The 109,814-nt window shown below is 30.8% G+C and overlaps 9 protein-coding genes, 1 long non-coding RNA gene and 1 pseudogene across 18 annotated transcripts; 4 read left to right on the forward strand and 7 right to left on the reverse strand.

Annotated features, from left to right (window-relative positions):
- The first annotated feature begins 1,745 nt into the window (after window positions 1–1,745).
- GS2 (glutamine synthetase 2) lies at window positions 1,746–8,131 on the forward strand. The gene is made up of 14 exons (XM_047306497.2): window positions 1,746–1,905; window positions 3,658–3,918; window positions 4,460–4,499; window positions 4,605–4,708; window positions 4,797–4,845; window positions 4,941–5,047; window positions 5,576–5,663; window positions 5,911–6,039; window positions 6,132–6,206; window positions 6,795–6,848; window positions 6,921–6,958; window positions 7,036–7,195; window positions 7,295–7,355; window positions 7,782–8,131. Exons 2-14 carry the CDS (start codon window positions 3,674–3,676, stop codon window positions 7,919–7,921), a joined length of 1,290 nt encoding a protein of 429 aa, XP_047162453.1. The 5' UTR covers window positions 1,746–1,905; window positions 3,658–3,673; the 3' UTR covers window positions 7,922–8,131.
- Window positions 8,132–9,711: 1,580 nt separating this feature from the next.
- ABCI12 (cobalt ion transmembrane transporter) lies at window positions 9,712–15,340 on the forward strand. 2 transcript variants are annotated; one of them, XM_047306480.2, is made up of 7 exons: window positions 9,712–10,270; window positions 11,353–11,469; window positions 11,910–12,146; window positions 12,264–12,428; window positions 13,326–13,401; window positions 14,489–14,553; window positions 14,946–15,340. In XM_047306480.2, exons 1-7 carry the CDS (start codon window positions 9,953–9,955, stop codon window positions 15,096–15,098), a joined length of 1,131 nt encoding a protein of 376 aa, XP_047162436.1. In that variant the 5' UTR covers window positions 9,712–9,952; the 3' UTR covers window positions 15,099–15,340. The 2 variants fall into 2 exon arrangements, with proteins under 2 accessions (XP_047162436.1, XP_047162443.1); XM_047306487.2 differs by lacking the exon at window positions 14,489–14,553.
- A 5,727-nt stretch (window positions 15,341–21,067) lies between these two features.
- On the reverse strand, window positions 21,068–30,517 carry LOC124832266 (beta-amyrin synthase-like). 4 transcript variants are annotated; one of them, XR_007028337.2, is made up of 19 exons: window positions 30,359–30,516; window positions 30,034–30,264; window positions 29,726–29,911; window positions 29,496–29,585; window positions 29,128–29,325; window positions 28,959–29,043; window positions 28,665–28,831; window positions 28,355–28,543; window positions 28,143–28,256; window positions 27,921–28,040; window positions 27,179–27,301; window positions 26,973–27,071; window positions 26,734–26,790; window positions 26,276–26,644; window positions 25,562–25,642; window positions 25,387–25,470; window positions 25,087–25,275; window positions 24,951–24,986; window positions 24,624–24,816 (listed from the first exon to the last, which is right to left on the reverse strand). XR_007028337.2 is itself a non-coding variant. In XM_088115944.1 (17 exons), exons 2-17 carry the CDS (start codon window positions 30,232–30,234, stop codon window positions 21,176–21,178), a joined length of 2,301 nt encoding a protein of 766 aa, XP_087972070.1. In that variant the 5' UTR covers window positions 30,235–30,264; window positions 30,359–30,517; the 3' UTR covers window positions 21,068–21,175. The 4 variants fall into 4 exon arrangements, 1 of the variants encoding a protein (XP_087972070.1); XR_015786788.1 differs by having other exon boundaries at window positions 24,944–24,986; XR_015786787.1 differs by having other exon boundaries at window positions 30,034–30,257; window positions 30,359–30,447.
- A 3,520-nt stretch (window positions 30,518–34,037) lies between these two features.
- On the reverse strand, window positions 34,038–41,728 carry LOC124832284 (beta-amyrin synthase-like). The gene is made up of 18 exons (XM_088116202.1): window positions 41,570–41,728; window positions 40,939–41,169; window positions 40,632–40,817; window positions 40,402–40,491; window positions 40,067–40,264; window positions 39,898–39,982; window positions 39,604–39,770; window positions 39,296–39,484; window positions 39,088–39,201; window positions 38,864–38,983; window positions 36,134–36,256; window positions 35,931–36,029; window positions 35,651–35,707; window positions 35,191–35,559; window positions 35,021–35,101; window positions 34,838–34,921; window positions 34,433–34,750; window positions 34,038–34,293 (listed from the first exon to the last, which is right to left on the reverse strand). The coding sequence occupies exons 2-17, from the start codon at window positions 41,137–41,139 to the stop codon at window positions 34,613–34,615; spliced, it is 2,301 nt and encodes a 766-aa protein (XP_087972328.1). The 5' UTR covers window positions 41,140–41,169; window positions 41,570–41,728; the 3' UTR covers window positions 34,038–34,293; window positions 34,433–34,612.
- LOC148198819 (uncharacterized) lies at window positions 36,582–37,792 on the reverse strand (annotated as a pseudogene).
- A 16,931-nt stretch (window positions 41,729–58,659) lies between the features above and the next one.
- LOC124832260 (beta-amyrin synthase-like) lies at window positions 58,660–63,614 on the forward strand. Its single transcript, XM_047306422.2, has 16 exons — window positions 58,660–58,980; window positions 59,057–59,242; window positions 59,476–59,565; window positions 59,760–59,957; window positions 60,079–60,163; window positions 60,249–60,415; window positions 60,510–60,701; window positions 60,797–60,910; window positions 61,056–61,175; window positions 61,352–61,474; window positions 61,547–61,645; window positions 61,801–61,857; window positions 61,961–62,329; window positions 62,422–62,502; window positions 62,607–62,690; window positions 63,254–63,614. Exons 1-16 carry the CDS (start codon window positions 58,780–58,782, stop codon window positions 63,374–63,376), a joined length of 2,289 nt encoding a protein of 762 aa, XP_047162378.1. The 5' UTR covers window positions 58,660–58,779; the 3' UTR covers window positions 63,377–63,614.
- Window positions 63,615–67,113: 3,499 nt separating this feature from the next.
- Window positions 67,114–67,934, reverse strand: LOC148198820 (uncharacterized). Its single transcript, XR_015786516.1, has 2 exons — window positions 67,581–67,934; window positions 67,114–67,463 (listed from the first exon to the last, which is right to left on the reverse strand). It is a non-coding gene; the product is annotated as an uncharacterized LOC148198820 (long non-coding RNA).
- Window positions 67,935–73,800: 5,866 nt separating this feature from the next.
- Window positions 73,801–79,296, forward strand: LOC124832250 (F-box/kelch-repeat protein At3g23880-like). 2 transcript variants are annotated; one of them, XM_088116371.1, is made up of 2 exons: window positions 73,801–74,125; window positions 77,843–79,296. In XM_088116371.1, the coding sequence occupies exon 2, from the start codon at window positions 77,897–77,899 to the stop codon at window positions 79,043–79,045; it is 1,149 nt and encodes a 382-aa protein (XP_087972497.1). In that variant the 5' UTR covers window positions 73,801–74,125; window positions 77,843–77,896; the 3' UTR covers window positions 79,046–79,296. The 2 variants fall into 2 exon arrangements, with proteins under 2 accessions (XP_087972497.1, XP_047162366.1); XM_047306410.2 differs by lacking the exon at window positions 73,801–74,125 and adding an exon at window positions 76,708–77,333.
- Window positions 79,297–90,193: 10,897 nt separating this feature from the next.
- Window positions 90,194–93,268, reverse strand: FRS7 (FAR1-related sequence 7). 2 transcript variants are annotated; one of them, XM_088091985.1, is made up of 2 exons: window positions 93,105–93,268; window positions 90,194–92,786 (listed from the first exon to the last, which is right to left on the reverse strand). In XM_088091985.1, exon 2 carries the CDS (start codon window positions 92,588–92,590, stop codon window positions 90,308–90,310), a length of 2,283 nt encoding a protein of 760 aa, XP_087948111.1. In that variant the 5' UTR covers window positions 92,591–92,786; window positions 93,105–93,268; the 3' UTR covers window positions 90,194–90,307. The 2 variants fall into 2 exon arrangements, with proteins under 2 accessions (XP_087948111.1, XP_047162331.2); XM_047306375.2 differs by having other exon boundaries at window positions 90,194–92,907.
- A 1,309-nt stretch (window positions 93,269–94,577) lies between these two features.
- Window positions 94,578–96,832, reverse strand: LOC124832235 (DNAse I-like superfamily protein). 2 transcript variants are annotated; one of them, XM_047306399.2, is made up of 4 exons: window positions 95,907–96,832; window positions 95,427–95,634; window positions 95,251–95,347; window positions 94,578–95,089 (listed from the first exon to the last, which is right to left on the reverse strand). In XM_047306399.2, exons 1-4 carry the CDS (start codon window positions 96,731–96,733, stop codon window positions 94,806–94,808), a joined length of 1,416 nt encoding a protein of 471 aa, XP_047162355.2. In that variant the 5' UTR covers window positions 96,734–96,832; the 3' UTR covers window positions 94,578–94,805. The 2 variants fall into 2 exon arrangements, with proteins under 2 accessions (XP_047162355.2, XP_047162348.2); XM_047306392.2 differs by having other exon boundaries at window positions 95,218–95,347.
- Window positions 96,833–102,919: 6,087 nt separating this feature from the next.
- Window positions 102,920–107,227, reverse strand: LOC124832207 (putative E3 ubiquitin-protein ligase RF298). Of its 2 annotated transcripts, XM_088116561.1 has the most exons (4): window positions 107,066–107,224; window positions 106,706–106,744; window positions 104,358–106,455; window positions 102,920–103,628 (listed from the first exon to the last, which is right to left on the reverse strand). In XM_088116561.1, the coding sequence occupies exons 3-4, from the start codon at window positions 106,449–106,451 to the stop codon at window positions 103,092–103,094; spliced, it is 2,631 nt and encodes an 876-aa protein (XP_087972687.1). In that variant the 5' UTR covers window positions 106,452–106,455; window positions 106,706–106,744; window positions 107,066–107,224; the 3' UTR covers window positions 102,920–103,091. The 2 variants fall into 2 exon arrangements, with proteins under 2 accessions (XP_087972687.1, XP_087972688.1); XM_088116562.1 differs by lacking the exon at window positions 106,706–106,744 and having other exon boundaries at window positions 107,066–107,227.
- Between the last annotated feature and the right edge of the window lie 2,587 nt (window positions 107,228–109,814).

Here is a 109,814-nt window from a genome sequence, read left to right on the forward strand (position 1 = left end):
TCTCTCCCCTTTGGTTGATCCAGAGCACGATCCCTCCAAAAATTAATCAACCAATGTGGCAGAGAGTGAAGATGAAAGCTGGCATAAGAGTGTCCTCGCCGTTTACCACATCACACAAAAGTTAACGCTGTTCATTTTTAAGGATTAATAGTAAGAGTTTGAAAACTATGAGGACTAAAAACCATAAAATTTTGAGTAAGAACTAAACCCAAAATCATGCAATACGTAAGGAACGTAAAACATATTTAACCCTAAATTTAATCGTGAACTAAAATATTATTAACTTTACTTGTGCGGGTTGATTTTATCTGTCCATTTTTTAATATAATATTTTGCATTCAGCATTAACTTTTTCATATTTCATTTAGAAAATACTTGAAGACTTTCACGGATCAAAACATAAAATACCTTTGATTTTTAATTTCGTATTCCAGATTTATGTTTTAATTCATATTTTGACAAATTTCAAATTATTATAAAAATAAACAAGAATTGAGTTAACGTCATCTTACGTATTTCATTGTATGTAAGCTAAATTTCAACCCATGTTAAGCTGATAATTTATTCTCTCTCACCCAATTCATATTTGCCATCAACATTAACAATAAACACAAGCATATTAGTTTGAACATTCATTTGGCATAACATTAAAATAAAATTTTAATTGTTATATTAAACAATTACAACAGTCAATTTGATAAATCATAAAAACTCAACTGACGCATAGGAAATGGATAGAACAAGATACGGTGACACCAATTTTGTAGCAAAATTATTTTCTTATACAAAATTTGAACTTTTTATTTAAGAAAAAACAAATTTTAACAATTTTTTTATAATCGCTTGTATGATAATTTATAATTGAATCATTTAAAATATACAAACCAATAAAATAATAACAAGTAATCTATTATTAAAAAATTTTAAAATATCATAGTGCTGTGTTTAAAGCGAATCACAAACGTATTTTATTTACCAACCGCTCGTTGGAAAGCATAACGCGCTTTCCATATTTTAATTCAATTTTTAAAATTTGATGTGCTTGTGAGTGATATTTTACGAACAACACAACAAAATCTAGATTTCCCCAATGCATTGGCAAAAGTGGAACAATGCACCAAACAAAATCACCTCTTATTATAATAATTATCGTATCATAGTATAATGCTTCCATACACAGTTTCACGGTACACATATAATTTAATACTCCCTTTGATTTCTTCACGTAAAGTTATTCTTTAAATTTGAGACATACGTAAACAAACATCGTGAAATTCAACTTAATTATATACGAACATTCATAAAAAGAAAATTTTCTGAAAATTTTGGTTGGTCTCTTGTACATACCCGTCCGTGACTCTTAATTATTATTCTGATACCTAAAATGTTCTGTTATTATAATAATCCATTTGACTTTAATTATGATACACCATTCATGTAAGAACTGCCATATCACAGGTGAAGAAGAGAATCCAAGATCTAAAAAGGTTATCAGAGAGAAATGCAAACTATTTCTTAATCATTATGATTACTATAAATGAAGAAGTAAACTCACTAACAACCCTTGAAAACATGTGATGCTAGATTTAGAAAAAGGTATTTGATAATGTAGAATGATAAAAAAGGTAGTCTGAGAAGAACCTTATCTGTAACATTTGGAGTCCAAGGTTCTCTTGGTGCTCTTTAAGAGACCAAAAACTAATTTCATCCACTCGTAACACACCCCTATCGGTTTTAGAAAAGCCAAGAAAGTTTGTGTCCACCAACCCCTATTTTACACCAGTCTCTCCTACTCTGATATACTATAGCTACTCTTCCCACTGGGTCTCAGGTGGAGACACAAGGAGACTCCCTTCAACCCACTTTCCAAGTTCTCACCTTTCCCCATTTTTCTACTCTGTATTGGTGAGTTTCTCTGTGCCATTGCCTTCAAATTCTTTTCTGAGGGCAAAAACGTAAAGGGTCACACTTTTAGTATTTTTTTTTCTCTCTGGCTGTGATTCTGTTTTTGTTCATGCTAGCTTTTTGTTACAGTGGTCACGAGTTTCTTTGCTGTGGAACAGTCCCTTAGTAAAGTTTCCCTCACCATCCCATTCCCATCACCATTTTTTTTTGTTTGTTCACTTCAAAGTGGGAGTTTACAGTATCTTTTTTGGGTAAATAATGAGAATGCATGATGCTTGAAAAGCCAGGTTTGGTGAGTGCTGAACAATTACAGACTGTGATCTTCCCTGCTCTTTCAATAAATCCCAAATTTTGTTTTTGGTCAAGTAATTATGATGCTTCTCGTGTTATAACTGAAGAAAATAAAAAACAAAAAAATGTGTGGCTTGTTTTATTATTTGGTGTTGCTTTTGCAGACCTGGTTTACAAGAGGGTTGCCTCAAATGTTGTTTCACATGTCTGTAAACTTGGACATTGAATAGCTTCTAGTTTTATGGTCACACGTGGCTTTATTCTTCTGCTCAATACACTTTCTCCTCATTGTATGTATGACTCCTATTGATTGAAAAGGTTTCCATATTCTATTCAAGCAAATATATCTTCATATTATATACTGCCAAAGCGGACAAATTTTCATTCCCATATTGTGGTTTCTTCTTAAACTAGCCGATAATGTAGGATTATGCAAGTTTCTTTTTAGGTCTAATATAAATGTTCCCAGATGCATGTTTAGTGTGTGTGAAAGGGAGAAAAAGTTAAAATGTGCGACAAGGACAAGGACAAGGAAAACTAGCAGAGAAAGATGGACCACTATAATGGTTCAGAGGGTATACAGGATGTGATTGAAGACTAAATTTGGTCGTGTGTTAGCGATGGATAAATGTTGATCTAAGTCTGAACTCCAAATCCATTTCTTTGTCAATTATATATGTTGGTTAGATAAACAGATTTATTCATATCTGAGAGCATTTTATCTGATATTGTGCAATTTGCATCTTATAGAGTGTGACAGTGACTCAGATTGGAATGTCATGTTTATAAATAGGAATTTGTTTAATTTTCAGTATGATCTTAAGTAGTCATCAGCTGGGTATGGCTGATGTCGATAAATGTTACTTTCCAGATTGTCTCTTCGGCGTTTTACCACAGTGATTATAATGCTCTTTGGTGTATATCTAGCCGACATTGATTCTTTTCCCTCTAGGAGGGAAAGTTTTTATGATTCATCATCTATAAATAGCTCATATTTTGGCCTTTTCTCACACGCTGAAGTTAGTTTTAAGAAGGATTGATTCAATTGTTTTAGAATGATTTTATGTTTGGCGTCATTTATCATCATTTGTTAGTGGTTGCGGAATAGATGATAAATGTTATTCATCATTGTCACCAATAAAAGTAATTTGTCATACTATATTAACTACAGTATCACTTTATATTCATTACAAAATTTCACATTTCTTAATACCCTGAAAATAACTAAACAAGATGACATGTCAATATAACAATCACGCAATCCAATTAAGACTCAATTGAAAAAATATAATAATTGAGTACTCAATGGACCAAAAAGATTTAATAGAATCTAAAGTGAAAATACTGATATTTATCAAGGGCGTGAAACTTAATTAAGCCTTCTTATTTAATATTAGACAGAAAATTGTAAATGTATTCTAATTTGATTAGTTTTCTGACTGGGGTTCTTATCATTTTCAGAGAAGAACTGCAGAACATGGCACAGATTTTGGCTCCCTCTACACAATGGCAGATGAGAATCACCAAATCCTCTCCCCATGCAACTCCCATTACATCGAACACGTGGAGTTCTTTACTGATGAAACAAAATAAGAAAACCAGTTCTGCTAAATTTAGAGTGCTGGCAGTTAAGTCTGACAATAGCACCATCAACAGGCTGGAGGGTCTACTTAATTTGGATATCACTCCATTCACGGACAAGATCATTGCTGAGTACATTTGGTATTCATTCTATTCTGCCTCTGAATACCATACTTCACCGAATCTCAGGACTAACTTCCCTACAAGTACTTCTAGTACAAAAAAAGAAGAAGGAACATTTAAGGACCTAATTATCTTTAGCGTCTACAATTTGAGGGGAATCTGGAATTAGTCTTTTATATTTGAAAAAAAATATTTTAGTCCCTCAAGTTTGAAAAAAACATACATTCTTAGTTCCTAAACACTGTATTTGAGAGATTAAAATGATTTTTTCCTAAACTAAATTCATCCTAAATTTCAATGATTAGAAAATAATTAAGCCACAATGAAACAAACGTAACAACAAGTTAAAAATTAGCTTACACATGAATTAATTTGTAATTTTTTCTAGTATATTAGGTTAATTTTTAATTTATACACAAACTAATTTAGTTTATGGAGGAACTTATTTCATTTTAGTCTCTTACAATTGTTTATAGAAAAGTTTGTTGAAACATATTCTAACTATTTCCGGTGTGACAATGCGAGGTAATTAAAACTGATTTTTTGTATTTTGAAACAGGATTGGGGGGACAGGAATTGATGTGCGCAGTAAATCAAGAGTATGTTATTTATAATGTTATAAACAGGATAAGAGGAATTAGTATTACCATTGTCATTCGAATTATTTCATTATACTCATGAGAATCCTATACTTAATTTTTTAGACAATATCAAAGCCTGTCGAACATCCCTCTGAGCTTCCTAAATGGAACTATGATGGATCTAGTACTGGACAGGCACCTGGTGAAGATAGTGAAGTAATCCTATAGTAAGAATTTTGGCACTTATCCTTCTGTTAATCTTGCTAACTCTACCACATTGCAATCTTAATTTGAATCTGTTTTTTATTCTCCCAGTCCTCAGGCAATTTTCAAAGATCCTTTCCGTGGTGGTAACAATATTTTGGTAAGGGCTGTTATGCTTGAAATATGTCTCATGGCATGTTGATTGAAATTAAAACACAGATATCATCAAGTTATACTGATACTTGTTTTGTAAAGGTCATTTGTGATTCTTACACACCTGCTGGTGAACCTATTCCTACAAACAAGCGACACAGAGCTGCGGAAGTTTTCAGTAACCCAAAGGTCATTGCTGAAGTTCCATGGTATATATAATTCTTCTTATCTTTACACATAAAATAATTTATTTATATATTTATTTTTGGTTTAGTGTTAATACCAACTATTGTTAAATAACTCTATGGATAGGTACTTGGGTATTATGGGGTGTCCAAATTCCACATTGAGTACTATGATGTGATAGATAATGACTTAATGAGACGTCAATTAAGATTCTGACATGTTTAGTATTTCTTATCTTTTGATGCCTAACCTTAATAGCTAGCTTTTGAGATTGGGTTTTCCAGCGCTTGGGTACTTGCACTGTGATATATGCACAACTTCTATGTGTCATGATTTATGACCTAAAATAGAAATAGATAATGATTTAACGAGCAATAGTGCCAAATAAAATTCTGACAGGTTTGATATTTCTTATCTTGTGATGCCTAACGAAATCATGACTGACCTTTCCTTCATTTGATTACGCTTACCGTAGAAGATCACTGAACTTTGGTCTTGAATTACAATCTTAACAGAAAACATGCTAATGTTTGTATGTTGATTGCTCAAAGGTATGGAATAGAACAAGAGTACACCTTACTTCAAACAAATGTGAAATGGCCTTTAGGTTGGCCTGTTGGTGGCTATCCTGGTCCTCAGGTAATGTGACTTCTTTTATTTCTTTTGGCTTTCATTCACAGTATGGTACGGGGGGCCGGGGGGGGGGGGGGGGGGGGGGGGGGTTGGGTATGTTTTCTGAGAAATTCAGGTTTTGGGTCTTTCTCACCTATATGTTGTTCAACCTGTTCATTATTACATAATATGGGACTGTCACACTTATCTCCTACTCCATTCAATATGTCAATTTCATAATGAGGATTTAGTTTGTTATGTTTTCATTTTTCAGGGTCCTTATTATTGCAGTGCTGGAGCAGATAAGTCATTTGGGCGTGATATATCTGATGCTCATTACAAGGCTTGCTTATTTGCTGGAATTAACATCAGTGGCACCAACGGGGAGGTTATGCCTGGGCAGGTACATCTCTTGCATTTCCCTTTGTTTTAAGTCCCACTGTCCCATGAATGTCACATCAGTTTTTCTCATTATTTCTTCTATGCATATTGCAGTGGGAGTATCAAGTTGGTCCTAGTGTAGGTATTGAGGCTGGTGATCATATCTGGGCATCAAGGTACATCCTCGAGGTAATTCACTTTGCCTACCTTTCGGTTTACACACACAAACTGTGGACTATTTAACACAAAGGTTAAACTCTTGAAAGAACCGATTCCTAAAGAATGCCATAGTATCTTAATTCAGTGGAGATTTTTGGTTCAATATAATGTCAAAGGTTTTGGCTTTTGTGTTGTTGTTCATGTTCTGGTGAATTTTATGAAGTGGCTCTTTGCTCTAAGCTTGATACATTGCCATTATTTGTGTGCTTACCTGAAAATTGCTCCATATGCTTGTAGTTATGCGTTATTTTCAATGGGCAGTTGTTGCCCATAAATCTTTTAAATTCTTTTCCTCTTTTAGAGGCAGATAAGTAAGGTCAAAGAACACCCTGAATTACTATATTTTTCCAGCTATATTTTTTTTACATTTCTTTAGATCTCTGAAGGTCTTAGCATTCTTAAAAATAAGTTTGATGGCAGGTGAAAGGTTCATGCCACTGCTTGTAACTGAAAATTGTTGATTGTCCCGTGTAAACTATACTTTGTGCTTATTCTCTTGTCCCTTATCCAATTTTGTATCTTCTAATTAAAATATTACATTTTGACATGGCTTGACAGAGAATTACTGAACAAGCTGGTGTTGTGCTCTCTCTTGATCCAAAACCAATAGAGGTACCGCAATGCTTTGATTGGCATCATTGACTATCCTATCATAATTGTACTAATTGTTTTGGTGAAACATAGGGTGACTGGAATGGTGCAGGATGCCACACCAATTACAGGTTTTTGCCCATGCCTCTTTGCATTTGTCTTTTTGTTTACTAAATTACTAAGTTTGTAAAACACATTTGCCTTTTAGTACAAAGAGCATGAGGGAAGATGGAGGCTTTGAGGTAATAAAGAAGGCAATTTTGAATCTATCACTTCGCCATAAGGAGCACATTAGTGCATATGGAGAAGGAAATGAAAGAAGGTTGACAGGAAAGCATGAAACAGCAAGCATTAACACATTTTCTTGGGTAGGTTTTCAAAATTGCCAATAACTATTATTGTTAAGGACTCTAATCAAGTATGAAGCTTTTCTTGTGTGAAGGATACTAATAAAATTGAACTTGCAGGGAGTTGCTAATCGCGGTTGCTCAATCCGTGTGGGAAGAGACACAGAGAAGAATGGCAAAGGTGAGGTCATTTACAACAATTTTAATACAAACGTTTAGACTTGTAATTGGGGACTAAAAAGCATTATCTGGCTTCTTTAGTTTGTTGTGCTTGTGCTGAAGTTGATAGCTGAAATTTCTTCTTGTCTTATCTAACTTTTGAATAATTGCTATTTGCCAATGCAACAACTTCATATACATACTATTAGGCTTATGATTTGATATTCTTGACGTGTTGCAAAATCTCATGCCTTTCTTTCCTACCTGACGTGTTCTTTTAGCAAATTGTCAATGTTTTCTGTTACCACTCGTCTCTTGCTATTTTTTGTTGTTTTTTTTTCTGTTCCAAATATTATATTATACCACCAAACTAAAAATATATAATATCTAAACTTGTCAAATATTGGTGTAGATTAATTATTAATCCTGCCAATCCTCTTGATCATAGGTTACTTGGAGGACAGGCGCCCTGCTTCAAACATGGATCCATATGTTGTGACATCATTACTTGCAGAGACTACACTATTGTGGGAGCCAACTCTGGAGGCTGAAGCTCTTGCAGCTCAGAAGTTATCATTGAAGGTCTGAATTTATTGATTGATGGCATTGTGGATGGAACCTGTAGTTTGTAAGGAGCTGGAAAGCTCTTGCACTTTCCTTTTACATCATTACTTGTTTGGACCAAAGAGGTTGCCATGCCCAGTTATATTGGTTGTCATATGAAATGCACATCGTATATCAGAAGTTTGGTTGGTACTATTTGCTTCTGGACAAAAAGATTTCATTTATGCTTGGCCACATTCAGTGTCCCCTCTTGATTTCTTTGCCTAGAAATAACTGAGCTTTCTTTTTTGATCAAGAGAAAACAACTGAGCTTGTATAGCTCGGAATTGCAGGCATTCAATTTTTCTTACATTACCACTGTTTCTTTGGAGGGGAGACTTGGCTGAATTAAAATATTGAGAACCTTGTAATGAACATGGAACATGAATCAAACCTTGTGTGAAAGGATTTATAGATCTTTCATGAGGTAAACCAGAAAAGGGTGGAAGAGATTACAAGCCATCCTTTGGGTGTGCATTTTAATGGTGATGGAAAATTACCGTGTCATTGTCAGTGAGCATGTTTTTGTGAGCTATACGTAATTGACATTATATTATCCACACAAAAACAATATTTATCAGTAAAACTAAATCATGATAACGAAGAGATATGAAGTGTACATGTACAAGCCACATAATACAAAACATTGAATGATTTGGTCGGTATTAGTTAACAAACCACGTTATATTTTTTAAGAAAAAGTGTGTCGCCTTGACTATAGTTAGCTTCTGTTAATTATAGGTAGTTTCCACCTGTAACCGTTTTCTGAAGTTCGTGTTTTTTTCTCCTTTAATAATGAAGGAATCAGGCCATTCTTGATGATTTTCTTCTTCAATAAAAAATTAAATTAACAAGAAAACTCCTTTCACTTCTTTTGTACGGAGAAGTATGTCAATATATATCTTTAATATTACCAAAATTTAAAATAATTTACAAAATACTAAACAAGAGATTGCAGTAGGCCCAAAAGAAAGAATGAACTGCCAGTAGTGAAAAAAGAGCAATAAAAAGTAGGCAGTTTCTTCCTGCATTTCCATAATTTTTTCTTTAACTCCTTTATAAAAACAATATATCTAGATTTGTGTTTTTTAATTGTATACTTTAAAAACTACTTTTGAAAATAAACAATAACTTTAATATTTTAAACTGTGTAATCTAAAATTTATTTTTTCTTTAGAAAAGTTTTCATATTACATAGTAAAAAAGGTGAAAACAATTCTTTTCTAAAAAAGAACTTTTAAATCATATAATTTAAAAACAAAAAATGATTTTTAAATTATACCATTTGAAAACTAAATGATTTTTCAGATTATAATCTGAAAGTTAAATAAATTTCGAGTTCAAAATTCAAAAATCATTTTTAACTTTTAAATTACATATTCCAGAAAAGTCAAAAACGGAATTTTGTTTACATGCTAATCCAGAGATAAATTTGTGGCGGTACAAAAATAAAATACCTCAAAAGTAAGTAAATATGTAAAGATAATGAGTTCGTACGAAAAAGAAAAAAAAGAACAAAAATAAGTTCCGACTAAACTGTCACCCTGAAATTACTGTGAAACAGAAATAGTAAAAAGATTACTAGGTCCAGTTTAACATAGAAAAAGCCAATCTGGTAGTAAAAATGTTAAATAAAATTATTTTCGGAGAACAAAAAAGGTAATAATATTGCCTGTATTTTTTATATATTTAAAATTTAAAAAATATAAATTTTACAATTTAAGTTAAAAATTAAATATAAAAGCAATTAATTATTTGTCAATCCCACCAAGTTTGCTGATAATAAGAACTGTCGATCTTTATCACCTGGAAGATAGTCCATAATTTCCATTTTCATGGTGTGCTCAATGTGACAGTGAACACAAACCAGTGAGTGCTACCCATTGGGTTAAGTTGTTATCAACATTTCAACCACTCGATCGAATTCTGAAACGTCGCATGATTACAACGCCACGGAGATTGCAGCATAGTTCGTGAGGCAATTCAGAGCCGAATTGCCTCTCAATTCACCTACCCATGAACTGTAACCATGCCACCTTCATTTCGGTCTCATTCCCGCCACCAAGTTCCGTGCTTTTCCCAAAACGCACTTCCGCAATCCTCACGCCGAAGAAAACCCTTTTGGCCAGGAACGTGAGACTCAGAGTCAGAGCAAGCGCTTCAAAGGGTGATGGTAATGCTCAGGCAGCAAATTGGTCCCAGTGGGTCCCCGTAGGATCTTTCGCCGCCGACAAAGTTTTCAGATTGATCGCCGGCGCCACAGCCAGTCCCATTGGCCAGTTTGTTGCGTACCCCACCACGTTTCTTCACTCTGTCGACCCTCGAGTCAAATTGGTCAGTCATGTATTATCAATGTCGGCACTTAAAGCTTGTGCTTTTATCTATTATGTTTTCTGCTGAGTTTTGATTATCAAGAAATAAACGAACAATTTGGTCTTTATCCTCTTTGTTAAATAATCTTCCTTGTACTTATAAAATTATGTAAGTAGTAGTCTCTACAATACTAGAAGTCATGTCGCAGAGTTTCTTAAGTAATGAAAAACATTTCAAATTTAGTCTCTTATATGAAATAATCAACCGAGGAACTAGATTGATGGCTATTCAATATTTAAGAACTATCCAGGAGAAAATGTCATACTTAGGGACTAAATTGATGATTTATTCCATAGTAGATGTTAACTGACCAGTGTTTTAGTTTTGGGTTTGCAATATTTTTTTTATAAGAATGGGAAAATGAAACTTGTGATGACTGCTATGATCATCGTTTTATTAGAGAAATTGGTGAATGCATTCTGTGAACTGAGAGAGTTAAGTGAGAGTGTTATTCCGCATGATACAAATATTTTAAGGCTGTGTTTGCTTTACCATTTGACCTCTCCTAGCCAAAGTTTTTTCAATAAACTCGGTTTGGTTTTTCTTAGAAATTTGTTTGCGCACTTATATTAGCCGTGTTTCAATTCGAAGCAATACCAAGGTTGCTTTTTAAAACCCAGTTTGCAAAATAAAATGCATTCAAGCTTATGACTAAAAATAATCCAAATGTGCGCAAAGTTTGTTCATGTAACCGTGGCTGTGGTTGGCTTCTGCTGACAGTAGTTTGTGATAGTTTTTGATAAAGAGAAATGCAACAACTAACCAGTAATTGAAACATAAGAATAAAGCATTGGGTGAGCCGATTCCGTTTACCATCTACGTATTGATCAGCCACAGAATTGGACTGGTAGTGAAGTTGCTTTTGGTACATGTTTGATTTATTTCACTTTGTGATGCTTAACGTCAGAGTTCTTATCAGCTATAAATTGCGGCAAATATTTTGACAGTTGTTAATACATGGGTTGTATAGCTGGAATGTTTGAATTGTTTGTTTTGGCTGCTTGGGTTATGTGTTTTTGTGACCAATCAGTCTGATTTCACAGGTATGGCTTTTAGCTCTGGTTGTTCTACCTGCAAGGTCTCACATAATTATGCGATTTGGATTAGTGATATACTTGACTTTGCTTTCAATGTGGGTTCTACCTAGAAATGCTTGGACGGTAAATAATTGTTAACCCTTCACTTATCTAACTCTGGAAGTGGGATCATATTAATATATGTATGGATTGTTCACATTGCTTAATTATGGTTGGTTGTTTATCATTAATTTCGGGGCTGTTGGAATTAATAGTCCAAGGATGTTTGATCTCTCAGTTAAAGCTTTGCATTGTGTTTCATTTGATGTTCACTATTTTTTTAACCATCATGTTAATTGCTTTTTCCTCTCTCCTCTATTCTAAATTGCTCATGGCATTTCTTATTCTTAATGCTTATCTATGATTTGAGTTAGCTCTTACCATATCATAAATGAGTTGGATTTTCCTTTATGTTGTGTTAAATCTATCTGGTTGTTGGCTGTTTATTCTATTTATTTATTTTTTCTTTTTTATCTTGAAGTGATGTGTTGATTGGAGAAATTTCCTGATAATTTCTCTTGTAGGATCAACTGGGAAGAGTTTATTTGCTATCTGGATTACTATTCATAACATTAGGGCTAGGTTCAGATGGTGTACCCGCACTTGTTCAGTTGAGAACGCCACCCCCTGCAATGATGGGGCTTCCTAATCTTCCTGTATCTTTATCAGGTTATGCGTATACAATCACAAAGTTAGGTCCATTAACATTTACCAGGAAAGGCCTATCTGTAGCAAGCACTGTTGCATGTTTGACTTTTACTGTAAGTTGTTCTCTGTATTTTTGCCATTTCTTTTCATTTACTGATGGAAGCTTCCTAAAACAATAGAATTTTTATGATTCTGACTTTCTGAGAATTTGGTCTGCATTTCTTTGGAAGGTATTTCAAAGTGCAAGTCTCTGCCTCACAACTACCACACCCGAACAACTAGCATTTGCATTACGATGGTTTATGCTCCCTCTGAGACACATCGGTGTTTCTGTGTCAGAAATTGTGCTTACACTTTTACTCTCATTGAGGTTTATCAGTCTCGTTTTTGATGAGGTAGGAGATTAAGGATTTTACGTACAACAGTATGCATTTGATAAACATAGTTTTCATCTGAATTTGATAAATATACAGCTTGTTTTAATTGTTTCAAATTTATATGCTTCCATGATTACTAAAACGACCATGCCCAGGCACAGGTGTGGTGCCTATTTTGATAGATATTGCTGATTGCTGATTACTGATGCAGTCTATTTTATTTTATTTTTATTTATTTTTAATTAGTGTTGCTGATTGCTTACTAGCTGCTGTGATGTGTTTGAATTATTGTAATAAACATTGCATCTTGTTGCAAGAAATTAGGGTTTTGGATGTTGTATTTGTTTATGAATAACGAATCAGAAAACTGTTATCTTAATTAATTGGGGCTGAGATGATTAGAGAAGTAAGACATGCTGCCGATAAATAATAGATGTGAGAAAGGGGTATCTTTTCAATTGAGAAGAGTTAGAGACTTAGGGTATTGGGAGGTTCAGTAAGGAACTCAGAGGGATCAAACTTATGGATGTTATGGGAAAGTAAACAGAGCGGTACAAGATATCTTCCTGATTTCTACAATTTTGAAGTACAACCAAACAGGAACGAGACAATGTCTCCTTTAATAAAGTTTTCAGTTGTTACTGATGTTTGTATTAGATTTAGCAAAGGCAATAAATAATTTTCAGAAAGACTGTTTATTAGCAATTTTTCATACTATGGTGGCAAGGTTGGCCTAGATATTAGCAATTTCAACACACAAGTAGATAATAGTAATAAATATGTGAATTAATAAAAATTCTTTGGCAAATGGAAGTAAAATTGGACATTTCGTCAACTTAAACTTTTATGCTTAATCCATTCATTTTCCTTTTTCTGTACTCTTTAAAATCCATAATTCATATTGTTTTGTTGCAGGTCCGGAACATTGCTTTGGGGATTGTATCCCGTAGGATAAATTGGAAGCAGCTGACTGTTATGGAGACCATTGATAGTAAGTAAATATGCAAAAAATGTTGTTCTTTTTTATAATCATTTCTCGACTTTCCAGCTAACTAGGTGATGGATATTATTTGGTTAATAATTTTGCATAAAACTCATTTAGATTCTTTAGAAGAAAAAGTATTAACTCGCACCAAATCACAGAAATGACCAGTTTCTTGCTATTCCAGAGTTTAGACACCCAAAGATTATCTTTATCCAGAAAACTACTGAACTCCTCCCTGTCTCCCAACACTACCACAGCAATAAAAACGAAAAATATTTAACTGTCTGCATAATTAATATTGTACCGGTCGTACATAATTGTTTGTTTGCATAATTAAATATGTAATTTTCCTAAAGTCCTACATAAAGCCCCATGGTTGAGCCCCACATTCTACACCCTCTTCTAGAATATACTTTCCAAACACAAGGTTACTGGAACGAGTATAAGTACTGTCTGATGAGTAGTCTAGGCTTTAGAAATTGATACAATGGAGTGCTTATCGTAACACATTTGTTGTGTATTTCGATTATAAGGATAATTATACTGGTAATCGTCATCTTTGGCTGCCTATTCATGAACTAAGTTTACTTTTCTTTGAATAGCACTTACATTTTGATGTTATGTGGCATGGATCTTATACTCATAGTTTATCTATTACAGTTGTTCAACCATTTTGTTATATTAAAATGACAGTATTTAAAAAATTGTCAATATTTGGATTGATACCATGAATTGCTACGTTTACCTTATATGACATGTTAGTGTAATGAACTATGCTAGTCTTATTCTAAACACAATAACGAATGCCAGTTTAATAATCTCAACGAACTTTCTTCTCTGTAATGCTAACAGGCACATGTACCTCCTTTTAAATGACAGTATGATAGCAAAATAGGAATTTTTTTGCATGTAGTATAATTAGGATTTTATATTATATGATAGATAGTTTGTACTGGAAACTTAGTTCTGCAATGGACAAGCTATTCTTAATTAGGTTAATGTTCAATAGATTTACACTAGACTTAAGGCTTTTATTTGAAGATATTTCTTCATTTGTCCTTATTCTTTTGTTTTCCCCTATATGACTTTGCAGTTTTTTTTAACTACTTCCGGCGCATCTTCAAAAATATTTTCAGCCATGCAGATCAAATTTCTCAGGTTTATCTTAAATTTACATAGTATTCTTCTTTGTCTAGGTTTCCTTGAAATTCTTCAACCTTATCATATTTGCAACTCATTCTTGATCTGTGAATTTGTTTAAAATTCATAAACTATTTTGAAGGCTTTTCAGATACAAGCTTTCACTGGTGTTACCTTCAGTTCCCACATATGAAAAGTGACCCAGTTAGAAATGTATTCTTTTGTTTATTTCATAGTTTGAACTCTATGTGGATTTCATTAACAATGCTGAGTTTAGAAAATATATACTTTTATTAAATTAGTCAAGCATGTTACTGTATTCAATTTCCCTGGACATCTTGTGGACTGACCTGGAAACACTAATCTGTTGTTATGATTGTGTTCTGATAGTTTAACATAAAATACTGCAGGCTATGATAGTCAGAGGTTTTAAAGGGGATAGTGGCAGTCACAAAATTTACTTTTTGTCAGAATCATCCTTTGGGATGGTAGATGCTATATGTTTGCTGTTCTTGACAGTTCTCATAGGAGCTGCTCTCCTGTCTGAGTACTACCTTGTCTAACAATATATTCCACTCCATCTGTAAGAGCATTCTAGAGTGATGTTATGTTTTTTCATCATTAAGTTAATTTGTCATCTTTCTGTTTGCATGTGAAAAATTAGTATCACATGTGTATGTTCAAGGGCAAGGGGATTTTGTCAGGTTGTGCAGTTTTTCCATAAAGATGGAAAGATGAACTGAGGAAAATGTGGATGGTTTTGGTATGTTTTACCAGAGATCTAGTGGATTGACACTTTTTATGACATTTCTTCCCTACCAGTTTGTTTCAATTCAAATCTTTTTATAAAAGGTTCAAGCAGTATTTTCATGACCCATTATGTCAATGGGCTAAATTATTTCGTAAGCATTTCTAAAAGATAGAAGAAGGAAATATGAAATAATCTTTCTATAAATTAAACAAATCTTTATAAAAGCTTTTATAGGAGAACTTTTACAAATTAATTTATACGTAAAACACAATTTAATTAAAATTAAGAAAAACTGGTTTATTTAGATAGTCTAATGCATTAAACTATCGAGGTTATTTCTTTGTACTAGTTTGTTTTAGTATCCTAGTATATAAAAATATTAGTGTGTCGTTGTCGTAATATGTCTAGAATTTATTAGTGTGTAATATTCAGTGTGTTGACAACTTTTATGTATAAGTTTCAGTATGAAAGGTAATTCTTACCTGAGATAATGAAGTCAAAGACTAGCATAAGATTCATTTAAAAATAAAATATCACATAAGTAAAAGGCTCGTGGTGATGTGTGGGGCAGTCAATATTCTCTGTAAGTTGACTTTGACTATAACAAATGTTGACTTTGACCGGATTTAGAATGGATTTAGAATAGACAACCGTGACGTTGAACGATGATAAATCTTGGACGCATAGTTGCTCAAAAGAGAAAGAATAGACGTATTTTTCCATCTCTAAACATAGAAGAGAAGAAGAAGATTGAGTGGAATAATGAATATATTTTTCTTTTTTGAATAGTATTTTTTAAAATTAAAATACTTATTTTATTGATTATATCTTTTAAGTATTTATTTATTTAAATTTAACTATTTTTTATTTGGTAGTCCTTTAAAACTAAAATATTTACTTATAATAAAATATACTTATAAAATAAATAAAAATTATTTATAAAAAAATTACATTTATTTTTATAATTATTTATAAAAATATAATATTTCTTAATATACATACAATCAATTTTATTCTTATTATTGTAAAACTATTTTATTAGTTAATTTAACTTTTTAAATTTTATAATCATTATAAGATAAAAGTGGACAAACATGTATTCCACTAATAATAATAATAATAGTATAAATACCAGTTTCTTTGTGCAATATTAATATTGATTAAAATATCTTCAAAATAGTATTTTTATAGTTCAATAATTCTGAAATAAAAGGTTACTGTTTATATATGAATCATTAATGTCAAATTATATTAGTTGAAGGGTGACTTTATTAAGCCAGACAATGATTGCACGTGTACCAAATATAAAGGCCAACGGTTTTTAGTTGGTAGCTAGACAGTTTGGTTTCATTTAATTGAAAAATTAAATTGAGAAATGAACATTTGACACCTAAGATGAAATATTTGAAAATGATGTATACAAAATTTAATATTAATAAAACAAAAATTGTAATGAACTTAATTATTAACAAATTAAAAAACAATAATTATATAATATTTTATTTTAATCTCTCCCTTTACACAACAGAAATAGAAGAAAAGAATGGGTATATATATTTTATATTATGTCATAGATGTAAAGTAATTATCTATATAATTAGAAGAAAATATGGACTATATTTTCTTTTAATTATATTTTTTTATTTATAAAATTTGAATTTGATAACTTTTTCAAGATTCATTTTAGTATTTCCTATGTTGTGAAAATGTGAATTTTGTCTTTATTGTACTGATTTAGGACAGATTTATTAATTTGAAGGGTTTTAGATTAGCAATAAATAAATAAAAATTTAATTGAAAATTTTTGTTTTTATAATATATATTTGATTTGTTTTGATTTTTAAATTTATTTTTAATTTAATTGAAATTTATTTTTGTAAAAAGATTTAATATTATATTTGATGAAATCAATATTAATATGTTTGAAATATCAGGTGTCAAAAATTTAGATATATTACATATAAAAATCTGAATCATCTTTTTATTATGAAACCTTTTTATGTTGACATGTGACATATTATAAGGAAAAAATTATTCTATTTTTATATATGTTAAACCTAAATTTTAATATACAAAAAATTCAAATTTTAACTGTGAAAATTTTAAATTGCATTAGTGTTAATTTAGTGGAAGGACCACATTTAATCTTTTTTACAAAAATAAGAATCTAATGTAAATTTTTAAAAAAAGTTAAATTTAGTAAAAAAAATATAATATCAAAACAAATTAAATATTAAATATAGAAATTAAATTAGTAATTAAGTCTAAAATAGTTTGTAATTCCAAAATAAAATTAATCCCTAAAATATTAAAATCCAAATGGTTAAGTTGATTGGTTGTTAAGAGAGTGAAGGTGAATAACACTGAACATTGATGTTCAAGAAAAGAACAACCATAATTGTAATCCAGAAAAGGTTGAAATTAGCTTTGGACAGTGAAATGAAAAAAAAAACAACCACAAGAGGCCATCCACCTTCCTTTATGAACTCCCAAGTCTTGATTCTTTAATACCTAATACATCTTTTTCTTCTTTTCTTAAGCAAAATCGTGAACATCTTTAAAATATATATATATATATATATATATATATATATATATATATATATATATATATATATATATATATAAAAGTAATTTTTTAAGTTTTTAATTAATTAATTAATGTCTTCATATGAAGTGTAGATGATAAAATTCAAGTAATGATTTAAGTGTTTCTAATGATTAGAATCAATTAAAGAGAATATTTGTCAGAACCATTAAAACGCATCCCAAAACCCCACCTGTCAGACCACATTAAAAACGCACCCAAAACCCTCTGAGCGGACGCCAGATGTCAAGTAACGAGAATCTGAAAATTAGATAGTGGAGTGCAGGTGTCAGTAGCTGAGCGGACGTTCGTTTTGAGTAAAACTGAGTTTTTGAAAGTTACGTCACACTCTTGCTGCATGCACCTTCTTTTCCAAGACTCTGACCTTCCATTTTCTCCTCCTTCTCTCTAGAAACTTCCCCTTCTCTCTACCAAAACTCACCCTTTCTCTACTCCGATCTCTGTTTAGGCACCGTGGAAGCACTCCCGGCGTCCCAAGCTTCATTTTGAACCGAACAAGTTTCAAGTTTGAACGGGTAAGTGTATCTGTCTTTAGTCGTTTGTTTCCGCTACATGCAAACCAAGTTCTGGTTGCATGCGGGCATGTAGACTAAGTTATTTTTGATCTCATGTTGTTTGGTTTAGTTTGAAGAGTTGTGGATCGTTGAGAGTAGAAAGATTTGTAGTCGGACGAACCAAAACCTATTCTTAGGACGTTCAATCACGTATCCAGGTAAGGGAAGCTTATCTAATTTAATTGTATGTTCTTGCACGTTCGTTGATAATGAATGTATGTTGTTGAGTGGTTGAATGTATGTATAAAGTATGAATATTGACATGGTTGTTGATGTGAAATATGATTTCTTAGTATGATATGAATTTTATAAAGTTATGAAATTATGTATTGATAACCGAGTTGAATATAAATGAGATCTGAATATGAATTCCCCTATGATATTGTACGTTCGTCATTGAACGGTCATTGACCGTTCGGTGTTTTTATTAAACTTCTTTGAAATGAAATTCTTTCATTTGGGAAGAATTCTAGTTGAGGACGAGCTCCTCCTTGTAATAGTGCTATGTTTGAACTTTCGGCCAAAAGTAGATGTACCTGAGTGTTACGTGTGGAACTGAAAATATTGTAAACATGTATTTGTGTATTTACTTATTCCTCAACACTGTCTCCAATGTGTCTTATCATAATTATTATTATTGATGTTTCTATTATAATTTAAATTAGTGATAGGTCTCAACACAAGCTCTCGTAAGGAGTGGTGCTCGGTCTTATACCGAACGCTCGTACTCGTTTTTTTTAATTTATCAACCTTGATAAAACAGCGTTCGTCCAATTTCAGTAGAATCTCCTTTACTGTGTTCGGTCATTGACCGACATTAGGTTTCTGTATATGAATTATTCTAAATATGGTTCTTTAATGTCTTGACGTGTCTACATTCATTGTATCCGGCCTAGAGCCTCCGTACTCGATTTATTCTTTGAGTATTGGTTTGAACTTACGATAGTCAGTTCATTCAACTGATTCACATGGTAAATAACGTTCGTCATATGGTATATGATTGTACTCGGTCTATTCCTAAATATATTAGTAACCCTTTCAGTCTTATTCTAATATGGAACGGGCGACTTCTCGGTCTCGTTCTTAGTGTTCAATCCTTGTTCTGAGTGAGGACTGAACGTTCGGTATTTAAAGTTATTAGAAATTGTGATAACGATGAAATTAAAATGATGGGTAATAAATGATGAAGAGTATAGAGACTGATGAAATGATGCGAAATATGAACGAGCGTTCCGGGGAGGAACGACTCATGTTTAAATTTTGAAATTTGGTAAAGTATGACTGTGGTAATGCTAAGCTGTCGTTTCATCCTGATGTTCCGTGAGTACTCGTCCTCATGTAGAGGAGGGTAGGTCATGTGTGGGAACGACAGGAGGTCCTAGTCCTTAGGGGTACTTTGGACAGATAGGGCTAACCTCGTGTGGCAGCTGTTGAGTGTATCCTAGTTACTACACCACCCGGGTGCACGAACATCGTAGCTACACAGATATCATACAGCCCGGACAGTCAGTCTAGTGATAGTTTTTGTATGATACATATGTTGAATTTCTCTTGTGTGGGATTGTTTAATATATATGTTGATGTATGAATTAAATTACATAAGCTTACCCTGTGTTTTCCTTGTGTTGTCTTGTTGTACGTCCGTCCTTATCATTGCAATGATCATCTGTGTGGATGTGAGCAGAAGGAGACGCGCTACTAGAAGAGGCGCTGGAAGAAGAGAACTTGGTAGATGTAGAGGTGAAAACCGAACAGTAGGATGTTCGGCTAATATTTTGGTTATTGGGTAAGGTGGTCGTTATATCACCTTTTCTTTTCTTTTGTATGACCGTTCGGTGTTGGTTTTGTAAACCGTTCGGTCAAATTTCGCTTATCTTGTACAGTTAAGATTGTAATTATAGTTAAGGCCGTTCGGCCGTAACCGTATGTTCTTTTAAATGTTAAGACTGATATGAGTTATTATTAATCGTAAATATTCTATTATATGGTTTATTGCTATATTTTTGGAATGTCACAATATTCCTCTTAAAAACTGACGTTTAAATTAACAAGAAAATTTTAAAATAAAACTTTATTTTATTTTTTATTTTATAAAAATAAATTTGATTTACTCAAATAAAATTAGATGTTATAAAATTGGATGTTGACACATCTGTTAATCAAATCACATAAAACATCTATCTTTCTAATACATAATTTCATATATTTTAAATATTTTTCATTTATGTTCAATTATTTTACATAATCCCTTATCATCAACCATACCATGTTTATTTAATTCCATTTCTCAATAAATATATAATAAAATGGTTTATTTAGATTCTTCAAATCATATATTATTGTAGAGAGGAATGTTGCATACATCCTACATCTTCATCCTCACAACATTGCCATCAATTTCTTGTAAATCTGCATTGAGATACGGTCAAATCTTATTAATACACTTTCTACATAACAATAAACCAGTTTAGAAATCTTGTGTATAATTTTCATTGTGTTGACCATTTTATGTATAAGTTTCATAAACGTACTTCTTACCAAAGATAATGAGATCAAAGACTCGCATAAGATTCATCTAAAAATAAAACATCACATCAGTAACATGTCTCGTCTTATTGTTTCAGAATTTGAAAATTATAAAAAATAGAAATAAAGTTATTAAAGTTGATCACCAACTTTTATTTTATTTGTAGGATATTTGTATGGTATGGCATTGTCTTACTGATTTTAAGACTTCTCAAGTTTCGAAGTAGTCCAAGACACTAAAACTTTGTTACGGTATTCACTTAAAGCCCATATCGAAAAATAACTTCTATAGAGTGGATAATGAAGCAAACAACTACTCTTGTATGCTCCCACAGTCTCCTGCAACAATGCAACAATTAAGTCACACAAAAAATTACATAATACATAAATTAGTCATAATTCAAAGGATAGAGATTTGAGAGGTACTTGTTGGGGCCAATCACCATCTTCAAGCTGAGAATTAATGAGTAACTTTGCAGCACGATGAAGAGGTGTTGGATCTCTCTCGGCCTACCATGACACATTCAGAAAAGGAATATCAACAAATACTTTAAATAATATAATAAACTATAGACGTTGAAATCCAGCAGATGCACATGAAGAAAATACCTGTCCGGCGTGAATTAAAGCCATTAGAGCCCAAGCTGTTTGACTAACATGTGATCGATGTCCTTCAAGAGGGACGTATGTCTTCATTTCACATTGCCGTTAATTAATATTTTTCATTTATATCACAGCTAATGGAAATTGTAATAATATTTAATGATTTAATTACATACCTTCATATGACATGAAAGATAACTTTCTCCCCAACCACCATCCTCGTTCTGTATTGAGAGTAGAAATCTGACAGCTTTACGAATGGTGGCGCAGTTAGTGTAAGTCTTTCCAGCAGCAGCTAAACCTCCGAGTGCGAACCAAGAACTGTAGGTGAAACAAACTGCCCAGATCCCAACCCAAGTTCCATTTGGTGATTGTTCATCTTCAATGTACTTAGCTGCTTTCACAATTAACCTCTCTATCTCTTCCCTTCTATGATTTGGATATAGCTTTTTAAACAATACTAAAGCCTGAATTGTTGATCCAGTACACTCAATATACTCGTGCTCAACCACTATGTCAGCAAGAAATTCCGCCGGATTTAGATTCTACAAATTAATTAAAAAATAATAATAATAATGAAATCAATATCAAGAAACAAATTTATACACAATGTAGAAATCAACTATTCAAACTTACTTCCAACCACTTCTGACCTAATGCAGCCTCCCATGCTGCCAAACCTCCATTTTTGCTCTGCAGTAATCAAATTTGTAAAGAGATCATATACAAGCAATTTAAATGTGTGGAAACTTCAATGAGGGAAAAATATTAAAACAAATTAAAGAAAAAATGTGCACAATTTTAGCACTACAAGGATCTGTGATGTAAAAAAAGATTAAGACGACAGACCATTGATTATCAAATTAATCATATAAAATTTAAAAGTGTACTCCCACAAATCTTTATAGTACTATACCTGAAGGGACAACAGAAAATTGACCGCGTCATATAACCGTTCAGGTTCTAATTTTTGTCCAACAATCTCTTCTGGCAACATTGATAAAAGTAAACAACACTGAAACAATAACGATTGGTTAGTTAGAACCACGAAACCTATACTTGTTGTTATTCCTGAAATTTTTTTAACAAATTAAAATGTTTGTAACCTATGCAGTTAAATACCTTGAGACATTCTGCAGTGCCGTCAGAAAGTTGTAATCCGTTGTCTCTGTCAGCCAAGGTCCATGCCCCTTTAGAAATGTGATGAAACCTACTCTTGAAATCTCCTGGACGATTTTCTACTACCTATAATATTAACGTATCAATTCATTGTTGCGTAATAAAGCCAATCAATTATGAATTTATTCAACATTAATTTATTTTCTCCTACCTTTATTTTATCTTTAAAATCAATTCTTATTTAAGTATATGGTTTCTTGTTTGTTATACATTGTAATTTTATGCATGGTATACTCACCTGAGATTTCTTGATAAAATCATGTGCTTTTTCAAGAGTTGGACCAAGTTCATCAATTAGACCCGTAGCGAGAAAAGCTTGAACGGCGAAACCAGCATCCCATGTTTGCGTATTAATTGCCTACATTATTTAGACAATTGGTTTAATTAAGTTATCATCTTCATGATTATCTTAATATTAGTGACTATAAATAAGGTGATATTAATTGAGTTGTATTTATATACCGGAACACACATTCCATCTTCTGAAAGTCATATATTACCTGAGAAGTTTATGTTGTATCTTGGAGAGTTTGCGCAATATATCGCGGATAAGTCTTTAAAAATAGTGATCTACATGCCTCAGAAAGTCTTTTGTATGTGATCTTTATTCTATTATTGTCAGCTTCTACAACAATTATTTCTGAGTTCTTCATATTATTTTGGAGAGTAGGGTTGAAGTTAACAATCCAATAGTCCAATATTCAGTAAATTTTCTAAGAGTAATAACTAAAAGTAAACATTATTTTATATAATAAAATTAAGCAACAAATAAAATGTTAAAGAAAATAAAAATAATTCAGATATTTTTTTAATGTTTTTATATGTAAAATTAGAATCGTGTAAAAATAATAAAAATTATTTTAACAAAACGAAAATAGTTCTATAGATAGAACAAAAATTAAATAAAAAAATAAATCAGATGATTTTTTATATTACCCACCTAGACAGATTTATTTACCATCATTATCATTGGTCATGATTCGAAGATAGAGTGAAAATGGAAAACGGAATCGACGGAGATGGTGGGTTCGATTTGTGAGGATAATGACAGGTCTGAAGACGAGGGAGATGAAGATATACTGTTTCTGTTTGATGGTGGGAAGATCATTCTGTAAAAGTGCTGTGGAGAACGAATGATGATGGAGATATGAAGGTGAAGATGGTAAAAGTGAAACGTGCTTGTGTGTGATCTGATGATGATGAAAAATGGACTCAGTGAATGGCAATGGCAAAAAGGATGAAAACGTGTCCCAGGCCTCATATTTGTGCAATTACAAATAACAGAAAGTGAAAAACTGAGTGGACAGAATTTTGTTAGGGGTGCAAAGAGAAATTGTGGCTGTGGGAACATGAAAAACGAATGGAAATATAATAAAAAAATGTGTTGGGCTTCAAAAAGGTTTAAACAGAAAAAATTGGGTCTGGATGGTAACAAGTGAATTGGGTCCGATAAAAATTAGATACAAGGGAATAAATGAAAGCTTTGCCTTTCTGTTTTATTTTCTGAAAATTTAGACCAAATAAATTAGTCCAGGTTTGGTTTTTATTTTTTTTTCTTTCTCCTTTTTTTTTCTCTTCTTTTCCTCTAGCTCATCATTTTTTTTTCACTTTTTCTAATAAATATTTTAGCTTATTTAAAACGAAATATTATCCGCATTTTTTTTATTTTATCTATTTTTTTTATACCTTTCTTAGATTTAATTGAACATTTATTTTTTATTTCTTAGAAATAAATTTTATTTACTGTGATAAAATTCAATGTTGAGACATTTGTTAATCAAACCACAAAAAACACCTATTTTTCTAATATATAATTTCATATATTTTAAACATTTTTCATTTATGTTCAATTATTTTACACAATCACTCATCATCCAACCATACCATGTTGTTTATTTCATTCCATTTCTCTATGTCAATTACACAATGCAATGGTTATAAACTGGTTTATTTATATTCTCCAAATCATATATTGTTGTAGAGAGGAATGTTGCATACACCCCAGAGCTTCATCCTCACAACATTGCCATCCATTTCTTGTAAAACTAGATTTCCACCATCTGCAATGAGATACGGTCAAATCTTATTAATACACTTTCTACATAACAATAAACCAGTCTAGAAATCTTAGTGTATAATTTTCAGTGAGTTGACATTTTTATGTATAAGTTTCAGTATGAAACGTACTTCTTACCTGAGATAATCATATCAAAGACTCCATAAGATTCATCTAAAAATGAAATATCACATTAGTAGCATGTCTCGTTTTATTGTTTCAGAATTTGCAAATTATAAAAATAGAAATAAAGTTATTAAAGTTGATCACCAACTTTGATTTTATTTGTAGGATATTTGTATGGTATGGCATTGTCTTTCTCATCTTACGACTTCTCAAGTTTAGGAGTAGTCGAAGGCACTAAAACTTTGTTACGGTAGTCACTCAAAGCCCATAATGAAAAATAATTTCTATACAATGAGTAATGAAGCAAGCAACTACCCTTGTACGCCCCCACGGCCTCCTGCCACAATTAAGTCACACAAAACATTAAACAATTTTGGTGAAATTATATTACATAATACATAAAATAGTCATAGTCATAATTCAAAGCATAGAGATTTTTGAGAGGTACTTGTGGGGGCCAATCGCCATCTTCTAATTGAGAATTAATGAGTAACTTTGCAGCACGATGAAGAGGTGTTGGATCTCTCTCAGCCTAAATGACACATTCAGAAAAGAAATATCAACAATTACTTTAAATAATATAATAAACCATAGACTTTAAAATCCAGCAGATGCACCAATACCTGTCCGGCATGAATTAAAGCCATTAGAACCCAAGCTGTTTGACATACATTTGATCGATTCCCTTCAAGAGGTGCGTACGTCTACCATGTATATATACATTCATTAACATGTAATAAATTAATAACGTATAATGGATAATGAATATTTTAGTAACTGCTTATGACATTACTTATAGTGACAAGTATCCATTAAGCCGTTAAATATAAAAATAATAATTTATTATTGTATCCCTTTAGTCCTCCCAACCTAATCAAAATTAAGTTTTCCGCTTCTTATTCAAACAAGTCATTTAGAAAAAATAGTTGTTTTCCTTCCTTCTCATAATGTTTCATTTGAAAAATCCCACACTCGTTCACCTCATTGGAGTCGACAATCTCACCACTATCACCAGCGCTGAACTCCTCTCTTCTTATATGAGGGTTTAAAATAATAAAGTTTAAAATAAGATTATAACAATTAACTATAAGAAAACAAAAATCCTATGATTGAGGAAGTATAATGCTAAAGATAACTTTGAAAATGAAGGTTCAAAAAATAAAAAAATAAATAAAGAAGCAGCTAAAGATAATGCAAAAGATAAATATTTTGACATCATTGTAAATACAAATTAGTTAAAAACTAATTTAATTATTTTACTACATTTATTAATATGCATAAGTATTAACATTTAAGCTAAAAGAAATTTAAAAAAAAAATACCATTTAATTACATACCTTCATATGACATGAGAGATAACTTTCTCCCCAACCACCATCCTCGTTCTGTTTTGAGAGTAGAAATTTGACAGCTTTACGAATGGCGGCGCAGTTAGTGTAAGTCTTTCCGGCAGCAGCTAAACCTCCAAGTGCGAAACAGGAACAGTATGTGAAACAAACTCCCCAGATCCCAATCCAAGTTCCATTTGGTGATTGTTCATCTTCAATGTACTTAGCCGCTTTCACAATCAACCTCTCTATCTCTTCCCTTCTATGATTTGGATATAGTTTTTTGAACAATACTAAAGCTTGAATTGTTGATCCAGTACACTCAATATACTCGTGCTCAACCACTATGTCAGCAAGAAATTCCGCCGGATTCAAATTCTACAAATTAATTAAAAAAATAATAATAATGAAATCAATATCAGAAAACAAATATATAAACATTGTAGAAATCAACAATTCAAACTTACTTCCAACCACTTTTGACCTAACGCTGGTTCCCACACTGTCAAACCTCCATTTTTGCTCTGCAATCCGAATGAGTGGAAACTTCAATGAGAGAAAAATTTTAAAAATAACAGAAAAAATGCGAATAATTTTAACACTACGAGATGTCTGAAGTAGACAAAGATTAAGTCAACATACCATTGATTACCAAATTAATCATATAAAATTTAAAAGTGTGCTCCCACAAATCTTATAGTACTACCTGAAGGGACAACAGAAAATTGACCGTGTCATATAACCGTTCAGGTTCCAATTTTTCTCCAACAATCTCTTCTGGCAACATCGATAAAAGTAAACAACACTGAAAAATGAATGATTGGTTAGTTAGAACCACGAAACATATACTTGTTGTTATTCCTGACATTTTTTAACAAATTAAAATGTTTGTAACTAAGCAGCTAAAAATACCTTGAGACATTCTGCAGTGCCATCAGAAAGTTGTAATCCGTGGTCTCTGTCAGCAAGGGTCCATGCTCCTTTAGAAAAGTGATGAAAGCTACTCTTAAAATCTCCTGGACGATTTTCTACTACCTATAATATAAAAATATCAATTTATTATCGCCTAATAAAACTAATCAATTATGAATTTATTCAACATCAATTTATTTTCTACTAACTTTATTTTTTCTTTAAAATCAATTCTTATTTAAGTATATGGTTTCTTCGATATTTTTCCAGTATTTTTATTACATAATATGTTGATTTAGTTTCGATAAATTATATAGTATTTTTTTAAACTAGCCGATGTGTAATATTTTAATAAACTATATTTATAGTTACGTTAATACATGAAACTATCAAGATTAGCATGTCAATTATACTAATTCAAAAATAGCATAATAAATAACTCGCAGAACCAAAATAAATTATTTATTAAATGAGATATGAAAATTTTGGACACTGGAAAAACGTATTTAATTCAATGTATAAGTTTATTAACTAAATAATCGTCAAGTAATTAGTTAATTTTTTGAAAAGTAATTAGTTACCGGACTTCATTATTTAATTACTTCAGTAATTCTGTAAATGAGCACTATCCGTCCAAAATAATCTGTTTGATGACTTATATATTTTGTAGAAGTTAGTTCACGCAATAAGAGTTCTTTTATTTATGGACGAAGCAAATAATTTAACTTAATGATATATTCACCTGAGATTTCTTGATAAAATCATGTGCTTTTTCAAGAGTTGGACCAAGTTCATCAATTAGACCCGTAGCGAGAAAAGCTTGAACGGCGAAACCAGCATCCCATGTTTGCGTGTTAAGTCCCTACATTATTTAGACAATTGGTTTAATTAAGTTATCATCTTCATGATTATCTTAATATTAGTGATTATAAATAAGGTGATATTAACCGAGTTGTATGTATACCTGTACACACATTCCATCTTCTGAAAGCCACAAATAATCTGGGACTCTTGCAAGATGCTTCTTAAAGGAATCTCCATTTGGATCGTGTACCCAAGAAGCAAGCAAAGAGCAAGACTACGAAACACAAACACGAAGCGAACGAAAACTAAAAATTAAAATTGGTGCATAGTATGAATAATAAAGATGTTTTTGAAATTATGATGATTAATTACCTTGTTGATACAGCCACCATGTATGTATCGAGTATTTTCATCTTCGTAGTGAATACCTTTAATTGCCACATCAAGTGCCTTTTCTCTGATCTTATTGAAAGGCCAGCGACTGAGAAGTGGCTCAGTCAAAAAATAAGCACTGTCCCATATTAAATCTTGTATCCAGTGATGCGGATAATACAGATCTTCCTGTCACCCAAACATTATCTTCATGTATTTTTTTTTTCTTAATTTTGAAATCATTTTTTTTCTTTAATTAATTAGTGTGCTTTTTACAAGTTAATCAAAAGAATTATAAAAGTTTAATTACCTTTGCACATTTGTGTCGAGCTTTTTTCCAAGTATTTTCATCGTAAGGTTCAGTAAAGAGTTCTTCTCTCAAATCCGTGATTAATGGAGTGACTGGACACACGAATCTTTTCCCATATATATATGACATGGGCATGTAGACATGTCGACAATAATACCACATTTTAGCTGCATTATTTAATTAAGGTGAAATTAAGATACAATAATACTGAATTTAATGATGAACTATTGTGTATATATTGAATTAACTAGTCATATTACTTAAATAGTGAAAAAATAAAATTAATTATTTAACCAGGATGCATGGGGAGAAAAGTAGGAAGTATCCAAAATTCAGGAGGCATTGGATTGCATCCACTCCAATCAACAATACCAAGTACCTGCATCAATAATATTATTTAAATTACTCACAAACTTACATTTGTTTATTTTGTGTGTTTTAAATCATATGAAAGCATGCATACCGAAAGCCAAAATTTCCCCCACGAAGGCATAAGTGTTATGGTACCATGATCATGAATCCACTGTCTGGCTTTAGCGCAAGCGTTGTTATGACCTCCGTTGGGTCCTTCTCCAAGAATTCTCATAGTTACGTAATTGAGAGCGGTACAATACATGGTGCTTGGACCTTCTATGTGTAATCCCCACCCTCCATCTTCGTTCTTCAAATGGTTACCAATAAGAACAAACTTTCAAATTTCACGACAGCTATATATAATTTAAAGATATAATAATTTCAACAAATGGAAAAGAAAAGGTGAAAAATAGCATGTTTGTTTTTCTTTCTTCAACAAGAAGTTCAGTTTGGTGTATTGAAGTTGAACAAGTGTACCTGATGATTATACAAGTAACGGAGAATTTCTTTACGATGTTCTTTTGAAATTACAGTATCAAGATGTCCTGTACTGTAGATGGAGATGATCTGCAATGTTTGACGCAAATAGAAATGTAATATTAAGTATAATATAATAGATTTGTTTTTGATAATTTTTTTATAGATAAACTCTAATTCATTAGAAGTGATAGTGAAGAACGAAGGTATTCAAGTATTGTTAAACTTACCATTACAGGAACAAAGAAGTTAGAACCCCCGAGTTGAGCAGGCCAATGGCCATCACTAGTTTGCAGTGCAGAAAGGTAGTGAGAAGCCCTCTTTATGGTCAGAGTAGCCTTCTCCCATGTAATTTCCTCATCATCTTCTATCTTCACTTTGCTTATTGTTTGTTTGAATTCTTTTTCCCTCAAAATCTGCACAAAAATTTAACATATATTTATATTATATATTTCATTGATACTTTCATTTTTGAATTAATTAATTATTAATGCATCTGAAGAATGAGGTTTTGTTGAGGATAAGAAAGAAGAAGTACCTGAAATCGCCAAAGTCGATCGGCACATGCCTTTTGCTCAAAGCGATTTTGATAGAAATGTTGACGAGCTGCTTCAACCTGTGCTCGTTCTTCATCAGTTCCTGCTTCAGAATCATACTCCCATATTTGCCTTCCTAAAAAGTTGTTTGTGCTGAATATGTAAGGACTCTTCCCTCCATCTGCTATCTTCAATCTCCACATTTTCTCAATAACCTTAGTTGCTCCTGCACCCTAAGATATACTTTAAATCAGTTAATATAACGGCAAATTATTAGTTCTTCACTCTAAATGTGATTTAAATACGACAAAGGGAGGAAGAAAGAACCTGATGAAGGATAAATCCTTAATTCTTCACTCTAAATGTCTTGAAGCTATAACAAATTGATTCAGGACTATCCCTTTACATTACATATATATATATATAAATGGGATGGGTGACCCCTACTTATTCAGATTTTAAATAGCAAGAAAGAACCTACTGCAAATTATAAAAAATAGATTATATATTATTTTATAAATTTGGTCTCTTTATTATCTTTACGAAAATAATTTTTTGAATTAATGTTAAATTTAAATATAACAAACGTAAAAAATCACATAATTTCAAAACTGGAATACTAAATTCTTCAATTTAAAAATGTAAAAACAATAAAAATGAAAAAGAAGAATACAGTAGCATATATAATTTTTCCATTTTTTATTACACCACCATTGTTACTACAAAGACGTGTATTTCTGTATATATTTTTTAAATTAAATATGTTTTTGTTTAAGTTGAAATTAGTTGTTGTTCCAAACTATATGATTTTGTTTTCTCCTCACCATTTTTACATTTTTTTAATGAACACCAACTCTTCAATCGGATTTGGCTTCAATACTTATTTCTCATTTTATTTTTCTTCATTTTGCTCTCTTGACTTGTCGACATCTTCTTTTTCTTATTGGAATAACACCTTACTTTTCTTTTCCAACCTCAATCAATATATAAGATAAAATTCATCTCTTTATTTCATCTTCTTCTAGATCCAATAATTCTATCTTTAATTAAGATACTAGAAGAGAGAAATTAGAGATTTGTAAACGATTTCTCCTTATAAAGATGGAGATAAAAAAAATTCTTTATAGTTTCATTCCAAAGAAGTCTTTGAGATCCTCATGTTTTCAAAACAATTTATTTCATTTTAAAAAATTAAAAATATTCATAGAGATAACATGTGTGACATATGTATAAACAATGTATGTCACAATAAAATGTCGTCTGCGGTTGAGTGAAAGGAATTAAATATATTGTTTTCTAAAATAAACACTACAAGAAAAATTAATATAAATAATTTGTTAATAAAATAAAATTATCCACAATTTATTGATAGTCAAAATTTGTAGATAAAAATATTGTTGGTAAATTTCACCAATAGAATCTTAATTTTGTTAGTAACTATCAACTTTTTTGTTAGTAAACTCATTAGTAATTATCAAGAGATTATTTTGTCAATAAATGCATTGATAATTATGGACGAAAATCAATAAATTTGTCAACAGTTATTTGTCAGTAAAATCCATCAATAAATATCACGATTTGATTTATCTTTTTTTCCGTTATTCTTTCTCGTTTTTATTTTATTTTTACCAATCTAGAAGAATAAACATATTCCAAACAAAATATCTTCAATCCAATTGAATCCTTCATTACAAACTTTGATAATATTATGGTGAAAAAATGATTAAGGTTCATGCTAAACAATACAAACTACGTCTCCAGGTAGTGATAAACGTTGACTTTAACCAGACTTAGAAAGGACAACGGTGACGGTGATAATTCTTGGACGCATAGTTGCCTAAAAGAGAAAGAATAGAAGTATTTTTCCCTCTCTAAACATGGAAGAGAAGAAGAAGAAGATTGAGTGAAATAATGAATATATTTTTCTTTTTTGAATAATATTTTTTAAAATTAAAATATTTATTTTATTGATTATATCTTTTAAGTATTTATTTATTTAAATTTAACTATTTTTTATTTGGTAGTCCTTTAAAACTAAAATATTTACTTATAATAAAATATACTTATGAAATAAATAAAAATTATTTATAAAAAAATTACATTTATTTTTATAATTATTTATAAAAATATAATATTTATTAATATACATACAATCAGTTTTATTCTTATTCTTGTAAAACTATTTTATTAATTAATTTAACTTTTTAAATTTTATAATCATTATGAGATAAAAGTGGACAAACATGTATTCCACTAATAATAATAATAATATAAATACCAGTTTCTTTGTGCAATATTAATATTGATTAAAATATCTTCAAAATAGTATTTTTATAGTTCAATAATTCTGAAACAAAAGGTTACTGTTTATATATGAATCATTAAAGTCAAATTATGTTAGTTGAAGGGTATTAAGCCAGACAATGATTACACGTATACCAAATATAAAGGCCAACGGTTTCTAGTTGGTAGCTAGACAGTTTGGTTTCATTTAATTGAAAAATTAAATTGAGAAATGAACATTTGACACCTAAGATGAAATATTTGTAAATGATGTATACAAAATTTAATATTAATAAAACAAAAATTGTAATGAACTTAATTATTAACAAATTAAAAAACAATAATTATATAATATTTTATTTTAATCTCTCCCTTTACACAACAGAAATAGAAGAAAAAAATGGGTATATATATTTTATATTATGTCATAGATGTAAAGTAATTATCTATATAATTTATTTTTTCACTTATTATGGACTATATTTTCTTCTAATTATATTTTTTTATTTATAAAATTTGAATTTGATAACTTTCTCAAGATTCATTTTAGTATTTCCTATGTTGTGAAAAGTGAATTTTGTTTTTATTGTACTGATTTAGGACAGATTTATTAATTTGAAGGGTTTTAGATTAGCAATAAATGAATAAAAATTTAATTGAAAATTTTTGTTTTTATAATATATATTTGATTTGTTTTGATTTTTATATTTATTTTTAATTCAATTAAAATTTATTTTTTGTAAAAAGATTTAATATTATATTTGATGAAATCAATATTAATATTGTTTGAAATTTCAGGTGTAAAAAATTTAGATATATTACATATATAAAATCTGAATCATCTTTTTATTATGAAACCTTTTTATGTTGACATGTGACATATTATAAGTACAAAATTATTCTATTTTTATATATGCTAAATCTAAATTTTAATATACAAAAAATTCAAATTTTAACATGTGAAAATTTTAAATTGCATTTGTGTTAATTTAGTGGAAGGACCACATTTAATCTTTTTTACAAAAATAAGAATTTAATATAAATTTTTAAAAAAAGTTAAATTAAGTAAAAAAAATATAATATGAAAACAAATTAAATATTAAATATAGAAATTAAATTAGTAATTAAGTCTAAAATAGTTTGTAATTCCAAAGTAAAATTAATCCCTAAAACATTAAAATCCAAATGGTTAAGTTGATTGGTTGTTAAGAAAGTGAAGGTGAATAACACTGTGGAGACTGAACATTCATGTTCGAGAAAAGAACAACCATAATTATAATCCAGAAAAGGTTGAAATTAGCTTTGGACAGTGAAATGAAAAAAAAAAAACAACCACAAGAGGCCATCCACCTTCCTTTATGAACTCCCAAGTCTTAATTCTTTAATACCTAATACATCTTTTTCTTCTTTTCTTAAGCAAAATCGTGAACATCTTTAAAATATATATATATATATATATATATATATATATATATATATATATAAGTAATTTTTTAAGTTTTTAATTAATTAATTAATGTCTTCATATGAAGTGTAGATGATAAAATTCAAGTAATGATTTAAGTGTTTCTAATGACTAGAATCAATTAAAGAGAATATTCCTCTTAAAAAACTGACGTTTAAATTAACAAGAAAATTTTAAAATAAAACTTTATTTTGTAAAAATAAATTTTATTTACTCAAATAAAATTAGATGTTATAAAATTGGATGTTGACACATCTGTTAATCAAATCACATAAAACATCTATCTTTCTATAATACAATTTCATATATTTTAAATATTTTTCATTTATGTTCAATTATTTTACATAATCACTTATCATCAACCATACCATGTTTATTTAATTCTATTTCTCAATAACATATATAATAAAATGGTTTATTTAGATTCTTCAAAACATATATTATTGTAGAGAGGAATGTTGCATACATCCTACAGCTTTCATCCTCACAACATTGCCATCAATTTCTTGTAAATCTGCATTGAGATAGGGTCAAATCTTATTAATACACTTTCTACATAACAATAAGCCAGTTTAGAAATCTTAGTGTATAATTTTCATTGTGGGACATTTTTATGTATAAGTTTCATATTCAGTATGAAACGTATTTCTTACCTGAGATAATGATATCAAAGACTCGCATAAGATTCATCTAAAAATAAAACATCACATCAGTAACATGTCTCCTCTTATTGTTTCAGAATTTGAAAATTATAAAAAATAGAAATAAAGTTGATCACCAACTTTGATTTTATTTGTAGGATATTTGTATGGTATGGCATTGTCTTACTGATTTTAAGACTTCTCAAGTTTCGAAGTAGTCCAAGACACTAAAACTTTGTTACGGTATTCACTTAAAGCCCATATCGAAAAATAACTTCTATAGAGTGGATAATGAAGCAAACAACTACCCTTGTATGCTCCCACAGTCTCCTGCAACAATGCAACAATTAAGTCACACAAAAAATTACATAATACATAAATTAGTCATAATTCAAAGGATAGAGATTTGAGAGGTACTTGTTGGGGCCAATCACCATCTTCAAGCTGAGAATTAATGAGTAACTTTGCAGCACGATGAAGAGGTGTTGGATCTCTCTCGGCCTACCATGACACATTCAGAGAAGGAATATCAACAAATACTTTAAATAATATAATAAACTATAGACGTTGAAATCCAGCAGATGCACATGAAGAAAATACCTGTCCGGCGTGAATTAAAGCCATTAGAGCCCAAGCTGTTTGACTAACATGTGATCGATGTCCTTCAAGAGGGACGTATGTCTTCATTTCACATTGCCGTTAATTAATATTTTTCATTTATATCACAGCTAATGGAAATTGTAATAATATTTAATGATTTAATTACATACCTTCATATGACATGAAAGATAACTTTCTCCCCAACCACCATCCTCGTTCTGTATTGAGAGTAGAAATCTGACAGCTTTACGAATGGTGGCGCAGTTAGTGTAAGTCTTTCCAGCAGCAGCTAAACCTCCGAGTGCGAACCAAGAACTGTAGGTGAAACAAACTGCCCAGATCCCAACCCAAGTTCCATTTGGTGATTGTTCATCTTCAATGTACTTAGCTGCTTTCACAATTAACCTCTCTATCTCTTCCCTTCTATGATTTGGATATAGCTTTTTAAACAATACTAAAGCCTGAATTGTTGATCCAGTACACTCAATATACTCGTGCTCAACCACTATGTCAGCAAGAAATTCCGCCGGATTTAGATTCTACAAATTAATTAAAAAATAATAATAATAATGAAATCAATATCAAGAAACAAATTTATACACAATGTAGAAATCAACTATTCAAACTTACTTCCAACCACTTCTGACCTAATGCAGCCTCCCATGCTGCCAAACCTCCATTTTTGCTCTGCAGTAATCAAATTTGTAAAGAGATCATATACAAGCAATTTAAATGTGTGGAAACTTCAATGAGGAAAAAATATTAAAACAAATTAAAGAAAAAATGTGCACAATTTTAGCACTACAAGGATCTGTGATGTAAGAAAAAATTAAGACGACAGACCATTGATTATCAAATTAATCATATAAAATTTAAAAATGTACTCCCACAAATCTTTATAGTACTATACCTGAAGGGACAACAGAAAATTGACCGAGTCATATAACCGTTCAGGTTCTAATTTTTCTCCAACAATCTCTTCTGGTAACATCGATAAAAGTAAACAACACTGAAACAAGAACGATTGGTTGGTCAGAAACCACGAAACATATACTTGTTGTTATTCCTGAATTTTAACAGATTAAAATGTTTGTAACCTAAGCAGTTAAATACCTTGAGACATTCTGCAGCACCGTCAGAAAGTTGTAATCCGTGGTCTCTGTCAGCAAAGGTCCATGCCCCTTTAGAAATGTGATGAAACCTACTCTTGAAATCTCCTGGACGATTTTCTACTACCTATAATATTACCGTATCAATTCATTATTGCGTAATAAAGCCAATCAATTATGAATTTATTCAACATTAATTTATTTTCTCCTACCTTTATTTTTTTCTTTAAAATCAATTCTTATTTAAGTATATGGTTTCTTCTATATTTTTCCAGTATTTTTATTACATAATATGTTGATTTACTTTCCATAAATTATATAGACTTTTTTTTTAAACTAGCCGTTTCGACGTATAATCTTTTAATAAAAATTTAAACCCTTATTTGGTCATTGTATTTGTGTGTCAATTTCAAGTGGATTATCGTTTTTTTTGTCTCAATCGGGTCCATAAATTTGTTAAAATAAGCTAATTAAGCCCTCTCCGTTAAGCTTTCATTAACGCTGTCTACACATACTGAGATGTAATTTTTTTAGATCTCGTGGCATGTTGAGGTGTATTAAATTTTTTTGAATGGCTTATTTGTACAATCAAGCACGAGACTCCTCCTCACCCACCGCCCACTAAGCCGCGCAATCTGGAGTCGCCACCAAGACAATGTTGTGGCTATCGTACGACCCAGCATTATCACTGGAGCACCGTCAGGGGTCGCTGCTCCTCACCTCCTTCAACTTTGCCACGCGTCCCCTCAGGCACATAATCTCCTCTGTCGCTGCCTCGATCTGCTGTAACAGCCGCTTCTCCTCCGCCTGCCACGCGTTTCGGTGTGATGCAAAGATCTCCATCACTCGAGCGTTTGCCTTCGAGTCCTCCTACTGTTGCGACTTCATCTGGCGCAGCTCCTCTGCCACCTCCACCGCCTGGGGTTTTCAAATTCACACTCTTGGAGACTTTCCTGGCCAATTCCAGGTACAACCCACATGAGTGGATGAGGTAAAGCACGGTAAAGGTGTCACCTTTGCGGTTGTCCCCACCAAAGGTAAATGTATTGAACCTAAAAAGAAAAACATTGTGCTTGTGTTGCAGCAAAGAACCCAATAGAAATTAGGTGCTTCTGTGGTGTGTGAAGGTGCATTGATTTTAATGCCTTTTCCTGATCTTGGTCTTTCTTTGAGAAGGTTTCGTGGTTCATGATCTCATTGAGAAAAAGACTACTGCTGTGTCCAACCTTTGGTTCACATTGTGGTTGAGATTGCATGATATTGTTGGAGAACTGAGGGATAGAAAACCCATGCGTTGTGATGGTATCGTTAACTATTACACCTTGACCATTATTGTGCAAAGGAAAGGAGAAAGACTCGATCGCTGGTGGCAGCAAAGTGGTGTTATTGTAGTTGTGAGATTGTAAATAATTCTGATTCAAGGAGATGGCATTTGGGTGCACTAATTCTTTTGAGGAGGATTTGTCAAGAGGAAGAGGATGAGGTTGAAGGTGGTATGATTTGAGAGAGAGAAATTGAGTTTGGTTGTGTTTCTGTTGTGGTTCTTTGAGTTTTGGATCTGGCGAAGCTTGTTCTTGCTCCTGGATTTGCGATTTTGGAACCAATAGAACACATTGGCATCACCAACTTGGCCATACTCTGGAACCAATAGAACACATTGGCATCACCAACTTGGCCATACTCCTGCAACTGCACCCGAATCTTCCTTATCTCATCTCTTGGGGGAGTCACCATCCCAGAATTGAAGATGGCTTCTAGAATGCGAATTTGTTCGGGTTTTGGATTCCATCTCGACTTTGGTTTTGGAGTTTTCTCTTCATTTCCCTAATGGCCCTCGGCGATGGGGAATGCTTGCCCGGATGGAACTGAAACGCTAATTTCTTGAAAGCGGTTTTGATTTCCTCCTTGGTCGCGGTTCGGTGCAAGCCGAGAACCTTGTAGTGATCCATTTCGCTGGACCGAATTGAGATTGAGATTATTTCGGTTTTTGTTGATTGATAGGGTTGATGGAATTTTCCTCCACTTTCTCTAATGAATTTTCTCCGAGATGTGGCGAAGGAGAAGGAGAAGTACAAGAAGAGGATCTTCCGGTTTAGAAGATTGTAGATTTTGTTATTCATGGGATGAAGGATGACAAATCTCAACATGCCACGAGATCTAAAAAAATTACAACTCAGTATGTGCAGACGACGTTAATGAAAACTTAATGGAGAAAGCTTAATTGGTTCATTTTAACAAGTGTATGGACCCGATTGAGATCGGAAAAAAACGATGACCTATTTGAGATTGACACACAAATACGAGGATCAAACGAGGTTTTAAACCTTTAATAAAATATATTTATTGTTACGCTAATACATGAAACTATCAAGATTAGCATGTCAATGATACTAATTCAAGAATAGCATAATAACTCGCTGAACCAAAATAAATTATTTACTATGAGATATAAAAAATTTTGACACTTCAAAAGCGTATTTAAATATAATCAATGTATAAGTTTATTAACTAAATAATCTTCAAGTAATTAGTTAATTTTTTTTAAAAGTAATTAGTTACTGGACTTCATTATTTAGTTACTTAAGTAATTATTTAAGTAATTATGTAAATGAGCACTTTCCGTCCAAAATAATTTGTTAGATGAATTATTTATTTTGTAGAAGTTAGTTCACGCAATAAGTTATTTTATGTGTTTATATAAGAAGCAAACATTTTCATTTAATGATATACTCACCTGAGATTTCTTGATAAAATCATGTGCTTTTTCAAGTGTGGGACCAAGTTCATCAATTAGACCCGTAGCGAGAAAAGCTTGAACACTGAAACCAACATCCCATGTTTGCGTATTAACTCCCTACATTATGTAGACAATTGGATTAATTAAGTTATCATCTTCATGATTATCTTAATATTAGTGATTATAAATAAGGTGATATTAATTGAGTTGTATTTATATACCGGAACACACATTCCATCTTCTGAAAGCCATAAATAATCTGGGACTCTGGCAAGATGCTTCTTAAAGGAATCTCCATTTGGATCGTGTACCCAAGAAGCAAGCAAAGAGCAAGACTACGAAACACAAACACGAAGTGAACGAAAATTAAAAATTAAAATTGGTGCATAGTATGAATAATAAAGATGTTTTTGAAATTATGATGATTACCTTGTTGATACAGCCACCATGTATGTATCGAGTATTTTCATCTTCGTAGTGAATACCTTTAATTGCTACATCAAGTGCCTTTTCTCTGATCTTATTGAAAGGCCAGCGAGTGAGAAGTGGCTCAGTCAAAAAATAAGCACTGTCCCATATTAGATCTTGTATCCAGTGATGCGGATAATACAGATCTTCCTGTCACCCAAACATTATCTTCATGTATTTTTTTTCTTAATTTTGAAATCATTTTTTTTCTTTAATTAATCAGTGTGCTTTTTACAAGTTAATCAAAAGAATTATAAAAGTTTAATTACCTTTGCACATTTGTGTCGAGCTTTTTTCCAAGTATTTTCATCGTAAGGTTCAGTAAAGAGTTCTTCTCTCAAATCCGTGATTAATGGAGTGACTGGACACACGAATCTTTTCCCATATATATATGACATGGGCATGTATACATGTCGACAATAATACCACATTTTAGCTGCATTATTTAATTAAGGTGAAATTAAGATACAATAATACTGAATTTAATGATGAACTATTGTGTATATATTGAATTAACTAGTCATATTTCTTAAATAGTGAAAAAATAAAATTAATTATTTAACCAGGATGCATGGGAAGAAAAGTAGGAAGTATCCAAAATTCAGGGGGCATTGGATTGCATCCACTCCAATCAACAATACCAAGTACCTACAGCAAGAACATTATTTAATTACTCACAAGCTTACATTTGTTTATTTTGTATGTTTTTAAGTTATATGAAAGCATGCATACCGAAAGCCAAAATTTTCCCCAGGAAGGCATAAGTGTTACGGTACCATGATCATGAATCCACTTTCTGGCCTTAGCGCAAGCGTTGTTATGACCTCCATTAGGTCCTTCTCCAAGAATTCTCATAGTTACGTAATTGAATGCGGTACCGTACATTGTGCTTGGACCTTCTATGTGTAATCCCCACCCTCCATCTTCGTTCTTCCCACATGAGTTATATATAATTTAAAGATATAATAATTTCAACAAGTGGAAAAGAAAAGGGGAAAAATAGCATGTATGTTTTTCTTTCTTCAACAAGAAGTTCAGTTTGGTGTATTGACGTTGAACAAGTGTACCTGATGATTATACAAGTAACGGAGAATTTCTTTACGATGTTCTTTTGAAATTACAGTATCAAGATGTCCTGTACTGTAGATGGAGATGATCTGCAATGTTTGACGCAAATAGAAATGTAATATTAAGTATAATATAATAGATTTGTTTTTGATAATTTTTTTATAGATAAACTCTAATTTATTACAAGTGATAGTGAAGAACGAAGGTATTCAAGTATTGTTAAACTTACCATTACAGGAACGAAGTAGTTAGAACCCCCGAGTTGAGCAGGCCAATGACCATCACTAGTTTGCAGTGCAGAAAGGTAATGAGAAGCCCTCTTTATGGTCAGAGTAGCCTTCTCCCATGTAATTTCCTCATCATCTTCTATCTTCACTTTGCTTATTGTTTGTTTGAATTCTTTTTCCCTCAAAATCTGCACAAAAATTTAACATATAGTTATATTATATATTTCATTGATACTTTCATTTTCGAATTAATTAACTATTAATGCATCTGAATAATGAGGTTTGTTGAGGATAAGAAAGAAGAAGTACCTGAAATCGCCAAAGTCGATCGGCACACGCCTTTTGCTCAAAGCGATTTTGATAGAAATGTTGACGAGCTGCTTCAACCTGTGCTCGTTCTTCATCAGTTCCTGCTTCAGAATCATACTCCCATATTTGTCTTCCTAAAAAGTTGTTTGTGCTGAATATGTAAGGACTCTTCCCTCCATCTGCTATCTTCAATCTCCACATTTTCTCAATAACCTTAGTTGCTCCTGCACCCTAAGATATACTTTAAATCAGTTAATATAATGGAAAATTATTTTTTATTTTTAAAATTAATTGTTATTTAATAATTTTTTTTATCGTGTGTGCTTCACATTTCTTATAGTCTTAGTCAAATATGGATTTAATTTTGTTTCCTTGTTAACAAATCCAACTATTCCATTTTCGGTAGAAATAACCGAACCACTAAACGAACAAAAAGGTTTATAGTTTCAACTTGTCTAGACAGATTTGTCTATAAAAAGGATCTATAGAAGTAGTAAACAGAAGCCCAACTTAAAATATGATAAGCAAAAAAAGGTGAACCGAAATAAGATTTGTAGAAGTTGAGTGTGAGTGCATGAGAAACTGATACTTATAATGTGATTTAAATACGACAAAGGGAGGAAGAAAGAACCTGATGAAGGATGATGAAGAGGTGAAGGATAAATCCTTAGTTCTTCACTCTAAATGTCTTGAAGCTATAACAAATTTATTCAGGACGATCCCTTTACATTACATATATATAATGGGATGGGTGACCGTACTTGTTGCTGTGGTTCCCACAATACATTAAATATAATAAAACCATTCAGATTTTAAATAGCAAAAAAGAACCTACTGCAGATTATAAGTATTAAAGCATATTTGTTTTGAATCAATCCTTTAAGATAATATATATAATATATAATGGAACCATATCTGTCCATATGTATTTATGTGCATTTAATACTCGGGCGTTATAATAATAAAAAGTTGTTAGTAAACATTAAATTTTTAAATATAAAAATTTAATTTGAAAAAATTAAAAGTATACATCACGACGTGTAGCAGTGTATATGTTACAGTGAAATGTCTTCTTCCAAGTCATATAACATTTAAAGTTGTTGAACAAAAGTAACTAAATGTATTGTTTTCCAAAATAAGTTAACCAAACAAAATTAAAGTTTTGATAAGACTAATTCTAACTTTACGTTAAAATCAAGAGATAAACATATATTTAATCATAATATTTAATAGATTTATTTTTAATCTTATTATGTATTCACTTTTCTCAGTTAGATGTTACTGTAAATGAAAAATTTACATAAAAAATTAATTGTTGCTCTTAATATTTTGAAGTTTCCTATTTTGAAACTACAACCATTTTTATTGTGATGATCCCTTTATAGTCAAATTGATCTTTTAATATAACGGTTCTAATTAGACAGAAAAGTTCTTTCCAAATAACTTTTAGGTTTAAATCTTTGGATGAATTTCGTATTTGTAGGAGAATCTTAAGTAGATCTTCATTTTTTAACTGTCAAAATTATGTCCATATACTTGTAAAATTGAGTCAATTTTGTCCTTTCCATTAAGTTTTCATAAATGACGTTTAACTATAATGACATGGTGCACACTTAATCTGCTGATGTATACGTTTTGTATTACGTAAAATTTGTTATTTAATTTGTTATTAAATCTTGTATAAGTGTTATATGACCTATTATGTTATATTATTTAATTGTTCAAATTATGGATTTCTTTGGATTAGGAGATTTTTAATGAAATAGGGTTAGAGAAAGGGAATTATTGATTTGGTCAGTGTGAGAAGACGAATTGGAATCCAAGAGAGCATTCTCTTCAACTCCGATGAACCACTCATTTGCACCGAACACGACCCAAGTAGAGGAAGGAGCATCGGATGACCAAGTTGGAAAGCTCAAGGCCGAAAGTTATGGGGCGTCACGGCTGGAAAGGACCCCTCCGCCAACGGTGACGGTGATGGTCGGAATTTTTATAGAACTTCTTCATATAGACATCCTCAGGAAGAGTGATGGTCAGAATTTTGCGAGCAACTACAGGAAATGTTGTAGGTGGCGCCGATAACATAATGAAAAATAAAACATTAGAGAAATTTGAAAGCTTTGAGAAAAATAAAAAGGAAAAAATGAATTGAATCGGAAAAAATGAAGAATTGAATCGAAAAAATGAAGAAAAAAAAATAGATTGATAAGATATGGAAATTAGAAAGTGGAAAAGAGGGATTCTGAAATGGAAAAGGGAAAAGATGAACTTGTGTCAGCCATACGGGTTCTGTCAACTCAATCAAAGAACTTATGCCAAACACCAAATGACCAAGAATTAAGTTTTTTACATGCTTAGATTGACCATTTCGGCCATCGATACTGATTCTTATTCTTATCACGTGCCCCGTCTCAACACCCACACCATCGATGATGTCAGACTCACTAGCTGCAGAAAATAAACCAGGGAATTAAAACCTACTGAAACAGAAACAACAAAAAGGTAGTATGAACGTGGCAAACTACGATTTGGATAAGTGTTTACATTTAGTATCCTAAACAAGATTTTGTCAAACAAAATTGCCTTTGGAAAGAAAAAAGCGAGAAATGCGAAAATAGAATAGATCTGAGAGAAGGAGAGACCTTGGTGAGGTTATCCGCGGCGATGTCGGCGCTTTCAAGGGCCTTCTTGCCAGCGATAATGCAGTAGCGGAGACTATCGTCGAGGCGACGATCGTTCTTTCTGTCGATGTAGCCCTTGGCAGAGAAGTCGCGGATCTGGCCGTCGAAGCGGGTACGAAACCTGGACGCGTCGAAGCGATTGATGGCGGTGATGCCACTCTCTCCGACAAGGAGGTTCTCGTAATAACCCTCAATGTTGTTGCCAAACACGGACACGAAGCTCGTTCCAGTGATCATCACGCGCTTCTTGGTGTCTTTCTGGCGCTGCGAGACCTTGGGCCTCGTCGTGGCGGAGACGAAGAAGAAGGGCTTGGTGGCGACGACTCTTCTGTTGGCGGCATTGTTGGGAGCGCGAAGCGGGTCCAAGGGAGAAGTGCGGAGGTAAGCGAGTTTAGCACTTGCATGAGGGCGGAGAATGATGGCTGGGTCAAGTTCGTCTTCGTCTTCTCTCGTGTGTTTTGAGTTAACTGATCAAATCCCTAATTCTCTTTCTCTAACCCTATTTACTTAAAAAAATTGTAATCCTAAGAAATTCTTAACATTACTAATTCAATTTTGTGCAACGTTAAAAACTGTTAATTTAGTTAAAAATTCCACCTAATATAATAATTTTACATAATAGTTTTACATCAGCATATTAAATGTACATCACGTCAGCAAATTTTAACGTCGTCTGTGAAAACTTAATGGACAGGACTTAATTGACTCAATTTTTCAAATATTTGGAACCAATTGAGACAATTTTACAAATATATAGATCAAATTTTGATAGTTTAAAAAACGAAGATGCACTTGAGATTTTCAACAAATACGATACGAGGCTTTAAACCTAACTTTTAATACAATTATTTTTTTAACACTATTTATTTATTTTACTCAACTTATTTATCTATAAATAAAAAATATAAATAAGTTCATCACTTTTCAAAATATTAATTATAAAACTGTTCATAAATAAATATAAACAATTTTAATTTATGCAAGACGTAAGTATTTTATATAATTCATATGATAAAACAAACAACATGAATTTCTATATACATGAAATGTAATATTAAAGAAATAAGGATTCAGTTTAACTCAGAATCAAACTAAAGAAAATAAAAAAATAATATCCTTACACAAATTTTAAATCCCTTTAATGTGATAAACACCATCCATCAAAATTAACATTTCAATTAAAATCAAATTACAAAAACCAGACTTCAAATTAAAAAAAACAAACATAACAAATCTTACTATAAATGAGTGTGAAGTTCTGGTACGATCACATAAAATCTTAATATTAAATATTTTTATTTTATAATTTATTTAAATATTAACTAAATTAATTTTACATAACATATATTTATTTTATAAATATGCTCCTTCGTGGAAAACAAACAGTTTTAAATGTAAGTCTTTCAATAATTTATTTAAATATTAATCAAATTACTTTTCGAAATAAAATATATATTTTCACTCTTTCACAGAACAAAATTCATAACTTTTTATATGTTCTCTTACCAATGATAAGCTTAAGGGAAAAAATTTCTAATGAACTTTTAATATATTTATTTTTAAAGAATAAGTTATATTTAAAATATTAACTTTTTATATTAAATTATTATATAAGTTTTTTTATGGTTGAATATTCTCCATATTTTCATGTGAAATTAAAGTAATATTATTTAATAAAAAAATTAGCATGAATTATATATACATGTAACTTCGTAATATTGGGTTAAATATATTTTTAGTCCCTAAACTATTGGTCGTTTCTGGTTTTCGTCCCTCTTTCAAAATAAAGTACAATTTGGTCCTCATTCTTTTCAAAATTTTGGTTTTAGTCCTCGAAAACTAACACCGTTAAAAATGTGGTAGTTTTCGAAGACTAAAACCAAAGTTTCGAGGATTAAAACTAGAGTTTCGAAAAGAATGAAGACCAAATTGTATCTTATTTTGAAGGAGGGACGAAAAGCAGAAACGACTAATAGTTTAGGGACTAAAAACATATTTAATCCTAAAATATTTTAAATAAGAGTTAAGTTTATTTTTAGTTCTGAAAATAAAATTAGAGTTAGTTGATGTTCAAAATTTTAGTACATTTTAGTTTCTCAAATTTAGAAAAAATGGATAAAATCATTTCAATCCAAATTAATTAATTTTTTTTATGTATTAAACAACATAAATAACTAATATTTGAAGTTGAATATTTAACATTTTCATTTAATAATATAAAACTATTAAACAAAACATTATAGAAGTGATAATCATTAAGTTGATAAGATTATCATATAACTCATATATTGCAATCATCCATACAAATATATAATATATATATATATATATATATATATATATATATATATATATATATATATATATATATATATATATATATATATTATAACAAATATAACAAAAAAAAATTAAATAAAAATAACTTATATTTAAAATATTAATTTTTTTATACTATTTTTTTCATTTTAATTCTATTTTTTTTGTTTCTAATTATTTAATCATTTAATAAAATAAAAACGATTTGTCATTTTCGTTTGGTGTACACATTTTTTTTCTAAGTTTACCCTTTTTGAGTAATCATTTACTAGTTTTTTCTTTTAAATTTAACCATTTTTTTATATTCCATATTTTTAAATTTAATATTTTTTGGACTAAAATAACTATTTATATAAAATATTACACACGAAATAAATAAAAATTATCGACAACAAAATCATAAAAATATTTATATCTGTTTTCATAATTATAACTTTATTATTTTCTGTTGTCAGAAAAAAAACACATGCACTAATGAATATATTTTTCTTTAATCTTAATTTTTGAATAACATTTTTTAAAATTAAAATATTTATTTTATTGATTTTATCTTTTAAGTCTTTATTTATTTAAATTTAACTATTTTTTATTTGGTAGTCTTTTAAAACGAAAACAATTACTTATAATAAAAAAATATTTATAAAATATTATATTTCTTAATTACAACAGTCAATTTTATTCTTGTTAATATAAACTATTTTATTGATTAATTTAACTTTTTAAATTTTATAATTATTATAAGATAAAATAGGACAAGCATACTTATCAGTATGTATTCCACTGATAATATATAATAATATAAATATCAGTTTCTTTGTGTAATATTAATATTGATTAAAATATCTTATAAATAGTATTTTTATTGTCCAATAATTCTGAAATAAAATGTTATTATTTATATATGAATCATTAATGTCAAATCATATTAATAAAGGACTACAAGTTCCTCTCAATAATAAACGGTGACTGCATTAAGCCCGACAAAGAATAGACTTATACAATTAAAGGCCAACAGATTTTTAGTTGGTAGCTAGCAGTTTGGTTTCATTAATTGAAAAATTAAGTTGAGGGATGAACATTTGACACCTAAGATAAAATATTTGTAAACTATGTATAAAAAATTTAATATTAATAAAACAAAAATTGTAATGAACTTAATTATTAACAGAATAAAAAATAATTATCATATAATTCTTAATTACAATTTATTTTAATCTCTTCTTTTACTCAACAGAAATAGAAGAAAAGAATGGGTATATATATTTTATATTATGTCATAGATGTAAAGTAATTATCTATATAATTTACTTTTTCATTTAATATGGACTATATTTTTCTTCTAATTATATATTTTTTATTTATAAAATTTGAAGTTGAAAAATTTTTCAAGATTAATTTTAGTATTTCCTATGTTGTGAAAATGTGAATTTTGTCTTTACGGTATGACTTAGGACCGATTTATTTAACTTGAAGGATTTTGGTTTAGCAATAAATGAATAAAAAATATTTAATTGAAAATTTTGGTTCTTATGTTATATATTTTATTTGTTTTGGTTTTTATATTTATTTTTTATTTAATTAAAATTTAATTTTTGATAATATTTTTTTATGAAATTAATATAATATATTTGAAATATTATGTGTCAAAATTTAAATATGTCTCGTGTAAAAATTTGAATTATATTTTATTTTAAAACCTATTTAATGTTGACATATTATAAGTACAAAATTACTCAATTTTTTATGTATGGTAGATCCAAATTTTAACATATAACAAATTCAAATTTTAACATGTGAAAATTTCAAATTATATTAGTGTTAATTTAAAGAAAGAACCACATCCAATATTTTTTACAAAAATAAGAATTCAATAAATATATATATATATATATATATATATATATATATATATATATATATATATATATATTTAAAATAGAATTTAAATTAAGTAATAAAAAAATAAATATTAAAAAATATTGAATATATAGATTTATTTACTAATTAAGTCTAAAATAGTTTGTAATTCCAAACTGAAATTCATCCCTAAAATATTAAAATGGTTAAGTTTATTGATTGTTAAGAAATTGATGGTCAATAACATTGTGGAGACTGAACATTCATGTTCCAGAAAAAACAACCATAATTGTAATCCAGAAAAGGTTGAAATTATCTTTGGTCCTTTAAATGAAAATAAAAAACACACCACAAGATGCCATCCACCTTCCTTTATGAACTCCCAAGTTAATTATGTAAAAATTATAAGTTTTATAGAATTGTGAATTCAAGTGTCTTATGATTATCTCTAAAAACAGTGGAAAGACTGTTGTATCATCGACCGATTTTACAAACTTAAGCCTGTTTGGAGTGAATGTACTGTGCACGCGAATAAGCAATGATGGATTTCAAAAAACAGCGTTGTTTTTTTTTGCGTGAATTTGCAACAATTTGCTCAGATGGAAATCTAACGATTTGCAGGATTACACTGTTGAAGCCATCTCGCTAATATGCGAGGATTTGCGATGATTTCTACAACAGTCCTTGCTATTGCTTCCACAACAGTTCATTTTCAGTGTCTGCTGTCCACACAATTGTGGAAACCTCCTCGTTGCTTAGCATATCCCACACCTAAATAAGAAAAACAAAAAGTCAATAAAGAAAAATCCAAAATAAGCAAATTAACATACAAAATAAAAGACTTACCCCATCACTTGCAAAAACAATAAATTGGTATGCAAATTTATATTACAAATAATAAATACATTATATTACTTGGTAGTAAATTATATTACAAATAAATATTACATTTAAAAATAAATTCATTTTACTACATTATAATTTTTATATTTTTTAAAAATTGATTTTAAAAATTATTTATAATTTTTGTCTCTTTATAAACATTTTTACAATTAAATATAACATTAATAAATATAATTTTATATTACTTTAATAACTAGGGACATTTTGGTAATCTTTAATTTTTACCAATTAAACTAATTTTTTAAATTTATCACATCAATCAAATCCTACACTAATTCTTACAAACTTTACTTCCAAATCCACTCTCAATTACCCACAAATCCACTCAAAAAAACAACTAAAAAATTACCAACAAATTCACTAAAATCCCCCCAACTCATCTTCCTCAGATACTCTCAAAAGAAGAAAGCCTAAATGATGTCCTTTTCAAAATTCAGTATGCCCTAATTGCATGAATAGTTAAGGTCTATTTCTGCAGAAAAAAGGCTAATATATATTTATACCAAATTATAACTTCCAGAAGTATTAGAGGAGGGATTTGAATTTTAAATTTAAAAGTAGATAAAGCACATTAAAGATGGTTGAAATTTGGAGTGTAGTCAATAAAGGAAAACAGATATTTGGTAAGAGAAAAGCATGCATTGCTCTTTTTCCAGGATTGCTTCACTTATTTTCTAGATCTGCATCTTGTTGCTTCATATGCTTGGATTTTTAAGGTTTTTCTTCTCTATCTACTCATGACTTTTTCGAGCGTTGTCTCTTCTAACCTCATTTTTCTTCATATTGTTAGTTTATTTGTAGCCGTGATGGTTCTTTAACAATGATTTCTTTATCCACTAGATGTCAACGTCGATTTGCATGGAGATTTACATGGAGCAACCTCCCATATTTGTTTGTTAGGAAAGTCTTCTGTGTTGATATTTCGTCTTCTATGTTGTCTTGCAAATCATTAGCAATGTAGTGTCACTCAAGTACAAAACCAAATATTTTCACTAAGTCTTTATGAATTATATTAGTAACAAGCTTGATACATACGATTTGTATGCAGTAGCTTGAGAGGGAGTATTACATATATTATTTTTTATATATATTTATCTTTTATCTTTAATTAGTTTGTTATTATTTTTTATTTATATTTTGGTCCTACTCCATATTTCTTCTATTATGAATTGATAACTGTATATGTATATTCGACACAAGAGATATTAATCTCGTACATAGTTTTCACAGTATTCAACACTTCTAATGAATATAATAAAACAATTCAACATAGAACAATTACTTTAATAATTAACCTTATTTATTTTAATATTAAAATGTATAGTCTTCATACTATGAAGAAATGACTTTTAATTTTAATTTCAATCTTTGTTTCTATTTTCTTAAAATAAATTTATATGAAACTAGTCTAAACAATTTGTAATAAATATAGAATATTGGTAGGGAGATATACTTAAAATGTTTTTTTTTAAAATTATTTCATACAAAAATTATTAATTTAACGAACAATTATATATTCACGCTCACTCATAAATAATGATATATTAACCTTTTATTATTTTTGTAAGGGTGAGTATTGAGATTAATATGTATAGTGTTGAAAACGAATTCCCTATTTCACTGAATTACTAATTTATTTATTGGATTTTATCATGACAATATAATAAATTTTAAGTGATTATAGGGCATTTTTGTTAATTATTTTTATTACTTTTTACTTTTTCTTACAACGGCCCAAATCTAAAAAACAAAACTATGCCTTGATGAAAAAGTTAAAGCGGAATGATGGCTATTGTTGACTGCATTTCCACAATTATTAGCTACACTTCTATAATAATAGAAGACTCAAATAACTTTTATTACTGTACTAGTCATTGTTATGGTGGTGACTTCCACCATCTCCACCGTTGCATAGAAAAAATAAGAAGAGAATGTTGCAGCGGAATAAGAGAAAATGCAGTAAAAACATTTTAGAAACTTTTTTTTTTTTTAAATGTATTTAATGTGTTTTGAAAAGTTTTTTTTAAAACATAAAAAAACTCACATTAAAAGATATTATATGTATTTTGAAAATTTTATTGCAAAAATACCCATTCGGAAATACATTTCATTTAATCCAAAAACTTTATTTCAAAAATCTTATTCTGAAAGTTTTAAAAAACTTTTTCCGAATCTAAACATATATTTCTGAAGTAACTCTCTCAAAGGCCAAAATGTATATTTTTAAAATTTTGGGAGTGCACGAAGAAATTGTGAGATGCAGGAAGTAAAATCCAGAATACTTATGGACTCCGTCCCAATGTTATACGATCTGAAAGCATGGAAGGAATTGGGCCATGGTTGAAATTGACCCAATAGCAAAAATTAAATAACAAATGTAAATTGATGGTTAGCAGGAGGACGGGGAGAATAGTGAGAATGAACGTATGTCTCAGTAGAATTAAGAGCCGTGAAAGGGAGCGTTTCAGCTGATTATTATGCAGTTTTTCCATGACTGTACTTTTAACATATCATATGTTCTTTCAAACTATACAATATAAAATTTTGCATATAAAAGTCACCTTTTTATACTCGGTGCCAATAAGTATAGAAAGTGTTGTTTAAAACAATAACACATTCTATATCGATCGGTTAAGGTTAGAATCAATATAAAATATAACACTTTCAATATTAATTTTGGCCTAAGCTAATATAGAAGTGATGTTTATGCCACATACGAAACATATATAATTTTTCAAAAAAACCATATAACATTATTTTTATTCAAAGACATAATAATATTTAAATAATATAATATTTTCAAGAAATACAATTCTAACCTAATATTTATATGAAATACAATCTAATAGTTCGTTTTGTAACTTTAACCATCAAAAGAGAATTAAATTGGAAAAATTGAAAATTTGATTCAAAATCATTAAATTCTAGACAAATGATGACTTATGAGTCTAAGCCACACTGACCAATCCCTCATGAGAAGAAACCTCAAGCACACATCTTTATAAAGATCTTGAATATAACTTTTACACCTGGAGCCAAAATGTGTTGTTTAAACCCTTAGAAAGACAATTTGAAAATATTTGAAAGAAAACCTCTACAACTCAAGTGCCAAAGATGGAGTTGAACACCACCTCAGACAGTTATAAATACACACAAATACACATCTCATATCCCCATTTATGGCATTAAGTGAATGATCAAATATATAATAGAGTAGGAATGAGTTTAAGGCTTATGTTTAGATGCTACTATAATTCTATTGCAATATTTTATGAGTAATTGAATGCTCTCATGTACAAGTTTAATGTAATTAATTTAATTTCTTGTACTTTTACGTAATATTTATCTATGCAATATTTATCTATGCTTTCATTTAATATGTTTGTGAATTAATCACTTGTCTTATTTCTCTAGTTTGGAATTGAGTAGGAAATAATTCCAAATAGGTATGACAAAAATATTTGTGCCCATAGATACCGCTGATAAAATTCGCAACAGATAACTGATATCCACAAATATTTATTATTCGTGGATAGCGAGAATTTTAATACTTACTCATAGGTCGGATGTTTATATTATACTATATGTATCCACACTATATGCTACTCATAAAATATAAAAATAAAAATTTAATTTATATTTTATTAGGTTAAATTTAATTACAATTAAAATTAATTTATATTTTTTAAGTTAAATTTAATTAAAATTAAGAATTTGATTTAATTTATATGATATTTTATATTTTTTTAATTTTATTCTAAAAGTTTATAAAATATATTTATTTAAATATTCATGGATATCTAGATGAGTTTTAAAATATATGTAGGTATTTTTTAAATAAGTATCCAGGTATCTATTTCGTGTCAAAATATACATTATCTATATCAGATGAGACATATTGTTATTCCTAGTTTTATGGTCAAATACTTTTATTTTTATTTTTTAAAATTATTTTAAACTATAAATTTACATACTTTTAATGAAAAAAATAACTAAATATACTCTGATTTCTCAAAAGATGTGTGAACTTGTTGAAGTGGTTCTTGATTACGTGTGTAGTTTATGTCCTAGTCTAATTACTGGTATATGTGCATTCGTCCTGCTGGTCGAGGACAATGTCTCCATCGATTTAGTTACTGCGACAACTTCGCACAACTACTTTTTCATAAACTCAACATTATTATTTTTGAAAAAAGTTTTATGTATAGCTTCTAATTTTTCTCTTATTTCACACTTAATTAAAAAACATCTTTTATTCTTTAAATTAATTTATTTTAATTTATTTTATATTTTAAAGTAAAAATATCATCTTGTTGATATTGGAAGATGTTGAATAAAAAATGAATGTTTGTCTGTGATCCTCCATTATTTTTAAGAAAATAATACTATATTTTAAAAATATTATTAATTAATGATATGAAAGCTTTTGAATGGTTTACCTTTTATTACGAACATTTATTTTTTTCAATTATTTTATTTAGATCAATTACCAAAACAACATTAAAAATTGCATTAATATTTTCAGCATTTTTTAAAATTAAATGGTTGAATATATTTATTTCAATAGTTTTATTTGCATTAAAATAATTTATTTCTACATATTTGAAATAGAATCAAATTTTCGATGTTGATTTGTGAAGTATACATTTCTAAGATAATTTTTTTTTATTCTTGTGACCCTTAATTTTATTTTTTATATCATGTCGACTTATTTTAATGAAAATTTCATATAAAATCCAACTCAAATCATATGACATAAAGTGTAACCTTCACAATAAAGATCTAGTAATGGAAATGGTTGGACATTAATTTTAACCATCTCTCCTTTCACATCTTAAAATTTCTTTGAGAATTTTGATTTAAGATATGACAAATCATTCATTTGTTTTATAGTTGAGTTTTAATAGGAGATTTGCAAAAAAATTAAGAAATTAAATTAAACTCTTTTATTATGTTTTCTTTTACATATTACTTATAAAGAAGTATGTAAATTAGTTTAATTTACTTAAATTTATTCAACTATGATTAAAATAAATAAATAGATATAAAAGTACATACATTTATAAAATGTTTAACTTTTAATTTTTTAAACTTTTTTAATGAAATGTTACTTTAATAATGATTTACAAATAATCTATTACATATATATTAACTGAAAATTAAATACTTTTCGAAAATATATTTGAATAGTTTATACTTTTGTTTGATAATATTTTTAAGCATAAAATAAAATCTTATAGATAAAATTGAATAAGGTAAAATTATGTTAAAAACATATTAAGAATGATCACAATTTTAGCTGGTAAGAGGCTCTTGGCTTAAGTGATGCAGTAATTTGTTTTGTTATTACTAAAAAGAAATTTTATTCAGAAGCTTTAAAATATTGTTGAATACTGTAGTGTCATAAATCTTATAACATCTTCCCAACTAGACATGTTCAATAGGAAGTGATTTCATAATTTCTGCTGCATTCAGATAAGTTGAGAATTAAATGTTAGAGCATTGAAGATAATATAAAATTCACAAACTGGCCATGACAAATAAAATATTAAATTTTTTTAATAATGATTATTTAGTACACCTAAATTTTTTATATTCATTTGACATCATCTTTACTTATTTTTTATTCTCTTTTTTCTTAAAATAATATAAAAATTTATGCTTTTATAATCATTTTATTCTTATACCATTTTATTTTTATAATCTATGTAAAATGAATATAAAAATGTTACTCTAAACTTTTTTGGAAAGAATAAACAAATAGTATAATAGGTTCGAATCTCCCCCACCTAAATTAACTTCAGAGCTTGATCTGATTAAAATTTAAATTATTAGTATAAAGGTTGATTGCGGTATTAATAGGTCTGGATCTACGGCAACCAAAATTTAACAATTTAATCTAAATAAACTAATTTAAATTTTGACTACAAATGGGAAAAAATTTCAGTTAAACCAATCATTAGAACTAGTCATTTAATGATTAGATTTGTGATTTATTAATTTATTCCGTAAATACTAAATAAATAAAATAATTTTTGCTGTAGTCCTTCTGATTAGTTTTTCCTAGGTCTCTTTCGAAAATATTTGATAGGGGCTAAAACGAAAAAAGGAAAATATATATACTGGAATAAAACAGAATCATAAAAATAAATAAAAAATTATAACGACCAATATTTAAATATTTTATGAAATAAAAATTTCAGAAATAAAAGCATTTTAAAGTAGTAATATTTCTAAAATAACTCATTTATTCTCTCTATATATTCTTATATTTTAATTGTGATCATTAAATTTAAAGTTTGATTTGTATTGAATACTATATATACGATTTATTTCTTAAAAGTTTGTGAATTTCCTTATGTTATCTTTTCATTAAATGTTTCAATGGTGAGAAGATATCTCTCTTACTTAAGATTTAAGTTATTTTTTAATATAAAAGTCAGAAATTTGTTTAAAAGATAAAGTTATAATAAACAAAAATTTAACATTTATGATATACTTTTGTAAATTTTCTATCTATCGTTGTTTATATCTAAAATTTATCTCTTATAAATTTCAAAGTACCATTTCAAAAAATTCATAATACATTTTGTTTTGACAATCAACTTTTGAAAAAATAAGTATATTATAATAGTTAATAAAAAATAATAAAATAAGTGGTTATACAAAATATTCATAAACATGAAAAAAAAATATCAATACTTAATGTAGATCTAAAATAATAAAAATAATAAATTTATAAATTATATAATGTGATAAGAAAAATAAAAAATATATAACTATGGTGAAGCACCATCCACCTATATTTAAAACCATCCACCTATATTTAAAGACCTGTACGTTATCTTTCATACCACGTTTCTAAAAATTTCGAAAGTTATTAGTGTTGCAATGAAAGTTATTAGTGCTGCTATGATTGAGCTCAGTATTCATCGTATAGTAGTTGCATGTCATTTTCAAGTAGATGTTGTCATTTCATTTTGAGGTTGACCATAGTTTGAATTAGGACCATTTAAAGGGTACACCATTGTGCAGTAAGATCACATTCATCTTCTTTCAAAACTGAATGTATCTTAGAGTGGGTGAGAACTCCATAATCAGGTTTCTTCTTCTTTTTGTTTTTCTTTTTCTTTTTTTGGTTAAATAATATTTTTTAATCATAATGCAAGAATGTTTGGTTTTCTATTTCCCTCTTTTAACATTCTAAGTTCTATTTCCAGAACAAACAAAAAGAATATGTCTCGTACATAGGCAAAGTATGGTATGAATAATAGACATCAACAACGTTCTAAATTTTTTAGGATGTGCTTGTCTACTTTGTTTTAGGATAAAAATACTAGTATTAGACAAAGTATAGAGTGTGGGTTTAAGCCTAACTCAACCCCACAAAATCGATTTGTAAGATGAGGTTTGCACCTCACTTATATATTATAAATCGGTCAGTCGATGTGAGACTTCCAACATACCCCTTCACACTGAGGTATAGACATCTCGTGCGTGATAGTGAATTAATGGGGTGGTCCGATAGCGGCCCGAGAACGGGTGGAATAGAAACAGAAATGCCCACTTAGAACTCGCTAGGATAGAACCATGACTCTGATACCATATTAGAAAGTAGGTTTTAAGCATAACTCAACCTCCACAAAACCGACTTGTAAGGTGAGGTTTGCACCTCACTTATATATTATAATTTGGCTTTATCTCTAGTCGATGTGAGACTTCCAACACACCCCCTTCACGCCGAGGTATAGACATCTCGTGTGTGATAGTAGAAATTGAGTTAGGCTTTAAAACCCACTTTCTAATATGGTATCAGAACTGTGGTTAGAGCCTATCCTAGCGAGTCCTAAATGGACATTCTATTCTTCTATTCCACTCGCTATCGGGCCACCCAATTTTTACTATCACACACCAGATTTAAGTTATTTTTCAATATAAAAAGTTAGAAAATTAGTTTTTTAAAAGAAATAATTATAATAAACAAAAATTTAACATTTATGATATAATTTTTTAAATTTGTTTATCGTTGTTTATATCTAAAATTTATCCCTTATAAATTTCAAAGTACCATTTCAAATAATTCATAATACATTTAACGATAATTTTGTTTTGACAATCAACTTTTGAAAAACAAAATGAGAATATTATAATAGTTAATAAAAAATAATAAAATAAGTGGTTATAAAAAATATTCATAAACTTGAATAAAAATATCAATACTTAATGTAGATCTAAAATAATAAATTTATAAATTATATAATGTAATAAGAAAAAATATAAAATATAAAATATGTAAGCAAAATTAATATATTTACTATTACTAAAAACATATAATTATCATGGAGCACCGCCCTCCTAAGTTAAAGACATGTACGTCATCTTTCATATACCACTTCGTTTCTAAGTTTGCATTCAATTTTAGAAAATGAATTCGAAGGAGAGAAGGTGGATGTATTTGGAAGGATTTGAAAATGAATTAATTGTTGTTTTTTTAAAAAGATTTGGAGATAGTTGAGAGTGAATTTGAAAGTAAAATGTGTAAAAATTAATGTAGAATTTGACCGATGTGATAAATAAATAAAAAAAATGATTTAATTGAAAAAAATTAAATATTATCAAAATATTTTTAGTAGTAAAGTAATATAAAATGATAGTTGTTAATATTATATATAATTGTAAAAATTATTATAAAAAGAAAAAAAATTAACATGAAAAAAGTTGTATTATTATTATTTATTATTATTATTATTGAAAGTAATCAAATTTCGTAGTTAAAATTGATTTCCTCATCTATGGAATTCAATTACAATAGTGCATGTAGTATGCAGAAGTTTGATTTCATACATTTTTCATATATTATTATAAGGAATAAGAATGTCTTTTCATTATAATCACCCACAAATCTCTCCTATTAAGAATAAAAAAAATTTATATCCCACAAATCTTCCTCTCTCATCCTTCATTTTCCATGAAAACGATAATAAATTAAGCGTCAAATCAATTCGTCAAATCATCCTCTACACTTACAGCGTATTACCAAAACGAACAGAGCATAAGAGTTTGGAAAGTTGCCAGTGTTGCAATGAAAGTTATTAGTGCTGCAACAATTGAGTAGGTATTAATCGTACAGTAGTTGCATGTCATTTTCAAACTGATGTTGTCATTTCATTTGAGGTTGACCATAATTTGAATTAGGACCATATAAAGGGTACACCATTGTGTAGTGAGATCATATATCCATCTTCCTTAAAAATCATATGTACAGTAATTGTAATGATAAAAAATGTTAATAATGATTCTTAAAAAGTTGTTTATAAGGAAGAAATGGTAAAACATCACTCGTCCAAAAATGTTAGATGTTAAATAACTTTTATATTTTCAATGTAATAACTAGCTTTTAATAATTGTTATATTGTGGTTTTAACCATAACTAGTTTTTAATAATTGTAATATACAAAAATGTTAAAATTCTAGTTTTTGAATATTAACAGTAATAAAACTTTTTAGAAAAACTATTTAAAAAATTTCAAAGGTAAATACATGTATAAATTAATAATAATAAATCATCAATTAGATATAAGCTAATCACTATATGATAACACTACTCAAACATTAACTTTTGTGTGATAAAATATAGAATTTTAGATAGAACAGGAAGAGCAGAAAAATATATTAAATATACAAAATCTTGTAATATAAAAATTTAGATGCACTTAATTATATACTATAATTTAAAAAATTTAGTTTTATTTCTAAAGGTGAGATCTCCTACACACTTCCAGTTTTCTCATCCTTTCAATTATGTTTATTTATTATATTTTGTATTATTTTTTTAGAAAACATTTCTATTACTTTGCAATAAAGAGCACATGTTTTAATAAATGATGTCCATTCATTCAGAGATAAAAGACCAATTAATTCTACTGAATTGTAAAACAAATGAACAAATAGCTACTAGCAGTTTCCATTGAATAGGACTATAAATTCAGTTAGAAAGAAGGCCACACAAAAAATTTGGTAATTAAAATGCACTTACGAAGAAGGATATGAATGCACTGTGCAGCGAAAGAGAGAAAAAAAGATGTGGAGGCTAAAGATAGGAGAGGGAGCGAAGAATCCACACCTGTTCAGTACAAACAATTTCGTGGGAAGGCAAGCATGGGAGTTTGATGCAGACGCAGGAACTGCTGAGGAACGAGCCGAAGTTGAAGCTGCTCGTCAAGATTTCTATCAAAATCGCTTCCAATACAGAGCCTGCGGTGATCGAATTTGGCGGTTTCAGGTAACTACCTCTAATGTTAGTGTAAATATGATGTTGTGATATGATTTATATGTTTAATGATGAATGACTTATACAGATTCTGAGGGAAAATAATTTCAAACAAACGATAGATAGAGTGAAGATAGAAGATGGTGAAGAGATTACATCTCAGAAAACTACCCTAGCAATGAAGAGAGCTGTGCATTACTTAGCAGCTTTGCAGACTAGTCATGGTCATTGGCCAGCTCATATCGGTGGTAGCCTCTTTTTTATCCCTCTCATGGTAATAACACATACTACAGCAGGAAAACTGTCAATTATTGAAGGATTAATACCGACGACCTACATGTCAAATAATTTATGTTTCACTTAATTAATCGATATTATCAGAATTAGACGTGAGCCATATATAATATTATAGATAAATCGATCATTATAAGACTTTTTGTAAGTTTAACTTTGTAACGTTGAATACTACAGTTAACTTTTTTCGTTTTTCTATTTAAAATACCACAGGTCATTTCCTTGTACGTTATTGGACATCTTGATTCTGTGTTTTCGGAAGAACATCGCAAAGAAATTCTTCGTTATGTATACTATCATCAGGTATACATGTTAATAAGTTCTTAACATTTTTTTGTAAGACTGAAACTATTGTGAACACTGAGAAAAAAAAAAGCAACATAAAATATATTTACTCTTTCTTTTTCCATTTACTTATAATTTATATATAACTTATCATCATAATTTTTTTTATGACAACACACTGAACAATATTAATACAAAATATTGATTTGAAGAACGAAGATGGAGGGTGGGGACTACACATAGAGGGTGAGAGTGTGATGTTTTGTACTACACTTAATTACATATGTATGCGAATTCTGGGAGAAGGGCCAAATGGAGGTCTTAACAATGCTTGTGCTAAAGGAAGAAAGTGGATTCATGAACATGGCACTGTAACTCATATACCTCAATGGGGAAAATTCTGGCTTTCAGTAAGTTATTTCAAAATTTAGATACAATATATATATATATATATATATATATATATATATATATATATATATATATATATATATACATATTTCACTAATTTAAATAATTTTATACTTGTAGGTTCTTGGTATTGTTGATTGGAGTGGATGCCATCCTTTGCCACCCGAATTTTGGATGCTTCCTAATTTTTTTCCTATGCATCCAGGTTGAATAATTATATTATTCCATACTCTCCGAAACAATAAATAATAATTGAGCTTATTATCTTCTTTTTTCCTCAATCACTGCAGGAAAAATGTGGTGTTATTGTCGATTGATATATATGCCCATGTCTTACCTATATGGAAAAAAATTTAGGGGTCCAATCACACCATTAATTCTGAATTTGAGAGAAGAGTTATTTACTGAAACATACAATGAAAATATTTGGAAGAAAGCACGTCATAAATGTGCAAAGGTAAACTTTTACATTTAGGCAAAACGTTAAGTATAATTTTGAAGAGAAAATTTAAAATTATATGAAAACATAATTGTTGATTTATACATTACAGGAAGATCTTTACTCTCCCCGTCATTGGATACAAGATCTGATATGGGATGGCGCTTATTTTTTTGCTGAACCCATTCTTACACGTTGGCCCTTTAGTAAGTTTGTAAGAGAAAAAGCACTTAAACTAACGATGGAGCATATTCATTATGAAGATGAAAATAGTCGATATATGGACCCTGCGTGTTTGGAAAAGGTAAAATGTGTAATACAATACCAAAGGGATAAACAAATGAATAATTTTTTATATGAAAAATGTTAACTTGCCATTCATGTGTTTGTATTGTCCAGATTTTATGTATGCTTGTTCGTGGGGTGGAAGATCCAAACGGAGAAGCTATTAAGAAGCATCTTGCAAGGGTTCCAGATTATCTGTGGCTTTCAGAAGATGGAATAACCGTACAGGTACGTATTTTGGATCGTATGTTTTAGTGTAGACATTTTATAATATTTGAAGATTATTGTGATTGATAACGTTGCAGGAAATCATAAATGAAATAACAACAGTTGGTGAGATAAATTAACTCACTCGCGTGTTTATACAATGCAGGCTTCTGGTAGTCAAACGTGGGATGCAGGCTTCATTGTTCAAGCTCTTTTAGCTACCGACCTAATGGATGAGTTTGGTCCCACACTAGCAAAAGCACATGATTTCATTAAGAAATCTCAGGTCAAATTAATAAGTTTCTGAATAAACATATGACACAATTCACCAAACTAACTGATTGGATTCATTAATTACTAGCTAAAATTAACTACAACCATCACAATTGTGACAGACAAGTGTTTTAATGAGTGTTCAGTAGGTTAGGTTAATGACTGTGAAATGGATTTGTGATATCTTAGGTTGAAAATAATTCGTCTGGAGATTTTAAGAAAATGTATCGCCACATTTCGAAAGGGTCATGGACCTTTACTCACCAGGACCATGGATGGCAAGTTTCTGATTGCACTGCAGAATGTTTGAAGGTGACCTTATCACAAACAACTTAATTTGTTCATCTATAACTTAACCAGTTAATTAATCATCCTACGTTTCAGTGTTGTCTGCTTTTATCAGCGATGTCAGAGGAGATTGTGGGAGAAAAAATGGAGCCACAAAAGTTATATGATGCAGTCGATTTCATATTGTCACTTCAGGCGAGTATTATCAAATTTCAAACATCTTCTCACCACTTTTTATTTTGATAATTAAATCAACATTTTAAATTGAAAAAAGTTTACCTTATATACGTTCAATTTGCTTGTGTATGATTTTTAATATTGACAGAACATGTAAATTTTGATTACTACAGAGTAAAAATGGAGGTATAACCGCATGGGAGCCTGCACGATCTGAAAAGTGGTTGGAGGTTAGCGTTACAAAATATAATGTTTATAAATCCATTAATAGATGGAAAAACAACTTTTACCTGTCGTTAATGAATTAATATTATTTTTGGTATTAATTCGTAGTTACTGAATCCGACGGAAATGTTTGCTGACATAATAGTTGAGCACGAATATGTTGAATGCACTGGATCAGCAATTCAGGGTTTGGTATCGTTCAAAAAGGAATATCCAGATTACAAGAAGAAAGATGTGGATAATTTCATTGCCAGAGCAGTGAAATACCTTGAAAATGAACAAAAGAGTAACGGCGGTTGGTATGGAGAGTGGGGAATTAGCTTCACTTACGGTTCTTGGTTTGCACTTCGAGGTTTAGACGCTGCTGGAAAGACTTATAATGATTCCGAAGCTATTCGTAAAGCTGCGAAATTTCTACTCTCAGTACAGAATGAAGATGGTGGTTGGGGAGAAAGTTATCTTTCATGTCCTTTGAAGGTTTGTAATTAAAGCACTAATTATGATTACAATTTCGATAAGCTGAAATGTTTTAAATGATAAATATTAATGAGTGGCACTGTACAATGAAGACCTACGTGCCTCTTGAAGGAAATCGATCACATGTTACTCAAACAGCTTGGGCTTTAATGGCTTTAATTCTCACCGGTCAGGTATTATCTTTAATTTGGATCTTTGTTTGTCAGAAACTATACAAGTATTCTTCATAGTATCATGAAATGATGTATTAAATTAGTGTGTTCTTTTTTGTATGTAGGCCGAAAGAGACCCAATTCCCCTCCACCGTGCAGCAAAGTTAATAATCAATTCACAGTTACAGAGTGGTGACTGGCCTCAAGAGGTACCTCTCAAATCTCAATAATTTCAATTTCATTCTGTAATTGTTATTTGGTTGTGTTCCGTTGTTTTTAGTAATTTTTGTTTGATATTTCATGACACATTATTAAAAAGTAAGTAAAGGTAGTGTTGTAAAATATTTGGGTGTGTCAAATAAATTTTATTTTTTTTGTTTTGTTATTTTATTTTTAAAAAGTAATTTTGCCATGACCATGCTATAGAAAAATTCACCCTCTTGCGGTCACTGCATTTGTCAGGATAGCGTTAATTAATTTACGACAAAATAGACCTAAGAAATTACATTTAAAATATTGTGTATTTTAAAATTTCAAGTTTCATCACTATTTTACTTTTAAACATTTTCAAAAATTTAAAATAATACATGTTAAAACTATCTTTAACTATGTGGAAGCATCAAACAATTAAAAATGATTTGCTTTGTAAACCAGTAAGTTAACGTGCTATTTATTTCAAATACATTCTAATCATGTTTTGTCATTGATTTGAAATTGCTGCATTATTGGAATTGGGTTTTCATTTCTACTTCTTTTCTGTATCCTACTGCAGGAAGCGACGGGAGTATTCTTGAAGAACGGCGTGTTGCATTACGCACTATACAGAAATGCTTTTCCATTATGGGCTTTGGCTGAATATCGCACCAAAGTTTTATTGTCTTCCACTTCTCCTTAGCTTCAAATGCTGTCATCTCCTACAGACAATTAATATCACAGAAATAGAGAATCCAGCAAAATAAAAAAGAAGTTGGTTTTTCAGTTCTGTAATAATATGTTCCTTTTCATGTGTTCGTAATTCTTAAACAGACATTTTCTGTCATAGATTGATTGCATCATTAAAAATACTACATGTGAGAATTAAATCGAATGCGTGTATGATAAAATTACAGTTTATATTAGGATGTATTTGGACTCATCGGCGCAATTGCACCCCACAACCATTTCTTATAATCTATCTGTTGTAATACAAGTGATTCACCGATTGTTGCAATTAAAAATGATTCCAGTTTTGAGGGGCAAATAATTGGGGTCAGCAAATCTGACCATAGTACCTGTCCTAATTTTCAGAAGAATATTGTTGAGACTACAGGTAGCAAAAACAATGATACTAAGGAAAATGAGTTAGCAAACAAATGGTAACCAGATGGATGTGGAGCTTTCATTCGGTGGTTTTGCAAGTTTAAGTTCAGTGAATTCTACAACATCATGTATTTTGGGTGAGGAAGCACAGATATGCGAAAATGATGATCGTGGAAGCTTTTGTCAAGATATTTCTACCATTGACTAGTGAATAAAAAGACCACTATACTAGCGTAATGCATTGTAATGTTGCCAACCGCATAATGTTGATTGTGGAGTTAGTTCATCATCCCTTAGTATAGATAACATGGAGACTAACTTGACTACTGCCACAATATCAGATGATGGTGTACCTGTCAATCCCCAAATAGTTCTCACCGATCTTGAGTGGAAGGAAGCTATGGATTTTAAATTTGATGCTCTCATTAAAAACAATGTCTAATGTCTAATGGATGTTTTTATTTAGGAACAAAACTTGACTTATTGGTAATTTTATACTCTTAAACTTAATGCATAGTTGTTTGTTAAAGATTCAATGATTTAGAACTTAATGAGTTATCATGGGTTCAAAGACTTTAGGGAGAGATTTGAATATGTTTGTGAGTTTATTTTGACATGAATATGGAATTGAGATGTTTGTCAATGCATGAGAGTGAAGTGGATGAACTCTAGTATCAACAAATTGTAAATAATCTATGTTATAATTCCTTTCACACCAACTGTCTGATGAAAATGTCAAAAAAAAATTTATTGTGTTTTGTGAACTCTATGGTTTAATTGAGCTTGAGCGCAAGAGTTGTTGAGTTTGCTACGTTGAGACAAATGCATTTGTCGTTGGTGCATTTGTCGTTAGTTTAGCAGGCAACACTACCATGTTACTACTCGACCATAAACTAGTATGGATATACTCTACTAGCGTGCTATTCTTTAACTTGGCAAAAGATAAATGAGCAATTGGGCCCACCCTGACCCATATAAGTGAGGATCTACAATGTTCATAATTAACCTATAAATAGTGCATGCATCAAGTAAATGATTGAAGTTCTTTTTTTCCAACATCAATTGCTATTTGACGCACCCTATTATCTCAGGTGTTAGAATGTCTTTTGCAAACATACCACCATCCATCAATGGATGAGTACTGGGGGAGGGCAGAAGAAAACCCCACTTGACGCACGAAAAATGGAACAAGTCCGCGGAACCTATTTTCATAGGGTATTCTCGACTCCGTAAGTATAGAAAAAGACGGTGAAAAATGAAGAAATTTGAAATAAAAATTTATGAAAAATAATGAGTAATGTGATAGGTTTAATAAATTAAAAAAAAATAGTTTAATTCATGAAAATAAAAAATTTATTTAATAATTATTATTATTATATAAAATAAATATTATTATATTAAGAATAAAGTTAAATATATTTTTACTTCTTTAACTTGTGAAAATTTGAATTAATCCTTTTTTTTAACTTTGACCCAATTTAGTACCTGAATTTTAGTTTATTTGACTTTTCAAACACATTTTATGATAACATTTGAATTGTTTATTAGACTTTTAAAATTTTATTTCATTATTATTCTTATTAGTAGTAGTATTATTTGGTATTATTATTATTACTATTATTATTATTATCGTACATAAAAAAAACCTTAAAAGGCATTACAATAACTACACAGTCATGAGCTACTTTTATGTTGAAAATTTCTCACTTTTGTGAGAATCAATCACTCAAATTAGTGTAAATATAGTAAAACAAATAAGTAGTTACACGATGTTCACCTCAAGGTATATACTATACGAGTAACTGAGGGAAAAACGTGTCCACTTAAGTGATCATGCAAAGATGGATATGTGGGATGTTAGCATTAGGCTATCCTCCCTAGAGTGAGGGGTTTACCTTCCATTATATTGAAACTTTACAATAAAATATTCGCTATGCATGGCACTATAAGTGATCAACTTTCATTGTGCATGAGTTTAAATTTTATTTTAATTTAATTTCAACTATTAACAAATTATTTTATATTTAACCACTTAAGGTGAAACTTGTTGCCTAACAATTTAATCTATTCAAACATTTCTTTTATACTAATGGCACTATAGTTTTAATTAATTACACCTACTAAATTTTAATTTAAAAACTAGTCATCATCTTTTATAAATTATTTCTATTATAAAATCATTTTTTTTAAGAAATTGTTTAATAACGAGTATTTCTGATTTTTTCAGACCAATTACCAATTCATTCATATGTTATTATGCTTGTGAAAATTAGATAAAACAAAAATTATAAAATCAAAACTATTATAAAATCATTTTTTGTAATAAATTGTTTAACGACGTGTTTCTGATTTTTTTCAGTTGGAACTACATAGGATGACAGAGAAAATGTTAAAGTGAGAGAAATGGTTGAAAGGATGAGAGATGTGAGTAAGGGTTTGAGGTTTCTTGTTTTTTTAGTTTTGAGAATAAAAATTATTCAAATACCCTTGACCTTAAAATTTAGAATCCATATATATAAGGGTATTTTTGTCTACTAAAATCCGATATACATTACTAAAAATGTACCAATTAAAAAACAGACGTACGCAAGTTAGCAAACACTATATATATATATATATATATATATATATATATATATATATATATATATATATATATATATATATATATATATATATATATATCTTAAATAGAAAGCTTGATTTTTTATTGAATACTATATAGACATTCTTTTTAAGTTATAATTTTCTTATATTATCTTCTCACTAAAATTTTCAATACTGAAAGTTATCTCTGTTATTTAAGATTTAAGTCGTTTTTTAATATAAAATGATCAGAAAACTAATTTAGCATTTATGATATTCATAAGCTTTCTATTATTTATTTATGTATCTAAAAGTTTTATTAAATTTCAAACCACGTATTCAAAAAAAGTCATAATACATTTTTTTACAATCTTTTAGAAAAAAAAGAGTATATTAGCATAGTGAATAAAAAGTAATAAAGTGAGTGGTTGTAAAAAATATAATGATTTTCAAGCTATCATGGTCTACCTACATTTAAATATCTTTGCAGTATCTTTATTGGCACCGTCATCTTGTAAACCCAATACACGTAGTTGTATGTCATTTTGTAAACTTGTCATTTCATTTGATGTTGATGATAGCTTTAATGAACACTATATAAAGGATGCAGCATTCTGCAGTAAGATCAGATCCATCTTGCTTAACAAAGCAAATTTTATTATTCTCTCACGGGTTCCATTGACAGCCTTTCTAGTTCTTCATTTTATTCACTAAATTCCTTCCTAAAAGAAAGGATCCATTAACCAATTTCACAGTAGCATTTCATAATTTCATTTAGAGTATCTAAAATCACAGGAAGAGAATATCTTCTTCTTCTTCATTACACAAAACCCAGTACACTATCTATTGCCAATCCAAAAGCTCATTACTACCATCATCCAATACCTACACAAAATTATCACCTTTCATGCTGCACAATTTCAACTAATTTTTATCATCTTCATCTAACTCATCTACCCCTCAAATCAAACTTGATTCATCACAACCTACGTTCAACCAAAACACCAATTCATTATCATCTCCCACAGGCACAGTGCCAATAACAGGGAGACCATAGAGAAACTTGAGAAATTGAGAAACTTTGATGTTTTCTTTACCTGCTCCAATTATATGAAAACACAGAATGTTAGAAGTCCCAAGCCTATCCTAGCGAAATTTACAAGCCTGTTTAACAGGGAAGAGGAACAAAAGGATCTAAGAGCAAAAAAGCAAACCATTATGGCTCTCGCAATTTGGGGAAATCAGAGGGCACCGGTGACGTCGCCAGACACCATGTTTGCCGGCAGTGATTCTCATTGGAGATGTGATGGATGGCTTTTCTGTTGGTGTTAGAGTCGGGAATCAGAAGGAAATGAAGCTTTCTGGGTCTCTTTTTTGGGGAAGAATATGAAATGGGCTTTGGGTGGGCCAGCCTTACTCTTAGCTTTCAGTCTTTACATCATGCACCCTCATTTTCATATACACACTTCCATTATCTTACTTTAAGTTTTAACCTTCTTAAAACTTTACAATCTAAAGGAAAATAATAAAATTATACTGAGATGATAAAATGAAAGGGGAAAATAAAGAAATTTTACACGGTCTATTATTCATTTTAGTTCTTGATCTAATACTTGGTTGAATTGAATTTGTGACATCCCAAATATATAGCAGATATATATGCAAAGACATCACCAATTTATAATATTAGAAAGCAGTTAAGAGATCTACTTAAACTATTATAGGATTACAGTCTTCCGCACTAGAGTATTCCAAAATATGTCCAGAATTTGAAACTTAAAACATAACAAGGTTCTTCAAAATGACATAAGAGAACTAAGAATTCCTAGTGAGTCTAAGCTGCAGCATCATCTTCATTTCTCTCCAATGTTGCCTCCAAAGAAACCTCATCTTCCTCTGCTCACATCCAAGTGGATGATCATTGCAAAAGAAAACACATACAACAAGCACACAAACAAGCAAGGGTGAGCTAATTATATAAAACCATGCATCATATCAAGCACAAGCACATAACATACAGGAGTTAACTTAAATCAAAGCAGTTTAAGGCATACATCCTAGCATGTTATCTTCTAGACTTGACTCGTCCAGACTTTAGAATGATAGTCGAGCTATGGCGGGTCCTGCACTCGTGATGACTTATGAAACTTGGGTTCCCTACCCTGCCACACTCACGAGGTTAGCCTGTTCCGGGCCTTGAGGCATACTGGAAGCCCCCAAGACTAAGACCTCCTGCTACTCCTCACCACATGGATTAATCCCTCTACTTGAGTATGATTAGCCATTGGAGTTTCAGAATGACCTCCAAGACTGAGCTCCTACTTTCATTATAAAACACTAAGGATCTCACCAAGAGATCCTACACAGATGGAACTTGATTTACAACTTGGATCATACTTTCATCACTTTATAATCATATACTTTCTGCCACAATCAATATATACACAATCTCAACAATATACATTACTCACCACTCACAAATTATAAAATTAACATCTCCACAGTTGAATCTAAGTTAATCAATACCAAGAACCAAACAGCTCCAACTAACCCATAACAGCTCATAAAATACATCAATTTATACATACCTACAAGTAATATAATTATTGATTAATACTCACGTTTCAATATAAGAAACAACTATCCTTACTTTATTATATATATCTATATATATATATATATATATATATATATATATCTATATATATATATATATATATATATATATATATATATATGATCCGTACAGTATCTTGTAAATATACATATTTATATTATATTAGAAGCATATCAAACTCTTCTTTTCAGGCACCTGTTTTGCTGCAATCAAGGCTGCTTTGGATTCTAAATTAATCATAACTAACTGCCCACCCTGTAAATCATAAAGTGCAAAATGGATATTGGAGTTATTGTTTGGAAATACCAACGCACCATTAAACTAATATATATATATATATATATATATATATATATATATATATATATATATATATATATATTTATATATGGATCCTTACTTTAAATTCCAAACACACCGTGACTGATTTTCCAAAATTATAATTGACTAGAAATTAACACATGATAATTTTATGCATCTACGATCTACTTGTTTTATTTTATTTTCATCATAGTAGAGATCTTTATTTACCTTAATTGGTCACCGGAGAGGACTCAGATGTCTGAACGCATCAAACTCACCTTCGACGTCAGCACATATGACTAGTCACAACTGACTGGACCAGGCCAGGGCTGCTCTATGATCAAGAGTGTGCCAACTCAAGTTTTTAAGGTTCCTCTATCCTACGAACAAAGAAAGGCTCTTAACAATTAACAATTAATTTATTTAAATTATCTACCCTATTCTCTTATGCTCTAAATCTGAAATGCCTAATTTTAATATTTTCACTTCCTCTCAAAACAACCTCAAACAGTACCTGTACATCTATTTAATACCCATATACATGCTATTACAGAACCCTTACTCCAGACCTTCCAACAAGATCAATTTCAGCCAACAAACTCATTCAAAACAGATTAAATTCATCACATCACAACATGCACAATTTCACAGTTTCAGTTATAACACCTAATACAATAAAAGTCATAAAACAGTTTCACAAGAGCACATCAGTTCAACATTCATATGCATATATTTTTATAAAATAAATTCATACAAAAAAATAACTAGCTCCCCTTACCTGGAAAGCTTAACAGTACCACTCTTAGGAACGCTCTAGCAGTACCTCCTCACAGAGGCGAGTTTGACAGCATCTATATGCCACCAAAAATTGGTGCAGAGCATATTTCTTAGAGTTGGAAGGGACAGAGAAACTAAAGGAAAAACTACCAGTAACAGGCAACCAGCAAGTTGCATGACTTAGGTTCAAGAATGGTTGAAGAAAAGGAAAAAAAACACTTACCGGTCGGAATGGAAAAACGTTCGGTTCAAACTGAAGCCCTTGGTGCAGCGAGCGCGAAAACACCTTCAAATCAAAATTTGATCGGTTCAGTGAAGAGAAAAGCGCGAAAACAGCTTTTCCCAAGGGTTCTTACAACCGCGGGAATTGTATTTTCTGGGGCCAGTAACGTTAAAAATAACCCCTACTAAAATTCTATATTTTTGTAGTGTAATATATCTATTATATGTTCTACCGATAATGAAATATATATATATATATATATATATATATATATATATATATATATATATATATTTAATTCATATTTTTTTCTCATACTCGTCACAATATTTGTATTTTATCTTACATGTTAAATTACTAAAAACATCTTTAATTTATTACATAATTTAATATATATATATATATATATATATATATATATATAAATTTTTTTCTTAATTTTGTAATGTATTTTGAAAATACACATAATTATTTATATTATTTTTTATGATTATTTGAATTTTATTCAATTATTATTTAATATTTTATTTAACATTTATATAAATATAATTTTGTCTTAATATTTAATATTAATGTGAGAACCTAAAAGTTTGGGATTTAAAGGGGAGAATTAGTATATATTAGACTAATAAAACCATATTTCTATTTGAGTATAAAATATATTTTTGGACAAATCTGGTTCATTAGCCTACTTCTACTCTCTCTAGAAATCAGTTCTTCCTCTTTTCTCTGTCTTCTCTCTACCAAATTTCTTCTTTGAACCGTTTGATTTTCGATTAGGTGGTGCCCAAGCATCCACAACGTAGAGATCTTCAAAACCAACCGATCAGTTTCGGGTCTTAGTTGGGTAAGTGGCTTTATCCAGTGCTTCGTTGTTTTGGAACCTAGAACATGTGATTCTGCTGGTTGCATGTAACTAGAAACATACTTCTTCATGTTTCTGTCAAACTCTAGCTCTAAGAGCTGTTCTTAATCACCAAGTGGTGGTGTGTAGGGTGTTGTCTAGGTTTCTCACAACTCGCGGTACTGTTAGGACATTCCAGTGAGCTGTGTTATGACATCTCTAAGGTAAGGGGAGCTAGAATACGTTTTTAAATTGGTTGCATATGGTGTATGTATATGGATTTTTGTACTATTATGTTGTTGATGTTGTGCTTTGATTGAGAAGATTTATTTGCATGTGCTGGATTGTATGGTTATGGAACTGAAGTGCAATGTGTGTATACTATTTTGAATGTATCTCATTTATGTAATTTCTATGTTGATGTGTTTGGTCTGAGGGATATGTTGTAACAGTGAATGGATGAAAAAATTGGTATTCTGTAAGGGTTTTAGGTCACTTTAAGAGGAAGTGAGGTGGTGATTTTGGGTACTGGAGGTCTTGAGTGCAATTGGGCAGTTGGGTAGCTCAGATAGGTATATTTTGACTTGTTAGGAACTTTAAACTAGTCTAAAATAGGTTCAAAGTAGTAGAATTGGATTTGGGTCCCTAAGTTGTTGATTTTGGTGTTCTAGAATAGAGTTTGAATCTAAATCACTTTAGAATTGTAGTAGGGATGGTTATAATCATCTAGATAAGTTTAATTAGGTATAAAGCACAATATAGGGGTGTTAGAAGTTGGGAAAACTGGTTAGAATTGGAAAATGGTGTGTGAGTTGCATAATTCTGCAAGATTCTCGTTCTGCAGATTATGCAGACTCGCTGAGCGAATGTTTTCGCACAGCGAGTCCTCACAGTGAGGTGCTCTCTGTTTAGTCATTCGCATAACGAGTTGGTGCGTTGTGCGAGTGACTAGAGAGGGTTGCTCTTTGTCTGGTGATTCGCTTTGCGAATCTAGTCGCTATGCAAATCTAGTCACTATGCGAATCTAGTCGCTATGCGACTAGTAGTGATCTGGGTTTAATGTCAATTAATTCGAATAGCAAATTTGGGGCGCTATGCGAGAGTTTAAGGTCTAATAATGTGTAGCAGAATTTTCAGTTTAGCATAGCGCACAGGCTTGGTGCGTTGAGCGAATGTGAGTGTGAGTGAGTAAAACCCACTGTTTTTGTTATTCGCACAACGAGTTTGGTGCGCTGAGCGACTTGCCCATAACCTGTTTTTATTCTTTTTATTCCTGTTTTATGATAACCTTGAACTATGTTTTGATTATTATAATGGTGTAAAAGTATCTATGATATTGTATGATTAGGGAGGTTATATGTTTGGATTCAATGTGATAATATTATGGTATTTGGTTGTTCATATTTTGAATTAAGTTTCAAAGTGAAAGTATGGTTGATGGACGTAGTTCCATGATCTTCAAGGAGAAGATCCATGGTGGTGCCCTTAGTTGTTTAGAATGAAAGTAGGAGCTCAGTCTTGGGGGTCATCCTGAAACTCTAATGGTCTTTCTTCTCACGTAGAGAGGATTGAACCATGTGGTGAGGAGTGGCAGGAGGTCTTAGTCTTGGGGGCTTCCAGTACGCCTCAAGGCCCGGAACAGGCTAACCTTATGAGTGTGGTAGGGTGGGGAACCCAAGTATCATAAGCCACCATGAGTGCAAGACCCACCATAGCTCGACTATCATTCTAAGTTCGGACGAGTCGGTTTAAAGTGTAACAAGTCTTGTACTGCAATTCAGTATGCTTGAATGAATTTTGCATGTTGTGTGTGATAATATAACATGATTTTTGTATATCTAGCTCACCCTTTCTGCTTGTTTATGTCTTGCTTGTGTTATGTGCTTCTTTTGCAATGATCATCCACTTGGATGTGAGCATAGGGCGATGAGGTATCCCTGGAGCGGACATTGGAGGGCGATGATGCTGCAGCCTAGTCTCCTTAGAATTTTCTTAGTTATTTCATGTATTTTGAAATACTCTTTAGTACATAAAATTATAAATTATGGCTTTATTTTGAGAATGACTGTAATTCTTAAAACTTTAGTTTACAGGTGTAACTTCTAACTGTTCTTCTATATCATAATTGGGGACTACCATAATATATATTTGGTATATAATTGGGATGTTACATTTAATATAAAAAAGAAAAATGCAAAAGTACTTAATAATATAATATAAAAATAATTAAATAATATCTAAAATAATAAAAAAAAAACATTATTTTATAAAAATAATGATATGAATAAAACAAAAATTTTATATTCATTAAATACAAAAAATAAAGATGACCTTTTATATAAATAATGATGGATACCATGATGAAAAAAAATACTTAAATAAATTATAATCAAATGGAAGTAAATAAAATACAAAAAGAGTTATATCTGATTAAGGATGTAATCATAGTTTTTAAAATAAAATTAATAAATTAGAAAAGAAAATTATTAAAACATAGTACTCTCTGATGTTTTATTTAAAAAGAAAATACAATTTTCTCTAAAAAATTATAAAAAGACAGTAGAATATTTAGTTAATGATGCTCATAAAATGTGCTTCCATTAATTTGGTGTTTTTAAGTATAAATTGTATGGAAAAAAAGAAAAGGTAGTCAACCATCTTATCTCTATAAACAACAATAACTTTTTGCACCTGGGCTTAGTTCAGTGAGAGAGGAGCTGTTATCCCATTGCCCATCCAACCTCAAAGGAAATGGCCCCACACATCCCTAACCTGTAACATCTTCACATCCTTCTTCCTCCAACCACCAATTTCTCTTGGAGACTTCTAATTTCGAATCCCTAATTTGCTACGAAGCAATTTCGCCTGACTTCATAAGTTTTTAACAGTTGGAGTCTGTGTTTCGAATCCCTCATTCTTAGTATTAGGACGTAGATGGAATGTTTTGCCACTCTCGAAGAGGTTCTTGTTAAATCCACTATCCGCAGTGCATCTTGTATGTTTTCATTTGTTTCTAGAGTTATGTTTTTCTATCATAAGTAACCTCGTCGATATTTTTAATCAATAACTAATGCAATCCCAAGCTTTAAAATAATTTTTGTGTTTGTTTCTGTTATTCGAATAACAGAGCTTGATTCATTTTATATTATTTATAATCAGGTTCTGCATTAAGTGGTTTAGTTTTATAAGAATGAAATTCTGTAATGTTATGTCAAGTCGCTGGGATAGTACGTTCTTTTTAATATATGCTATGAGTTTTACACAGTGCGTTATGAACTAAATGGATTGGATTTTACCCTTTACGTGACTGATAATGAAATTGATAGTGAATTTCTTTTTACAAGTTTGTAATAACTCCTTGAGAGACTAGTTTGTTAGCTTTTGAATAATTAAACATAGATATGTTTTTATGTATTGAATGATAGTTAAGACTATTAGGTTATCGTATGGTCTACAGCCTTGACATTTAGTGTGTAGAATATGTTTCAAGTGAATCAAATGACTTCACACTGGCTTTGTTCCTTTCATGGAATGGTTTCTGTCTTGGTTCTTATTTCCTCAGGTGTTTTGTCTATAGAAGACCAGAAGTTCATGAATGTAGACCATCCTGAAAAAATTGAAAAACACAACAAATTGATGGTATTGAAAAACACAACAATTGCCTTATAGAAGACTTAGATACACAACAAAGACACTGAGCCTAGAGCTCAAACGTTAATAGACATTTGCTGAGATTTCTAAATCTATTGCAAATTACAATCCTTCAAGAAATGGTTAGGAATGGTAGTGACTAGTGTATCTCTCAAAAATAATATTAGTTGGTAAATTGAAGTGTGTTAAGATTGTTCTTTGAATTTTGACTTAGGGTTTAATTCAATCTTTAGAAATAGCTTATTAAGTTAGAATTGGTCAATCTTATAAACATTATCTAAGTTTTATTTTTAAGTGATGGAAGAGTAAACAAATTTTGTATTAGGCTGTAATTAAGACAATTCTCAAAGAAGTCACTGCGGCTTTCCAACCCTCTTCTTTTGTCCAAAACTATCTGTGAGAAGTATGACAAGTGTAGGTAGTCCACCACCCTTAAACTTCAACTAAGATAGTTTTTTAAGTGGGTTAGGGGTGGACCTCAGCCATGGTGACTTTGTAACAGTTATCATAATTTATTGTGCTCAAAATTTAGAGTTAGCTGATATGACATGGATGGTACTGTTCAAAATTCCTTTCTTTTTATTGTCTTGTGACACATCATTGCTATGTTCACCCATCTCAGTGTGTTGTGTTTGGTTAAGCTTAGTTGACAGATTTTGGTATTTAAATTGCTGGATTTTCACACAAATAAACTCAGAACCCTCATCATAGAGAAAGTTTTCTGTGTGGAAGACTTAGAGGACTTTTTACTAGCACAGACTGCTGTGCATAGGTAACTGGTCTTTTCTCCGTCTTTTTTAATTGGTTTTTCTCTCTTCCTTCCTTGTCTGCTCTGTTATTTGTGACTGCATAGTCTAGTTAATGACTAATCAAGAGGATATCATTACTACAAAGCCATATGCAGGAGAAGAAACTTGGTTGATCTTTTCTTATTTCAAGTGTCTTATCAAGAAGTAGCAGAACTGCTAAGTTTAAAGGTTCTTAAATAAATTATAGTTCCATTAGCTCCTGGATCTTTAAATCTAATTTGAAAGGTTCGTGGTTGTCCAACTTCTTTTGATAGAAATGAAATGAGGTACTTTAATTACTGAGTGCTTACTTGTGATAGACACTTGATTGTTTAGGTTAGGGGAGCTGATGGACTTTTGAACTTTCAAATGGGGTAATTAAGATTTTCATAGTTTTTTTATTTACTCAAAAAATGTTTTTATTGCTATATTAATTTCTTAAATTGTATTAAATTGGACAGCACCATGGATTTGATATACTCTTGCTGAGTTTGAGACCAGATAAGAATTGAGAATGTCTTGCTGAGTTTGAGACCAGATAAGAATTGAGAATGACTATTTGTTATTGTTTTGATATATTTAATAATAGTAAGATTTCATGGCACCGCCTTATCTTACAACAAAGATTGAACATATACATACACTTTTTTTGGTAAAACAAGTAGTATCATTATATGTCTTGTTTTTTGTAGATAGAGATTTCTAAATTTAATGTTGGTAGACTGTGTAATCTATTTTTCACTGTGTAATGAACAGAGGTTTGATTAGCAGCACTTAATTTGTGTTTTCTTTTTTAACAATTTTTATATGGTGGAATGATTCCATTGACACCTTTTACAAAACAATATTATTATTATTATTGAAACATTTTTTAAGAATATATTACATACATGTGTATATCTGTGCATATTTTTATATTTGGGCAAAAATATATTATTAAAAGAATATTTTAGAAAATAAAAGTGCTGGACTATGCGTTAGTGTGTATATATATATATATATATATATATATATATATATATATATATATATATATATATATATATATATATATATATATATATATATTATTTTCAAAAGTGATAATGATAATGTTTTCAAATAAGTGATAATTTAAAAGTTTATATCACTTAATTTAAAAGGTACTAAAAAACAATTTCATGATAAACACTTACAATAATGGACTAGTATCATTGATACTTTGGACAAATAAACCAGCAAAAGATTAGCATATTGTATTGAGTAAACATTATTAATCAGTAAACAGATGCCAGATTAGAAACAATGCACTGCATCGGCGCTGTTCACATCATAATAGAAGAAGCCACCAGAATGAATTTTCTCAAGTTTGCCTTGTCGTTTCGTCATCATACTTTTGAGTGACTCATAGAACTTTTTACTTGGTGTCATCTTATCCAGAGAAGGAAAGAAAGACAAGTGAACAAAAATAAACAAATAAAACAGAAAGAATGTGGAGGTGGCACGACTGTGTGGGACTTAATGATAAGAACGTTAACACTAATCTTCATCACATAGACATGTTGTGGATGAACCTGAACCTTCTGAGAGTGAGTGGCAGAGATCGAAGCCGCCAAGGAAAATTTGTTTATAAAGGCTTTATCGAAATAAAATAAGAAAAGAGAAGAAAATAAAGTTCACACAACTGAGATGATGAGATGAAATCTTAGTGGAAATACTCTCTGAAAAAATGCTGTTGATCAAGTGCAAGTACATATGCAAATTTTATATGTAGCCTGTAGTATTGTAAGTCAAGTAAACCCTTTTATTCTCTGATTGATGACTTTGTTAAGAGAATTTTTCATATGTCACTGACTATCAAATATAGGGAAAATGTGATAGAGTGCATTCATACTTTCTTTTTTAATTACTTAACTACTATTGAAGATATTGGTTAGTATTTCCCAATAAAAATGAGTATATTTTTCTAGTACGTGTCTCTTCTAATACTTCTTTATGCAAATAAGTCATAGATTATTAGATTCGTTTTTTTGTTTTATTTTCTCTTGTTTATCTTAAGCATACGCTAGTGTCTTTCCACAGCTGCAACGTGTCGCGTTATATTGAACCAAACAACACAGTTTTTCATCTTATGAATTACTTTAATAGAGTTGAGCAATCAATAATTTATTCATCATCAACATCATCATCAACCACCACATGATTCTCTCTTTCTCTCACACCACAGTCTCAGACTGAACACAAATAGTTATCAGTGATCACCACCACCACCTCAACTTAACATGTCATCGCAGGGTTACCTTCACAGCGTTGGCTTCACCAGGAAAAGAGAAAGGCTTATCAATCCTATGGACCGAGTCTCACCACAGCCGTCAACCTCGGTTCAGAACCAAGCTGTATCAGAGTCACTTCCTCTGCCCTTCCTCCCTAATGAGCTCGTTGTTGAAATTCTCTCCAGACTTCCCGTAAAGTCTTTGTTGCAGTTCAGGTGTGTGTGCAAGTCGTGGATGTCCCTTATTTCTGATCCTTATTTCATGAAAAAGCACCTTCACCTGTCAACTCGAAGTACCCACTTCAACCATCACAGGATCATATTGAGTGCCACAACAGCAGAGTTTCACCTTAAATCATGTTCTGTGAGTTCCTTGTTCAATAGCCCTTCAACAGTTTGTGATGACCTTAGCTATCCTGTGAAGAACAAGTTTCGTCATGATGGGATTGTTGGATCTTGTAATGGATTGTTATGTTTTGCCATAAAAGGTGATTGTGTGCTTCTTTGGAACCCCTCTATGAGGGCCTCCAAGAAATCACCACCTTTGAGTAATAATTGGAGACCAGGGTGTTTCACTGCCTTTGGCCTTGGTTACGATCATGTCACTGAGGATTACAAGGTGGTTGCTGTGTTTTGTGATCCTAATGAGATTTATAGTGAGTGTAAAGTGAAGGTGTATAGCATGGCCACCAACTCTTGGAGGAAGATTCAGGATTTCCCTCATGGTTTCTCACCCTACCAAAATTCAGGAAAGTTTGTTAGTGGCACACTCAATTGGGCTGCCAATCACCCTGTTGGTTCAACTTCTTTGTGGGTTATTGTTTCCTTGGATCTGCATAAGGAAACATATAGGGAAGTTCTGCCACCTGATTATGAGAAGGAAGACTGTTCCACTCCTACTTTGGGTGTTTTGCAAGAATGTCTGTGCATGAATTATGATTACAAGAAAACTCATTTTGTTGTGTGGATGATGAAGGATTATGGGATAAGAGAGTCTTGGTTTAAGTTGGTAAGCATTCCTTATTTGCCAAATCCAGAAGATTTTTCCTACTCAGGGCCTTATTACGTTTCAGAGAATGGTGAAGTGCTGTTGATGTTTGAGTTTGACTTGATCCTCTATGATCCAAGAGATAACTCTTTTAAGTACCCTAGGATTGAGAGTGGGAAGGGCTGGTTTGATGCAGAGGTCTATGTTGAAACTCTGGTTTCGCCAATGAAGCATTGAACTGGATGTGTCAGGCAAAGCAAGCTTAAGGAAAAATAAAATGTGTAAATTATTTTGAGTCCATGTGATCTTATCTTGATACATGTTTTTGGCATTATATGTGTAATATGTATATGCAGAATTGTATAAATGTCCTTAATATTTTAAGCTAAGTGTTGTTACTTGTGTCGATCACCATGTATCCATCACTGATGGAAAATCCTACTTCACTTATTTGTTAGTAAATGGAAATTGGTATATGCTTTCTTGCTTATGGTGTGAAGCATATATTTAACTCGTCTTAAATGTTGTCATTTCATAAAATAGAATCTGAGACTTTTTCTTAAGCTAGAGAAAGGACAAGTAACAGACTTATTTGGAGAAAAAGATACACTCTGCTTGTGAAATGTAAAAAACATAAAAAAAGAAAACGGTTATATACCAAAGCCTATTCCCTTGCTTATGTAACAAAGCACAATACCCAACTTGACCATAGGAAAAAAGTATAGAATGGAAAAAGCATAAAGGCTGAAGAACCGGATTCTCTAGCACAACACTGGAAGCAGATTTGTGGCCTGAAGCCTACTGGAGAATGCTTTTAAGTGAAATACACAACAAGATGAGCCTTCACTATTGGAGTAGACCTTATCCAGATTTTCTTCAGACATGACCTGTTTCTTTATTAAGTTATGATTGTATTTTAATATATAAGAGTTGTCATTGTAACTCGAAGAATCTACTCTAAGCTACTATAAGAGTTTTGGTAAAGTGGTTGTTCTGGGCCAATAATTTAGTGGCTGTAGGCAGATAAAGGCAGGCGAGTGAGAGTTTCTTAACAATGATAAACCAAAATCCTTAAAATCTCAGGGTATCATATAATTTCTCTACTAATTGTGATAAAACACTTGAGATTTTTTCTATGGGATCCTGTTAAAGGAAATGTCAGGTAAGCTCAACTTTCAAATTCTCATTTTAGTCTTTAAAATTAAAAGTGTTTGTCGTTTTATTCTTCAATTTTTCAGAATCTTCAATCCTTGATTTTACAAAATATAACTAATTCCAATGTTTGTACTCTATTTATACTGTCATTTTGCACTAAAATAGACTAAACTGAATGATGTTTTGCAGGTTAAGAGCAACAACGATAATTTTATAAAGTTAAGAAACACTGAGAGCTTTTAGGAACAAAATTGTAAGTGTTTATTTCTTAAATAAGTATATTAGACACAAATAACTGAGATTCCCAACTCTCATTCTGAAAACATGGTCGTATTTTTCATTAGTAATCATCATCTTACCACCACTGAATTTGTTACTACCAACGTTATCTTTTTGTAGAAGTACAATTACACCCTTTGAGAGTGGAAGTGATGCTCCCTCCACCACCCCTCTTCTCCCTACACCTTCCCAATTTTTTTAAATTCCAAATTTACCTTTTTTACCTTTTACTTTTACCAATTTTATTTTTTATTTTTTAAAACCCTAATCTCAATCCCCTTTCACTTTCGCTTTCTCTCTTACTCTCAGTAGCAAGCTCTCCACCCCTCACCCCACTATCACCTTCTCTCTTCCACTTCCGTTAACACAACATTTTCTTTTTCTTTTTTTCTCCCGACATAACTTATTATTTCTTTTTCAAATCATCTCAATAATCAACAATATGCACTTAATCAACTATAAAATAAATATCCTCTTAGTTGAGTTTTCACTGGTTGTGTTTGCTAAAGTCTAAATTCCTCTCCTACATGGGCCTCCATGTGATCTCTTAAAATGGGGAACACAACAATGCTGCTACTACCTAGTTTCTTGTAATCACTTACGTTAATAATATTATTATAACAGGTTTTGATTATACTAATTGTTGCACTACCTGAAAGCTCCTTGTTATAAATGACTGCAACTACACGAGCATTGTTTCAATGTCTCTGGCTCTGATGATGGAAAGAAAGAAAGAAGAAACGAAAATGGAAAATGTTGTGTTAATGGAAGTGAAAATTAAGAAAAATAGATAAAGTGACAGTGAGGTGTGGAGGCTTGTTGTCAAGAGTGAAAGGGAAAGTGAAAGTGAGAGAGAATTGAGATTAGGGTTTTAAAAAATAAAAAGTAAAATTAGTAAAAGTAAAAAGTAAAAAAAGTAAATATGGAATTTAAAAAAATTAGGAAGGTGGAAGAAGAATATGGGGTGGTGGAGGGAGCATCACTCTAAGAGTGGATACTAGTGAGTCATCACTAGGCCCATTTATCATGTGTAGAAACTACGTTTTAGGATATTTCTTTCTGCACCCTACTTGGTCTTCCTACATTTCCCATTTATTATTTTTTATTTACATTTAACTTTTAAGTTTATAAAATGGAAGTGGTAGAAGCACTAATATTGAAGTTTCCTCTGAATTTTATATCACAAGTTTAAATCTAAGTCTTATGAATGCTCCATTAATGCAGAGAGAGAAAGAGAAAGATTGTTGAGGATAGTGAGGAGGTGTCGGATATTTTTGGAATAAAAAAAATAATAAAGAGGTATAGAGTATTTTTGGAATAAAAAAAAATAGTGGAGAAGTGCATAAGCACTTGAGGTGGTGGAGGAAGCAACACCCAAAAGACAGAAGGTGAGAAAAGAGAGTGAATAAGAGGATATACCACTCCCTACTTTTTCTGCCAAACTTAAAAAGAATCAACATTTTATGCTTATTTACCTTTTTTTTTTAATTAACTACTTTACATTCTTTAAGCATAATTTTATATGTCTTCTTCATCTCGAATCATTTGTTGATCAATATTACATGCAATTACAAAATGAAAATATAACATAATACCATCAAATTAAGAGAGAAGTACAAAGTAATCTATCACATCCTATTATTTCCAACCAACATTTCCTCTACAAATTAATTTTAATCAATAAATATAATTAAATTAAATATATAAACAGACGGCAGAAAGTTAATAGGTAGGGTAAAATGAGCTACTTTATGCGAGTTTGATTAAAAATTTTAATCCATGAATTGGATTTGAATTTTCAATCAGTTAGTCTTTGGTCCGTCATGCTAAGATATATAGTAATATTATAATTTTAAATTATTAATATTTACTAATTAAATTTTAATTATTAATATTTACTAATTAAATTTTAATTATTAATTATAAAATAATTTAACATGTAAATATGATAATTATTTTAATGGATCAGATTAGAGAACTAATTAATTAATTAAAATCTTAAAAAATATTTATAAGATTAAACATATTTAAAAATATTTATATAATTAAATATGATTTATATATTTATATATATATATATATATATATATATATATTTTTTTTTTTTAAATTACAAAATTTAGAAAAATAACAGATCGATTCACCAACACGTTGGATCATATATTAGCGAGACAGATCAAGTTTCGGAGGCTTCTTTCTGTAGCTCATTGTTTTTTTCCTTCACCCCAAAATTTTTATTGCTTTCCATATTGACCCCTCCTAATTATATATTAAATATTAAAATATAACTTTCATCTTCTTCCTTCTCGGATACTAACCATGCACCGAAACCCTTCTTTGCTTTTGTCGGGTAAGGATCATGAATATGGGAATGGGCACTCCGGTGTGAAGTGATGGATCCATGAGTGAGAATTGCAATAGAAGTTGCAATTGGATTATTGTTTTTTAGGGGTGTAGTTATATCTACAATATCGTGGTCTAATTGTAGGGGTGTAGTTATACTTATCAAATTCGGAAAAAGCTAATTGTAATTTGGTGAACTTGATGGATATTGTTTTAGGATACTCTTTTCCATGTGAGTTGATGAATTTTTTCAAAAAGGTGGATTTCATATAAAAAATAAAGTAACGGAAGCAAATAAAAATAAAAAGATGAAGATGTTGGTGTTGTATAGTCTTGATACATATCCTTTTAGAAGGTGAGGTCAATCATGAAAGAGAAGATAAGAAGATTAGATAATCTGGTTTTCACTCTCGAACTCAGAGCTTCAAATTGGATTGTCCATTCCATTAAACAATGATCATTCTTTCTTCAACGAGCTCATTGTCTCTAAGATAACCTCCCATCTTGAAGGTCATGAACATCGAATTTGAGAAAAGCTAACCGAATTCATAGTCTAATATCGATTAATCAGAACACATAATATGATTTTCTCTTATTGGATTTAATACTCTTAATCAAATTTTCACCATAGTCAAAGCCAAAAGAGTATTTTTGTCATTTTAAATTTTTTGGAGATATAGAAAAAAAAACAATGGAGTTGAGAAAAAAGTTCTCTCAAGTTTTAATGACAATGATGAATGATGGACCAAGTCAAAATGGACCAAACTGATCAATTTATAGTCTCTAACTTAGTAGAAAAATATGTTAAAGTAATAAAATAATTTGTTAGATATATTAAATTATTAGATATTTAAATATTTTATCTTTATTGTTTATGTTTAATTAATTTTTTATTATTTATATTTATATTTTAGGTTTAATCCATATTTATTTTCTTATAAAATACATTTAAACTTTATATATAATTTTTACTATATTCAACCTAATTAATAATTATTTATTATATTTTGAAAACATTTATCCTTACCATTAAAGATATATATTAAATAGTATAAAGTCATAGGTCAATAATTATTTATATAACTCAAACGCGATTATCTCTCAAAGATTATTGTGATTAAAAATATACTATATAAATTGGTGTAGTTTATTTATGTGGGAGTATTTAAATTCGTGAAGAAAGTATCGGGATTTGATAGTGAAAAATTCAATATATTTAAGTAAAAACACTTCATTAAAGATAAATAGCAAGTTCCGTGTCACTTTAAAAATAAACAAATTCATCCAAAAATATTAAAAACTAAAATATAAGGGAATCAGAAGTCGATTCAAGCGGATATAATATACCCTAAAAAATTATATACTCGTTGAAATTATATTAATTTCAACAATTATTATAATTATACCTTTTATAATTAAAAAAATCAAATACTTGTATCTTTTTATTTTTTTTATTCGAACTAAGATTTACAATTACTCGCTTATGGCTTAATTGAGTATAGATTTTGTTTCCTCTATTTTTTTTTTGGATAATTAAAAATGAATTTAATCAACAAATAAAAAGTCTACTTTTTAATTCATCTAGCAAGTTTAGGTTATGGAGTTTTTTTTATGTGTTTTTCAATTATACCTTTTTTTAAAAATATTCCGATTCCTTTGCTTAAAGATTGATCACGTCAAGTCAAATATTAAAACTAAATAGTTCACTAAAACTGTATCCGAAAAAAATGGTACGCATAATTCTTGCTTAACTTACTTTTACTTTGACTTATTATTTTAGTAAAGTATAATAACAAACAAGATAAGAAATATGTGTAATAAATGAAACAGATCGAAAGAAGTGAATAAATAATTTTGTTTCTAAAAAATCCAAGTACAGAAATACATAAAAGTTAGACTGAATCTAAAACTTGAGTGGCTAAAAAGGAAGATAAAGATGTTAAAGATCAACTGATAATTCCTTATCAAATGATAATTCCTTGCGACAAACTGGACAATTAATTTTTCCAACACGAAACCAAGAGTTGATACAATACAAATGAAAGTAATGACAACAGACTCCAAAAGGTTGAACCAACTCACCAATTTTAAAGTCTTCCATGCAAATAGAACAATCAGTTTGATGAGACTGATGATCCGTTTGAAAGCAAAGAACAGGAGGCAAGGCTTTCATGGCAAGACTAACAATTTCTTCTTTGGGGACTAAAGAAGGAAAGTTTGTTATGTCTTCTCTTTGATTTCTGAAAATTTGAGTATCTGAGGGATGAGACTCAATGTCTTCAATTTGTGAGGCTTCAAAAGCTCCCATCTGAGGATACCGTGAGTTACGATTCCGAGAAACTCTATAATATTGCCAAAAGAAAAATCCCAGCAAAGAACCAAATAATATGAAAACTCCGATTATGCTTCCATACATCAAAGTTAGAAGAAGAATCACCATAAACGGTAGCCATACCAAAAACATCGCCTCTGTCGAGAAAGAGATGATTCTGTATCTCTGTTCGGAACACACAAAACAAACTCACTTTATTTTTATTATGAGTTTATACCTCAATTTATATTTGTTTGATTTCTAATGTTTTCAACTAAATATACTATGATTTCAGAATAAGCTGGTTATTTTCTTGATCTAACCATATTTATTTTCCATCTGTTATGATTTCTTTTTCTTTTTTTTTTCTTTATATATGCATGTCGAATCATACGTATGTACATTAATTTCAAAGTATTTTGTACTCTCATCAAGATCATAACTGAATCTTATATATTCTTGTACTTGTATATAAAAAAGAGGGTTAACTATATTCTTAGGAGTGATTTAAAATTTCAAAATAACTAAAACAAGAATAAAAGGAAGGTGTAGGGTAGTTAGGAAATAATTTTCACATAAATTTTGGGGAAATAAAATTTATAGAAAGTAATACTTTCACTAGGAATTAAAAAAAATGGTGAACCATACACCTCCTATGAGTGGAATATATGTAAATATGAAAGTAATATGAAAATAAATAAATGTATTTTTGAAATCTTTGTAAGAATTCAAATTAATTATTTTGAATTAGTATTTCTAGCAATGAATTATTTATCTTAATATTATGGTTCAAAAATTATAATTAAATTTAAATTTAATTTTTTTTTAAGAATACTTCTATTAAAGAAACAGAATGATGTTATTTCCAATTCATATTAGACCATTTTCATAAATTGATTAAGTACAGTAAAACATATCAGACAAATATGTCCATACATATAAATATAACAATAAATATTAGACGAGTATGTTGATACATTAATTAGAAGTTTTAGTAATAGATATTAAATGAGTCTATCAATGCATAATTTAGACAAATCTATTTATATATACATTCACTAATTAAATGAGTTTTGTAATAACCTTAAACAATATAACAAATGATATTATATTAGTCACTTCATACATAGATTAGATGAGTTTAAGAATGCACAAAAGACAAATTTATTCATGCACTGATTAGAGACGACTCTAATAACATACATTAGATGGGTTTTTTAATATATATTAGATAATTTTGTCCATACACTTGTTAAACGAATATATCAAAAAATATTAGACGAGTGATTTCCTACCATGATTATATGAGTATAAGAATACACGTTAGACGACTTTGTTTATACACTTATTAAATAAATTTATAACACATATTAGACGAGTCTATTCAAACATTAATTACATGAATATTACAATATATATATATTAAACAAATTTGTCCTTATCTTGATTAGATGAGTCTAGCCATATATATTAGACAAGTTTAACAATATATAGTAGAAAGTCTTGCAATACACATTAAACGACTTTGCAATACAACATTAACAATTCATCGTCCTTAATAATATCATAAACCAAAACACAATCCATTACAAATCAATTTTTCAACATTAATGATATAATATCTACATTCGTTACACTAAGAATACAACTCACTACTACTAATAATAGATTTTTTTTTTCAAAACCTTTAAGAAATTCTCCAAATCATTTATCTTCCTCTTTTTCCTCATGATAATATCATCCGTTTCATTAATATTTTTTACACAACATAATTTGAAATAGTTACATCACACCAATTGTTATATTATTGAACACAAAAAATAAGAAACCCAATATTAATTACCAATCAATATTTTTATTACAAAAAATAACAAAATTTTGTATTATTAGGACAACTCCAAATTGTCTATCAAGATTCTTGAAGTTTGTCATCCTAAAGGTTGTCAGCTGCAAATAGGGTTTAAGTCATTTTCCCTTAAATCATCACCATCGAAGGAGCTGTTACAGCAACATTGTCCCCAACTATTACAATAAGAAAAAGAAAATTAACAAAGAGACATGCCTTCCCAAATCAACAGCATACAATTTCATTGGGGAGGAATTTTCAAAATCTTTTTCTTCAGCCCATGAAAAACACCCAGTGACAGTGCCTTTCATACACTGCAAACCCTATTTAACTTTTTATCCTCAAATTTTCATTTCAAAATAAATTAAACATCATAATAGATACAAATCTTATAAACATATAAAATAGACCACGTAATAAAGCATAGCACAAGTCATCCACACAGTGCCAATATGTACACTATTGTGTTAACTAACGTTATGAAAAAATACCAAAATGATCCAATTTTATTAAAATAAGTACCATATTAAACATTAGAACAGAATAAAAACAAAAATGAACAAAATAGAAAAAGATAAAGACCAAATTAATATTTATACCTAATATCAGTGCTCTTAAAATGGGTTGTAACCCGTGAGCCAATCCGGTTCACCACAGGTTTGAGCTGCGCTGGGTTTGAAAAAAATGTAATTTTTTTATGCGGGTTTGCGCACCAACACACCTAATTTAATTTAATTATTTATTATTTTGTTTTTCAATATTATTAGTTAGCATTTCTTTTATTATATTGTATATGGGATAAAAAAGATGTTTCAAGACTCTACTATTGTAAATGGACATATGATATAAAAACTATCAATCTTAAAAACTTATTTGTTCGTTTTTTGTTCTTGTTTTTGGATTATGCTTATATTGTATGATATATATATATATATATATATATATATATATATATATATATATATTTAATTGTCTTTGGAATTGAATATTATTTTAGAATGAAATTTATTTAGAATTGAATTAAAAAATATTAATTTTTTTATTTTAAAAAAAAAACTTATAATTAAGTGAGTCAGTAAGTTAACCTATTTAACTCACCAACCCGTGGTGGGTCGAGTCGGGTTCGAATTTTTCAGCTCACTAATAATGAGTCGGGTTGGGTTGACTCATTAAGTAACCAACCCATAGTGGGTCGGGTCGGGTTGGGCTGGGTTATCCGTTTTGACAACTGTACCTAATATTTATGAATATCATAGTGACACTTATCACCACTATCACCATTATAATTATTGTTAGTGATTAGTGATAATCTAATAACAACAATCCTATCATCACAACAATTCTAATATATAATCATAGTAAATCTTCATGAAATTTTAATTTATATAAATAACTATTCCATCCAAGTATGTGTGTGTATATATATATATATATATATATATATATATATATATATATATATGAGTTTGTTAACTTGCGTACGTCTGTTTTTTTAGTTGGTACATTTTAAGAATGTGTACCAGATTTTAGTAGACAAAAATACCCTTATATATCATGGATTAGGTTAAGGATACTTTAATAATTTTCATTCTCAAAAAAAAAAAAAAAGAAACCCCTAAACCCTTGGTCATCTCCTTCATTCCTCTTAACCCTTTCTCTTTCATCTTTCTCACTCCAACATTTTCTCTGTCAACTCTAAGTTAGTCCCAATTGAAAAAAATCAGAAACACTCGTCTAACACTAATCTACCTTCCTCACTTATCCAATTTGTTTCTCTCTCATCTCCATACTTTTCCTCACCCATACACAACAACCCGCGACACCGCAATTTGTTACTCTTGTTATGTTCGTTTATTTGTTTTCCAGTTTAATAACAAAATAATTGATGATGTTGATTTTTGATTGGAAAGTTGTGTTATATATTTTCTCTTCTGATTATTATTAAATTTCGTTTTTAAATTTTAGAATTTTGTTGTGTTACAAACTCCCCCGTGCAAGCACACCATCATCAATCAACCAAGATCAAAATCAAACCAAGTTTAGCCAGTTAAAAATTAAGTCAGAAGAATGTAATGGTAAATAAAACCTTTAACTTCCAAATTACATAAACAAATTGGATAAGTGAGGAAGGTAGTTAAGCGAGTGTTTCTAATTTTTTTTCAATTGGGACTAGCAGAGGGATGACAGAAAAAATGTTGGAGTGAGAGGATGAAACAGAAAGGGTTGAGTGAGGGAGGTAAGCAAGAGTTTGAGGGTTTTTTTTGTTTTGAGAATGAAAATTATTAAAATACCCTTAACTTTTATAAATTAGAATCCATGATATATTAGGGTATTTTTGTCTACTACAACCCAATACACATGGTTAAAATGTACCAACTGAAAAATAGACGCAAGTTAACAAACCCATATATATATATATATATATATATATATATATATATATATATATATATATATATATATATATATATATATATATGATTAATTTTTTAAATATTTAGTAACCATTTTTTGCGTTTACATTTTAATGTAGATTTTACCTTTACCAATATAAACTATTTTATCTTTTAGATTTTGTAACTTTTTCTTATAATTATTTTTAAAAATATATTTTTTATGAATTTAATAATGTTTTTTAGATTAATTAGTAATTTGGTAGATATTCAATAACGTACATATTTGATTTGATATTTTTTTTCTCTTATTTAGTCTTAGTGAGCAGTAAATACCACAAATTAACCGGAGACGTTTTACCCCTAGTTTGAAGATTAAAGGGAAACCATGGCTTTCAAAGGCATGCTTGACTTTCATAGGGAGTGATTATAAACAATTTCTCCTAGAAATTCAATTCGAAATGGAAGAAAAAGTTGATTTTACAAAAAAAATAAAAATCATTCAAGTTCACTTTTGCAATTGCAAATTTCGTTCAGCAAATTGTATAAAAACAGGAACAACCGCAAAATCTGTTTTCAAGATCGAGGATGGGAAAAATGGAAGAAGAAATTAGTTTGAATTGATACCATCATACCCACACAACCCCCTCTTTTTCCTTCGCCCGGTCTCAGCTTTACCATTCAATATAAGAAAAATGCATTTAAACAGAAGATTATAGCAAAGAGTTGGGAGGACAAGAGATCCCACCCCAAAAAAGACTGTTATTTTTACCTCTTGAAGCAGTTGCAACCATAACTCACTGGAAAACCATTCTGATTTTTTTTTTCCAATGAAAACTAGAAATAGAAATGGATGGTGCAACTTAATTAAATACTCAATTAAGATGAAACCGACGTGACACCTCTTATCACGAGCACATGGTCTTTGTTTCTAGACCTACTTAAAAAAATTGGTCTCACGAGCACAGGGTATCTCTGTTTCATCCCTACTTAAAAACAGAATAGGTCAATGATTGGTTGAACCAGTAACCTGACTTGCACTGCTTAACATATAAGTCTAATGAAAGATATGGGCATTTGATTAGAGAGCTAAAATGGCACCAAAAAAACAGTTCAAGCTACAAAAAATAATTGTACAAGTATGCACAGCCTCACAGAACACAGTAAAGCAGTCACCTGTGCCAACAAAGCTTTCTCCCACCCTCTCGCAAAATTTCATAGGCAAGTTTATACTTTTCAATGGATGTTGCACCAGCATCGATGTATTTAGATGCAGTTTCTCTTAGACTCCATAGCATCAAATTTTTAAGTTCCTGAGAGCTGCTCCACGATTCTATGTCAGGAAAGACACCATCCTCAGCATTTCTTGTCCACCGATGTAAGATGTAGCGAGAAGGAACTTCTCTTAATTGTAATATCTGGAAAACCCTCAACACGTGTCTACAAAGAACACCATCATGCTCAAACATCTGACAGCTACAACTAATGCTGAGATTTGATGCATTAAATGTAACTACATGTTTCTCCATATCATTTCCACACCTTCGCACCATATATCTGCTCAGACCCCCTTCCTCAAATATTTTAAACCCGAGATAGCTAAAGCACTGCAATAGCTCTTTTTGAAATACTTTAAATACAGCAAGAGTGTAAAGCCTTCTGCATTGTTCTTCCACTGGTTCTTTTGTTTGCAAAATGGGTTGAAAATTAGAAGTATTAAAATCCTCTTTTCTTTCTTCCTCACGGCGTCGCTCAAGACCCCTTTCGTACCGAGGAATGAACTCCAAGAGAGGTGTCTGGGCATTTAAAAGTGCACCAAAGAATGAATCAAGGCTTTCATTCATGGGAATGCCAGCAAAAAATGTGCCCTTTAAATACAACGGAACCCAAGATGCACGCTTCTCATACATCTCTTTTAGCCAAGTATTGTCCTTCAATCCATATTTGTTGAGTAGCACGTTCCATGTGGCGTCAAATTCATCAACTGTCTGACTCTGGTAAACACACTTTTCATAGTCTTTTGTAAAGCCATCACCCATCAGACCCATGTTCTCTTGTTCCTTTGCCTTAATTTGCCACAAAGAAAACCGATGATAGGTTACAGGAAAGACTTTTGCTATTGCCCTCTGGACTGCAATATCTTGATCAGCAATAACTGTCAGAGGCTGCCGGCCAGACATTGCCCTAAGCCATGTCTGAAACAACCAAGTGAAAGATTCTTCAGATTCATCGGCAACTAAAGCACATCCAAGAAGCACAGGTTGCTTGTGATGATTGACCCCAACAAAAGTAGCAAAAGGCACCAAATAGACAGTTTTTCGGTATGATGTGTCTAAGGCTAGGACGTCACCAAACTGACTACATGAATATCTAGATCTGCCATCCGCCCAAAATATGCTCATACAATTACCATTGTCAACTTCCACAGCATAAAAGAATCCAGTATCTTCTGTCTGTCTTGTTTGAAAATACTCTAAAAGAACGTTGTACCACTCACTTCTAATGTGATTTTGCCTACCTCCTCTAGGGACAGGGTAGTTATCGATTCTAAACAAGTCACCATTCACAAATCCAGTATCTGCATCGTCATTCAGAATATTAGAAGAATGAATATCTTTTACCCTGCTCTCTTTTTCAGAGTCCAGATCATGGTTATGATCCTTTCGGAGGCGGTCCACTGTCCACTTTCCTGTCGGCTGTCTCTTAATCCTTAAATAAGCCCCACAACCAACTCTTGAAGGATGCTGGAACCCCTCCTTGGAGCAAACAAATCGGCGGGATGTAATCAATCCATCATTCTTGGAACGAAACAATTGACCAATTCGAACTCCAAAACCCAAATGCGCTGCATATGCATGATAAAATTGGTAGGCTTCATTAGGTGAACTGAACTCTTGACCCACATATGGTTCAGTCTTGGGCTGTCCTTCAAGTTCTTCCTTTCTCAGACGTTTGAAATCAATAATGCCAAAGGGACAAGAGGAATCATTATTGGCTTCTTCCAGCAATTTCTTCCTTGGCCTCCTAGTAAACTCAGTAAGAGAGTTCACAACTGTATCACCTTTCTGTTCCAATGTTGGAGTACAGTTTTCCCCACTGATTTCAAGATTGTGATTATGGTCCTTATGAAAATGATCAATCACCCACTTTCCGGAACCATTTATTTGCACCCTTATGAATGCTGGACAGCCTGTTCTTGAACTGAGTTGACGTCCCTCCTTTGAGCACACAAATCTTCGAGAAGAAACTGATCCATCAGTTCTTGATCTATACAGCTGACCAATCCGAACTTTAAATCCTGTTCGATTTGCATATGAAGTGTAGAACTTTAGTGCTTCATCTGCTGTGTCAAATTCCAACCCTATGTACGGATCACAAGAAAAGTCTATATCCTCCTCCACAATAGCATTAGTCATTGCAAGCTCAGTACCAACAAAATGCTCCTTTACAATCATGATCCCAACTTCTTGTCCATTAAAATATAACTACCAACATGGTAATGGAGAAAAATTCAAGGCAATAACAGTAGCATTCAAACGCTTTTAAACTTTAAGGAAGTTATGCATTAACTTTTCTTTTCTTCAACCTCCCTCTTACTAGTCAAGCAGAAGCACATTCCAGTCCCATAAGCTATGTTCAAGGCAACTATTTCTGTAAAAACCGAAATAAACGCACTTGTATAAGAGACAAACTTCAACACAGCTTTATTCGTCCCTATCCTAATTCTTCAGGTGCGTAACTCGTTTCTCCATTTTCTCAGTGACCAAACAATCTGTCAACAGAAATATCATAATCTAGACAAAAAGTAAATAAAAATAAAACGAATGAAGACAATCACAGGAATGAATATTAGGAGTAACGAGTACTATCGGAGTAAATTGAAGTTTCGAACGAAATCATGAGACAACGACGAAAGTCAACGCAGCTAGAAATAAATAAAGAGGTTAGGGTTTCAGAAACAAAATTTACCTTGAACATTGACGAATGGATTGGAAGATAAGGGAAAACTTTGAAATTGGAGGACTGTGGGAAGTGCAGAATCAGAGGAAATAAGCAATTTAGAAGGAGAAGATAGAGTAAACTGGGATCATGTTCCCGTTTCTTCTTCACTTTGTGTTCGGTTCGGTGTTGCAATGGCAGTGCAGAATTGGATTTAAAGAGGATCCGAATCCATACCCGAATCCGATCGTGGTGTTTGTGGGTATCTACTTCAGAATCGGGTAAGCCACACACTACAACATTTGGCGTTATTTTCCAGAACATAAAAACACAATTTTTTTTTTATTTCTCTCGAAAACTTTATTTTAAAAAATAAATTAATTTAAAATATGATATATTTTAATTCATTTTCTCTTCAAATTCGATATAACTTTTAATTTATAAAAGACCGAATAACTATCCTGACAAGAAAAAGAAAAGGAATAATTAAACCTTGCAATTTTAAGGTCTTAAAAAAAATTATGCTGCTTTTAACAGATGAAACTTGCATTTTATAATAATCACTTCTCATGTTTTTTCCTTCTTATAAAATCCAAAATTTTCAATAGTTCAATGTAATATTAATTAAACATAATAGTCCTAGAAATATTTTCATTTATATATATATATATATATTATATTAAAAGAACTTATACATACAAACGATTGTACTCATGAGTATATCTTACTATAGATAAAACTCAAAAATACTTGTACCTTCATATATTCGGTGTAGCTAAAATCTCTTGACATATATAAAATTAGACTAAAAAAAAACTTTTACCTAACAATACTTTATTGGTTAACAAAATTGTAATATATACAGTTGTTTTCACCTATGAACTTGTGAAATTTTAAACATGTATTAAAAAAATAAGAAATATATTTTTTATTGTATATGAATAGTTGGAGATTACTTGGTTCATAAACTGTGTTCGTATGAGTTTTTATACTAACTCTTCCTTTAATTATATTTTTTTTTTATTTTGACAAATTTTAGTAACAAAGGATTATTTTCTACTGTTGTTAGAGGATGTAAACATAATTTGATTATTTTTACCATATAGTTGTTTTGACTTTTATTCATAATTAATATATTAGTACAAGTTAATATTTTTACCGTCAAAGTCTATTTTTACGTTTATCCACAGATTTTGTTTATTTGTAGGTATATGTCATTTTTCTTGTAATATAAACACATGAAACATAAAAAAAGTAAATAAAATATTTTTTTTATGAACTTAAATTAATTTTTATAGAACTTGAAACAAAAATTTTAAAATATATATATATATGATCTGATTTCTTTCTTTAATTCATTTTTTCTTCATTTATATTTATTGTAATTTAACTTTGTCTGGAATCCACGAAGAATCTCCAACACAAATTGAACTTGAAGCAATTTTTTACTTTAATTTAACATTTAAATTACTTGCAATATGATGCAAAATGTTGTTGCAGTGGAGGGATATTACATAGGAATGATCACATTCTGAGATGAATTATTTATATGCAGACAGGGACAAACAAAAGAAAAGGGTAAAGGGCAGTATTAATGCAGTACTTTACACATAATGCAGGCACTAGAAAATGTCAAACTCTATTGCATGGCCATGCCGTTTTAACTTCACAGCTAACAGAAAACACACTGTTCATCAAAATATGCCTCATCACTTTCGTCACATAATTTTCCTATGGTACAAGTATTTTGGTAGGTGGGGTTGATTCCCTTACACCTGTTGCAGAACATGGTGGTGTTATTTTCACAACCTTACTCTTTAGTTTTCTGCACTGTCTCATGACATTTTTCTGAGCAGATGCATTTACTCTCACAATGTCCACTTTCACTATATGATGATCAGAAGTTCCTTTTGAAGAAATCACTGAGTAGGACCCTGGCACGTACTTGTATGGAGAGTTTGGGGAAGCCAGAATGTAATCCACTCTTGTGCCATACTTGCATGTCCCCTGCACATCTGTTATTTCAGCACTCAACTTAGACTTCCATGTTTTTGAACAATCATGATCATAATAATCACCTAAGTTCACTTAGAAAGAGCAGTTAAACAAGGGAAAAAAAAAATATATATATATATATATATACTTTGGCCTTTAGCAATGATGACAATGGGCTCACATTCTCCTGCATAATCCTTTGCATCGATATAGCCTTTGGATTTCATGAAGTTCATGACTTCTGACCTTGGCCTAGGCTTTCCGAGTTTCTCATAGTACTGCAACAAAAACAAACAATCTCAGATGAGTAATCTGCAACAATTTAATGTAAACAGTTGTGAGAACTGAGAATGTTACATTAAAAATATCTGTCCATCTCTCAGATGAGTAATCTGCTCCATATAGTGAATTGAGACCTCCTGCTAAGATATGGGGAGTGTCATTGGAGCGAAATATTTCCTGCACTTGTTTCATTCTCCAATTCTCATCTAAGTGGTCAAGCTGAGTAGAATGCAAATTTATTTCTCCAGCCCAAGGCACATCAATTGTAGCCTTCAAAACATTCCTAAATCACACATGGAGTTGTCATTGCAGTTGTACACCGAAAAAATCTATAGTCTAAAACAACAATAAAGGATTGGTATTGTAAGTTATTCTATTTCAATATTTTTGTGTAGTTAATTACACTGATAAATATATCAGAGAATGACAGAGGCATGGCAGTTTTTGTCTTTCAACAAATCATAATAATCACTATCATCATCGTGATTCATGACTAACTTCTTTTAACTGAAGAGTGGTAATCATTTCAAAGGAAATGTGGGAGGAATAAAACACCTGAAATCATTATCATCAGCAATCTTTTGAACTTTCCACTTCTTAATTGGCCATTTGGATAAGATGGCATTTCCATATTCTGGAGCCCAACTCTCAGCAAACACATATTTCATCCCCAAGGCAGCTGCTAAATCAGAAAGAGGCTTCATGTTCTTCTCTTCTTCTGCTTTCACATCCTGCAGGGCCATCACATCAGCATCAATCTCCCTCAGAACTTCCAGGATGCTTCTGCTGCTTGCGAATCTCTCACTGCCCTCACAGTAGTTCATAATGAAAGGAAAACACACAGGAGACCTTGCAGGGACCTGATGCCTGCCAGAAACATTTCCCATAATTCTATCTGATGTGCCCTCTTTACTATTTGCCAATGAAATCTCATTCTCGGGAAGATTAATAGAAACCTTCAAATTTGAACGTGGCAGAATGTTGGAGTCAGAAAGACTCTGAGCTTTGTTCAGAGAGGCATGCAATGGAGATTGCTTCAGTATACTCTTGGGAAAGTCACCCTTTGCGAGATTCTTCTTCTTAGAACTATGCTCATGATTGGAGACAACCCATTCATCAAATTCTGAAACAGCAGGTGCAAGTGAAAACATGGCAACATTGAATGTAGCAATCCTAATAGGCCTTCCAGATTCAGACTCAACCAATAGGCCATTTGAGTCACTTCTAGATTTGTTTTTACTCAATTTTGCTCTGGGGTGGTGAGCCTTAAAGTTCAATTTTCTAAACCTTTTGATCACAACTTTAGACCTGGGGCGCTTCCATAGTAGCCACAGTATCCTTGAATAAAGGTGCCGGAGTTTTCTTCTAATGACACTAAACATCTCGCCAGAGAAACAATTTAACAAACTCTCTTTTGGGAAGGAAAATATAAATTCAATGTTCTTTTTTTCATGACATGTTCATCATGATTTCTTTCACCAGCTTAATCAGTGGCACATCTTCCAAACGAGGCAATATATGGAATAAGTGGAGACAAAATTAGGTCCTAACTACTCCATGGAGGGAGATAGACAGAGTCAGAGAGTTGACAAAGGTGCAATGTTGTTGAGCTTCCTTTCCAACACAAGAAAACAAGGCCAACTGCTACCAACAAGAACAGAAGAAGTTAACTAATGTCTTGTTTTTATGTGTGTTAATGATAATAACCATTAAAATGCATAAAGCAACAAATGATTATTTTGGTGGGGTCAACCACTGTCCAGTGTAGTGGAAGCCTGCATATACATCCCGTGAGTTGCAGACATTTTTGACTGCATAACATCCATTGCGTAGGCTGATGCAGCTTTATACTTTTCTTATATAATGAGTTGAAATCTTAGCTTTCTCGAATGTATTATAAAAGGTTGTAGTTATTACATAAATAGTGGATCCGGCTTTCAATTTTTTAAACAGCATAACTTTGCATTATAACTTCTGAATAAAATTTGTCTATGTATGTTGTTGTAATTTTGATTGAGCTCTTGTAACCCTCAAAATCATAGTTGGAAAACATGCATTTTGAAGTCCTTTTCACTAAACAAAAGTCAATGACTTAGGTAGAGAAAGTGGGACATGGATGGACAAGATTTGATAGCCACGCCTATGAAAAATCAGCATGCAGCTGTTTCAATTGGTAAACTTCTACGATGCACTTTTCCAATTATGTGAAAAAAATTAATTTTACCCTAGTGCGAATAAACTGTGTTAGTAGTGAATATACAGGAGTTTTATTATTAAACAGAGATTTATAGAGAATATTCTTAGCACTCTCGAAAAAGAGTAATCTCACTCCTAACCTGTGTTATTCTTAATAATTCTTTTTAATCTCTTTAGTTTCAATTCAAATTCTCTTGTGAGGGAACTACTTAAATCCCTTTTCAATTTTGAATATCTTTACTCTTTCAATATTACATATATTTGCTCTTTCAGTTTATGCCTTCTAAGTTGTTGATATTGTTTTTAATTCCCATGCAATATACTAAATACTTACAACTAATTACTTTTTTTGTTATTGTACTGTGGCTGTCTGGGCAATTATTGATTAACTGGCTTAGGACTATCATATTAGGATTCATATCAAGCAACACTTCGATCAAATATCAACTATGATCAAAAGGTCACAAACACTTAAAAATCTTAAATATTACCCATAATCAAGTTTATAGTTAAAAAAAAATTACCAGAAATTAGATCATGTTTAAAACTATGTCAATCACAAACTTATTTCAAAAACTATAAATACGAAAATATGAAGTAAGAAGATAGGTGATTGCATTTCTTACGAATTTAGATTTCATTATGCTAACTTAATTATTTGGATACTGACTTAAATATCGAAATACCTTTGACAAGTACAATCATGTGCGGCTTAGAAGTAGAGCTTTAAAAACTTAGAAGAACAGCTAAAGACAATGTTAAAAGACTCGAAAAAAAAGTGTGAATGAGTGTATTGAGATTTTATTAGACAAAAAAGAAAAGTTAACTTTGAAGTGAATATTTGAGTACGAAAAAAAAAATTTAATTGGGAGCATCGGATAAACTCTGAACTAGAAACATTGAATTAGTGGGAATTAGTGGGTGTCCAAAGTTTTTTTTTCAAAATTTGTGAAAGATTGTTTTTAACAATAATTAGTAATTAGAACATGAAAGAAGAATAATATATCTTTGACATAGGATATTTTTAAATAAGTTTTACTCATACTATAGGTTAAGGAAAGATTTTTTAATATCAGAAAATGATAATTCAACACAATGGTAGAGGTCGATTTGTTGGGCTTCGTCTGTGCAGATTCGAAGCCTGTTGTCGACCAGTGTTTTTATTTGTATTGGGTTGGATACTAATGTTTTATTCTTTTATTTATATTTTAGTTACGGTTGATAATTTTTTTTGGCAAGCTTCAATCTAGTTTAACAAAGAAACAAAAGAATTAAGTAGTTTAATCTATTTTTATTTTTTCCTTTTTTTTGTTTTCTAGTGATGAGATCATAATTCAGATACGATTATGCCAATTGGAAATATATAGTAGATTAATTAGTGTAACTCACTATGATCAAATTCACCATAAATGTTCTTCCACGGATGAATTAATACGAATTAGCATCATAGAAGACTATGATTGTTTAAAATTTAAAATTTGCAAATCTTACCATGTGACAAATTACAAAATATACCCAAAATCAATTATATTAACAACTCAAGATAATAATATTTTAATCATTTTTTAAATTAATCATATTTATTTTATTTTATAATTTAGAATTTTAATATATATATATATATATATATATTATTGTATTATCACAGAGTTGTTATGTAAGAGTATATTTTTTAAAGGGTATCAAACTATAATTTTCCTTTAAAAAATTTGCCTAAAATTCACTCAAATAATTAAAATCGTTAACGTGGAAGTTTAGCTTAATTTTATAATTCTACAACCAATTTACATACTAATATATGAAAAAGAAAATTCGTTGACATCATTTAACTATCATTTGACAATTTTTTATAAAATTAAAATGATTTGAACAAAAATTAATTTTTATATTTCCAAAGAAAAAAATAAAGAATAATGAGGGATAAATTGTGTGTAAGTACCATTGGCATTAAATTAAGGCAGATTGTACAAACAAAAATGCTGGCGTAAACAATTCAGCTCATTTGTTTCAATAAGTGAAGATCACCTTAAATATTAACTTGAAATCTGAAAGCCCGATTACTGAGAAGGAAAGAAAACAAGACTACTACCACAATCTCCACAAATACAAGTTAACATGCGATGATGCTGAATCCCTTTGTGAACATCATGAACATGATGAAGTGAGTTTTACATTGATCTACTGTTCAAATTCTCACTTACTGATCATGTAGACATTAAAAAAGTTGATCATGGAATCACTGACCATAGAACCATTGAGATGACCATGGAATTCACCAGAATTGTTTATGATGCGTGTGTTGGGGAATGCTGCATGCGCGGAGGAACTAGGCGAATCAACACAGCCACCATAAGCCTTCTTCATAGCCGCCACCAAATCTACAAACGAAGCGTGTCGGGAAGGACCAGTTATGTTGCACACAAAAGAGCCTTTGGCAGCATCGTACCAAACCTGCACAACAACGAGAGACAACCTTTGTTCCGCAGTGCTGCACACGTGTGTCACAAACAAAGAGCCGCCGTGTGCGGTGGTGTCGTGTTTGGTAGCAACCAGATAACCACACCTGACGTGCGGAACGCCGTATCCGATGCTAAACTGCCCTGCGTCTTTGCGAACGTCTAAAGTAGAACCTCCGTACTTGAGATCAATGGCGCCAACGCCTTTACGGCCTTCTTTGTTGGTTTCAATGTCTCGAACCGTAATGTCCACTCTGGTTCCTTCTCTGTCGAAAGTGTAGTCTCTGAGAGAGACACTTGCAGTGCTAACGCCCACGCTGGCATGAAGGGTGCAGGTTTTTGAATCGGGAGTTGAGTATACCACAGATTGGTCTTTCCCGTCAGGGCTCTTTGACACTTCAACACTTGATATGTTGCTGCTATATGAGCTTCCCATAGTCTATCTCTTTCTCAAATCACCTTCTTTTTACTTAATTTTTTTGCCATGCATCGGTCTGTGTGTTATATCCTCTTCGCTGGATTCTGAACTAGCTTAGAAAGTAAGCATAGTTCATCATTTTTGTCAAAGATAACTACCAACCTTCTTCTCCGGATAAGATTCTATACATCAGTGGGTTTTCTTTCTGTTATATTCTTTATCTTCCTGAGGATAATACTAACAAGATACCCTCTGTTATTTTCAAATTTCGTTGGAACCCATATATATATATATATATATATATATATAACAAATAAAAAAAAATTGTATGAAAACGGTTATTACACCCGGTTTGATCCATCACTAGTTGACAATGATCACAATTTAGTGACTCAATTCAACCTGAGTGAGTAAAAAAAAAATTAACCTAATCTAACTCATCATGAATTGGTGGAATAAATGGATTGATTTGACTCAATTAATTACAATTTTTTAATTAAAAAATTAACAAAAATTTTCTAATTAAATCTATATAAAGGTAGAAAGATCTTAAATTATATTTATGATGAATTAAATATGAGATTTTATCCAACAAAGATATCACAAAATTTCTCTAACAAAATTTTAATGATTTCATAGCGATTCAAATTTGTTTTTGCATAAAAATTGAGTTACTAAGTAGAGATTTGTGAATTTTTCATATTATATAATTATTTTATACAAAAATAATTTAACTCGAATCTCCATTTCAATTTTTAATATTTTATTATAAAATGATTATCCTAACAAAAACTACTTATTAGAAAAATTAGGTAGATTGTGAGCAACTCGTTTCATTACGGATTCAATTCGGGTGAGTCGAATTTAAAATTAACCCGTATCAAAATTTAAAAAAGAAATTCAACTCAATCCGATTCAAACATATTTTGAGGCATGAATTTCAAATCATTTTCACGGTGAAAAGTAATCAACTTCATCTAATTTGAAACTCTTACAAATATACTTTGAATTGATGTGACTCATTAGCCCATCAAGTTAGACTAGAAGTTTTCTATTTTTTAATATATAAATATATATATATATATATATATATATATATATATTTTTTTTATATAAATTTTAAATTAAAATTAGACAAACAATATTTCCAACTAAATGAGCCTGGTGATTTTCAACAAACTTTTTAGAGCTTTTGACCTGTTTGTTTTGTTAGACTAGATCAAATGGATTCAAATATTTGAAGTCAAATTTTAGAAATCATGCCGTCAAACTTTTGAATATACCAGACAACTTTACTTCCAATAAGCGTGCCAGTGGGGGAGTTTTATTATGCTTGAGGGGTCTTCCCCCAATTTTTTTTTTCATATATATAAATTAATATATTAATAAAAAAAATTATTTGAATTTTAATATATTTGGAATTTCCAAAATTTGTGTACTTGACACTCTTAACATATTTTCTAAAGATCTGTTATTGGTGTTAATTCACAGGGGCAGCATCTTCTGTGGTCTCCACCTCACAGGGGCAGAATTTGTACTTATTTCTCTATAATCATGTACATTGAATAGGTGGCATATTATTAAGATGTATCAATGTCTATAAAAAAGTGACATTTTTTTCTTCTGATAGGATTATTGGACAGGATATGCATTCCCCTCCTAAAAATAAACCAGTGGAAGTGCCAAGCACATCGAAGAGAATGGAAACAACTAAAGGGAAGTACAGTATAGGATGAATGGCTACTACTGAACGAAATCTGAGACCCAACTACTGATGTAATGATTGAAAGCATTAATGTTATTGCAGTCACATCACACAATAATCCACGTGTATTATTCTGTGTTAAAAGACATTTTTCTTAACTTGGGAAGGATCACTGTATACGAAACAAAGCAATTAATCTTTCATGTTTTAAAACCCTTCTCCGAATGTTGTTCTACTTTACCATCATGCCGGGCCTTTTGGTTTTCGATTGTGTTCCATGATCAAAGATTTAGCCCTCCAACCATGACCATTGACCACCATCTCCTACATTCTTTCATAATTTATTTCAGTAATTTTTGCTCATCGATTCTTATTGCGTGTTTTTTTGTATTTGAACAAGTCATAACGGTTATTATTGTACATGTAACGGCAAAAATCATATTAAGAGACACTAAATTGTAAGAGTATCCTTCTAGTGGCAATGTTTTCTCGAATTTGGATTTTCTTCTAAGTGTTTTCTTGCTGTTTCTCTGTTGTGCCTTCAAAATACACAGATGAACATTGATTTTAATGTTTTAAAATATATTAAAAAGATTATTAAAATACCAACATCGGTGTATTGATTATTGATAATGCTCAGCAGAAAACAGTACCAAAAAACTCAGTAGAAAATCTGCATTCTGTTTTCTTGATTTACTTGGTTTATTTTTGAAGATTACCTTGATAGTTGGATCAAAGCTTGAGCATTCATTTAAAGGAGAAAGACAAGTGTAGCTTGATGAGAGAAGAGAGCTTCAAATAAAACTGCGACAGCAGATTAAAGGATGTCGTAACAGAAGAATCAACCTTGGCATTGAAAGCAACTTAATGTATCTGAACTCGAAATGCATGATCTGAATGCATTATTCTTTTCCAGAGCGTCTCACGGACATTATTCAAAACACTCACTTCATCCAAGTAAATAATTATATATGGGCAAAACGAACAGAAATACGCCTGTGGATTGGGCTCCTGCAAGATGGACAGTCTTGCATACCTTGTTTCTCATGGAGCTCATTGCAGGTTGTGCAAACAACCTGATGAGCACATGGGAGGAATACAACAGACATCTCTTCAGAGAGACACATCACACATTCTCTTTCCCGTTTAACACCCCCGGTTAATGAGTACTCATTTAAGCTTGTAGCAAGTTCTGAGATAAAAGTGGCCCTTGATTCTTCCAGAACAGAACCATTTTCCACACGGCTGCTCGCGTAGTTTCCGTCAATTCCCCTTCTCAGTGCAGCAATTTTGGAAGAGTCAGTCTTTTGTCTCAGTTGTGCAATTTCTTTTTCAAGTTTCTGGATGTCATCTCTGTACCTCTGCAGATTCTCCTCTGCTTTCAGTTTGATCATATCCTCTTTTGATTTTGCTGATTCTTCAATTTGTTCCCTTTCTTTTCTTATAGAACTGGCCTGTAAAAGGAGTTCCTCTTTTGCCTTTGCTACCTGCTGCCACCTAGCCTGTGATATTTTCCTTTATAATGAGAACATACTCGGTAACAAAACTAATTCGGCATTTACATACTGAATAAGATGGCAACTGCACAATGTCACAAGTGATGTATGTGTATCAAACTGTACTCACGTTTCACTTCTGTAAAACAATATTTACACTTTTGTGGTTCGGGTGTCAGTACTTTAACTAAAAGACAAGTCTTGCAACCACAAGATGAATAGAACCTTCAAAGTATGAATCAAACAAGATGCACCAGGACAGAAAAAGGATGATAGACCATATGCATTAATTCCTTGGTGACGGAAGGCAGTTCAAGTCTTGACCCTTTAGAAGGTAAAAAGAGGATAGTACCTTGTCATCTAACACCATGGAAAGGGGAAAACACTTTGATTATTTAACATAAATTGCACTGCCCACCCATTCCCATTCCAATGGAAACAACGTCAATAGTTAAACCACGCATAGAAACAAAATACAAATAAAATGTCAATGTGTCAATCCAAATTTACTTAAAATCCTATGCATAAAATGAGCGTTGCGAAATTTTGTAATTTCGGATCATTGCTCCCTAACTACAGTTTCTGACATTTTACGGACAATGCTCTTTTTATATTGCAGATAACATGAGAGCAAACTACAAGCTGAACCATGTATGTTAGCATAGACATCAGGTGAACATTTACAAGATGAAAAGCACATGAAAAAGTAGTTAGAATATGCTTGAAATAGTATACCTCAACTTGATCCTGTTGTGCTTTAGCTTGCCCTAATTCTTGCTGAAACTGAGCTAATTTGTGTTTTTCAGCCATTAGCTCTTCCTGAAACAAGGATTTCTGCTTCTCCCATGATTGAAACTTCATTTGGGTCTTCTTTTCCCTCTTTGAGACCTCTTGACAGCTTGTGGCTGATTCTGCTGCACGTAACCTAGCAGCCTCCATCTCTTTCCTCAGCACAGCATTTTCTACCTCAAGTTTACGGACATCTGCATTAGTTCGTTCTACCTGAGAACTTGCTTTACACAAGGCATTTTCCATCTCTGAAATCTTTTTCATAGTGTTTTCCTCTAATGATTGTTTTTCTTTTCTAAGCCGTTCAACGTCATCTTTCTCTTGTCTAAGTGTCTTAAGCTCAGCCTTGTCCTTGCTCAGCCGCCGAGCAGCCTGCATAACCTTCTGATTTGCCCACTCTGTCCATTCTTGAAGCTGGTTTTGCAGCTCCTGAACCCTTGGAACTAGCTTCAAAATCATTTCATCCTTTCTATCTTGGGGTAACCACTGTCCCAGGGGCTTGTCGCATGGTACCCCTACACAACTACTATTAGGTGCCTCATTATCGCAGCAGATAGATGTAACAGGATACTTACTTTTTGAAGACAAAGAAAGAGAAAGATCAGTATCCATAGCTGGTAATGCATTTGGGTTACCAACAGCAAGTATAGATTTTGCTTCATGCACCAAAGATGAAGTATCTCCTGACTGAGATGCGGTGACACTGGAATCCAAGCTAAATGCAGTGGGGGTAGATGGCCCATCGTTAGATGAAAAAACAGCATTCAAATTGTCATGTGTTGCATCAACTCCCATTGCCTTACTTATGTTTAAGGATGCACTCTTTAAGTTTATCGTAGTAGATTCTGATACAGACTTAAGTTTTTTATCCAAGATTAATCCATTCAAGCCATTCAGTCTTCCACCTCTCAATGACCCTTTAGACCCATATGTTCGATAACCTTTTTCCACATGGAATGACTTCTGTCGAAAAATATATTCTCTCTTTGTGCCACTGGAATGGACCTTTCTAACACTCCCACACCTTTCTTCCACAAAAGGAGATTGAGGTGTTCCAGATGTACTAGATGATTTATCAATAGAATCACGCACAGAATTAGTAATCTCTTTCCCCGATAGTCCAAGAATTTGAGAATTCTTTGTGTTGTCCAAAACAGTATGTCCTGCCACAGAGGACTTCTCAGGTTGAGAACCTGAGGGGGCTGATTTACAAGGATTTGGAAGACCTTTTGATTCTAATTTTGATTGTGATTCAGTTTGAACAGAAGAGCAGCCATCACTACCAAAACTATTTGAAGGGTCACCGTCCATTGCACAAGCATGTGACACGTTCATGTCAGAAATTAGCAAAGCCCACATTGCATCCCCGATACTATAGAATGGCCTAACCTCTCGAAGAACACAAACCAACTCAGCCAAAATATACTTTTCTAGCTGCATTAAATCTTCAAAATAATGCTCTCTTGAAGGATCCTCTTGGCCATTTCTAAGAAACGCTAAACCATTATCAACTACATTAGACACAGCATCTTTGCATCCATAACAGATGCCCGACCTTAAGATGGCCTTTGTAGCTACGTCTTCGGTGTATCCACATCCAACAATTTTTTTAATTGCACTCCTGAAAATAATATTCAAACTGCTCATGAGAAGTTCTTCCAATTCAGCTTCAGTGAGATCACTCCAATCAGCGTCATGGAATTCATCATCCACCTCGGATTCCTCCTTAGGTTGGCTGAGTCTGAACTCAGATGAGACTACGGAACTAGACAATCCAAGGCCAAGCTTCAATCCATCAGAATAATCTTGGTTTACACTGCACATGTCAGAAGTACTAACTTGCCCAAGACCTGGCGTTATCTCAAACTTTTCAGCAGAGAATTCATAACTTAGGCTTTCATGTTGAGCTGAAGGAATACTCTTATTTGGCTCTCCTAAAGGTGGATCAGCCCTGAATTTTCTCTTATTCCTGCTCCCTTTTTCTTGGACAGACACCGAAGGAGTCGTTCGACTGCTAGCACCGGCCACCAGTGATGCCATTTATCTGCAAATAAACATAAAATATATGAATATACTCACCAAGCATCACTACTTTATTTAACATCATTCACAATCATCCAAAATTTATTAAATCCAAATACAAGTTCCGTTAAAAATGATAATGTGAAAATTAAAATCGATGAGAAAAAATCAAAATAAATCTTCTAATATTACAGACCAAGGAAAAAGAAAAGAGGAGATAACTAACACTGAATTATAATCCAATGCTTGAATTTAAGAAGAAAATCCATTACCTCTGAATCTCAGTATTACAGCCTAGAATATATAACTTCCTGAAACGTTTAGATAGAGAGAAACCCATCAATGAATTATCAAAAAAAAAAAAAAAATCAAAAATATCCAAAGCTACCTATAAACATGTACCCAGTACTCACAGCGCTACGAGCATACCCAGATGAAAAAGAGAAAACACTGAAAGTACCCAAATGAATTCAAATACACGTTGATACTTCGAACTCAGTCACAGATCAGAAAAGTGATCATAGAAAAGTTTGTTTTTAATATTATAGCACATGCAACCCCGAATACAGAGGATCCCAACAGGCGTGAATGAAAAACAGAGTTATGATCAGTATTGGAAGATTGAGGCGTACCCGATTGAAGCGGAATTTGGAACAATCAAAGGTAAGATTGATCTCAGAACATTGGAGAATCAGAAAGGAAATCCACAATTTTTTTTCTTTTTTTTTCCTTTATTTTTTATTATGCTGAGGCTGCAACAACTTGAGGTCTTAAAAAAGGCTTAAAGGGTAGAAACGTCTCTCTATAGTAACTAGGTTAGCACTATGGTAATGTTAATACAAAATACAAAATAAGATTTTTCTTTCTTTTTAAAAATGACAATTAATTTCATAGAAAAAAAATTGCAGAAGATAAGGTACTGTCGTTTTTTGAGGAATTTTATTAGCCGAATTGATATTTTTTTGACAAAATAGATATTTTTTATTCAAATTTATTGATTGACATTTTTTTTAATACTCAATCTTTAATAAATATATTTTTATATTCAGATTTAATTAAGTTTTGTGTCACATAATCTTTATATATACATTTATATAAAGTTGTCACGACGATGAATTTTTTTCAAAAGCAAAGTTATATTGGCATTTCACTTTGATATATTTATTATGTCTTTCATATACTATTTTGTCAATATTAATTTATATTTGATTAATAAATTATTCCTCTAATTATCTTTTGTATATATAAAAGTAAAGGTTGTACAAGGTTTTCCAACATTTTTGTTTGCGAGTTAGTGTTTGTAAAATTTTAAATCAAAATTACTAAAATTTTGAAAGCATTGAAATATATATTTTAAATTATATGTCATTAAACATTGATTAAAATTATAGAATTAATTACGATTAGTTATTTAACGCATTTCAAATACATAAAAAATATACAAAATTGCTATGAATCAACATTTAATCTAATTTTGAAATATGATGTATATTTTTTATATATAAAAGAAGGGTTATTGCAGTAATAATTTTCACTTAAAGTGGGAATACAATTAGTATTTACTCTTGTCTAATTATGTTTTCAACGTATCATTATAATAATATTGTTTCATATTGTAACATCCTAAAAATACAGTATAAAATCATACCGTAGAATATTCACAATTAACAATATTACAATTCAGTTCTGAAAGAGAAGAGGTACGTTTTTGGCCGAACGACCTTACAACAATACTTCAGAATTTAAACTTTACAAAACAATAAACTGAACCGAACGGTTATACAAAACCAAACCTACACCGAACGGTTATACAAAAACAGAACTAATTCTATCGACCAAACGGTTTTACGGTTCCGCTTTTACTTCCACTTCTTCCAAAGTCTCTTCCACTAGACACTCTTCCCCTCTTGCTCATATCCACATGATGATCATTGCAACAGGAAATGACGGCCGAACGGACAATACAGACAAGACAAGAAATAAGGTAAGCTTATGTGATTTAATTAATTCAGTAAAACATATATTTCACATAAATCTAATATAATTCAATAGTCAATCATGCAACAATCAATCATGCATTTCCAACCATAACCATACATCAATGCATGCAATGATCGACCACTTTACTCTGACTGTCCGGACTGTATGAATTCTGTGTAGCTACGACGTTTTTGCACCAGGTGATGTAGTAGCTGGGATGCCCTCAACATCTGCCACCCGAGGTTAGTCCGTTATATCTCGCCCATTTTAAGGACTAGGACCTCCTGCCATTCTCACACATGATTTTCTCCTCTCTACTTGAGAATGAGTAATCATAGAATATCAGAAAAAACGCCACTTTAGCATGACCATATTCATACTTTACCATTCCATAACAAATCCTGTGATATTCCTCCCTGGAATACTCTTTCATATCCATATTATTCCATTCATATCACATTTTAAATATCATCATATTTTATCATCAATACAATCAGACTGAACACTGAAAACAAGATCCCATCTTAGAACAACAATGAAAGAAATAACTTTCATCTTAGAAGCAAGACTGAACGAGAGAATACTTTTTAGAATAATCTAACGGAACACTTAGTGTAAGACCGAGCGGTCTTTCACTTATTCACAGAACAGGACCGAACGGCCCATATAGGATAAGACTCATCAGAAGCCTAACACTTATGATAATATGGAACGTTTACTAGCTACTCAACAAGTATGACCGAAAGGTCTTTACTAGACAGAACTCAAAGAATGTATGGAATACTATAGAATACATATAATTAAACCTAACCGAAAATGATGAAAGTTTTTATCCGAGACCTAATAGTTTAAACCAAACATTTTTATTCCAAAAATGGTATAATTGAGTATTATGATGAGACCGAGCGCTTGGTTTAAAACCGAACACTACTGAGCTTATACCAAAACGAATGAATATATATATATATATATATATATATATATATATATATATATATATATATATATATATATATATATATATATAATACAATTACTTAACACTTATTTTTAATAAAGAATAAATATAATTTCTACGATTTTAAGTATTATAGAATACCTTAACTAAGCTAATTATAAAGAGGAAGCTATACTTAGACTGAACGCTTATTTAATACTAGGAGAAAACCGATCGGTCATTAACTAAAATTCTCTACAGAAGAAGAATCCAATTCAGACCGAATACCCAAATGAAAAACCGAACAGTCAATAATGACTCTCGGTTTCAAACACAGAAATTACGCAGAATGCTGCAGATTGAAGATCAAACCCTATATCAACCCAGTTCACACCCTTTATCAATCATTCACCATACAGACAAGCATACAACCACATTTATAATTCATCTCAACCAAATATATA

The sequence above is a fragment of the Vigna umbellata genome, chromosome 5 (assembly GCF_029865625.1).
Source record: "Vigna umbellata cultivar VRB3 chromosome 5, Vumbellata_1.0, whole genome shotgun sequence".
Classification (NCBI taxonomy): Eukaryota; Viridiplantae; Streptophyta; class Magnoliopsida; order Fabales; family Fabaceae; genus Vigna; species Vigna umbellata.

Excerpts from the sequence above, each read along its gene's own strand:
- LOC124832284 (XM_088116202.1), bottom strand. The coding sequence starts at position 41,139 with ATGTGGAGATTGAAGATAGCAGATGGAGGGAAGAGTCCTTACATATTC. Across the intron at positions 40,492-40,631 it reads ACTACTTCGTTCCTGTAATG|ATCATCTCCATCTACAGTAC; the intron begins GTAAGTTTAACA and ends CAAACATTGCAG. Across the intron at positions 39,771-39,897 it reads TTTTCTTCCCATGCATCCTG|CTAAAATGTGGTATTATTGT; the intron begins GTTAAATAATTA and ends TAAATAATGCAG.
- LOC124832207 (XM_088116562.1), bottom strand. The coding sequence starts at position 106,451 with ATGGCATCACTGGTGGCCGGTGCTAGCAGTCGAACGACTCCTTCGGTG. Across the intron at positions 103,629-104,357 it reads CACAACAGGATCAAGTTGAG|GCTAGGTGGCAGCAGGTAGC; the intron begins GTATACTATTTC and ends AAAATATCACAG.
- LOC124832250 (XM_047306410.2), top strand. The coding sequence starts at position 77,304 with ATGCAAATTTTATATGTAGCCTGTAGTATT. Across the intron at positions 77,334-77,842 it reads TATATGTAGCCTGTAGTATT|GGTTACCTTCACAGCGTTGG; the intron begins GTAAGTCAAGTA and ends ATGTCATCGCAG.
- LOC124832235 (XM_047306392.2), bottom strand. The coding sequence starts at position 96,733 with ATGTTTAGTGTCATTAGAAGAAAACTCCGGCACCTTTATTCAAGGATA. Across the intron at positions 95,635-95,906 it reads GCTGATGATAATGATTTCAG|GAATGTTTTGAAGGCTACAA; the intron begins GTGTTTTATTCC and ends TGTGTGATTTAG. Across the intron at positions 95,348-95,426 it reads GATGGACAGATATTTTTAAT|TACTATGAGAAACTCGGAAA; the intron begins GTAACATTCTCA and ends TTTTTGTTGCAG.
- FRS7 (XM_088091985.1), bottom strand. The coding sequence starts at position 92,590 with ATGATTGTAAAGGAGCATTTTGTTGGTACTGAGCTTGCAATGACTAAT.
- LOC124832260 (XM_047306422.2), top strand. The coding sequence starts at position 58,780 with ATGTGGAGGCTAAAGATAGGAGAGGGAGCGAAGAATCCACACCTGTTC. Across the intron at positions 60,911-61,055 it reads AAGATGGAATAACCGTACAG|GCTTCTGGTAGTCAAACGTG; the intron begins GTACGTATTTTG and ends TATACAATGCAG. Across the intron at positions 62,691-63,253 it reads GTGGTGACTGGCCTCAAGAG|GAAGCGACGGGAGTATTCTT; the intron begins GTACCTCTCAAA and ends ATCCTACTGCAG.
- LOC124832266 (XM_088115944.1), bottom strand. The coding sequence starts at position 30,234 with ATGTGGAGATTGAAGATAGCAGATGGAGGGAAGAGTCCTTACATATTC. Across the intron at positions 22,593-22,699 it reads GCACTGCAGAATGTCTCAAG|TGTTGTTTACTTTTATCAAT; the intron begins GTATTTAACTGC and ends TTATTGTTTCAG. Across the intron at positions 21,485-21,583 it reads CTTTAATTCACGCCGGACAG|GCCGAGAGAGATCCAACACC; the intron begins GTATTTTCTTCA and ends GTGTCATGGTAG.
- GS2 (XM_047306497.2), top strand. The coding sequence starts at position 3,674 with ATGGCACAGATTTTGGCTCCCTCTACACAATGGCAGATGAGAATCACC. Across the intron at positions 6,040-6,131 it reads GGGAGGTTATGCCTGGGCAG|TGGGAGTATCAAGTTGGTCC; the intron begins GTACATCTCTTG and ends TGCATATTGCAG. Across the intron at positions 7,196-7,294 it reads GCATTAACACATTTTCTTGG|GGAGTTGCTAATCGCGGTTG; the intron begins GTAGGTTTTCAA and ends TTGAACTTGCAG.
- ABCI12 (XM_047306480.2), top strand. The coding sequence starts at position 9,953 with ATGAACTGTAACCATGCCACCTTCATTTCGGTCTCATTCCCGCCACCA. Across the intron at positions 12,429-13,325 it reads TCAGTCTCGTTTTTGATGAG|GTCCGGAACATTGCTTTGGG; the intron begins GTAGGAGATTAA and ends GTTTTGTTGCAG. Across the intron at positions 13,402-14,488 it reads TGTTATGGAGACCATTGATA|TTTTTTTTAACTACTTCCGG; the intron begins GTAAGTAAATAT and ends ATGACTTTGCAG.